The sequence below is a fragment of the Euleptes europaea genome, chromosome 18, assembly GCF_029931775.1.
Source record: "Euleptes europaea isolate rEulEur1 chromosome 18, rEulEur1.hap1, whole genome shotgun sequence".
Lineage (NCBI taxonomy): Eukaryota > Metazoa > Chordata > Lepidosauria > Squamata > Sphaerodactylidae > Euleptes > Euleptes europaea.
In genome coordinates, this window is record NC_079329.1 from 26,703,889 (window position 1) to 26,813,486 (window position 109,598).

At 46.1% G+C, this 109,598-nt stretch overlaps 1 protein-coding gene and 1 non-coding gene across 2 annotated transcripts; one reads left to right on the forward strand and one right to left on the reverse strand.

Annotated features, from left to right (window-relative positions):
• Nucleotides 1-46,415: 46,415 nt before the first annotated feature.
• Nucleotides 46,416-108,474, reverse strand: TBKBP1 (TBK1 binding protein 1). The gene is made up of 9 exons (XM_056863584.1): nucleotides 108,200-108,474; nucleotides 104,663-104,785; nucleotides 101,917-102,021; nucleotides 100,204-100,345; nucleotides 96,008-96,204; nucleotides 90,937-90,998; nucleotides 56,188-56,306; nucleotides 52,543-53,264; nucleotides 46,416-46,835 (listed from the first exon to the last, which is right to left on the reverse strand). The coding sequence occupies exons 1-9, from the start codon at nucleotides 108,419-108,421 to the stop codon at nucleotides 46,707-46,709; spliced, it is 1,821 nt and encodes a 606-aa protein (XP_056719562.1). The 5' UTR covers nucleotides 108,422-108,474; the 3' UTR covers nucleotides 46,416-46,706.
• Nucleotides 55,705-55,776, forward strand: TRNAV-UAC (transfer RNA valine (anticodon UAC)). Its single transcript has one exon. It is a non-coding gene; the product is annotated as a tRNA-Val (tRNA).
• Nucleotides 108,475-109,598: the final 1,124 nt, after the last annotated feature.

The following is a 109,598-nucleotide window of genomic DNA, read 5'->3' on the forward strand; positions in this document are numbered from 1 at the left end:
TTATACAACTTCCCTACATATCATGTACAGCAAGATAGTTTTTTTAAAAAGTGGTCTCATTAGCCCTCTTCAGATGTTATGTTTGGGGGTATACATCTGCATGTACCAGAAAAGCATGCTACCTATGATCCTACTAATATGTGGTGTGGGTCGCCATTTTGGCTAAAATGATTACTGCAAGAATTTTTGAATGCAGTACCCCCTAGCATATACTGAAGCAGACAATATGTGGTGTCTATTTCAGACACAGTAGGCACTTAACAGACACATATATACCATTAATGCAGATTTACTGTCTCGGTCTTGAATCAGTAAATAAAGATGTCCACATAAGAGCTACAACATACCGGAATGATGCAGATCTACAAAAATGAAATAAAATATTATGTGTATCAGTAGGCTCCAGATATGCATAATTTAATGTCTGAGCTGGTGCATTGACATTTATCTGAAAATTCTGTGTGTGTACAGTGTATAGAACTAATTGGGAGATCTGGGTTCAAATCACATTCAGACCTTGGTAACCTTTATTTATTTGTTTGTTTACTTAATTTATACCCCACCTCTCTCCCCAACAGGGAGCCAGCACAGCTTACATCCTTCTCCCCTCCTTCATTACATCTTCACAACAACCGTGTGAGGTAGGTTAGGCTGAGAGTAGGTGATTAGCCCAAGGTCAACCACCAAGCTTCCATGACACAGTGGTCCACTCATCTACCCCGCAGGATTGTTGTGAAGCTAACATGGGGATTGGCAGAGTATATTGTGTGTAAAATACAGTCAAATTGCAGCCGATTTATGGCGACTCAGTAGGGTTTTCAAGGCAAGAGACTAACCAAGGTGGTTTGCCAGTGCCTTCCTCTGCACAGCAACCCTGGTATTCCTTGGTGGTCTCCCATCCAAGTACTAATCAGGACTGATCAGGCTTAGCTTCTGAGATCTGACAAGATCAGGCTAGCCTGGGCCATCCAGGTCAGGTCACAGCATATATTAGGGAAGCTAAAATGGGTATTGGCAGCATATATTACCCTTGGAGGAAGGGCAGGAATAAATATAACTGAAAAAAATATATATTAATGCAGATTTACTGTATCTATCTTGAATCAGTAAATAAAGATGTCCACATAAGAACTACAACATACCGGAATGATACAGATCTACAGAAATGAAATAAAACATTACTATAACACTTAAATCAAACAGTAGAGTTGTGTCAGTTTAAATTACATTACATTTGGCAGATCTTACTAGCAAGTTTGTATGTGCCTTGGATACAGCATGGAAATTCTCAAAGACAAATATCAACTTCTGGTACCAACTTTGGAACGTCAAAAATGACTGTACAGCAGTATGTGTCAGGGCTAAGACCACTTTGGGTGATTAATTGCAAAACTCCACCTAACTTCTACATCACTTTATAATGCTAACCCAATAAGGGTTGAACTGGAGTTTAACTTACCTAACTATACATTTCATGTCCCCTGGGGCATCATGATTATAATGCTTGGAGTTCCAGGCTAGCAACTCAATTTCTAGGAGCACATAGATCTGATTCACACAGGGATCGTGGCATGTGAGAAGAAGGGGCTTTTTTCCTGACGCGAAACTGCTATTTGCCACACTGAAATGCCATCAGTACACCTGGAGCTCCCAATAAGCCAAACGGACCCCTCCTTGGGCTATTTCAGATAAAAGAAAATGGTGTGAGGGGGAAGAAGGCTGAAGACCCTTCTCCTTGGGCCCCATGGTCCCCATCGTAATTGGTAGTGTTGCCTGCTCTAGGCTGGGAAATACCTGGAGGAACCTCAGCAGGGTAGAGTGCCATAGAGTCCACCCTCCAAAGCAGCCATTTTCTTCAGAGGAACTGGTCTTGGTCACCTGGAGATCAATTGTAATAGCAGGAGATCTCCAGGTGCCACCACAAATTGGGGCCATGCCAAGGTTGCCAACTACAGCTTGGAGAATTCCTGGAGCCTTGGGGCGGGCATAGGGGCTCTGCCCTTAAAACCTGCTATTTCCTTCGGGCAAACTGATCTCTATAGTCTGGAGATCGATTGTAATTCTGGGATAACTCCAGGCTCCACCTGGAAATTGGCAACCCTAGCCCATGCATACCTAAAAAGTTGAGTTCCCAACACCAACTCCCCAAATACATCTGATTGTGCAGACGTGGGGGGGGGATACATGCTGTTAGGCCCTCCCCCCAGCAGATGGGAGACAGACAGACAGACCAGTCAGAAAAACAACTGTGGCTATTGCCACAGGAAACAGTGTTTAAGCATAAACTCTCATTTGCAAGGACGAACTGCAAGGCAAGAATTTAGCTGGTTGCCATCAATAACAAAAGACTTACTTTGTTTCAGCTCATCCGGGGAGCCTTGCTCACGCCAGAGTCCTTGGAATAACAGCTTGCTGCTTCTGAAAGTAATGCACGTGTTGCAGAATTGCAGTATTGCAAAATGGCGGGGAAGTGGCTTGAAGTCAATAGCAGGGAAATGAAGAAGAAGAGTTGGTTTTCATATGGCAACTTTCTCTACCACTTGAGAAAGAATCAAACTGGCTTACAATCATCTTCCCTTCTCCTCCCCACAACAGACACCCTGTGAGGTAGGTGGGGCTGAGAGAGTTCTAAGAGAGCCGTGCCTAGCCCAAGGTCACCCAGCTGGCTTCATGGGTGGGAGTGGCGAAACAAATCCAGTTCGCCAGATTAGCGTTCGCCACGCATGTGGAGGAATGGGGAATCAAACCCGGTTCCCAAGATCAGAGACCACTGTTCTTAAGCACTACACCACGCTGGCTGTCAGTTGCCTCTCCTTCTACATTCGTGAGTTCAAAGGTACCATACGGTATGAATCCTCTGCCAACCTAATTATGGAATCAACCTTTAACACTGATCACCAACAAAGAGGTTTGATCTGAGCACATAACAACCCATAGCACTCACTAGCACAGTGGGACTTCTTACCATTCAGTGGACCTCTGGGCATTTTGTCCTTAACACAATTAACACAATTTCGTCACCAATGGCAATCCCAGGCCTCACAAAAAGCATTTTTCTCTTCTTCTAGAGCCCTGCATGGAATTCCAATGCCATGCTTGTTGAAGACAGTAGGAATGGCAGGGAGCCCCAAGGAAGAGAAAGCTCAACTGATTGGCAATGCACCACCTATTTTTTCCTTGCTTGGTGTAGTGGTTAAGAGTGGTGGACTCTAATCCGGAGGACTGGGTTTGATTCCCTGGTCCTCTACATGAAGCCTGCTTGGGGGACCTTGGGCACAGTCACAGTTCTCTCAGGACTCTCTCAGCCCCACCTGCCTCACAAGGGGAGGGGAAAGGAAGGTGATTGTAAGCCAGTTTGAGGCTTCTTAAAGGTAGAGGAAAAGTGGCGTATAAAAACCAGCACTTCTTCTTTCACTCAAAAGTATACAAAGAGCCGTATGGCTGCTGGACCATTGGAACTACTCCCTTGTACAGGGGTGGGATTTAGCATGTACACACTACATTCAGAAAGAGCCCTGTGGCGCACAGTGGTAAGCTGCAGTACTGCAGTCCAAGCTCTGCTCACGACCTGAGTTCGATCCCAATGGAAGTTGGTTTCAGGTAGCCGGCTCAAGGTTGACTCAGCCTTCCATCCTTCCAAGGTTGGTAAAATGAGTACCCAGCTTGCTGGGGGTAAAGGGAAGATGACTGGGGAAGGCACTGGCAAACCACCCCGTAAACAAAGTCTGCCTAGGAAACGTCAGGATGTGACGTCACCCCATGGGTCAGGAATGACCTGGTTCTTGCTTTTACTACATTCAGAAAATTGTAAGACCCATCCTACATCTTCCTTGAAACATGCATACACTCTTTAGCCACAGCTCCCTGTGATTCTCATGTGGCAAATGTGCAATCCGGTTAGCCATGAGCATAGCCTATCCATCTCGAAACGAGCAACGCTTTGCCACCATCTTGTAGAAATTCACATTATTACCGGACTGCTCCTCTCCTTCCCTGATGGCTAACACCACGGCAGCAGACGGATATCCTCCCAACGAGTCCCACGTGTCATCTTGTCTCAGCGTTTACGGTCAAGGGAGACTGAGCAGAATAGACAGCAACTGCCCAGCACCGAAATGTATTTCACACTGTTTGGGTTTTGACACCTTGGTTGACATGTTCATTTTTGCCCAGCTCTTCAGGTCTTTAGCTGGGGGTTTTGGATTCTGTGTGTATTTCACATCGGGAACGGGTGCAACAGGAAATGTGTTTGGGCACACAGTATTTGTCTGTGCGAGCTTGGCTTTCAAGGGTCTGGTAAAAGGCGTTGCTCTTTTCCCATTGAAAGGCAAGCTAATGGCAGCCAGCGCATACCAGGGCTCAGTCCCAAATACCAAGGCTCAGCTCCAGATCTGCTGATTTTTTTTCTTTAAACAACAATGACAAAAGCAGAACCAGTGCTGAAGTAGAACTTAGTTAATACAAAAAGCAGCACCAGTGCTCAAAGCACAATCAACTATTCCATATATGTTTGCGTGTGTGTAAAGTGCCATCAAGTTGCAGCCAACTTATGGCGACCCCTTTTTTGGGGGAGGGGGGTTCATGGCAAGAGACTAGCAGAGGTGGTTTGCCAATGCCTTCCTCTGCACAGCAACCCTAGTATTCCTTGGTGGTCTCCCATCCAAATACTAACCAGGGCTGACCCTGCTTAGCTTCTGAGATCTGACGAGATCAGGCTAGCCTAGGCCATCCAGGTCAGGGCCCATATATATTTACTCACAACCAATATACAAGGAAACAATAATGCCTATTACTACTATAATTCCAAATCCATCAGTACAATACGTGTTTTCACAATGAGTCATATGATACACAATAGCAATGTACACAAACATCAGATAGTGGAGGCCTTTCCATCACCCGGAGGCTTCCGTTCACGCAGTTGTTACAGTCTACCACTGCTTCTTTTGGAAGCAGTTCTTCCCTTACCTGCTGTGGTCCACAACTGCTCCACGTCTTGGGGATGGTTGGGCTATGAACACAGATTGTGTACATTGCTATTGTGTATCATATGACTCATTGTGAATATACTTATTGTATTGATGGACTGGTAGGAGCCCCGTGGCTCACAGTGGTAAGCTGCAGTACTGCAGTCCAAGCTCTGCTCTCGACCTGCGTTCGATCCCAACGGAAGTTGGTTTCAGGTAGTCGGCTCAAGGTTGACTCAGCCTTCCATCCTTCCGAAGTTGGTACAATGAGTACCCAGCTTGCTGCTGGGGGTAAAGGGAAGACGACTGGGGAAGGCACTGGTAAACCTCACCGCAAACAAAGTCTGCCTAGGAAACGTCAAGATGTGACGTCACCCCATGGGTCAGGAATGACCTGGTGCTTGCACAGGGGACCTTCACCTTTTTATTGATGGATTTGGAATTATAGTAGTAATAGGCATTATTGTTTCCTTGTATATTGGTTGTGAGTAAACATATATGGAATAATTGATTTTTTTCTTTAAGCATGTGCAATGTGCAGGGCTCAGCTACACCTGTGGTGAGATCTCTTTCCATTTTTGTTCTTTTGCAAATGCAGCTGCAGGAATTGCCGCATCAAGGGGGGGAGTTAACCCTTTCCTCCCCTGCCAATTTTGAATGTGAAAAAGCCCCAGGGTGCTTTTTAAGCCAGCTGGGAAAAACACATTGAGTATTGGGGGAAGCCAGAGATCAAGGTTTTCAGACAATTAAATATGGAGAAAATTTCTTAGAAAGCCTATATGCTCTGCTACTAGGCTATGGCCCCTAATATGTTGTCATGAAGGCTACTAATGACCCTTCATGGCCACTAAAACTGCTTTAGGCTAGTATTTACATACCATTAATAGTGAAGTCCACACCCATCAGCAAACTGGTGCAGTGGAGATTCAAGCCTGGGTCTCCCAGATCCAAAATTCTCACCACTATACCACCTTGAGGTCTAGCATGGCCTGTCTAGAATGGGGAGGGGCTGTGGCTCAGTGGCAGAGCCTCTGCTTGGCATGCAGAAGGTCCCAGGATCAGTACCCAGCACCTCCAATAAAAAATAGCAGGCAGCAACATGAAAGACCTCAACCTAAGACCTTGGGAGAGCTGATGTCAGTCTGAAAACACAATAGTACGCTTGATGGACCAATGATCTGATTCAGTATAAGGCAGATTGATGTGTGCATTCTTGAGTGTGTCTATGTACCTGTATGGAGGTATGGAAAAGGAACTGCCAAATTAAACGGCTTGAGAGCTCTCATCCAAAAGGAGCCCAGGAAAAATGAGCTAGAACTTCCTATCGCTTGGGGGAGATGGGGAATCTAAAACTATACTACATTAGAGCTACAGCTACGTCTAATTTATATAACACCTTTTGATTTGTACAGTCTTTTATTTCAGTCTTTCTCACAACAATCTTGGGAGGTAGATTCCCATTCGCAATTTATAATTAAAAGGACTGAGGTCAAAGAGAAATTTGACTCAATCAAGGGCAAATATTTCAGTCATCGAGAGAGGCAGTGGAATACCCTAGCTGGTTTTTGGACGCTAACACCTCTTCCCTTTTAAACTTTTTTTAAAAATTAAAGCAAATAATACCTAAGATGGGGGTATATATGACTCTTCCCAATTTATAATTAAAAGACCTGAGGTCAAGATAAATTTGACTCGATCAAGGTCAAACATTTAAGTCATTGAGAGAGGCAGTGGAATGCCCTAGCTGGTTTTTGGACACTAACACCTCTTCCCTTTTAAACTTTTTTTTAAAATAAAACAAATAATCCCTAAACTGCTGTGAAAGAAAACAAAATCCACAGCTGGTATATCTGGATGCCATGGGGCATAAGCAATAGGCAGTCCAGCGAACGGAGACGGCACGGCAAATTTCTATGCCACCCACTGTTCACAATTCCCATTTTGCATTGCCTTTGTGCGCTTTCATTGTTTCTTCCCCTCTCCAGCGCCAAAGGCCTTCAACCAGCCACAGAGATACATGCTCCGGCCAATCCAGTTGAAGTCCATCAGCATAGGCGCCTGCGATCAGATGTGGGGTGGAAGCTGGTAGCAGCTGACACACAGAGAGGGGGAGCTTGCGGGCGGGGGGGGGGAGATGGAAAGAAACTGGATTGAGAAACAAACACCCTCTGATGTTTGATACCAATGACCCCAAATTTAACCCCACTTACCGCTTTGGAAAATGTAACCCCCAACATAGATCAATTCCGACAGTTGAGATCTACCCCTTTGGCTGGATTTGTTGAGGCATTGTCCATATCGTATGAGAATAAGAAAAAAAAATAGGAGGGGGGGAATCCAAGGGGGAAGAGTCATATATAGTAATGTCACGGCAAGTTCTCTTTTGTCACCTCCCGACAGCGAGATCACTTGCCCTGCGGCTGCTCGCCATGCGCTGGGTCTTGGGGATTTATACACACAGAGACATGTACAGCAAAGAATTCCACCCCTCCCACAAAAAAGTGCCATTTACCCCAAAGCTGTGACTTGTCATTTCTTTCTCTTCTGCAGCCCGCGATCCGACACGCACACACGCCAGATCCAGGCTTGTCTCCACGGTTAATTTTAGGTCGCCGGCCTTTGACCTTTGGCGCGGGTTGATTTTCCCGCCAGGGTAAGGAGCAAAACGTTGGCCACTGGGACTGAAGAAGCTGGGTGCCCTGAAAGGGAATTCTTCTCACTCTGGTGCCAGTTGCTGGGGGCAGGGGAATGAAAAGGCTGCCGCCAATCCCCCGGCGATGGAGGAAGTTGGTTTGTCTTGGCAGCAAGGCCTCCAATGTCCTACACCTGTCTGTTGCTGGTGGCTCACAAAATGAAAAGGCCATTGACCATCTTTCCTGATTAGAAGAGGGCAGAGAAAAACCAGCCCCACAAACACACACACACACACACACACACACCAAAAAAAGAGGTTATTTTTGGCTCTGTGAGGAAGAAGAGCTTCGTGTTTGTAGCTGGGGTCTTCGTTCTCAAGAACCCTGGTTTCCCTTCCACCTTCCACAGGCACACCGACTCTTGACTTCAAATGATGATGGGGGAAATCGTTGTAGTTTTTGTAGCTGTGGCTCAGTGGCAGAGCATCTGCAGAAGGTCCCAGGTTCAATCCCCGGCATCTCCAGTTAAAGGGACTAGACAAGTAGGTGATGTGGAAAAACCTCTGCCTGAGACCCTGAAAGACCTCTGCCTGAGACCCTGGAGAGCCACCACCAGTCTGAGTAGACAATACTGACTGATGGACCAAAGGTCTGATTCAGTCTAAGGCAGCTTCATGTGTTCATGAAGCAAGGTTGCTAAGTGGCCAGAGAAGTAGCCATTTCCACACAACTGAATTTCTATAAATTCAACTCAGCCTATAGGGGAATGTTTTATCTAAGTCTATTCACAGTGGGCAGCCGTGTTAGTCTGTCTGCAGTAGTAGAAAAGAGCAAGAGTCCAGTAGCACCTTAAAGACTAACAAAAAAAAATATTTTTGTTAGTCTTTAAGGTGCTACTGGACTCTTGCTCTTATCTAAGTCTAGTTAGGGATGCCAGCCTCCAGAAGATACCTGGGGATCCCCTGGAGTTAAAGCTCGTCTCCAGACTACAGAGATTAATTCCTCTGGAGAAAATGGATGCTTTGGAGGGTGAGCTCTATGGCACTGTACCTGACTAACGTCCCTTTCCTCTCCAGGCTCCACTCCCAAATCTCCAGGAGTTTCCCTACCTGGAGAGGCAACCCTACACCACCCCACGCTGGTGGCCAGTGAGGACTTGGCAACTCTAGTCCACATGTATGCTGCACCCTCCATTTAAAACACTCAGAAAAAAATTCAACTTAAATCCTAAAAGTTTTCTACTTGGCATAATGCCACCGGAACTGTCTCCGCAACTAAAAGACTTATTCAAATATGCCACAACAGCGGCAAGAGTAGTTCTCGCAAAGAGGTGGAGACAATCAAATATGCCAGACATAGATGACTGGAAAGATAAAATGATGGAATATGCCATAATGGCTAAAATGACCCATATGATGAACATGACTGACGTAGAAACTCTTGAACAGTTTAACAGTTTGTTTTATAGGTATATAGAAACCAGTAGTTGAAACTTTATAAAACGGTATAAATATTAGTTGACGCAAAGTTAAGTTATTTTCTAGTAGAACAAGAATAAAGGTACAATTATTGATTATAGCAAAATGATTTTTTTCTATCAGAACATGATATTTTATTTAATCAATTAGAGAAATAGTTGTGGTAATCATGACGTAATTCGTTTTTATGTTGAAACACTATTACTATTTTCTACAAATGTATTTTATCCCCAGACAGTCCCCTGTCCTTTCCCTTTTTTCCTTTTGTATCCCTTTTGAAATAAGTAAAATATTTAAAATAAAAAAAACACTCGGAAAAGCTCACAACTGTCATTAAAATATAAAAATGGCCATAAAAACAACAAAAGCCAACCAAATAACAATAAATAGACAGCCACTTAGAGCACCACCTCCTTAGGCCAATAGAATGTATCAGCCAGATCATGCCCAAAAATTCATTGCAGGATGCTGGACTAGATGGACCACTGGTCTGATCCAGCAGGGCTCTTTTTATATTTTTGTATTCCCAGTGATGAAGGTGACTGAAAGGGGGACAAAGAAACCAGAAGAGCTGGTCAATGCTGCAATTAGGGTTGCCAACCTCCAGGTACTAGCTGGAGATCTCCTGCTATTACAACTGACCTCCAGCCGATAGAGATCAGTTCACCTGGAGAAAAGGGCTGCTTTGGCAATTGGACTCTATGGCATTGAAGTCTCTCCCCTCGCCAAACCCTGCCCTCCTCAGGCTCCAACCCAAAAACCTCCCACCTGGCAACCCTAGCTACAATAGACTCTAGACTTCCTTGCAAGTGGGATTGCTGAATTGGGGGAGGGTACTCAGGCTACACTGAACAGGCCCGAACTGGCAAACTATGCATCCCACTTTCAAGTAAGTTACGTTTGCTTCTGGGCCTGTGACTGTTTTCAGCAGCTCTGGTAGCAGAGAGGAAATTGTTTACCCCACACCAAAGCAAAAAAAAGATTCAGATCTGTGACACGATCTATACATCTTGGATACTGCAATTTCATTGCAATTATCAATCATGTGCTTCTTGTAGGGTTGCGAGGTCCCTCTTTGCAACCAGCAGGAGGTTTTGGGGGTGGAACCTTAGGAGGGTGGGGTTTGGGGAGGGGAGGGACTTCAATGCCATAAAGTCCAATTTGGCAATGCAGCCATTTTCTCCAAGTGAACTGATCTGTATCAGCTGGTGATCAGTTGTAATAGCAGGAGATCTCAAGCTATTACCTAGAGGTTGCACCCTAGCTACTTGGTTATTAGGGTTGCCAACTGCCAGGTAGTAGCAGGAGATCTCCTGCTAAGACAACTGATCTCTAGGTGACAAGATCAGTTCACCTGGAGATAGAGTTGCCAACTGCCAGGTAGTAGCAGGAGATCTCCTGCTAAGACAACTGATCTCTAGGTGACAAGATCAGTTCATCTGGAGATAGGGTTGCCAACTACCAGGTAATAGCAGGAGATCTCCTGCTAATACAACTGATCTCCAGCCGATAGAGATCAGATGACCTGGAGAATAGTGGCCGCTTTGGCAATTAAACTCTATGGCATTGAAGTCCCTCTCATCCCCAAACCCCGCCCTCCTCAGGCTCCGCCCTAAAATATCTCCCACCGGTGGCAAAGAGGGACCTGGCAACCCTATCTGGAGAAAATGGCCACTTTAGCAGGTAGACTCTATGGTATTATATCCCATTGAATTCCTGCTCCTCCCCAAACCCCGCCCTCTTCAGGCTGCACCCTCAAAATCTCCAGGTATTTCCCAAACGAGAGCTGGCAACCCTATTGTGTGAACAAGCCGAATGGTTCGCAAATGATTGCTACAGTTTAGCAACAGCCAATATACAATAATGTATGGGTGCAGGCTGTATCTCTAGTAAAGAACAAGATGAGATTTCCTTGTAGCTGAAATGGCGCTTGGAGAGAAGGACTTCTCAGTGGATCGTGCTTTAAAAAATTAATACGGTAATCATCAGGGTACTCCAAGGAATACCAGGGGCATGATCTGGAAGCAGGCAATGGCAAACCACCTCTGAATGTCTCTTGCCTTGAAAACCCTACAGCAGGGGTGTCGAACTCAATTGTTACGAGGGCCGGATATGACATAAACGTCACTTGCCTCGCCAGCCCAAATTAGGACCGGGGGTGTGTGTGTGCCATGGCTGGCTCACGGGCCTGATAAGAGCTGTCAAAGGGCCGAATCCGGCCCCCGGGCCTTATGTTTGACACTCCTTCCCTACAGGGGCGCCATAATTCAGCTGTGACTTGATGGCAACCCCCCCCCCAAAAAAAATTAAGGTACATTTCCTAACCATTCTCATTCACCCTTCTCATTCTTTGCTTGGTTTATCAGCCACTGTCTCTACCTCCTTTCTCCTCCCCAACTCATTAGACCTCACTGCCTCCTTCCTCATCTCATATACAAGGTACACCAATTCACTGCTTCTTTGTCAGATGCACCAGGGCCCTCCTTCCCAGTCTCCCTTCGGCCCATTGGAGCTCCAAGGATATGTTGTGCGGCTGTTGAGCATGAACCACGGGATGCATTGTGACAAGGAGGGTGCGCTCATGCAGCAGATTTCGGCTGTGCCCCCCGCCCTTCTCTCTTCCTCCCCCTCCCCACGTCCCTAGAGGCTCATCATCACCTAGAAGGTGATAATAGGAGAAACACGTTCCGGTTTCTCACATTAAGGCATGGGAAGGGTGACGGAGAGGAACTGTGATCCTGCCAAAAAAAAAAAAAAAAAAGCAGACACAGATATAGAGAGAAGAAGGAAATTCATACAGTTCCTTCCCTCTTCTTCCTGCGTCAGGGTTCATAATCCTAAGGGGCAACCCAATATAGAGCCCTGCCAGGGGTTTTGTGATCCAGTATTGAGAGTGAAATGTGGGGACTTTTTAATGTAAAAAGTACCAAATTTGGGGGGGGGGAGTTTGCAACAGGCATGAAATAGCAAGCAAAAACAAAACAAAAATATTTAAAAAGTCAAGTTTCCTTGCACAATAATTGAAATTTATATCCCTCGGACCACTTTTTAAATAAACATTAATGTTCCTATTTATGGACCCTGTTGGATCCCAAAGGTTAGAGGGGAAAAGATTAACACTTACTGAATTTGGCAAATTGATACTTTTAACATTAGTGCCTTAAAATCAGGAACAAAAAGTTCTTTGTTGTGTTTTTAGGACAGAGCTGGCCTCCCTCCCCCCCTCCCTTTTTGGTCACTGACCACTAATTTTGCATGGAGGAGGGCTGTGATGGCTAGCTGCCAACGCTCAGGTCTCCAATTGCAGTGTCTCTGAGATAACTGCTCCAGGCGGTTGGCAACAGCAGGGAGAGGGTAAAACAGAGTCCAAAGAACCAATACGAGTGTCAAAGCCAGAAATCAGAGTCCAGTACTTGCCAAATCAGAGTTACAGTTTGTAGTCCAGGTAGCCGGTCCAAGGTCGAGGGTCACGGAGAGTCAGAGGTCCAAATAGCCCATCCATGGTCAAAAGGCACAGAGAGTTCATTGGTTCTTGTAGGTTATCCGGGCTGTGTGACCGTGGTCTTGGTATTTTCTTTCCTGATGTTTCGCCAGCAGCTGTGGCAGGCATCTTCAGAGGAGTAACACTGAAGGACAGTGTCTCTCATTGTCAAGTGTGTAGGAAGAGTAATATATATAGTCAGAAGTGGGTTAGGTTTGAGCTGAGTCATTGTCCTGCAAAAGTATCAAAGGTAATGTGCTAATCATTGTCCTGTAAGTATCAAGATAATGTACCATTTAGGGTGTGGCATGTTAATGTGGAACCATTGTATCCTGAAGTGATCTGTTAACATGTGGAATCCAAAGCTAATACCTTTCCTATGGGAGACTGTTTTTCCTGAGTTTTCTGATTTTTGTTGGTTTAATGGCCCTTCTGATTTCATTTCTGGAATAGCCGTTTGCTAGCAGTGCGTGATTTAGATGATTAATTTCTTGAGGTATTCTTGCCATTTATTAAAGGAGTCACTGATAGGATGGAGAAACTTTTGAAAAAACATAACCTACAAACAGTGTTTAAACCCACCAAGAAAATACAACAGATGCTACGATCAGCAAAAGACAAAAGAGACCCCCTCACCTCTGCAGGAGTATATCGTATACCTTGCAGTTGTGGACAAGTTTACATCGGGACCACACAAAGCAGCATACAAGAAGAATAAAAGAACATGAAAGATTCTGCAGACTTGGCCAACCTGAGAAATCAGCAGTAGCTGAACATGGACTGACCCAAACTGGACACAGGGTCTTATTCCAAGACACTGAAAGACTGGACAATTCTACCAACTATTTTGTCAGATTGCACAGAGAAGCCACTGAAATTCATAAACATCAGCACAACTTTAACAGAAGAGAGTTTAAGAATGAATAAGGCTTGGCTTCCTGTCCTGAAAAACTCCAGACTAACAAAGACTAACAAAGTCCACAATAGCCATGCAGATTAGCTTTGGATTCCACATGTTAACAGATCACTTCAGGATACAATGGTTCCACATTAACATACCACACCCTAAATGGCACATTATCTTGATACTTACAGGACAATGATTAGCACATTACCTTTGATACTTTTGCAGGACAATGACTCAGCTCAAACCTAACCCCCTTCTGACTATATATATTACTCTTCCTACACACTTGACAATGAGAGACACTGTCCTTCAGTGTTACTCCTCTGAAGATGCCTGCCACAGCTGCTGATGAAACGTCAGGAAAGAAAATACCAAGACCACGGTCACACAGCCCGGATAACCTACAAGAACCGATGGACTCTGTCCGTGAAAGCCTTTGACAATATTTAGCCCAGAGAGTTGTTCAGGCGTGGGAGGCAGCAGGTTGCTCAGGTATGCACTGCGTTGCTTCCTCAACCCTGGGCTGTTCAGCTGAGGCTTTTCTGGCATCTGACTTCTCCTGTGAGGACTCGCTGTTCCAGCACACGCCGGTAGGCTTCCAGCCGGGCACTATGTCTTTTAGCCACCAGTGCCTTTCTCTGCAGCTGCCTCCACCTGTCAGCCTTTGCTGCCTTAGTAGCTTGAGGGCTCACAGCTGGGTCACTGGGTCCAGGCTCTGAGCAGGACAGGCTTGGTTCTGCCATGACTTCTGACTGCAAGTCTCGTGCCAGCTCTGGAGAGTCCCCAGCTTCCGGGCTGTCAGCCTCCTCACCAGGCTGTGCTGAATCAGGCCCCACTTCAGGCTGCAAGGTCAGGGGCAGCTCCATTGGGGCTGAATTCTCCTGGTAGAGTTCCTCCTCTGAAGAGGACCCATTCTCCAGGGACTGCCCCACGGCAAGGGCCCTAGCAACATGGTGACACCATGCAACAGTAGTTACACCTTAGCGATAATCGCCATCTTGATTTTCCTCGGATTTTGTTGATATTTTAATTGTTGCTGTCTTTAGAATTTTAAATGTGCCCTGTTGAACTGTATTTTATTGTTTTTTTTAATTTTTATTAATTTTATAACATAAAACATAAAACAAAAAACAAACAAATACAATAAAAAACAATACAAAAAATATAACAAAAGATAATACAAAAGAGTATCTATATATACTTATTAATAAATTCGTAGTTACAAAGTTATTAAGACCAAAAAGATACCCCTTCAACCCTCCACCCACCTTAAAAATGTGACCCATCACCCAACTTCCGAAGAAGTGTCCTAACATTTTTAAAAATATCTATCAACAATAAAATATAAAGATATTAAAACTAGTTTCTATAACTCACTAATTAAAGTAGTAAAATTGTATTTTATTGTTTATTATGTTGTATATAATATTTGTTGGTAGCCGCCCTGAGCCCAGCTTAGCTCAGGGACGATGGCAGGATACAAAACCAATAAACACACAAAGAAAGGAAGAAATAAAACATATATAGTTTTAGTGAATTTGGACAGCGACTGAAAGGTCTGTATTGCTACCGTGACTTGTGAGGCAATTTTACCTCTGTTATTGATCTTTTTATTTTATGTGAAATTACATTTTGAAATGGTTGCGGGGTATCTGGATGTTGGAAAGGTAGGATAAAAAAACCTATTAAAACAGATAAATACTTTAAGTTTTGAAAAAAAACAAAGCAGAATCCAAATTCAAAATTTCAAAATCCAAGCACGTACATTTAACGGACTTTAAAACCGGTGTATAGTTTCTGCTTCACTTCTCTCCCCACCCCCCTGGTTCTTTAGTAAATTCTTCCACATTGACAAAAATGGGTGCTGACTATTCACTGTTTTTTCAATTCCCAGTTCCAGAAACATCAGCAGTCTCCTGCAGGTTTACAAACAGACCATAACTGGAGGATGCCCTGACTTCTCCATCGTGCAAGATTTCCTTGACTGATGCAAGAACACGTGAAGCCATTTGGGGTGAGCCGCACCAGTGAAGTTGGCTCCCGTCGCAGGGTTCGAATAATGCAAAAACCACCAGCAACCGAAATTCCGAGAACGTGGCGACTCTTCTGCTGCGTTAAGGGCGCTCGGTTTCTGCGGTGATAACCATTTCGGTTACTCCTTTGCAGAGCCTCCCTGCGCTAGCAAGAATTCTAGGATGAACCCTGTCTGGAAACCTGCGGGCCGTCACCTCGGACAATTTCCCTTTAACTCGTCTCTCATTGTGTATCAGAGCTGAGCTGGGGTGGAGGAAGGGGCTATGGGGAGTTAACGGGGGGAGAAGTCCGTTCCCCTCCTTGTTTTCGATGCTCTTCCCCACTTTATACATGAGCAGGGCAGGCACTTGGTTAAACAAACACGGCTTCTGTCATATTTCACTTCTGTCAAGCATCTTGCATGCATCAATTAATAATAATCAATTGATAATCAATTAATAATAATTAATCAATTAATAATGATAACATAACTGTCTATCTAGTACTGCTCATACAGCTATAGCCTTGAGCAGGAAATAAAAGGAATAAAAATGCCTTGCTTAGTGTTATTCTTTTGGTATTTAATTATTGCCCCTGTAAATTTTGCCACAGACCGAGTAACAGAATCATTTGTATCTGATAATAGTCACGTCACCTGCGCCCTCTTACTGCCAGGTACCTCTTTGGACATTTCCATATTTTCAAATAAAGGAGTAATTAAACTGGCCCTCAGCTCATTAAATATAGGACACTCCATGATCATATGTTCAATAGTTTCGACTTTGTCATGTGAGCATCTACACGTTCCATTTGAGTATGGCATTTTTTAAATATCTGCCCTCTGAAACCACGGAAGGAAGGGCATTCATCCTTGCCAGAGTAAAAGCTCTTCTGAGCATTGGTATTGTCAGGCGACAGAAATACTTCAGCAGTTTCATCAGAAGGGCAATACTCAAAACGGAAGCCGAGCATACCCTTCGAGTCCTAACAAATGTACTGTTAGAGTCCAGTTCCTTTATTCGCATTTTGATTAGCCTAAACATAACAGCAACCTCATCTCTTGAACGGGTGAGGAACAAGCAAGCTAGGGTTGCCAGGTCCCTCTTCGCCACCAGCGGGAGATTGTTGGGGAGGAGCCCGAGGAGGCCGGGGTTTGGGGAGGGGAGGGACTGCAATGCCATAGAGTCCAATTGCCAAAGTGGCCATTTTCTCCAGGTGAACTGATCTCTGTCGGCTGGAGATCAGTTGTAACAGCAGGAGATCTCCTGCCAGTACCTGGAGGTTGGCAATCCTAAGGCAAGCACACACACCCGGAACCTGGGGCATGGCTCAAGGCATGGCTACCCTTCTTCCTAGGCACTCCCCACCAAGTCTTTGCCTGGGGAATACCCCTCCTAAACTATTTCTCGTGCTGTCAGAAGCCTCAGGGAATATGGAGAACCTTTGAACACCACCTGTTCCCGTTTCACAAAGGGAAAATGGAAGCTTTGTAGGAGATATCCACCATCGTGGCACACATCACTGTCTCTATTACTCCCATTCAGTGGATGTTGACTCCTTGTGCTCCTGGGTCAGAGGGAGTCAGTCCATCGCAGAGTCATGCTTCTGATGGTAAGAGCATCACTAGGGTTGCCAACTGACCAGGATAAAAAAAAAAAGTTGCATCCCTTGAATAGACAGGCATAATTTGTGGGGAGCTTTCCATGGCAAAGTATCACCAAGTATTTGCTATGGATCAAACTGATATTAAAGGGACAACTAAAGAGTTCAGACAGCTTTAAAAGTTGGCAACCCTAACCCTCCCAGCTAATCATTCTGCTTAAAAAAAACTAGTTTAAAAAAAGCTCCCAGTCTTTTTTCTAACCCAAAATGCACACTGCTAAAAATCTCCCTTTTATTCTTAAGTAGAAATTTGCATAGTTTGTTCCAACGGTGGTGGCATCTTTTTAAAAAATGCATGCCCCTCAGCAGGCCCCCAAACCTTGTTTTGCATGAAGCCTCTGGGCAAAACTTTGCTATAAACGAAAAGCTTTCTTCCTTTCCTCTGGCCCCTATGACACAGCAGGTTCGAACTGTGGTTAAACCCTGCACATTTCAGGTTTGACTCATGCCTGCCTCCGTGCGGACAGGAAGCTGTGGGAGGAGAGAAAGCGGTCCCGCAACAGGTGAGCGGATGGTAGTGACTGCGATTTCTTTGCAACGCTTTGTATCTGGTTTCCTATAAAACGGGGAGCTTCTCTGAAGCCAAGGCAGTCAGGTGCGTGGGACAGGGGAATCCCATGACACAGGCCACAGGCTCTCCCAAGGGTGCCTGGCGAGGGGGAAAGTACAATATGCGGAGAGGAAGCCGACAGCAAAATGTGGTTCCTGAATGTTCGGCTTCTGTAGAGAGAGATGGGGCACTGAAGGATTACGGGAGTACAGCAGCCAAACCAATCCTTATAACTGCTCAGCTGCTGCTACCTGAGATAGCAGGAAGTGGTCCCACAGCACTGCAACTGGTGGGGAAGAGGCTTCCCAGGGTGGTGGTACAGGCAATTTATAAGGTTGCCAACCTCCAGGTACTGTGTAACCCTAAGGAAATAATCTCAGTACACAGCCACAAATTTGTTCACTTTTAAATATATTCTTTCCCAAAGTGTTTCCTTCTCGAAGTATTCTCTTAATTTTAAACTTTTTAAACTTTTAACTTATCATAACTACATGTACAACAACAAAATTATAAGTTCCGAATACAATTAGATTTACCGTGAAGCTTCACTACACATCATCACTTATCAGAACATTTTAACATTGATGAGTACCCCTCATCAATGTTAAAAGGTTCTGATAAGTGATAAGTGAAGCTTCACGGTAAATCTAATTGTATTCAGAACTTATAATTTTGTTGTTGTACATGTTGTTTTGATAAGTTAAAAGTTTAAAAAGTTTTAAAATTAAGAGAATACTTGAGACGGAAACACTTTGAGAAATAATATATTTAAAAGTGAACAAATTTGTGGCTGGGTACTGAGATTATTTCCTTAGGGTTACACAATCACAGATCACTACACCTATTTTATATAACCTCCAGGTACTAGCTGGATATCTCCTGCAATTACAACTGATCTCCAGCCAATAGAGATCAGTTCCCCTGGAGAAAATGGCCGCTTTGCCAAATTGGACTTTATGGCATTGAAGTCCCTCCCCTCCCCAAAACCTGCCCTCTTCAGGCTCCGCCCCAAAAACCTCCCGCCAGTGGCGAAGAGGAACCTGGCAACCCTAGCAATTTACCAGGCTGCTAACTAATCAGGGAGCCCAGGCATAAACTAAGGAGAGAACAAAAGCCCATTGCATCTGCCCTGTTGATGTGGGCCCTGGGGGAAATGTCTCAACTACCTCAATGGATACTATAGCACTGGCAGGGCAGGGCAGGGCGAGGGAGGGAGAGAAATGTGTAGTGGTTAGGAGTGCTGGACTCTAACCTGGAGATCCGGCTTCAGTTCCCCACTCCTGCACATCATGCCTGCTGGGTGCCCTTGGGCTAGTCACAGTTCTCTCCGAACTCTCTCAGCCCCACCTACCTCATAAGGGGTCTGTTGTGGGGAGAGGAAGGGAAGGGGATTGTAAGCCGCTTTGATTCTCCTTAAAAGGTAGAGAAAGTCAGCATATAAAAACCAACTCTTCTTCTTCTTCCACTGATTCAGCATTTGGTCTATATCACAATCAATACTCTGATCAGTAGCATCTCTCCAGGGTCTCAGGTGGAAGTCTTCCATATCACCTAGTACCTGATTCGTTTACTAGAAAGGCTAGAGTTTGGACCTGGGACCTTTTGTGTACAAAGCTGATGCTCTACCACTAGGGTTGCCAACTCTAGACTGGGAAACTGCTGGAGAATTGGGAGTGGTGCCTGGGGAAGTTGGGGTTTTGGAAGGGGAGTAACCTCATCAGGGTATGGTGCCATAGAATACACCCTCCAAAGCAGCCATTTTCTCCAGGGGACCTGATCTCTGTTGTCTTGAGATCAGTTATAATTCCAGGAGATCTCCAGGCCCCACCTGGAGGTTGGCAACCCTGTCTACCACTGAGGCTCAGAATGGCAATCCCTGGGAGCAAAACGGGAGCACAGACTTCAAAACCTGGTGTCAGCAACACTGTGAAGTCACTTCCAGTTTTGGAACTGGAAGTAGCGGCATGGCATCAAACAACATTCTACGGATTCCCAGATATCTATGGTAAAAACCGTGGAGATTTGGGAAATTTATGGAGTGTCACACAACAGCGTGACATTGCCTCGTGTTCCAAGTTCAGCCCTGCATGGCCCCGCCCACTTCCTAAAAATACTTGGCGGGCACCAGCATTATTACTGCTACAACCACACTGTCTTTAAATCACCCCTCATCCACCTGGAAATCCTGCTTCACAATCCCCGATGCCCAAGGTAAACTATAATTATTCTGGCAGGAAAAGGCACTCTTCTCATGTTCAGAGGTGCGCTGGAGTTTAGGATTGTCACATCTTGCGTTCCAAGGTTATTACAGACAGATGCTTGGGGTTTGGCACCTGGAAAGCTCTACTTAATTGTAAAGGGAGAGAGAGAAGTGTAAGAAAAGGGGCAATGAAGAAAGAAGCATAAAGAGGACTGACATAGTCCCAGGCAGAGTAAGCCAGGTGGGTGTTACAACTTCAACTTCCCTTTTATACTGGATACCCTTGTGAAAGTGCATTAAAAAAATCTTGCATCTCATGCCCTTTTCTTCATCTGCTTTGCTCCAATCACTTCCACCGCTACCACACAAGAGCCTCTGACAGGTCTAAATGGATCCTGACACATCTGTGAACCTCGCCCCGGTTTGCCCACACTAGTGCCCAGCAAGCCAGAGCTCCCAGCGGTGTTCCTCTAAGTGCTTTTGTACTCCCGCAGCCACAGATACGAGGGTATTTCACCCGGGGCCCGGGTTCAGGGGAAGGGCAAGTGCTGTTCTCGAGTCTTCGGCGAACGCCTCTGACACCAAGCTTGTTCTTTTCTTGCTCTGTCTCCCACCTCTTCCAGCCTTGGTGCTTTTTTTTAATTCCCTGTTTTCAAAACCAGGGCTACAGCCTGGGAGATTACTTGCAAGAAGTCGGCGCTTGTTACCCGAGGGTAAAGGCCTTTCAAGATACGGTGGTTTTCGGCTGAGATGGGAGCAGCGATGCACAGTAGTTAACAATGCGCTTCGACACCTTTGAGATGCAGCCACTCTTCCCTTGCACAGGGAGCAGAGGTTCTGAGCGCCACCTGTCTAATCAATCATGCGGTATTTATGTAGCACTTGTGGGGGGGGGGTCAGAGGGCCCCCCCAGAGTCGTCTGTAAGCATCAACACAAGATAGGCAAGTGTCATAATCTTTCTTTCTTTTCCCTTCTTTCTCTCTTTCTCCTCTTTTAAAATTCTTTCCCCCTTCTCCATCCTCTTCATCTTTCCTATCTTTCTTCTTCTTTCCGTCCTGCTCAGCACATACACGCATAGAAGGGACTGGGATCGTGCCCCCCGGTCCCCACACCTGCATATACAGGAAAAAGCATTGTCGCATAGGTTTTGAATGTACAACTGGGGCTGTAACTTGTGCAGTGTTCTTAATTGCACAGACACTTGTACACATTTCTTTGTATACACGGACACCCAGAAGTGGGCCCGGCAGGCACAGTACATGAGCACATGAAGCTGCCTTGTACTGAATCAGACCCTTGATCCATCAAAGTCAGTACTGTCTACTCAGACCGGCAGCGGCTCTCCAGGGACTCAGGCAGAGTCCCTTTCACATCACCTTCTTGCCTAGTGCCTTTCAACTGGAGATGCCAGGGATTGAACCTGGGACCTTCTGCATGCCAAGCAAATGCTAAGCCACTGAGCCACAGCCCCTCCCCTTCTTTCCATGCAAAGTTGTGCACCACTTTAAAGACTGGGAAAGGTGGTCTTTAGTCTCTCGCTCTCCTTCTCCTTCACTTTCCATTTTCTACCAGGCTGTTCACCATTGTTTCCCATTCTCGTCACTTAAGAGCTCACACGGTGCAGTGGCTAGAATGTAGGACCAGGGAGGCCTGAGTTCAAATCCCCACTCAGGAAGCTCACTAGATAGTTTTGAGCCAGTCATACTCTGAGGTTAGCCTCCCTCACAGGGTTGCTGTGAAGATGAAACAGAGGAGGGGAGAGTCATGTGTTAGGAGCTCAGAGCGGCTTGAAGGACGGGAGAGGATAAAAATGTGCTAGACTTCCTCCCCTCCCCTCTCATTTCATTTTTATTTCCTTCTCTCTCTAGGGTTGCCAGGTGCCTCTTCGCCACCAGCGGGAGATTTTTGGGGTGGAGACTGAGGAGAGCGGGGTTTGGGGAGGGGAGGGACCTCAATGCCATAGAGTCCAATTGCCAAAGCTGCCATTTTCTCCAGGGGAACTGATCTCTATCAGCTGGAGATCAGTTGTAATAGCAGGAGATCTCCAGCCACCACCTGGAGGTGGCAACCCTGTCTCTCTCTCAATTTTGTTTTTTCTCTCTCATTGCCTCCCATTTTCTGCAGGAATGCCAAAAGAGCTCCCTGCAAAGGAAGGTAGAAACCCAGTGCCTGAAAGAATTGGGCAGATGAGGTGCCGCCTGCTAGGCAGGGGTGAACAAAACAGCACCTGCTGGAAGTACCTCATATATATATCAGTTAAAGGTTCTTCTTTGCAGCTGGTGCTCCCACCAACTGCGCCTGTTTCCACATCTAAGGTTACAACCCAGAGATTTCCATAGTACCTCTCAATTTGCCACAGAGTCATGAGAAGAGACGGCTGTGATGTCTTTTCCTTCCAATTTTAGCTTCGGTCCTCTTGTCCGTCTCCAGCTGCATCCATTCAGCTCCCTACCCACGCATCTCGGAAAAAGGAACTGTTCCAAAGAAGAGAAGAAGACAAACTTACAGAGACCATGCTTGGCTGGTCTGCAGAGAAATTGTTACATTACTTGACAGAGAGTTCTGTGTGACTCTAAAGCCTGCATTTTTAAAAAATCTGACATAGGGTGACCACGTCTGTAAGAAAGAATTCTTGTTAGGCAGCTTTCAGCTCAGAATGGACGGGTGAATCGACTCCCTTTGGCTCAAGCCCTCTTGTGGTCAAGCACAGAATAAATTCAGCAAGGCTCAAAATCCTCTGATTGGCCAACTCTCTTTTTGCCTGTTGGGGATACCTTGCTAAAATGCTAATAGTGTGAGTGGCCAGAATCGGAGAGTGATCCCATAGAACTAGAAATTAAATCTCTTAGAGATGCACCTTGCTCACTAGGCCTTTTAAACCATTGTGCACAATTTTTTACTGCCTCCTTGTATATGTAAATATTGCTGACTGAGCATTATAGTATCATAGCGTTGGAAGGGGCCATACAGGCCATCTAGTCCAACCACCTGCTCAATGCAGGATCAGCCTAATGCATCCCTGACAAGTGTCCAACCTCTGCTTAGAGCAGTGGTTCCCAACCTTTTTTTGACCAGGGACCACTAGGACTTTTTTGTTCGGTGCAGGGACCCCAAGGTTCAAAATAAAAATTCTGAGAATTTGAAAATAAACTTTAATCATAACTGTTAGTTAGACATTAAACTTATAATAATATTTGAATATATATTTTTATAATAGAGAACTTTTAATTGAAAATATTAATGTATTATGGGTTTTTAACTTTATGTCGTGGACCTTAATTTAGTTCTCGCGGACCCCTGGGGGTCCATGGACCCCTGGTTGGGAACCAGTGGCTTAGAGGCTGCCAGTGAGGGGGCGCTCACCGCCTCCTTAGGTAGCTGATTCCACTGCTGAACAACTCTTACTGTAAAAAAGTATTTTTCTAATATCCAGCCGGTACCTTTCCGCCCGCAATTTAAACCCATTATTGCGAGTCCTATCCTCTGGTGCCAACAGGAACAGCTCCCTGCCCTCCTCTCAGTGACAGCCCTTCAAATACTTAAAGAGAGCAGTCATGTCCCCCCTCAACCTCTTCTTCTCAAGACTGAGCATTCCCAACTCCCTCAGCCTTTCCTCATAGGGCTTCGTCTCCAGGCCCCTGATCTCCTCTGCACCCGCTTGATTCTGCCCACATCCTTTTTGAAGTGGGGCCTCCAGAACTGCACACTATACTCCAGGTGCAGCCTGACCAATGCAGTGAACAGCAGAACAATGACATCTTGCAATTTGGATGTTATGCCTCTATTGATACACCCCAAGATCACATTCGCTTTTTTTGTCACTGCACCACACTGGCTGCTCATATTTAATTTACAGTCCACCCGTACCCCAAGACCCCATTCACGTCATGCATCTGATGAAGCAGCCCACAATATTTCTGTCCATCTTTAAGGTGCCACAAGACCCTCCTTTTCTTCATGTTTCCTCCTAATATGGCTACTGTGCTTGATTCTTGCATGTCCAGGGGACAAGCATGCATTCTTTATTCATGTAGGAAATTTCTGAGCCATCTTTCCACCTGGGAAGTCTTCAAAGGCGTGAACAAAGAATAAATTATAATCAATTTCCCATTCGCTAAAACCACCGAAAGTACTCAGGCTTGGATCCTAACTAGATGACCTTTGAGTTTCCTGGCTGCTCTATGCGTTGCTGAGCATCAGTGAGGGTTTTCTGTGTTGGACTGTTTGTTCAGTGGTTAATTTTTAAAGCTGTTGTATTCCTGATGCTGTTACTGATACCTGGTGGCATGATGTTGGGTCCTCCATGGTAAACGGGAGACACAAATATCATGATAAGCCAATGAATATGCGCGTTGGCCAGTGTTTTGGGGTACAAAGGTAAGGGTTGTGGACTCTTTGACTCAGCCTCAACTCTGTCTTCTTAGAAGCCCTCACAAAAGGACAGGTGAAACCGCAGCACTCCGTTGTGGTTTGGCCTCAAGATCAGTCAGTATAAGCCTGGCTTTCAGTTTTTACTCACTAAAGACAATCAACTGAACTCTGGGTGTTTGAAGCTTATTCTCCAAATCTCCTGTTTTAATCTTTTTTAAAATACCTTCTCCCCATAGGTTGTGGCTGCGATCAGAACTGGAATGTGCGAGTGTGTGTATTGGTGTGTGTATGCGGGCTGTCAAGTCACCGCTGACTTATGGTACGACCCCCGGAGGGTTTTCAAGGCAAGAGAAATTCAGACGTGGTTTGCCATTGCCCGCCTCCGCGTGGGCTGAGAGAGTTCTGAGGGAACTGTGACTGGCCCATGGTCACCCAGCAGGCTTCATGTGGAGGAGTGGGGAATCGAACCCGGTTCTCCAGTTTAGAGTCCACCGCTCATGTGGAGGAGCATGGAATTGAACCCACTTCTCCAGATTAGAGCATCCCGTTCTTAACTACTACACCATGCTGGCTCTCCTAATTATTATTATTTTTTTTAAAAAAAGGCTGGGAATATTCAACCATGGATCTTTCAGCATCTTATCGAGTTATGCTTTTATCATTTTTTCGTACCTTTCCTCCAAGAAGCTCTGGGAGGCGTATGTGTGTTGCCCCATCCCCATTTTATTCTCACAATGCTTTGAGGTAGATTAGGCTGAGGGAGAGAGAGGGTAGCTCAAGATCATTCAGCGAGCATCATGTTTTATTGCTGTAAACTGTGTTGAGGACCCCGGGTGATTGGTAAGGCATAAATAGAAGAGGTCTAATTGCTTAATTAAATTACACTCAAATTATGGAATTATACCTGAAGCAGAAGGACACCTGGCTCCCCTGTGTTCCTTGCATGTCCACATGGACAGATGCAGCAGTTAATTCGTTTATGGAATTAGAAGTAATGGGGTGGAGGCCAAACTTGCTGTCCTGAAAGCTCTGCTCTCTACATGCATAGGAACTGGTTATAGAATCATAGAGGTAGAAGGGACCACCAGGGTCCCTGAAGATGCCACTCTCAAAATATGCTTAGAAACAGCCTTTTCATTATTACTTCACATAGTCCATCGAAAACAGATGTCGCAAGCGAGAACCCGCAAGGACTTGCTGGGGGCATCTCATCCCCCCCTACTATTTCCTCTTTCCTTTCCCTGAAAGACCCCATAGCCTCTCCCCTTTTCCTCCCTCCTTTTATCCTTCCCACCCACCAGCCAACCTACCATTATCTGCCCCTTTTCTTCTGTTTTCTCTTCTTCCCTGCCCTTCTCTACCCCAAGTCCTGCCTCAAAGGCCAAAACAGCCCCAGAAGGGGCCCTTTCCCTCCCCCTGCATTTCACTGACCAAAATCAAGGCTGGAATATTGGCAAAACTGTTGTAGTTGCCCAGCAACAGCCACTGAGGGTCACAGTTTCTTAAAGTTACATGTACTCCTTTCATAATTTTGTTTTTTTAAACCCCCAATTTAATGTTTTGTTTTTTAGATTTCAGATTTTTCTGCAAACCTGGAGCATTTTTTAGGTTTGTAGAAAGATTGGTCTTGTCCATTAATGACTACAATCTCTGAATTTAAGTATCCTTGTATTTGGCAGAATTGAGAATTAGATATATTGATACGGGCAACATCCACATCATGTTAAGAACAGCGGAGCAGGGCCAGGACAGCCATTTGGCCTGGGCCTCAAGCTCAAAGGGCGCCTCAAAATTTAGATGTTCATTTAAAAAAAAGGCATTTTGTTGCAAGTTGTTTTTATGTGCATTGTAATTTTTCATAGCTAGCAGTGGCCCGGGCCTCTCTGCACTTTGGAGAGGGCCTAGTTAGGAAACAAAAAGAACATTTGCTACCAAATACATTCAAACTTCATTAACCCCCCTGGAAAACTTCATTAACCCCCCCACCTGGAGATTTAATTGTATTTCTTCCTCAGGCACACCTGGTGTTCTGTATTCTGAATTTGATATTTGACCTGCTTTCAAAACGAATTCACACATGTTGTCTCAGTCCCTCTCTCTGTTTGTTGTGCACATCTAAAGAAACAGGCAGTGTTCAATGCACTTGTGTATCAAGGTTTCTGCATACCTTGATGGCCATGGAGAAAAGCTTATTAACAATTGTATTCCAACCTTCCAACTGATATATGATCTCAGCCTCGGAATTCAGGAGCATTTTGGCAAAAGGTGATGTGATAGCTGGAGGACAAATACTAGGAATTTGGAGGGCAGGCAGGGTGTATGGCAGAGGAAGGCAACTTGAATTCAAAAGGATTTGGTAACCATTGGGTTGATGAAGTCCTGCCTCGGGAACACTAGAACCTTTTGGAGGAGGAGGAGGAGAAGGAGAAGGAGAAGGAGAAGGAGAAGGAGAAGGAGAATAATTTTATATGCCGACTTTCTCTACCACTTAAGGGAGACTCAAACCAGCTTACAATCACCTTCCCTTCCCCTCCCCACAACAGACACCCTGTGAGGTAGGTGGGGCTGAGAGCTCTCTAACAGAGCTGTAACTTGCCCAAGGTCACCCATCTGGCTTTGTGTGTAGGAGTGGGGAAACAAATCCAGTTCACCAGATTAGCCGGGGAATCAAACCCGGTTCTCCAGATCAGAGTCCACCGCTCCAAACCACCACTCTTAACCACTACACCATGCTGGCTCCCATGTCTATAGAAGCATATCTATACCAGCGTAACTGGAAAACTGCTTTTAAAAAAGCACAGAGACCCTAGACTTCCCATTCTGAAGGTTCCATGCAGAATTCACAGAGATCAATAGAGAAAGATGCTGGAGCTCAAGATGGTCTGGAAATCTTGCCCCTTAATCCTAAGTGTGTGAGTCCCCACTGAAGGAAATCATGCTTCACAACTCTTTGTATTTTCCTGAGCTGTTCTAGGGCTTAAGCTCTGATAAGCCTCTTCCATAGGGAATCGGAGAAAATTAACACTATTGCTTCTCTCTGGTTGAGTTTGTTCTCTATATTAGCCTCAGTTTGTGTATGAAGGTACCATCTAGGATTGTTTTCACTTTTCACAGATAGAAAAAAAAAAGCCATGCTTCCAAGGGTTGTATGGCAGGAGGAAATTCAACAGGTGCCATCTTCTGTGCAGTGAAGAGCATCACCTGTTGAATTTCTATTATAAATGTTGAAAGCACCAGGACAGGGGGGAAAACACAGGTTTTGAGACCCGGGGAGGAGACTTGGGCAGTGCCAATAAGCTCTTGTTATTAGACGTTCCATATTAAAGTCAAAAGACTGTCCAGGGGAGGCAGGTCGCTCTCTTCCCACTGCCCTGATACACCTCCTCAAAGATTTGCACTAACCATCATCCTGACTCATATTACTTTGCCCTTGCTAGAAACCTTGTTTCCCTGCCCAGGCAAGGGAGGATTGACTCATTGTAAGTCAAATCGCAACCAGTGTGGTGGTTTTGAAATGTTGTCATGTGATTTAGAAAAACAGAGGTCATTTCTCATCACAAACTAGATATCTGTTTATACAAGAGGTTCTCATCCTGCGGGCACTTTTGGAATTTTGAGGACACCGCGTGGGTGTCAACACCAAATGGCTGCCATGGGGGCTGCAGCCAATCACAGAATAGTCATTTATTTATTTATTTTAAACATTTATTGGCTGCCTTTCGACCTTGCAGAACTCAAGGTGGCTTACAATGCAAATAAAACTAGAGCAACTGTCCTATGGGGAGCGGTTCAGACGCTTAGGGCTGTCTAGCTTGGAAAGAAGGCGGCTAAGGGGAGACATGATAGAGGTCTATAAAATTATGCATGGTTTGGAGAGAGTATTTTTTCACACAACGCATAGTTAAATTATGGAACTCCCTGCCCTAAAATGTGGGGATGGCTGCCAAATTGGAAGGCTTTAAGAGGGGAGTGGGCATGTTCATGGAGGAGAGGGCTATCCATGGCCACTAGTCATGATGCATACCTATTATCTCCAGCATCAGAGGAGCATGCCTATTATCTTAGGTGCTGTGGAACACAGGCAGGATGGTGCTGCTGCAGTCGTCTTGTTTGGGGGCTTCCTAGAGGCACCTGGTTGGCCACTGTGTGAACAGACTGCTGGACTTGATGGGCCTTGGTCTGATCCAGCAGGGCTTTTCTTATGTTCTTAAAATAAAACATCAGTATTGGGAGGCAGGATTATCAGCCTCTAGGTAGGGCCTAGAGTTCTCTCAGAACTACAACTAATTTCCAGATTCCAGAAATCAGTTTCTGTGGAGGAAGTGTCAGCTTCAGGGAGAGTAAGCAATACCAGGGAAGCGAGGACTCCAGGGGAAGTCCAGGGGAATTGATCTCTATTTTCTGGAGACCAGTTGCAATAGTGAGAGATCTCCCGGCTCCACTTGGAGATTGGCAACCCTACTCCTCCTATGTTTAACTTTTATCTATGGCAAACATGCTGCACCTGCTTCTTGTTTCCTTTTTTCTTAACCCTTGAGAAATTGCCGTCTCCTTTCCTTTATTCAAGGGTAGCATCCTGGGGAAAGAAGCCTGGTCTTTTAGTCACCTTTGCAATGCAGTCGTGTCTGGCGGCAGTCACCTTCAGATTGCTAGGGTTGCCAACCTCCAAGTACTAGCTGGAGGATCTCCTGCTATTATAACTGATCTCCAGGAGACAGAGATCAGTTTCCCTGGAGAAAATGGCTGCTTTAGCAATTGGACTCTATGACATTGAAGTCCCTCCCCTCCCCAAACCCCGCCCTCCTCAGGCTCTGCCCAAAAAAACCTCCTGCCAGTGGCGAAGAGGGACCTGGCAAACCTACAGATTGCCCACACCAGTGGCAACTTGCTGGGGCTTAGGTCTTGTATGCAGGATTCTGGCTAAAACAGCATCTGGAAAACATGGGCAAAACACGTGGGGAGAGCGAGGCGGCCTCTGACGGAAAAGGTATGCATAATCAAAAGGAAGCCCCCAAACAGTCAACAGGGGTGACTATGGGGAAACGTCCCTGCATAAAAGGCCTTAGGTGCTCTTACCACTCCCAGCTCCTACACCAGGGCTCCTCCCACACAATCTGCATAAATTTGCCTATGACCTTTGAAGGAAAAGAAAAAAATATTCAGTTGGTTAGTAGATAATGGCCACGCATATCTTGGCAGACATAAGAACATAAGAAAAGCCCTGCTGGATCAGACCAAGGCCCATCAAGTCCAGCAGTCTGTTCACACAGTGGCCAACCAGGTGCCTCTAGGAAGCCCCCAAACAAGACGACTGCAGCAGCACCATCCTGCCTGTGTTCCACAGCACCTAATAAGATAAAACTCTTACAGCTAAGCGGAGTACTTAGCGACAGCGTTTAACAGGGTGGAGCCAGAAACCGGAAGTCTCCGGCACCTAATATATTCTGCATGCTCCTCTGATCCTGGAGGGAATCAGTATGCATCATGACTAGTATCCATTTTGACTAGTAGCCATGGATTAACCTCCGTGAACATGTCCACTCCCTTCTTAAAGCCTTCCAAGTTGGCAACCATCATCACATCTGGGACAGGGAGTTCCCTCTCTTCCAAAGTAGCCATTTTATCTAGGGGAACTGATCTCTTTTACCTGGAGACAGGAGACAGGGCTGGGGGGCGACGCCGGCAGGCAGCGGGAAGGGCTTGGGGAGCCCCGCCCCCCACTCCGCCCCCCTGCTTACCCACGACGGTGATGGGGGCAGTGAAGGGCAGGAGCCCCCAGGAGGCAAGCCTACCAATCATCCTCAAACTCAATGCCTTATGTTGGAAGGCTTCTGATTTTTTTCCATAGTGGATGTCTCATTCCCCAGCTAAAAGACACAACATCTCTGCCACCTTGCTGTTTCACACATCGTTTGATCAGACACCCTGTATAACCCACCTCCCCCTTCCTCCATCCCCAGGTTCATGCGAATGCTTCAGCGCATCTCGTTGTGGGTTCTCTTCTCTTTCTTCTCAAAATATAGAGATTAGTTTTCTGGCAACCCTGCCTTGCCACAGCAGCTCAAAAGCCTGGGTTTATCTCCTTCACACCATCTAGCCAGGGCTTTGTGCTGGTTTTTTGCTGAGCAAGCCACAAAAAACTTGAGAGTCAAATTGAGCGGCCGGGGGAGGGGGGATAGAGAGGAGTAACTCACAGGTGATGGGAACATGTCAAGTGTGAAAAGTGCCGTCAAGTCGCAGCCAACTTATGGAGACCCCAGAAAGGGGCTTTCAAGGCAAGTGAGAAGCAGAGATGGTTTGCCATTGCCTTCCTCTGCAGAGTCTTCCATGGAGGGCTCCCTTCTAACTACTGACCCTGCATAGCTTCCAAGATGTGACAAGATAGGGCTATACCATGCCGCCTTCCCTTCCTTGGGAACATGTTACCAGCAACAAATATAACAAAAGCCCTAAATTTGTTTATAAAATGAAAAATAGCCTTGAAAAGCTGTGATTCTGCAAGGAGATATGCTAGGATGGGCGCTGTGTAATCCTTCCTCTGGACACGTTTTGTGCATAACGTCAGCTTCCCCTCCTTCCCAAAAAAACAGAGGTCCAGATATGGATCTTCCTTGCTTCTTCCCTTAATAGTCAAAATCTGCACCTGGCAGCCAAGAAAATTAGGGCGAAGCAAATCATGAAAGGTGATAAAGCTGGATAGAGCAGAATGGGTATATTTTCATTTTTATTTTTTTGTATTCTTTTAATGATTCTGGTTTTGTATATTTTAACCTGTCGCTGTACTGTTTTAGATTGCAGAGGCCTACGGCCTTATACAATAAACTTGACTTGAGTAAAAATCCTCTTTAACAGGACCTAGGGTTGCTAATACTTAGATCCAATACTTACTCATCCCTTATTTATTATGTATTTATTTACTTCATTTATATCCTGCCTTTCCCCGGCGTGGGGGGGGGGGGAGAGACTCACAGCAGCTTACAGCATCTTCTCCTCTTTTCGATTTTATCCTCTCAGCAACAGCCCTGTGAGGTAGGTTAGGCCTCCAGGAAGCCCACAAGCAAGACGACCACGGCAGCCCAAGTCACTCTACAAGCTTCCATGGCAGAGTGGAGATTCGAACCTGGATCACCCGGATTCTGTTCCAACACTCTAACCACTACACCACACTGGCTTGAGTTGCATGGGAACCCTAAGTGCTCTGCACCGGGTGGTGCTCCTGCATGGCAAAAGGGGGCAGGACTGCTTGGGCTGCCGTAGCAAAGGTTGGAGTGACAAGAAGAAGAGGACGAGGAGTAGGAGTTGGTTTTTATATGCCAACTTTCTCTACCACTTAAGGAAGAAGCTACCTTGAGCAGAACCTGTACAGACAGAGTGTAAATAACCCTGATAAATAATCATACTGGTAGTTACTGGTAGTTTATTAATTTTAAAATATTAATAATTCCAATTTGCAATTATGTAATGGGAAAAATGCAAAGATTTTTTTTGTGTGGGATTCAACATCAAACTGGTTCAAAATAAAATTAGTATGTGCATTGATAAACCCAGCAAGGTAGAGATTACGATCGTAAATCAATTTACAATCAATTTAGGCAACCACCTACAAGTGCATTTAAAGTTGCATTTCTGTTTTGCACATGTGCTTGCCAATAGCAGGAAAGGTGCTGCAAAGCTCTTTATGTGGATTCAGCTTAACATTCATCTCCTCTTCCCAGGAAACCCTAGGAACTGTGCTTCCTAGCCAGCGTGGTTGTAGTGGTTTAGAGCAGTGGACTCTAATTTGGAGAAACGGGTTTGATTCCCCACTCCTCCACATGAATGGCGGACTTTGAGCTGGTGAACGGGGTTGGTTTCCCCACTCCTACACATGAAGCCTACTGGGTGACCTTGGGCTAGTCACAATTCTTTCTGAACTCTCTCAACCCCACCTACCTCACAAGGTGTCTGTTGTGGGGAGAGGAAGGGAAGGTGATTGTAAGCCGGTTTGAGACTCCTTTTGGGGTATAAAATTGGGGTATGAAAACCAACTCTTGTTCTTCTTCTAAAGCAAGGGCTCTCTGACCGAGAATTCGCAAGACCTTGCCAAACTACAAATCCCAGAATTATTTGGGGGAAATTGGTATATGTAAGTTGCTAGACAGGAAATGAAACATGATAAAAGCCGATGAACTAGGGTTTCCAGGTCCGTACTGGTCACCAGCAGGGGATAGATGGGTGGGTAGGGTTGCCAGCTTCAGGTTGGGAAACTCCTGGAAATTTGGGGGTGGCGCCTGGGGAGGACAGGGTCCTCAGTGGGGTACAATGGCCTCTGGACCACCCTCCAAAGCATCCATTTTCTCCAGGGGAACTGATCTCTGGAGATGAGCTGTAATTCTGAGGGATCCCCAGGTCCCACTTGGGGGCTGGCATCCCTACGATGAACTTATTTCTTAAAGCAAATTCCGCAGACGAGTTCTAGCTGAGCCCAGTTTCAAAGTTTACAAACGCGCAGCAGCCATGCATCTAAATTCTCAAATCTGAAATTAATCTTTCACTCGCTTTAGCGAACACTGAGTCATATCGGCTCTTCCTTGAGAAGCCGTTCTTATTTGAGTCAAATTGGGTCACTTATGCTTAGCAACCAGAGATGTTGAACAGCAGTGTCTTTGTGAAGGGGAACAAGCCAGAGGTGTTACCTTCCTTACCCCAAAGAAGGAAGAACTTATCAACACCTTCCCCACATTCTTAATAATGAAACAGGCCCTCTGCACTGTATAAGTTAGGGCGGTATGTTTCTTCCCCACAAGGAGCACGAAGTATCAGCCACTAATTAAGTTGTAATTATCCTAGGCAAGTTGATTTCCATTAACACATCTGATTCAGAGGAGATATATGACGCCTCAGTTTTAAAGAAGGCTTCATTAGCACTAGCCCACACCTGTTTCCGGAAGCTTCCACTGAGGTGGTGGGGAAAGCCATTTTGCTAATTTAACCACAGGCATAGGCCTCAAACCAGCCGGTTGTTTTGGTACGCCATCCCTTGAGCTGAGGTAGGACGTAGACCACAGGGTTGCCAATCTCCAGGTGGGGCCTGGAGATCTCCCAGAATTACAGCTGATCTCCAGATAGGGTTGCCAGATCCCCCCTGGCCACTGGTGGGGGATGGGTGCTGGGTCCAGGTTAGGAAACCCCGGAAGGATTTAGGGATGAAGCCAGATCTCAGTAGGGTTGCTGGTTCCCTCTTCGCTACCGGCGGAAGGTTTTTGGGGCAGAGCCTGAGGAAGGCAGGGTTTGGGGAGGGAAGGGACTTCAATGCCATAGTGTCCAATTGCCAAAGTGGCCATTTTCTCCAGGTGAACCGATCTCTATCGGCTGGAGATCAGTTGTAATAGCAGGAGATCTCCAGCTAGTACCCAGAGGTTGGCAACCCTAGACCTCAGTGGGGTACAGTGCCATAGAGGACACCCTCCAAAGCATCCATTTTCTCCAGGGGAACTGATCTCTGTAGTCTGGAGATGAGCTGTAATTCCATGGGATCCCCAGGTTTCACCTAGAGACTGGCATCCATATCTCCAGTTCCTCTAGAATTCTCCTGGAGAATAATGGCTGCTTTGGACTCCATGGCATTATACCCCACTGAGGTCCGTTCCCTCCCTAAACCCTCCCCTCCCCAGACTGCACCCTCCAAATCTCCAGGAATTTCCCAACCCAGAATTGGCAACCCTAAGCGTGCCCTGTCAGGCAGAAGTTTCTCCAGCCATGGCAAGACCATTTCGTTGGGACCAACCAAAATTTCGTAAAATAGTGAGCGAGCTTTCAAGTGCCCCGAAACTTTTTCTTGTGTTCAGTACCCAAACCCCAAAAACAGGGCCGGTGCAAAAAAAAGCTAAAGATGTTTCAGGATGTGATGGAGATGTCCCTGTTCTGTAGCTGGTAGTCTTAAAATGGAATACCGGATGTGTACCAAACACCACCCGCCCCGATTTTGTTAGGCATCCTGTAGGGTATTCCATTTTAAGACTCTATAACCCACAGACCTGTTCTTCCTACACCTTTGGTGGAGAGGTCTGAACATTCAGCCTGATTAAGTGTTCTGGGGAACTCCAAAATTGGCTTATTTTGGTTTGTTCTGCTTAAAAAAAAAAAAGTATTGCACAGCTATCGTTTTGAGATGTTTTCAATGAATGTTTATTCTGAGGCGAGATGGAGTTTTGCTGGAAATTACACCGGAAGCTTTCTGCAAAGACAATTTGAAGGCCTGTGAAAAATATCCTTCTGGAAGTCTTAACACCTTTTATAGTGAATTAGCTATTGTAGCATTATTGCTCGTAGGGAGAGGGGAAGGAAAAAAACTGCTGGTGTAGTTTAGATATATTTTATAAAATAAGAAAGACATTTGCAAAAATAATTAATCTAAAAAACAATCAAGAAATCCATATTTTATTTCTACAAGTACTAAAGCACCATCTTTCAGTACTTGGCCTTTTATGCATGGCTGTTTCACTCGCCGTCACCACTCTGGCGACTTTAGGTCTTTGCTTGGATTATGCACGGCATTTCCGACGGTCAGAGGTCGCCTCACTCTCCCCCTGTATTTCCCCGCATTTTCAAATTCAAGATAAAACAGGCCCTCAAAACGCAGGCAAATGCAGGGGGAGAGCAAGGCGACCTCTGACGGTCGGAAACAGCATGCATAATCCAAAGACCCAAAGTCGACAGAATGGTGACGGCGAGTGAAACAGCCATGCACAAAAGACCCTTATTTCCAATGTTTGCTTTTCTAAGCTGGTTTATTTCTTCATTTAATACACTAATATACTTTTGTTAAATTTAGTTCAAAAAATTCAATTCATATAAAAGTTTCCTCAACAAATTTCATAGCCACATTTGAAAAAAGAGGTTCTGTGCCATCTCACAGCTGTGTGGTAGGCAGAAATGTGACAAATTAAGCATTTCTTGGCACAGAGAAAGCACCTGTTGAATTTCTGCCCATTTGGCAGATTTTACAGATGGGCAGCTCTAGGCAGGAAACAACTGGCAACCGCACAGTACTATTTTTTAAAAGTCGGAGACTCTGTACCTTTAAAAGCTGTAAAAGGTGAAAAACACCAGCGGGCACTTCCTGCAGAAGCGGGGGCAGAAGAAAAGTAAGCAAGAAAATGGGGGGCAATGGGCAGCATCCTGTGCTGATGTCACTCCTCATGCCCCTAGAGTGTTATCAGCAAATCACTGGGGATGTCCTAGCATTTGAACAAAACTCTATGGCTAAACCACAAAGTTGTGCCTAAGTGTTGCTGGCAACATGCTTACATCACTCCCGGGCTGGCATGGAGCAGTGTCAGTGCATTACTAGTGATGTCATTACACTGCTGGCAATGCCCCCCCCCTTACTAAGTCTCTCCCAAGTTGCTAGACTTGTGCTGGCAACTCTAGGCTAATTGCTGGTCACAATCTTTACAGTTCCTAGGGTTGCCAGCTCCGGGTTGGGAGACTTTGTGGGTGGAGCCTGAGGAGGGCGGGGATTGGAGAGGGGAAAGACTTCAGTGCCATAGTGTCCAATTGCCAAAGCAGCCACTTTCTACAGGGGAACTGATCTCCGCCATCTGGAGATCAATTGTAATATAAGGAGACCTCCAGCCACTAGGGTTGCCAGGTCCCTCTTCGCCACCAGCGGGAGGTTTTTGGGGCAGAGCCTGAGGAGGACAGGGTTTGGGGAGGAGAGGGACTTCAATGTCATACAGTCCAATTGTCAAAGCAGCCATTTTCTCCAGGTGAACTGTGATCTCTATCAGCTGGAGATCAGTTGTAATAGCAGAAGATCTCCAGCTACTACCTGGCAACCCTACGAGCCATCGCCTGGAGGTTGGCAACCCTAACAGTCCCAGGAGGCATCTGACTGGCTAGTGTGGGAGATAGGACGTTAGACTAGATGGAGCTTTGGTCCAACCTGCCCAGAGCACTTTATACATGTTCTCACCAGGCAGCTATCGTTCCCTTTGCCTTGGAAAAGACTTCTGACACTGGGAAACACCATCAGGCTGCGGTGTTGCAAAGTGATCTCAGAACTTGCACCCTCAAAGCTTGGATCAGAATCTAGTTTCATTTCAGATTTACTGTGTTACTTTTCACACACCAGTAATTTTAGAACTCATTTGTCAATGCCCATGTGTGTGTGTGTGTGTGTGTGTGTGTGTGTGTTTGTGTGGGCTGGTAGGAAGAAAAACGACAGTGAAAAGGGGGAACTAAAACTGGAACCTAGGAAATGTAGAGGACAAGGACGATGAGACATCAGCCTACCATTGCGTGTAGGTAGTTAGAGGTTTCCGTGGCTAAATACAAATGCCAGGTATGAATGTAGACCCGTAAACATTGAGCACGGAAGCACGAACAGTTTTTTAAATGCTGCTGCATCAGAAACATTCTCGTGAATTAAAGCCTGAATGGAGGTTGACCACAGGGCCAGATTAGGCCCTAGAACAGTCTTGCAGTGGCAGTCCCTACTATAGAAAGGAGCAACTCTGGAACGTCAGTGGAGAGGCAAAAAAGTCCTACCCCCCCCCCAAAAAAGGCGTCAACCCAAGCTGGCTGTTTTTTTGGGTGGAAGGGTTGGGCTGCTTTTTCATAGTTCTTCAGGAGCAGGGTGAAAGTAAGCCAGTACGGTGTAGTGGTAAAAGCAATGTCGGCCAAAGTGATTTTTCCTGATTTATGCTTTATTCCCCTCTCCCATCACAGCACCAGCAAGAAATGTAACTTACTTTCACCCCTGTTAAGGATAGTTTTTAGGTACTTTGTTAATATGGGTGTTGATTTTAAATTGGGTAGTGTGAAGAATGCATTGGCTGTTTGCAACAGGAGATGTAAGGTGCACATGTGCCCGACAAACATTGCAACTCCAGTGCTAGAAAATTGTTTTATTGACTGGAAATGCCCCCCCCCAACACAGACTGCAATGTATTGGTTTCCTACTAGGAACCTGTATTGGTGTCCTAAAGGTAAAGGTCCCCTGTGCAAGCACCGGGTCATTCCTGACCCATGGGGTGACGTCACATCCCGACGTTTCCTAGGCAGACTTTGTTTACGGGGTGGTTTGCCAGTGCCTTCCCCATTCATCTTCCCTTTACCCCCAGCAAGCTGGGTACTCATTTTACCAACCTCAGAAAGATGGAAGGCTGAGTCAACCTTGAGCCGGCTACCTGAAACTGATTCCTGCCGAGATCGAACTCAGGTCATGAGCGGAGCTTGGACTGCAGTACTGCAGCTTACCGCTCTGCGTCACGGGGCTCCATGGGGTAGGACATTGGTGTCCTACCAAGGCTTAAAACAGCTGGGGAGATATTCTGATCAGGAAATAATACAGGAGGGAAGAGTTAAATCCCTCTTCTCTAGCACCATAGCCCTAATCCAGATACTCCTAATCCCCAACACACAAAGATGCCTTTAAAGGGCCAAATTACACCTTTCCATCATAGAAGTCCAGCATCACATGTAGTCTAGTACCCAGCAGATAAAGGCAAGAGTAGTCCTCCCTCTCCTCCCACAAACACACCCAGGGACAAATCCAACTAAGGGTTGCTTTGCATGCAGAAAATCCTGGGTTCAATCCCCAGCATCTCCATCCAAAAAAAGTCTTCAGTCCCTGGAGAGATGCTGCCAATCAGAGCAGATCCTACTGATCTTGATCAACAAAAAGGGTCTCACTCAGAAGGCAGCTTAAATAAGGGGCTGTAGCTCAGTGGCAGAACATCACTTGCACACAGAAAGTCCCCGGTTCAATCCTCTAGTTAACAGAAAGGATTGAGTGATATGAAAAACCCATACCTGAGACCCTGGAGAGCTGCTGCCAGTCAGAGCAGAACATATTGACCCTTGATTAGGGTTGCCAACCTCCAGGTAGGACCTGGAGATCTCCCACTATTATAACTGATCTCCAGCCAATAAGAGATCAGTTCCCTGGAGAAAATGGCCGCTTTGGCAATTGGACTCTATGGCATTGAAGTCCCTCCCCAAACCCCACCCTCCTCAGGCTCCACCCCAAAAACATCCAGGTATTTCCCAACTCAGAGCAGGCAACCCGACCCTTGATAGACCAAGGTCTGACTTGGGAGAAGGCAGTTTCATGAATTCCTATGACCCAGCATTCTTCCAGAAGGATCAACTCAACGTTTCAGAGACGCTTACAAATATGAAATAAAATCGATGGCTTTCCCAGGCTGATTTTAAAATAAATAAATAAACCAAAGCTAGTGATCATTTTATGGTAGCGCTTGCCATCATCACACATTCTGAGAAGAAGCACTCTTTGTTTTCAGTCCCGCCTATCAATCCGCTATCATTGGCCAAGCCTGAATTCTAGTCAAGAGAAAGAGAAACACTTCCACCTCTTAATTTTATTTATTAATTAAAACATGCATTGTTCACTTTCACCTCTGTGGCTCAAGGCAGCTGATTTTCAGCAGATGAATGATGGCAAAACTTTTCGAACTTTTAAAAACGAGGCCTGAAACTAACAAAGAGGTTTTGTGGGTATACTGATTATGAACTTCCTTCACCTCAGGAAATAAAACAAGCCTGCTTGGTGTTGGGCCCCCATTCGTTTTGGAAACATCTTTGCCTCGCAAAACAGTTAGGTATCAAGATCCAGGAAGGCAACCAAATTGTCTCGATATATTTGTATCGTCTCTGTAGCCCAGAGGTAACTCTACCACAAGGTAAGGAGAGAGAGCTACTCCCACAGTGCCTTTAGGGTAAAGGTAGTCCCCTGTGCAAGCACCGGGTCATTCCTGATCCATGGGGTGACGTCACATCCCAACATTTACTAGGCAGACTATGTTTACGGGGTGGTTTGCCAGTGCCTTCCCCAGTCATCTGCCCTTTACCCCCAGCAAGCCGGGTACTCATTTTACCCACCTCGGAAGGATGGAAGGCTGAGTCAACCTTGAGCCGGCTACCTGAAACCGACTTCCTTCGGGATCGAACTCAGGTCGTGAGCAGAGATTTTGACTGCAGTACTGCAGCTTACCGCTCTGCGCCATGGTGCCTTTGGTGCACCATTAATGGTGGCAGAGTGGGAGAAAGATCGGACCTCTTGGGACATGGCCCTTGCTGCTGTTACGCAGCTTCTGTGGTTTTCACGGAGGTTTGTGCAGCAGAATTTCCAAGCCAATTGTGCCCCATGTTAATTAGTGAGAGCGGGCACCATGTGGATTTGCCACCCCAGGCACCAAAATAACTTGCATGCGTTCTCCCTCCAGGCCTGAAAATCCCTTGGCATGCATTAGTTCTCCCTTAATATACATCAACAACTGTTATGTTCCGTATGAAGGCAGCTAAAGGCTAGAATATTCACCTCATATCTGTTCCTTACACACATGCTTTGTTTGATATATGGACTGCAATCCACACTAGTTACGGTAAGCATAGAAACCAAAGTGATAGTAACTCCAATTTAATGACTTGGAACTTAAGAAATACCTTTTAGAATTGTTGTTTCAGAATACAAAACCCAGCAGGAAAAGCTCCTATCTACAGTCCTTAAACCAGTGATCCCCAATATGGTGTGCATGGGTCTTTTGGCACCCACTGTCTTCTTCCAGAAAGCATCCCTTCACCAAAGAAAAGAGCCGATCCTGTCTTTCCTCCGCCTCATTGGAGATGAACCCACAAGGCATCACCTTTACATATGCAGGAAGCACCCAATCAAAAACACCTGCTTCCATTGTAAGAGGTTGCGGGACTTGCAACATCCCAACAATTTTGTGATTGACCCCCAGCACATTGTGGCAGCCCCCTGTGGCAGCCATCTTGTGATGGTCCCCACTTCCCATTCACAAAATTCCAGAAGTGCCCTCAGGCTCAACAAGACTGGGGACCCCTCCTTAGATAATATCATTTTCCTTGGTGAGGCTTGTCAAAATTCTTCCAAAACTAACCACTGATCCAAGAAACAGAACTGTAAAAGAAAACATCTGTCAGATGGCAATTTTTATTGGAGTTATTCTGTTTCACAGAGCACAGAATCTCTTCAGAAGAGAAACACACACCAAAAGGAAAAAAGAAAACAGGATCAGGACAATACAGACAGACCAATCTCTCTCCCAAGGGTTTTCCTCAGCAGGTAGCTAAGAATGCCTTTCTTGTTTCTTCATATTTGGGCAAAGTAGTCAGGCAAGAGAGAACGGGGCTAGAAAAGAGATTTTGATTTGCTGACTGGGTAAAAGGAAAGGAAGGTGATGGTTTGTAGCAAAGAATGTATTTTATTCCAGAGAAACTGCTGATCAGAAAAAGGGGGGTTGTAATGAAATGTTAAGGTGTTAGGGAGGTTGTTTAAAAGAGCACTTATGGATTAATTACCCTTTAATGCACTTATCCACCTTAGTTTTTGTTTCCCCAAGCAGTTAAAAAGCAGCAAAATATGGACTCCTCCAACTCTTTCAAAAGGCATTTGATATGATAGAGTGGACATTCTAATCAATATTAGTGATAGTGAGAAATCTTTGTGTTAGTTGATATAAACAGAAGGCTGAGAGAACATCCCCAATCCCCCAAAATACAAGCAGGTGGAATAATTCATCCACCCTTTATCAATGCTGATCATGAGAACAAGAGAGGAATAAAGGATATTAAAGGTGAACACGTTACACTAATCTGAAAGTGTGTTTCCAACACTGGGAACCTGGCAAGATGGAACCATCTGCTTATTGGGCCTATTTTTAACCCCACCCTTGCTCCAAGCAGCTCAGGGTAGAGTATATTCTTCTTTGAGCAATGACAGTCAAATACCACTGCACCTGGTTGGCCACTGTGTGAACAGACTGCTGGACTTGATGGGCCTTGGTTTGATCCAGCATGGCTTTTCTTATGTACTTTTGGGCAACTTACAAACAGGACATTTTAGCCACAATTCTAAGAACACTTAGAATCATAGAGTTGGAAGGGACCACCAGGGTCATCTAGTCCAACCCCCTGCACAATGCAGGAAATTCCAAACTACCTCCCCCACACACACACACCAGTGACCCCTACTCCGTGCCCAGAAGATGGCCAAGATGCCCTCCCGCTCATGATATGCCTAAGGTCATAGAATCAGAACTGCTGACAGATGGCCATCTAGCCTCTGCTTAAAAACCCCCAGGGAAGGAGAGCTTACCACCTCCCGAGGAAGCCTGTTCCACTGAGGAACTGCTCTAACTGTTAGAAAATTCTTCCTAATGTCTAGACGGAAACTCTTTTGATTCAATTTCAACCCGTTGGGTCTGGTGCGACCTTCTGGGGCAACAGAAAACAACTCGGCACCCTCCTCTATATGACAGCCCTTCAAGTACTTGAAGATGGTTATCATACCCCTTCTCAGTCTTCTCCTCTTCAGACTTTTGGGAAATAAGCCCCATTTAATCAAATGAGCAGACTTGTTTAGGATTACTCCCCGAACCCTGAACTAGATGGGACACCACAGGACCCGGAAGTCACACTGCAGCTGCGAGTTCCCTAAGAGAACTCTATTCCAAAGCACTAAAGAGGCCTGATTCAGACTGGGACCATACTGTGTGTGGGGGGGATGGGCTTCCCCCCCATGGCATTTTCCCTACCACAATGCAGTATTTGGTGTTCGTGCAGCCCTTCAGAAGGGCAATAACACCCCCTGCAGCTGTTTCAGCTTGGCGGACGCTCCTCCCTCGTGCACTGCAGTCCTGAACAGAATAGGGCCCTTTTGGCACTTTGGGAGTTTCCCCAAGGAACTTGTAGCTTCAGCGTGACCACCAGTCCCCATGCTGGTCATGTGTTAAACATCAGATCTAGTTCAGGTCTAAGACAATCACCACTCCCCTGATGTTCCCAGTGGTATACTGGGAACTCAGAGGTATACTGCATCTCAACATGGAGGTTTTATTTGGGTGTCATGGCAAATAGCCATCGAGAGATTCTGCTCTAGACAGGTCTAGCTTACAGCTTATGCTATAAATTGCAAAAACAGAACCAGCAGTTGCTTTTCACTCAATAGTAAGAGAGTTCTTTGTAGCCCAGAGTAATTACACTGGAATATAAGACTTGGGCTATATGAACGCTCTCCACAAGGACACATTTATAAGAGTCCTCAGGTCATAAACCCCTGGTGGTTCCATAATTTTTAAAGGGGTGTGTGTGTGCATTAAACAAACTTCCAAAGAAGAGCTGGGAATTAGGATAGCGCCTCACAGAGACAGAAACAGTCTACCCTGACCAAGTGTTGGTCGCTATCCTTCCCCAACCATTTACTCTCAGTTTCTGAGGGGCTTTGGAAAAACTGGTTTGGATCCTAAGTGGTGGGATTGGAGCTGCGCTACAGGAAGGCCATTTCCCTTCTCGACACAGCCTCCTGTGTCCCCTGAAATTTTGCTCTTGCGGGTCCACTGGACCTGAAAGAACAAAGTGGGGGGGAAATCAAGGGGGAGAAATCGGCAAAAATCTCCCTCCACTCTTCCAGAGATGCAAAAGCTGTTCTGTCCGAGTAGCGGCAGCCGCACCTTAGAACAGCACCTTAGGATCCATGGCATTGTGTTGACAAACACAAAGAAAATGCACATTTTTGTGCCTTGCCTAGAGCCATTTAGTCAATTCATGGTAGAGGGGACTGTTTTAAACCAGGGATCTCTTGTTCATAGACATTAAGCTACGCTAAGTTCAGACAGATGAGAAAGATCTTGTTAAATAACTAGATTTGCACTTTCCTCATCCCCTCGTGAGCCAGTCCTTCCCAGACTCTTCACATACGTTTCATTTATTTATGTATTTTTTGTGAACCTATGGAACAAAGAAAACAATCTGAATAGTATTTCAGCCCTTAGTAAGTGCTCAGCTACAGATTAAAAAATGAAATCCTTTGTCAAAAAATCTTGTCACCGTCACTCAACCCCCTCTTTTTTTTTTTTTTTTTTTGCTTGTTTATCACTCCTTCTCATTAACTCTGAGGTAGATTTCACATAGAGAAACAGAAGAAAAGTGACAAATTGTAAGAGATGCATTGTCGGCCTCATTCCATAGAACTTGGCTCTTCTCTTGCTAAAAGAAAATTCCCAAGTAATCAGCAACATAATGCAATTTATGTGGATGGAATTTCTCCGTGGCTAATTTTCAGGGTGTAAGTTAGGGCAGGTTCGAACGATATGGCCGATGGGTAGGTAGCTGTCTTTCAATAGCTCCATATGGTCAGTTGTTCATGTGCCTACAGTGGATTACTATGCGTGCTGGAAGAGTTCCTACACACTTTGATTTAGGGCCATTTGCAGGGATGCTACTGTTTGCACAATCTTTGTGGTCAACCATCAGACGCAATCCACTGTGTAGTGACATCTCACTCAGAGACATTAAAAATGGGTTCTCTGTGGCAGTCATGAGGGGGGTATAACAGTCCTTGGCTATAAAATTCGTGATAGCGAGCAAAGCAGCCCCATCATGAGGCAAAATGAAGTAACCACCTCAGGCGGCAGATGATGGAGAGTATTAAGGGCAGCAGAGGGGGAGACAGGCAGATCAGACCTATGGGGTACACAGTCCACTGGCAAATTGTCCTGCCCAACCGCCTGGCGCTGAATAGGAGATCCACAATAGCTTCCCACACATCCCCTCCACAGGTTCTCCTTAGAGCTACTTGCTAGATGGAAATGGAACAGGGTTCATTTGTTGATGTCAGATTCTGAGAAGGAATGGGGACGCATGGCTGACTCAACTGGCAACCTTGCCTTGCCAAGCTGAGAACATTTGGGATGAGGTATGAAGAGAAAGGTTGCAAAATGGATGAATAACCTGAAGAGTCAGTCAATCATGAAACGCAGGTCTATATAAACTTTCTCTAGGGCTGGCACTACCTTTTTGAGAGCTCTCAGGCAGTTTGGCCTATGAAGGACCCATAACTGACCTGAAGTAGGAGGATACAGGTATGGCAGTGAGGGATATGGGATTCTCAAACCCAAACACCATCCCCAATCCATTCTATTTTCATCTGGGACTCTGGTGTATGTTGCCTCACAAAGGCCTGTTTCACACACAAATGAGAATAAGGTGGCAGTGTCATGAAGCGGGTAAAACAGATCATTCCACTTCAGGTAACAGATTCCAGCTTTGAATGTTCCTTTACATTATATATTTAAAAAAAAAAACCCTCCAGGAAAACAGAAAACTAGCACAGCAGGGATAAATTGTTTCTTGGCTTGAACTACTTGTTTTCTAATTTCAGGGAGATTTAAACCTAGTGAGATGTCAACCAAACTTACATCTAAAACAAACACACAGTCCTCCCTTAGTATCTGGCCTGTTTCAAATGTTCATTGGTAGAGGGGATGACAATGACTGATCTGGATCTTCAAATTTTGGTCGAGGCTGTAAAGCAGGAGGCAATTGAGGCAGGGAAAAATAGAGGGGGGGTGCAGAACCCTCTGACCTCCCACCACATCCGCCCCAAACAACCCTCCTCTCCCCATGCTGGTTTTCTCCTAGCTGAGGCTGGAAATAAGCCATCAGTGACAAGAAATCTAGGTTTTTGAGGACATGGTGGGAAGAAGCAGTGGGTGGAGGAAGAGTTCAGAATCCATCTCCCTCCTGTTGCTTCTCTTCTGGAGATTCCCTGCTCAGTTTACAGTGGTCTGTTGGCAATTTGCATTTGAAGATTAGGAGGGGAGATCTGTTGCTGTGTATAGTTCCACCCTTCAATGTTCACGGGTCTCAGACCTAAGAATGAATGCATTCAGACATGAGATGGACACAGAGACACGTGGCAGTTTGCAACCCTGACAGGAGACAGTAAAGATGATGAGAAAGTGATGTCTTAGTGAGAGTTTCAAATCTTAAAAAAAAATGAGTTGGGACAGACCAATGTGGTTTTATAGGAACAAGGGAGTGATATTACAGGAGTGAGAAATCCAACAACTGTACCTTTTTATAGTCTACATTTAATTCTGTCCTCCTCCTCCTAGTCCCCATGTGAATTAGACCAGGAGCCAGAAGGCCCCGAGCCTATTTGGGCACCCGGAGCCCTTGGGATAAGGCAGGCTATAAATCTAAACACGTACATTTGTTAATAAAGAACCAGGCGCTAGGAAGACAGTGGCCTCAGGAGGAGAAAAACAGCACAGCTCTATGGGGCCACATCCCAGTGTGCGGGCAGGCCATTTGAAGGAGACGGTTCTCACAATATGGAGGCACCGCAGGCCCGGAAGAGAGAGGCCAATCGGAACATGCCAATCGTTTTAGATCAGTACAGCAAAAGATATGCTTGGTAAGGCCAGAGAGAGAGAGAGAGAGAGAGAGAGAGAGAGATCAAAAGGTGTTCACATTTATGCCTTTGTCAAAAAACCAGTGTTAACATGCTGTCACTGCAGAAGATTAATGTTGCAGAATGTGGTGAGTACAATTCTGGTTATACGGGAACAAACTACCTAAAGCAAGGTGAGAGGTTCCTTGTGAGGGAAGTGGAAAAACAGTTGCCGAAAGAGAACACGGACACTCACGGGCGGGGTGGGTGGGGGGGATGGACTCTTCCTGGAGCTCTAACCAAGTTGGCGGTGGACAGCTCCTCCAGCGCACCAGGTGTGAGAATCTGGCATAAAGGAGGGAGACTCCTTCAGCGGCAAAAAGAGCTTTCGTGTGTTATAATGTCCAGTGCAATAACGTAAGAACATCCATGCTACACTTCTGGAAGTTGGCTCTAATTCGCAGCAGCATCATTAAAAGAAGAAAGTGGGCTTTTAATGTAAAAGACCCAGTCAAAGACGCTCAAAACAGCAAGTTGGAGGCCGAGGGTTTCTCTGTCTGTTAAACGACCAACGAGGAGCAGGGCCTGAATGCCCTTCTTAATAGCTTGAAAAGGCAGGGGGGCATTTGACCCACTTGGACATTCCTGCATTGAGATGGGCACCAAAAAAAAAAAACGAAACCTTTCGATTTCTTTCACCTGAGTGGCGGGGCTGCACCCTCCGTAGGTTGGAGTTCACCCGTCCAGCTGCTCTGTCCAACCCCACCCTACACGGCGCAACGATACACACAGTCACAGGTGATTTCTCACTCATCCTACCCTGAGATCTCCCAGAGACATTAAAACCGAACCATACAGGCCTCCTTGGAGCCCACCGCAGTCCTGAACATCCAGACCAGGACAAGGTTGTGAGCCTACTAAGCCTGGTCCCAGTACCCTACGTCCACCCTTCCAACCCCACTCCCACCAAAGCTGGTTCAAGCACTGGAGACATATTGCAGGTCCTGCTCATACAGAACAGGAAGGAGAAGAAACCCACTTTGGAAAAAACCAAGGCAAAGAGAAGGGGACGAGGGAGAGGCAGAACTCTTTGCGGCTCAGTCTACTGGAGACTTGGAGGTATTTTAGAGAGAGCCCCTGTTTGTTCCATCACTTTTCATGCAGCATCCAAGAAGGGAGGGGTGGGTTGAGGTGGACAGGTCTTGTTAAGGAAGCCGGAAGGAGGGATGACGGTGCAGGCCTCAGATCTTGCTGTTCTCCAGGTGGGAATCAATGTGTTTTATCAAAGCATCGTCCGGGTAACCAATGGGGAAGGCCACCTGGCAGAGAGGGCAGCTTCGGATGTCAGAGTCCACTGTCTCCATCAGCAACTAAGGGACACAGGATGGGGAAAGAAGAAGAAGAGTTGGTTTTTATATGCTGACTTTCTCTGCCACTTAAGGAAGAATCATAGAATCATAGAGTTGGAAGATACCACCAGGGTCATCTAGTCCAACCCCCTGCATAATGCAGGAAATTAACAACTACCTCCCCCCACATCCCCAGTGACCCCAACCCTTCCCCGCCATGCAGGGTCCCACAATCAAAGCACTCCCGACAGATGGCCATCTAGCCTCTGCTTAAAGACCTCAAACCGGTTTACAATCACCTTCCCTTCCCCTCCCCACAACAGACACCCTGTGAGGTAGGTGAGGCTGAGAGAGCCATGAGTCGCCCAAGGTCACCCAGCTGGTTTTGTGTGGAGGAGTGGGGAAACAAATCCAATTCATCAGATTAGCCTCCGCCGCTCATGTGGAGGAGTGGGGAATCACACCCGGTTCTCCAGATCAGAGTCCACTGCTCCAAACTACCACTCTTAACCACTACGCCACGCTGGCTCTCAGATGAGAGGTTTGTTTAACAAAAAAAGTGTACAAATATCTATTATTTGGCAATTAAATTAGATATTCAAGTATTCTTAAGAAAATTCCTCACCTGCGCTGACAGACTCTACCTCCATGGAACAACATAATACCTACCCTCCCTCATACATACAATAACTGAGTAGAGGTGAATCACCTTTCAGTCCTAAATTTAACACACTTCTGTCAGAGAAAGGGGGCCACGGTAACAGGGAAAGCACATGAAAAGCTTTGAGAAACTCCTAGACGGGATGCTCAGAGTGGTGAATGGTGCTTCTGAGAATCCCCTTACGAGGAGAGTCAAAGCATCATTTACATTAATAGACAACAGAAGCAAGAACAAAATGATAGACAATCCAAGGTTTATAATGCTATGTTTATGAAGTTACCAAACTCAAAAGCAACTTATGTGACCAGAATTTCAGGAAGGAAGGAAGGAAGGAAGGAAGGAAGGAAGGAAGGAAGGAAGGAAGGAAGGAAGGAAGGAAGGAAGGAAGGAAGGAAGGAAGGAAGGAAGGAAGGAAGGCAGGCAGGCAGGCAGGCAGGCAGGCTTTGGCTTCTATGCTCTGCATTTGCTGTCCTTTGTTACTGATTGGGCACCATGTGAGACAGGATGCTTGACTAGATGGACCACTGGTCTGATCCAGCAGGACTCTTCTTATGTTCCTAACAACCTTTGGGTCGGGAAAAAAAATCTTGAAGCATGGTGGGAATAAAAATATTTTGATTACTGGAACTGCCACTAGCAGTAGAAAAGAGCAGGGGTCCAGTAGCACCTTAAAGACTAACAGATTGTCAGAAATGTTGTCTTTCAGGTGCTACTGGACTCCTGCTCTTTTCTAGTGCTAGCGACAGACTAACACTGCTACCCATCATGATCTACCTCCACGGAACTGTCACTGTTGGGGACAAGTTTTCTACAGTGTGGGACCAGCCTTGTGGGTTTCACAAGGCTCGGTCTTGTAGCAACCCAAAATGGCACGTACAGGAGAAGGAGGATAAAGTGAGGATGGAAGAAAGGGGAGCATGCGCCAGTGTGTGGGTGAGGGGAAGGAGCCAGTGGCAGAGAGAGAGCTTAGAGTTTGACCCAGAACGGGGGGGACTGACTGTTGGATTGTGAGGGATTCGTTATGCCCAAATCCCTGTTAAATTAGCAGAGTGCACAAAGGCTGTTATGCCCAGAGAAGCCCATCCAAATCTCTGTGTGTGCCAGGAACAAAATTGCAAGGAGCCTTTTGTCTATTTAACTAATATACTTCATTTATTATAGGAAATCCATTTCTGGATAGGATAGAGTAAAGTATAGTTGCCTATCTATTCTAACTAACTAGGATGGAGGGAGATCCAGGACATGCGTCTTTCCCTCATGGTGGCAAGATGGAGAAGTGCCAGTGTGTGTGAGGAGGTGGGAAAGAAACAGGAAGGAAGGAAGTTTCCCTAAGAGTAGCAATCTACATATCAAAGGGATAGGTCAGAGCAGTAGAGAAAGGATGCCCCAGTGTCTTGTCCCCTCTAACTCTCTGACTCACTAGTCTTGTCCCCCTCTGGAGTCTGAGGTTAAGAGACAGCGCAAAGTCCTTCACTTCCAACACTGACAACGGAATGGGATTTCTGTACCCCACAAGCGCACTTCTTAATTGAACAAAAAAACAACTGAGCATCCCAAAAACAAATGCCAGACTGGAGTAAGGGCTTTTGGACATATGCACTCAAGTACCCAAAGCAGGGTGGTCACTTAAATAATGAAATGGCAGAGCAGGAAAAGGGGCACGTTTTGAAACAAACTGTGATAGAAAGGCCAGTTAATAGAAAGAGAGGGAAGGGTTACACACTATCATCTCCCTATCATGACACAAATCACATCATCAACAAGGACGCCTAAGGAAAAAACGAGTTTGCAAAGACATCACCTGGATTCTTATCAACAAATGAGTGAAGAGACATGCAGAGTGTCTACGGGAGGCAAAACAAGCTGGTGTGGAAACAGCCTTAGTTCTAAACAGGTGTTTCTCATTTTTTTTGCTGCCATTTTTTTTTTTTTTTACAAAACCCAAAAGCAACAATAAAGAGAACAACTGGAAAGTCATCAAGAAAGTGCTGGAAGGAGACCAGTTAAATGTTGCTTTTATGTATTGTCATTTTGGGAAGGGCTGTGGCTCAGTGGAAGAGCATCTGCTTGGCAGACGAAAGGTCCCAGGTTTAATCCCCGGCATCTCCAGTTAAAGGGACTAGGCGAGTAGGTGACATGAAAGACCTCTGCCTGAGACCCTGGAGAGCCACTGCCGGTCTGAGTAGACAATACTGACTTCGATGGACCGAGGGTCTGATTCAGTATAAGGCAGCTTCATGTGTTCATGTGTCCTTAAATTGAAATACATGATAAAAAACTGCGCCCTAACAAGATTTATGAGGCTCCAAGATAGCCCCCATCCTCTCACAAACCAGTGGCCTCCCTAATCCTTTTTGTTCAACTCCGTCTTTGGTCTGTGACAGTCAAATACTTCCCATAAAAAAAACCTCTGCCACTCTGAAAAAAACATGATGAGTTTCCAGAGAGGCAGCCATATGCGTTTGCTTCAACCAAAAAGCAAAATGTTTGTTTTTGTTTTTGCAAACTGAGGCCAAAATGCCAAGCAATGTAAGTGGTGATTATTCAGAGTACAAATGAGAACCAGTCAAAAGGGTAAAAGATCCAAGCAGAACGGATGTGACCCATTTCTGACTGGTGGTGAATTGACAGAGCCAGTTGCATAGTGTACACAACATCTGTAAAAAGTGAACTAGCCACTCCCAATCTCCTTTGGTGAACTAGCTAGTAGCCACTCCCAATCTCCTTTGGTGAACTAGCTAGTAAACTGGCCACTCCCAATCTCCTTTGAGCCCAGAGCTGATTGGGGAAAACACAAGAAGAAAGATGGGGGAAACAAGAAGACCAAACAGCTGAGCTATTCAAGATACTGGGTTGGATCCAGTGATGTGTGAGCAGAAAGGAAAATGTGATTAGCACAGTTCTGCTTGAGCAAACGACAGCACAAGGCTTGCAGCAACACACAGCGACTTCGGTATAATTTTTAACAAGAGAACCGTGCGCATCCAAAGTGATGGGGATGCACAACAGACCGTCTGCATGGTTCTTGAGTTTGCTTTGGCATTGCGCCAGAAGAAAAACCTCGCGCTGTGTCTTGCTCACGCAGATAACACAGGTGGAGAAGCACTTCTGCTTGGTACAAGCACCCAGCAAGGAGTCGTTTTCAAGCTTGCAGGACTGTTAACACACATGCAAATCTTCCATGGGATCCAGCCCATTATTTATGTAGAGGGCCAATGAAAACAAGATCCAGCCACCAGTAAAAGATCCAGTCAGAGTAGGTATGATCGCCTTTTAATTGGTGATAAACGAGTACTGCCACATGAAGAGAAGGATCATTCGCCTCTGCAGCGAGCAGGCTACTCCAAGTTTCTTTCAAGCTTAGGAAGGACAGAGTCAAAACGTGAAGGAAATCCAGCGCAGCCCCTTTGTGAAGGAATCTCCCTTTGAAGGCTGGAGAAACTTCAGAAAATTTGTAGGGGGGTTTGAGAGTTTTCACACTTCAGTGAAAAAGTTTCAAAGGGAGAATCCAGTGTGAAGACACTGAGTTGGAATTCACCTGTAAGCCTGACACAATCAGATTTGGTCACCGTTGTTTCCAGGAGTTGGAACTAACTCATTACAAAAAGTAATTGTTATGCCTTACAGGTTTATATACTTTGTGCAGCGTGCTGTGCCAATTCATCTTTATTTATTTAACCTCATTTATACCTTTCTGCCTTTCTCCCCAATAGGGACTCAAAGTGGCTGACATCGCTCTCCTCTCCTTCATTTTATCTTCACAGCAACCTTGTGCAGTAGGCTAGGCTGAGAGTGTGTGACTGGCCTAAGATCACCCAGCAAGCTTGCATGGTGGTGGCTGGAGGGTTTGGCATAGCCCAGATCCATAATGCTTCTCTCGCCGCCTGAAGATCTGTGCTGCAAAGTGGGGATTCAAACCCGGGTCTCCAAGATTGAGTCCAACACTCTAATCAATACACCACACTGGCTCTTACCACAAAACAGAAGCGGGCCATACCTGTTCTGACTGGATCTTTCACTCTTCTGACTGGATCTCATTTCTGCTCTGAATAATCACTGCTTGCTTATTGATTTACTCACTTTATTTAAAAGTCAGCCTTTCTTACCGAGATGCAAGGAAGATTATGCCATTGCTTATGTTGCTCGGCCTTTTAACCTCAGTTTGTAAAAAAAAAAATCATCCCCCACTCCTTTACTACTACTAGATTCTTACCCACCAATGCTCAGGCTGCAACAGATCAATTAGGCCTTTTATGCATGGATCTCCCTGGTTGCATGGATCTCCCTGGTTGGACCTGGGCTCATTGCACATTAATGTAACATGATTTGGGGGAAACTGTATGCATTGGCTTGAATGATCAGGGACGAAACTGTGTGCTAATCAAGCCATGAATACTGAAAAGCAGTCTCCCAAGCTCAAATCAAGTCCCACCCCTATAAATGCTGCTCTATCATTGGCTTACTTCGCAGTGCTCGTAGTAAGAGAAGATTTTCTTCCCCCCAAACCCAACTACCACATTAAAAAGCATTTTAAGAACAAAAAAACAAAACAAAACGGAGCAATATGAAAGAAGGGTGGGGGGAGAAATCCAAGCCTTGTTTTTAAAAAGCCTTTCTTCTGCTCAGAAAAGCTCTGAGGTAGCAGGAAGCACTTGAATCCCCACCTCTTTACACACTGATTCATGATTGGCTGTGAGAGAAGCCAATCTTCTAGTCATCTGCCCACTGCTTTGAGCAGGGCTGAGCTCAGGGGAGAGGGAAAAGTCGCATTAACAGAGAAACAGGAAGACCCGGGTTGGTTTTGCGTCAAAACAGCATCGAGCTACCAAGGAATGGGATATCGTGCATACTGAAAAATTAGATCCTGGCTGAAACAGGGAATAAAGGAGGTTACAGTGACCATGCATAAATGACCCTAGTCTTCAACAACCTTTGTTGTTACAGCTTATAACCAAAAACACCACAACATACTGTATCTCAACATTCTTAAAGTGACTCTGGACTTTGTATTGTAAAATCTGGATGGGTGAAAAGCACAGGACAACCACAGAGCGGGAGGATGCTTACGTTGATTGAGGGCCAGGACTGAGCGTGCTCAGCCCTAGAGTACGAGGCATCGGTCCGGTGCGTGGAAGCATCGGGGATGGGAAACCCTGCACAGAAGGAGGCGCAGCGAATTCCCCCGGCTTCAGGGCTGGGGGGACTTGGGAGGGCCCAGTCGTCTTCGTCCGAGGATTGCTTCTCGAAGCGCAAGTGCTCTTCGAAGGCGTCTCTGGCGTAAACGTCGCCGTAGGGACGGTGCTTTGGTAAGGTGGAAGCTTCCGGCTGCAGCCAGAGGGAGCGGTTCTGCTGGTACATGGCTGCGTCGCTCACCTCCGAATAGCTCCGGCGCCCTTGGAAGCTTGCTTTGATGTGGTGGCTGGAGGGTTTGGCGTAGCCCAGATCCATGATGCTTCTCTCGCCGCCTGAAGATCTGTGCTGCGACGTGATGGCGGAGGAGGAGCAGTTTGGGGCGGGCGAGCAGCGTTGCTGGGCTGGAGACTGGCTGGGCGGCGGAGCCGGGGAACGGCGCTGCGAGGCAGGCGACTGGCAGGGAGGTGGAGCTGGGGAACGGCGCTGATGGGCAGGGGATTGGCAGGGCGGGGCTGGAGAGCGTCTTTGCAGAGCCGGAGACTGGCACTGAGGGACGGATGGTCTGCCTTGCTGGGCTGGGGAAGCACACTGGGGAGCTGGAGAGCGGCGTTGCTGAGCAGGAGAATGGCGCTGGGAATGGGGAGAGTGGCGATGCCCTGGAAAGAAACAGGAGCAAGAGAAGAATCACATCCTAGCTCCGAGAAGTAACGGATGTTCTCGGGTCTGCAGCAGATCTACCACCTTGCCATGTGTTTTCAACCAGACCTGGGTGTCAAAGTGCCTTCAAAACTGCTCACCCAATCTATGATGGCAAGAAGTTATTTGAACACCCATGGATGCAAAAGTAATACTTATACCTCTGGTCTGCATTCAGTTGTTGTTTTTTAACAGAAGGCTTTTCTGAACAGAGTGAGGGATGGCACTGACAACACTGGACTGGCAGTCTTATCAAAAGAAATCTTTCTCTGTCAAAAGAAGAGTCATGCGAAGCTGCCATTCACTGCCTAACCCTTAGTCTATCAAGGGTCAGGCCTGTCTACTTAGACTGGCTCTCCGCGATCTCAGATCTTTCATATCCCTTCCCACCTGATCCTTTTAACTGGAGAGGTGGGGATTGAACTGGGGACTGTCTGGCTTGCAAAGCAGGCACTCTACCACTAAGCCACAGCCCAACCCTGTGTTAATGAAAAGATGAAGAGGAGGAGGAGAAGATTTGGTTTTTATATGCCGACTTTCTCTACCTTTTAAGGAGAATCAAACTGGCTTTGAATCTCTTTCTCTTCCTCTCCCCACAACTTCCTCTCCTTGTGAGGCCGGTGGGGCTGAGAGAATTCTGAGAAAACTGTGACTAGCCCAAGGTCACTCAGATGGCTTCATGTGAAGGAGTGGAGAAACAAACCTGGTTCACCAGATTAGAGTCCACTGCTCATGTGGAGGAGTGGGGAATCAAACCCGGTTCTTCAGATTAGAGTCCACTGCTCTTAACCACTATACCACACTGACTCTCATAGTGAATCAGATGCTTGGTCTATCAAGGTCAGTACTGTCTACTCTGATTGGCAGCGGCTCTCCAGGGTCACAGGCTGAGGTTTTTCACATCAACTCCTACCTGACCCTTCAACTGGACATGCATGCAAAGTAGATGTTCTACCACTGAGCCATGGCCTGCCCCTTTTGAACCATGAAGCTCCCTCCTACGTAGTCACTCCCTTGGTCTATCAAGGTCATTATCGTCTCCTCAGAGTGGAAGCGGCTCTCCAGGGTCTTAGGTAGAGTTCCTGCACATCATCTAATCCCTGACCCTTTAACTGGAGACTGAACCAATGCTCTACCATTGAGCCACAGCCTCAATTCAAGAGAGAGCAATTGGATCCACCACGGTGGAAGTAAGTCATTGGAACCAGCCTACAGATTCCGTCCACTGCCTTGTTACTTACCCCTCCACTCAGCCAAACCTGAAGCTTTCCTGCAGCCCAAAGGATCCATTCTAGGCTTGAGGAAAGCTTCAGACTTAACTGAACAAGAGGGAAAGGATACAAGCCATTGACTCATCCCCAAACCAGCAAAGATATCGATTGGGTATGAATCCGCCAGTGAGCCAGAGTGGTGTAATGGTTAAGGTATCGGGCTAGGATCTGGGAAACCCAGGTTCAAATCCCCACTCGCACCATGGAAGCTTGCTGGGTGACCTTGGGCCAGTCACATACTCTCAGCCCTGACCCTGGGTAGTATTTGCACGGAGACCTCCAAGGAATACCAGGGGCGTGACACAAGAGGCAGGCAATGGCAAACCACCTCTGAACATCCCTTGCCTTGAAAATCCTACAGGGTCACCATAAGGCAGCTGTGATGTGACGGCCACAACAACAAAGAATCTGCCAAGATATCAGCTACTGGTGCTATAAACAGGCAGGAGGGCAAACTTCAGAGTGGAATTTCCCCCCTCCAGGCCACAGGAAGGGCCTCTCAGCTTCTGTGGTAACTCACCGGATGGTGGTTTTGCCCGTGTTTGGGGTCTGAGTGTTCACCATATATGGGCACATGAAGTCAAATGGATTAGTGAGTTTGGGTGAAGGACGGGGAGGCTGAAAAGTCGCTCGGTACCTTTCTTGAATCAGCCAAGGTACTCGCTTTGCATCAGGACCCCTACTCTGCACTTACAGTTCTTTCTGGTTGGTTGCGAGAGGGTGGGGATATGAAGAGGATACCTTTTCCTTTTTCAGTAGGTCCCCCAATTCCACGTGCGTGCGTGTACCTGAGTTTCAGGAACTGTTAAGTTACCCACAGGCACAGCTTTAGACTTGAAACTATCTCTGAACACCTACTGAATCCTCCACAGGCCCACTGGGACTGCCAACTGCAGTTTGGGAAATTTGACTTTAGGGCGGGGAGGTCAAGGTATAATGCCGCTAAGTCTGTCTAATTTTGTATTGTTTATGGTTTGGAAAGGATCAAGCCATTGATTTTTTTTTTCATCCTCAGGGAAGTTAGCTGTGAGAAAAGTTGAAAACTTTGGAGCCATTGATGCTTGTTAGACACTGAAACTTGGTCTGGTTGGATATGACTGGCACTTACTGTGCTACCAAGATGGAAGGAGGGGCCGTGGCTCAGTGGCAGAGCATCTGCTCTACGTGCAGAAGGTCCCAGGTTCAATCCCCGGCGTCTCCAGTTAAAAGGGACTGGGCAGGTAGGTGATGTGAAAGACCTCTGCCTGAGACCCTGGAGACCCGCTGCCGGTCTGAGTAGGCAATACTGACTTTGATGGACCACAAGGGTCTGTTTCAGTAGAAGGCAGCTTCACATGTTCATGTGTCCTCCAAAGCAGCCAGTTTCTCCAGGGGAACTGATATCCAGAGATCAGTCCCTCTGGATAAAATGGCTGCTTTGGAGGACAGACTTAGTGACATTATACCTTGCTGAGGTCCCTCCCCTCCCTAAAGTCAAATTTCCCAAACTGGAGTTGGCAGTCCTAGTAGGCCTGTAGTCCAGAGATCAGTCATGATTCTGGGAGGCCTCTGGGTCCTGCCTGGAGGTTGGCAACACCGTGCTCACTTCCTTCCCCACCAACGCAGTACTCACCACCGTTGACAGCCTGCTCTTGCATAAGCGTTCGGAGAATCTGGCTTTGCAGAGAGCTGAGGTTCCTCAGGCGGCACAGCTCCTCCGTGAGCTCCGTATAGGCAAGAGCCAGGTTCACCCTAATGAACAGGGAGAGAAAGGAAAGCCCCGAAAGCATAAAAATGGTAATAGGAGACTGTCAGTTACACAGACCGTAACCCTCCAGTCTTGCTCATCTAGACTGGCTCCCAATTTGTTTCCACACCCAATTCAGAATGTTTCCTATATAGTTTGGGATCCGTATACCTTAATGGTGGAGAACCAGTCTCCAGGTGGAACCAACATAGATGGCCAACCTTGAATTACCAACTAATGCAAGCATCTAATAGTCTGATATTGACAAACATACAATAAGACAACCGATACCAGGTAAGTATCCAGGGTAATAACCCACAAGGGGATTATGTACAGCAGGTAAGTGTAATGTAAAGTCCATCAAATTCCAAAGCTATTATAAAGTTCCAAAGTGATAGCCACAAAACTATATTAGAAAAGCACTCCAAACTGGACTGCTAAGGCGAAGACAGTCTTCTGGAAAATTAGCTCTGTTTCGTCTGATGACTTCTTCAGTTCCTTTAATTTCTTTTTTTATATATATATATACCTTCTTGTCTCAAAACAGTACACAATAATGATAAGAACATAAGAAAAGCCCTGCTGGATCAGACCAAGGCCCATCAAGTCCAGCAGTCTGTTCACACAGTGGCCAACCGGGTGCCTCTAGGAAGCCCCCAAACAAGACGACTGCAGCAGCACCATCCTGCCTGTGTTTCACAGCACCTAATATATTCAGCACGCTCCTCTGATCCTGGAGAGACTAGATATGCATCATGACCAGTATGATGCAACACTCTGTTACAGCTACACATTTTCAAAGTTCCAATCCAGATACTCCTAGGGTATTGGTTGTCTTATTGTATATTTGTCGATTTCAGACTATTAGATGCTTGCATGTTAATATATAACAGTTGGTAATTTAAGGTTGGCCATCTATATTGATTTCATTTGTTGGGTTATATTTCACACAGCAGTGCTATTTAGCTTGTATTAACCTCCAGGTGGAGCCTGGAGTTCTCCCAGAAATACAAGGATCTGCAGTTTACAGAGATCAGTTCTCCTAGAGAAAATGGCTGCTTTGGAGGGTGGACTCTATGGCATTATATCCCACTGAAGTTCTCTCTCTCTCTTTTTAAAGGGTTCTAATAAAGTGTATTAGTTAATTCTGCTCTAGTGGCTCTTGTTGCTTTAATGTGATTGGTCTGTAGTCTTATACGTAGGCTTGCCAACCTCCAGGTGGTGGCTGGAGATATTCCACAATACAACTGATCTCCAGGTGACAGAGATCAGAGGAGAAAATGGCCACTTTGGAAAGTAGACTCTATGGCATTATACCCCATTGAAATCCCTCCCCTCCTCAAACCCAACCCTCCTCAGGCTCCACCCCCAAAACCTCCAGATATTTCCCAACCTGGAACTGGAAACCCTACTTATACGGCTTGATGGATTTGTTTTCATTTGGGTTTCAATTATTCTTATCTTGTTTATGCTGCTTGAAGATGTTTTCTACAGTGGGTTTTTAGGAGTATGGTGGGGTTTTGATATTTGTGGTATTTTTATTTGTCGGGAGATGTCCTGGAAAACCTTTGGGCTAAGATAGGAACTGCCTTAGTAAATGAATGAATTAATGAATGAACAAATAAATAAATGCTTTAAAATTCTTTGGCAATATTAGACCCATCTATTGACCATATCTGTCGCAACCAGTCATATCTGCAACCCTAAAACCAGTACAGTCCATTATCAGTTATATTTCAGAGTTTTCATCCAAGTGTGCTGTTTCACATCCCTGGTAGGGTACCAATTTATATCCCTCTCTGGCTCACTCATTCACGTATATCACATTTCTACTTTCAAAATTAGTTTTAGATCTTTTCAGACATTATAATCATGTGTACCTTGTGCTGGCCAATGGCCGTAACAATAAATGTATGTATCATGTGTACCAGGAGCCTACCATCTGTGTTTGTCAAGACTGCATGGTACTGAGATCATCCTGATATATGCAATCACCAAGTCATGTGAATGGGGCCAACGCATGTATTACCACATGCATGCAGCTTTCATACATGCAGACTGACCACTGAATTTTCAGAGATCACATTCACATTTACCAAGGTTGTACATGCTTGGTAAATACATGTTACCCCTGTTCACACAACACAATGGTTGCACCTGTTAGATTGTGGGTAGCACGCATTTGGAGAGTGGCATTATCCCTGCTGAAGCTCCTCCCCCTCCCAAACCCTGACCTCTCCAGGCTCTACCCCTAAAATCTCCAGGTATTTCTTAACCCAGATCTGCAACTCTATCATAGAACCTACAATCACCCTCTCATGGAGAATACAATCAAAATGGCGGAAAAAATCACTCAACAGAGGCAATAGAAGCTTGAATCAGGGCTAAAAGGCAAGATCTGGTAGGTTTCTTCCTTCAACTGTTTGTTCAATATATCTTGATGACAGGTAGGTTCTTTTTCCAGTGGTTAATCATTCTGATGACTCCTTCACAACTTAGCAGCGTTCATCTCAAAGAACCACTAATCCCCTCTCACACCAAAGTAACGCTCTATCCAGAAATCAGGCTGCCGAACACAGCACAGCTTCCTGTCCGAGTTTGGGTACGCCACAGCTAAGGGAAGGATCTAGAAGTCCAGCTTTATGAACATGACAACGCTGGCACAAAGAGAGGATGTGGCAACTCTTTCCTCCCTCGAGGGGCTGACCCACTGCCCATCAACGCCCTGACAAAATCGTCAACTCTCGCAAAAGTCTTACCCTGAACTTCTGTGTCACCTTGAAAGAACATATTGGGTACGTTTATGAGAATGGAGAACCTGTCTCCTGAGGTTACCAAAGGCATATCAGCGGGAGGACATCTTTTGCTGAAAGAGCCATCGAGTTAAACTGAATGGCTGTGACAAGGGGGGGACATGGGAGATGGGGTACACCTAACTACATGAGACAGCTATTCCCTTGCGATGGGTTTTTCACCAATTGTCTTTTCAATGCTTCCGAGAGGGGTAAAAAAAAAGATTATTCAATTCTGCCAAAAGAAAATTAAATTGGATTCTTTTTCACCCCCAAGTTAGACAGGACAACCCAGTCCCTCCGTCAGAAGGTAGCAACTGTTCCCCTCAGTGTTCGAAAGCTTTCATTGCGGGGTTTTGATAGGCAAGAAAATGAAATACCTTGAAAAGTCCAATTGTAGATGACCGCCATCACTTGACAGGCACACACAACACATATGAAACAAAAAGGCAATCTGGTCTCAAATGGGTCAGGGGAATGTTCCCTACAGATGGCACTTCCTCTTTTGAGATGGTAGCACTGAACTGACCTTCGGTGCTGCAGCAAAACAGTGTAAACAGTGTACGAAACGGACTCCCAGCTCTCCCTCACCAACAGCGGAGACCTATAGAGTTAAACACCTTTCAAAGCCCATTGACCTCAGATTTAAGAGGGTGGAGCTCTGCTTAAGAGAGAGCCAGCATGGTGTAGTGGTTAAGAGCGGTGGACTCTAATCTGGTGAACCAGGTTGGTTTCCCCACCCTTACACATGAAGCTCGCTGGGTGCCCTTGGGCTAGTCACAGTTCTCTTCGAACTCTCTCACCCTCACCTACCTCACCAGGTGTCTGTTGTGGGGAGAGGAAGGGAAAGAGATTGTAAGCCAGTTTGATTCTCCTTAAAAGGTAGAAAAAATCGGCATATAAAAACCAACTCCAACTCCTCCTCCTCACTACAAGACTACCAGCTTTTAAAGTGCCCTGTTCTCCTTTCCCCTCTGATCTCCAAATTTATTTACAAAATGTATATGGTACTTCCCATCCATCTCAATCTGGAGCAGAAGGTAGTTTCAAATAACAAACATGCAAATAAATATTAAAACATGAACTAAAAATGACATCCTTATAAATCAGCAACAACAGTACATCGTTCATGACATCAGTACTCTATCCAAACAGGAGACAGGAGGGTTACTCCAGTCTAAGCCCATTCATTTCAATGGGCTTAGACTGGAGTAACTCTGCATAAGTTTGCGCTGTTAATGTTTATAATCTGGGCCGTATGATAAACTAGGACCTTTTCTGCACACTAAATTTCCCTTGAGTCTGGCCCTTTAAAACTTTGGGCTTTGATCAGCTTTGATCAGTGTCAGAAGGCAGAAGAAGCTGCACCCATTAGAATTTCTCCCTGTCATGGATGGAACCAAGTACCTCTGTTACAAAAGAAGCTGGGAACTGTACAGAAATGCTGCCACAAATCTGCCAGAAATACGGATCATTCTGCACGTGTCTACAGCGGAGGTCTGCAACCCACAAGTCGGGATTGGCCATGGTGCAGCCATCTCTAGCTGCCTTTTGGAAGGACCTGCTGCACAGAACGTGAAAGGGCCATGCTCCCTGCCCCGCTTTGCAAGCATGTTGAAAGGAACAGCAGGATGCTGAGGGCAGGTCATTCAGTAGGGGTGAGGATTCGTCCGTGGATCTGGCCCTTGGCTTCTTCCTCACTACACTATCAGCGTGGTGTAGTGGTTAAGAGCGGGGGACTCTAATCTGAAGAACCGGGGTAGATTCCCCACTCCTCCGCATGAAGCCTGTTGGGTGACCTTGGGCTAGTCACATTTCTCTCAGAACTCTCTCAGCCTCACCTACCTTACAAGGTGTCTGTTGTGGGGAGGGGACCTAATACACTGCTTGATGTATCCACATCCTTAAGAGCCCGGCATACAGCAAAAGGTGAGACAGTGAAGCCAGGTTTTAGCATATAAGAAGTAAAGAAATTTACAGGGAACTTCACTGTACTAGGGCTTTCAGATATTTCTTACTGCCTATTACGATATGATTATATTATTAGGATGTGTGATAAGTTATAATTCCATACTGACCACTGAGGAAGGCCTTTCCAGGCCGAAACGCGTCTGGTCCTTTTTGGATCTCATATTGGTCAATGAAAGATTGTACATCGCAGTTGTTCATGTTTGTATATATTGAATGTGTACGTTTCTGCTTTTACTTGGAGTGTCATGTTTTTAATCTATATGTACACGTTATTAAAATTTATATATTTGTAATTTTAGCATTTTTCAGTTCAACCTCCTTGGTTTCTAGTCACAGTTCTCTCAGAACTCTCTCAGCCTCACCTACCTCACAAGGTGTCTGTTGTGGGGAGGGGAAGGGGATTGTAAGCTGCTTTGAGACTCCTTAAAGGTTAGGGTTGCCAGGTCCCTCTTTGCCACCGGCGGGAGGTTTCTGGGGTGGAGCCTGAGGAGGGCGGGGTTGGGGGAGGGGAGGGACTTCAATGCCATAGAGTCCAATTGCCAAAGCGGCCATTTTCTCCAGGTGAATCGACCTCTGTCAGCTGGAGATCATTTGTAATAGCAGGAGATCTCCAGCTAGTACCTGGAGATTGGCAACCCTATTAAAGGTAGAGAAAAGCAGGGCAGAAAAACCAACTCTTCTTCTTCTTCTACACCTCCTGGTGCTAGACTTGTGACCCCTGAATGCTTTTGGTCTTCTACCTGCTTTCACAGCATTGACGATGGTGGGTTCCCCCCTACCTGACACATGACTTCAACGTCGCATGACTTCCTGTCATGAGCCTGTAGCTCAGTGAATCCTACATCTGGAAAGGTTAAAGACTACTGATCTACGGCACTTGGAGGCATGCTGTTAGGGGGGAAAATGCCCAGTCCTCACAGTCAAGGCGGGAGGCGGGAGCTTTTAATACCTGTGCAACTGCTGCAGCTGTGGTTTCATAGTCCCAACTGCAACCACCAGCACAAAACAGGTAACTGTGTGGTCTGCTTACATGCTTGGTTGAGTTAAAGTTCACCTAGAAATAGATGAAACCACAAACTTTGCATTTCCTGGCCCCAATCCACAGAGCACTGGAAGCAGTGAAGACTTCCGTGTACTTTGCTCAAGCAGCTCCAAACACTTGGCAGAACTTCACATTTTTAAAGAACGCTTCTGACCACGTGCAGAATGCACATCTCTTCTCTCCCCCTAGGCAATCCCTTGAGGAGTCAAAGTTTATGTACACATATTTAGGATGAGGAGGTTGTGCGTAGCTCATAAGGAGGATGATCCCTGGCATCTCTTTTTCTTTCGTTAAGAAATTAAACACTCTTCTACATTTTTGTCCATTCTGTTTTTAAGCTTCACTGCCTTCCTCCAGCTCTGAGCACCCTGGGCCAGAACTCTTATCCCTAGGCATACAGTAGCTGAATGAAAAGGAAGTATTTCTACTCAGAATTCCAGAGGCACACCCACAATGCTATTACCAGTGACCAGGTGTTTGCAGGAACAAGAACTATTACATATGTGTGTATAAAAGACAGGCATAGGAAATGCCGACCACAGAAGGCAAACGCCAAGTAAGATCAGTCCAAACGTTGTCAATTGCACTGTGATTTGTAAGAAAAAACAGAAGCAAGTTTTCCAAAACTGAAACAAACCTAGAAATGGACAAAGGAAATACAGAGTTTACAACTGCAGAATCACTGTGGCAAGGCCGGATTTGATGGCTAGGGTTGCCAGGTCCCTCTTCGCCAACGGCGGGAGGTTTTGGGGGCGGAGCCTGAGGAGGGTGGGGCTTGGGGAAGGGGATGGGCTTCAATGCCATAGAGTCTAATAGCCAAATCGGCCATTTTCTCCAGGGGAACTGATCTCTGTTGGCTGGAGATCAATTGTAATAGCAGGAGATCTCCAGCTAGTACCTGGAGGTTGGCAACCCTAACACTGCCATTTTTGCTCGCGTAAATTGACACCAGCCAATTGACACCAATTGACACTAAAGTCAGCCCCGCTCCCAGGAACTCTCCAGCACCGGAGATACATTGCCACTGCATGGTGCTGCTGCGTGGCTCTCCAGCACCAGTGGCCCTGCGCCAGCGTTAATGCCCATTTAGGCGGCGTAAGCGGCACTGACACAGGGGCAGGGTTCACACCGCATCCAAACCGGTTTCTGGGGGGCTGTCAGGCTGCTATCTCGGTTTCGTTATTGCCTCTGTCTCTGTGCTGTATTGTCTGCCCCCCAAGGTCGCATACCTAGGCCTGGGAACTCAGCTCCTGGGAAACTGTATTCATGCGTGTAATCTCCCGCCTTTCCTGCCTTATAATATCTCCCAGCTAGTGAGCCTCTCATAGCTGTCATTTTATTCGTTTGCACTGTATGCCTATTTGATCAGTAAAAGCCATCTGTTTGGACTCTATATGACTTTGTGGTGATTTCTGGTTCTGTGGGCCAAGGGCTGACATTATGACAGCTATCTCTCATCTTCACCGTTCTCCTAGCCAGGCTGGAGCCCAGGGGGGTTCGCCTGCCACTTGGATGGGAGCTGTGCAGCTCTCCAGGTGATCTACTACCCTGGAGTCCTTCTCAGAGGACCCTACTCTGTTACAAGACCTAATCGCTGAACTTTTCCGGACGACCCGAGAGGTTTGCCGCTTGAGGGGACTGGTACAGGCGCAGTGGCAATCTCTTACAGGACGTCTCTGGATGTTAACATCGGAGGATACTGATGCTCGTTTAGATCTTCAGGACTTGGATCAATTACTGGACGATGCCCGATTGGCGACTGAGGATTTATAAATATTAACTGGACTTTTGGATAATCTTATTTCTCGACAAACTCTTTCTACCATGGCGGGAGCCCCGCCGGAGGGTTTTTCCCTGATCCCGGATGCGGCCAGCTGCCAGGCTGAGGCCAAGCGAGTCGCTATTAGCACCGCTCTTCTCCTTGTGGAATGTACAAAGGACACCCCGGTAGCCACCTTGGCTCAAGTTTTGACCCCGACGTTTGGAGCCGAGGCATCCGCACTGGCGGTTCGAGTACAACCTCTGCTGGGCGGGGAACCTGACCCCATACTCTTGCTCCTCGAGACAGAACTTTTGCCGCGCATTACGGCAGAGACTGCCCTAAGACTTGAGAACGCCAAAGTTCTTGCGGATCAGCAAGCCGCCGAAGCGGCTAGGGTCGCAAGAGAGAGAGAGGCGGCGGAAGCAGCCAGGGCGGCTGCAGCAAGGATTAGGAATCAGGCGAACGTGGACACGCGCCCCAAGGACTATGTACTGGGACTATCAGGTCTAACTTTTTCCCCGGCGTTTGTCCCGTCGCGTGCGACCCAACGCGCACGCCGTTTGGCTGACCGACGTCGAGACTCAGATGAGTCTGAAGACGAGGATTTATATGGGGATAGCTCTCAATGGGCCACGAGCTTCCGAACCAGTAAGCCTCATCTTACTGGTGGCCCAAGTGAGGAGGTTCATCTTTTACGAGCCCAGAATCGGGAGCTCTCCGACCGTGTTGATCAACTCCAGGAAGTAATGGAACTTATGCTTCAAGAGAACAGGCAATTACACCAAACCCTGATAGCTCAGAGACAGCCCGTTCCGATACCGGGTCAGGGGGTACCCGTACAACCACCCGCTAATGTGCCTGCTCCACCCTTACCTCCTGGAGCTCCTGTTGCTCCTCCGCCCGGACCACCCGTGCAACCACCTGCTAATGTGCCTGCTCCACCCTTGCCTCCTGGAGCTCCTGTTGCTCCTCCGCCCGGACCACCCGTGCAACCGGGTCAACCCGCGCCCGGCCCTTGGAAGCAACTCAAATTGAGGACTACGTATGACGGATCTCTTGAGACTTTGCCTTGTTTCTTGCATCAAGTGGACAGTTATATGCGAGAACAAGGTCAACTTTTCCCCACGGAAGATAGCCGGGTGCGGTACGTAGCTTCCCTCCTGACAGGCAAAGCGGCTGACTGGATGGTTCTCCAGTTTGACACCCGCTCTCGTGCGATTCGTTCCCTCAACAACTTCATGACTGCCCTGAGAAGGAGGTTTGAGGACCCCTTCCTGGGGGAAAGAGCCAAAACGGAACTCTTACAATTAAAACAAGGCTCTGCTACAGTTCGGGAATTTGCCGATGAATTTCAGCGACTGGCAAGTAAAATTGTAGGTTGGCCCGAGACCACCCTAATCCATCATTTCAGGGAAGCCTTGCATCCTGACATTCTGAACTGGTCTTACATGCGGGGCGATCCCGATACCCTCGAAGGCTGGATCCTATTAGCCGAGGAAGTGGAAAGCCGCCGCCGCTTTATTTCTCTCGTCCGTCAAAAGCACAAGGAGAAGGGCACCCAAAAGCCTCAACCCAAGGCACCACTGCTCGTCCCACGAAATCCCCCACGTCCGCTCCAGGAACGTGAAGCCCGATTTCAGAGGGGTGCCTGTCTTACATGCGGAGAAATGGGCCACTTTGCAGCCGTTTGCCCACGCCGCCAGGAATTATTTCGTCCCAGCACGACAACCCGCGCCCGAGGTCGTCCACCACGCAGAGGCACCGCGGCCACCCGCAGCGCAGCTCCGGGAAGGCCCACACCCTCTGCACTCCATGCCGGGGACCCAGCCTCCCTGCCTGCTTCCAACGACCCCGCCGGGTCTCGGATTACAAGTGCCCCATTGGGGGACAGCTTTCCCTCTTCGGATGAGGAAAACCCTTGGATTTCTCCAGCCTTAAACCTGGAATCTCCCCTCGACTTGTCAAAAAACGGCTCCGGTCTGTGGTGAATGGAGCATCTCCACAGACCTCTCAGGATCTTCCTATCAAACCGAATGCTCCTACCAAAATCAAAGAAGTGGACTCCACCGTCTACGTGGATGCAGTTTTACAACAACTTAACGGAGGTCCACAAATCCCCGTCAAAGCACTAATTGACTCCGGTTGCTGTCGCACTCTCATAAGCGAAGCCACGTTTGCTGCACTCAGAGCCGACTCAGAGGCTTTACCCGCCCCCGTCCAATTTGCTCAAATGGACGGGAGCCAATTCCAGGGGGGTCCAGTTGATCACCGCACCATAGGGGTGGCAATGGGAATTGGTTCCCACTGGGAACAAATAGACTTCACTATAGCCCCTATCCGATTTGCAGTGGTCTTGGGAATTAACTGGATTAAAGGACATAGTCCCAGTATTGATTGGGAAACAAATACTATCTCTTTCGCTAGTCCCACCTGCGACCAGCATCGGCAAAACTTTGCTCTGCCATTTCCGCCCGTTCCAGCATTAACCTCTACTGCCCCAGTACCACCGGCTCTACCCGCTGTATACCGGGACTTTGAAGATGTCTTCGACCTTAGGGAATGTGATGCCTTACCCCCCCACCGGGCCTCAGACTGTGCGATTGAAGTAGTAAAGGACTGCACATTAACCAAAAGTAAGATTTACCCTATGAGCGCTTCCGAGCGCACTGTCCTCCGGGACTTTTTGGACAAAAACCTCGCCAGAGGGTTCATTCGCCCTTCGAATGCCCCAAACTCGGCCCCCGCGTTTTTCGTCCGGAAAAAAGAGGGCGACCTTCGCCTGTGCATTGACTTCAGAAAGCTCAATGCGGTTACCCAGACCAACGCCTATCCTATCCCATTAATATCGGATATTTTGGGACAATTACAGGAAGGCCGTGTGTTCTCTAAATTAGACTTGGTGGAAGCCTACTACCGAGTCCGTATCCGCGAAGGAGATGAACACCTCACTGCCTTCTCTAGCTGTTTCGGAATGTATGAATTCCTTGTAATGCCATTCGGATTAAAAGGGGCCCCGGGGGTCTTCATGCAACTCATCAATGAAATCCTACATGACCTTCTATATCGTGGGGTGGTGGTCTACTTAGATGACATTCTCATTTATTCGAAAACTGTGGACGAGCATGTGACTCTGGTCAGGGAAGTTCTACAACGCCTGCGTAACCATCAACTGTTCGCTAAACTAGCTAAGTGTGAATTTCACCAAAGCAAACTCACGTTTTTGGGATACATCATCTCCCACCAAGGTCTTCGCATGGACCCCGCCAAAGTCCAAGCCGTCCTCGATTGGACTCCCCCCACCAACCGTAAGCAAGTACAGCAATTTCTGGGATTTGCAAACTTCTATCGGGGATTCATCCCTAACTTCGCCCAAGTGGCTCTACCCATTACGGACCTGCTGAAAACTAAGGGAAAAGTAAGCTCGGCTGCCTTGCCCTCCGCAAAAATCCTATGGACTGAGCAATGCCAAGCCGCCTTTCTGGCCCTCAAACGCCTCTTCACTTCGGAGCCGGTGCTACGGCACCCAGACCCAAATCAAATGTTCATTGTGCAAGTCGATGCTTCCGATGTAGCCATGGGAGGGGCTCTCCTCCAGCAAGGACCGGACGGTCTTCTTCACCCTTGCGCTTACTTTTCAAAAAAAATTGCGCACGCTCAATTAAACTGGCCCATCTGGGAGAAAGAGGCCTCTGCAGTTCATCATGCACTGACTTTATGGCGGCAATTCTTGGAAGGGTCTAAAGTACCCTTTGAAGTTTGGACCGATCACAAAAATCTAGCTGCCCTCACGGGGTCCCATAAGCTATCGGCGAAACAACAACGGTGGGCGGAGTTCTTTGCTCAGTTCCGTTTCACCCTGAAGCACGTCCCTGGGAAGCAGAACGTTCTCGCGGATGCCCTCTCCCGTTTACCACAATATCCGGTAAAACTCGAAAGACCCACCAACTCTCTGTTCACCCCTATGCAACGTGGGGCCCTACCTATGCTGGCTGTGCAAACCCGATCCCAGCATCAGCACACCTTCCCTAACTCGCAAGCTCCGCCAGCCCAACCGGCTGCCCAGCCGCCACCGCAACAGACCGGAGTTCCCGCCCCTCCTACCCCTCCGACCGCTCAGCCGCCTGCAGTCTGCGCGCCGCCGCACGTAAGCACTAGCCCTATAACTGTTTCTCAGATCTCCATGACCGACGGGGGGGCTCCCTCCAAAATCCCCATCTCCGAATCCTTTTTAACTGTCCTTCGGGACCAGTGCCTTTTAGAACGTTCCGCTCATACCCTACCTCCTGGTGTTTTGGAACAAGGGGGGTCCTGGTACAAAGACTCAAAATTGTATGTACCCAAAGCTCTCCGGAAGGACGTTTTACATTTAGCTCATGGAGTCAAAACAGCTGGGCACTTTGGGTTTCTGAAGACCCTTCACTTATTGCGCAGACAGTTCTGGTGGGGGGGAATGCGTTCCGACATTGACTCCTTCATCCGCAGCTGTCCCGTTTGTGCCGCTGCGAAACGATCGCAGGGCAAACCCCCGGGACTGCTACAACCTCTTGAAACGCCCAGCAGACCTTGGGAAGTGATTGCTATGGACTTCATGACTGATCTCCCTCTCAGTGGGGGTAAAACTGTGTTGTGGGTTGTTACTGATTTGTTTTCTAAGCAAATACATTTGATTCCATGCGCAGGGATCCCCTCTGCTCAGAAACTGGCCCGCCTCTTCGTGACGCATATCTTTCGTTTACATTCGTTTCCGCGTAAAATAATTTGTGACCGCGGAAGTGGTTTCGTTTCTAAGTTTTGGAAAGCTTTCCTCAAGTTGGTGGGGGTGGAACAGGGATTGTCTAGTGCATACCATCCTCAAACTGATGGTCAAACTGAACGTGTCAATGCTGTACTTGAATGTTATTTGCGTTGTTATGTTAACTACCACCAGGATAACTGGGTGGAACTGTTACCTTTAGCAGAGTATGCCTACAATAATGCCATGCATCAATCCACAGGTTTTAGCCCGTTTTTTGCTGTGTATGGACAAGATTTCAGTCCCATCGCTCCTACAGATGATGTAGAGGGGGAGGGGAACCCCGACATTGCCTCCTGGGCACACGCCCTCCGTACCACTTGGCCCTGGCTCGTTAGCAACCTCGACCGGGCCAAACGTAAATACAAAGCGCAAGCTGACAAACATCGCTCCCCCGGGGGTGATCTGCAAGTGGGTGCTTTGGTTTACCTTTCCACCAAAAATCTCCGTTCCACCCAACCGTGCCATAAGCTCAGCGCCAAATTCATTGGCCCTTTCCCCATTACTCGGGTCATAAACCCTGTCACAGTGGAACTAGCTCTCCCCAAATCCTTGAGGCGTGTGCATCCTGTTTTCCACATAAGCCTCCTCAAACCCCATGTTGCTTCTCCACGGTGGCATCCGGACCCACCGCCTGCGCAACCCATCATGGTGGGGGGGGAAGAACACTTCGAAGTCTCCAAGATCCTTGACTCCCGTATTCACCATGGCAATCTGCAATATCTAGTTCGTTGGAAACATTTCCCCCCTGCCTATGACGAATGGGTGCGCGCACGGGATGTCTCCGCCCCCGACCTCGTCGACGCCTTTCACATTGCTTACCCGGACAGGCCAGCCCCCTTGCGAACTGGGAGGGGGCCTTGAGGGGAGCAGAATGTCAGGCTGCTATCTCGGTTTCGTTATTGCCTCTGTCTCTGTGCTGTATTGTCTGCCCCCCAAGGTCGCATACCTAGGCCTGGGAACTCAGCTCCTGGGAAACTGTATTCATGCGTGTAATCTCCCGCCTTTCCTGCCTTATAATATCTCCCAGCTAGTGAGCCTCTCATAGCTGTCATTTTATTCGTTTGCACTGTATGCCTATTTGATCAGTAAAAGCCATCTGTTTGGACTCTATATGACTTTGTGGTGATTTCTGGTTCTGTGGGCCAAGGGCTGACAGGGGCCCCCTTCAGGATTGCACTGTAAGGGAAGAAGCCCAGAGCTCAAACTTTTTGTGCCCTCTGAGCTTAGTTTGGCAGTTACCGTACGTGGGGGCTTTTCCAGAGTCCGTTTTCTGAGTCAGAGTGGCTGTAGCTCGGTGTCAAGAGCTGTAGGCTGAAAGTCCCACATCTGAATTCCCCGCATCTCCCATTAAAAAGGCCCCTGCTCGAGACTGCGAACAGCCGCAGTCAGTCAAAGCAAATAGTACACCAGTTTGTATAGAAATATGGTGAATTAAAATGGCCAAGATGTTCCCAACAGATGGAAAACCACAGTTTTCACTTCTGATTGCCAAATTTTGTGCTGCAGCTATTAAAATACGTCATACCCTGCTAGGACAAGATTAGTCGAAACACTCTACAATCTTGAAGTATTAGCGGGATATGTAAAGTTGTGTGATGTCTTTATAAATTCCATTATATATTTGTAATCTGTAATTTTAGATACAGGTTATACCTTTTTAATCTTTTTTGTTGGTGAATTAAAAAAATACTCGGCTAGATGAGCCATTGGTCTCACTCAGCAGAAGGTACAGCTTCATAAATTCTCATTACTTGCTCTGAAAAAAGTTTGTCCACCCAAGCAGACTGCTCACCAGGGCCGTGGAATGAGGAAGCTGATAGTAAGGGCCAAAGTTACTTCTGATTCGCATGTATTTTATTAAAAACATTTACATCCCACCTTATCCCTTCAGACATAAAATCCTAAAATCCTCCAGACATAAAATCATAATTTAGTAAGATTTTTTATTTATCACAAATAAAAAATGCACAGAATTAAAAAATACACAAACAAAAAATTAGAAAGGATGCAGTTTTTTTAAAAATGCACATCATTGCTTGGCCGTCTATGTTGATTTCATTTATTGCATCATAGGTTACGTAGTAGCGCTATTTATTCTGTGTTGTGTCATAAATGAAAAATGACACAAAATTAAAAACACAGAGAATTTTTTTTAAAACCCTCAAAATTAAAACAAAACAACAATTAAAGAACAGAGATAAATCTGCTGAAATTATTTACCCTACATCAAATGCTCTGTGGAATAAAAGTGTCCCATATGATTTCCTCAGAGCTCATTCCTCAGCCCTGCGGCAGTCGGGGACGGCGTGGCCGCAGCACTGCCACGGTGCCTCCAAGAAGGTTTCGTGGCCACTGCAGGACAAAAAAGGGGCATTTTTTAAAATAAAAAAATTAAAAGGGGGAAAAGTATATTGGGTCCTTTTTCGTTCCTTATTATGGGAAATTTAGGATTAGCATTTGATTAGTGAAAACATTACTAAAAGTAATATCCATTTAGTTGCTGGGATGTCTGGTTTCAATGTGAGTCCGTTTTATTGTTGTTACATCCAGTGTTTAATGAACTAGCAAATTGTGATTTGCCAGTCTGGGTAAGGAAAGGGGCAAGACGTTGATATTTTGCTGCTCTCATGTCTTAGCAGAGTTAGGACATTCAGTTGGACAGTGTTTCCATGCAAGTTCGCTTGGGGGCTTTATTGAAACTCTTGTGAACGACTCCTTCCCTAAGGAGGGCTAAGCTCTTTTCAGATTTTTAGCCAAGCGGTACTGATCTTTATTCCACAAGATATGCGGAAACAGTTTAGGGGCATTAGTTGGTTTGCCTGTGTGGTATAGACAGGGATGCCAGGGCATCCTCCCCCGTTGCCTGCCAGCATCTCAAAGGCCAGCAGGAGAAAAATAATCAGGGGGATGCTGTGTTGAGCTGGGGCTTGACATCGAAAGTTCCAGAGTGGCACCCCCAAAATCATGACATCACATCTGATTTTTTCACTGGAAGTGACATCACATGCCTGTATAGGGTTGCCAGGTCCCTCTTCGCCACCAGCGGGAGGTTTTTGGGGTGCAGCCTGAGGAGGGCGGGGTTTGGGGAGGGACTTCGGCAATCGGACTCTATGGCATTGAAGTGGCCATTTTCTTCAGACGAACTACCACCACCTGGAGGTTGGCAACCCTATCTAGCCGAGTATTATTATTTTTTTTAATTCACCAAATCAAATCACATTTATTAATATGGTCAATGACCAGCAAAAAAAACGATACAAAATATATAAACCACACCTAAAATTACAGATTATAAATCTATAATGGAATTTATATAGACATCACACGATTGCCAGAGCGGCCATTTTTCTCCAGGTGAACTGCTCTCTACCGGGCTGGAGATCAGTTGTAATAGCAGGAGATCTCCAGCCAGTACCTGGCGGTTGGCAACCCTATGCCTGCATGATGCCAGCATACCTGTCTTAGCAGGACTGGTTTGCCTAGACAGAGATCGGGAAAGCCCAGACAGAATCTGTGATCATAATCTTCACCTTGGGCCAGTCACTCTCAGCTCAGCCTGCCTCAAGGGGTTGTTGTATGTAAGGCTACTATGGGGGGGGGGGAGAAATAGGGAGACAAAATTCAGGGATCCCTAGTCAGCAATGAGTCAGGCAGCTAATGCTTTTATATGACGTCTGGGCTGAATCTCGGCAACACAGGAGGGAGCCCAGAGTCTTGATGATGGGTTTTGGCTTCTTTGTCATGTTCTTTGGAGGAAGGGCAAAGTAAAATATAACAAAATAAATAAAACAATGATTATTTTGCCATCTGCTGCTGCTTTTTTAAAAATATTGGGAATGCATTTTATTGCTTGTCATGTTTTATGGGTTGGGGTGGCTTTTATTATTGTATTTGTAGTTACATTCTGAAATGACTTAGGTCCTTATTAAACAGAAACATGGCATATGTAAATAAAAAATAAATAAAAGGATAAACAAAATTGCACATTGCCCCTGCACATACAAGTGGCATTCCCAACACTGGCTCGTTTTATTACCGTAAACAAAGCAGTACCTCTATACAGCTGGAACCCTAAACCTTTAATTCATCAGGGTCTTATGAAATTTTGTAAAATATACATTAGTAATCATACAGAGAAACCCAACTGTTAAAGATTCATTCTATATTCCATGACCAAAACAGAGAAAGACAGAGGTCACTTGGGTGACCAAATCCGGGGGGGGGGGAGGCAGTCAGAGAGCAACTCAAAAAGACCTTTAAATAAAGTGACTAAACCACAAAAACAAAGTTATCTGATCATTTGTAAGATTTTCCAATACATGCTTATGCCAAGACCCAAAAGACATTCAAGCATACATCTAGGGATGGCAAATTTCTAGAGATTTGGGCGTGAAGCCTGTGGAGAGTGGGGTTTGGGAAGAGACCTCAGCAGGGTTTAATGTCATAGTCCACCCTCCAACGCAGCCATTTTCTTCAGAAGTACTGATCTCTGTAGTCTGGAGATCAGTTGTAATTCTGGGAGATCTCCAGGTCTCCCCTAGAGTTTGGCAACCCATACATTCCAGCTGTCCCTATCAGGCCAGGCCCTTTCTTCCTGTAGCCATTCCTAGTAAATTATCATTTCTATTTTGTTCCTATTTTGCCTTTTGAGAATGCCTTTTAAAACTTTTGCTAAAATGAGATGCTAGAGTTCTTCAGGGTTCAGTTTTCTCCCCACACAGAATCTATAACTAAAACTCTCTGGGGTGGTAGTGGAAGAATCTAGTCTCTCTTGCACACACATCCAGATGTACGTGCATGATCACTAACACGCTATGCAGTGCTCTCTCTACCATTTTAATATGTTGACCCTGCTGATGAGTACATATAGGGTGCATGACAGAGCCCTCTTGCTGACGCTGTACACCTCTGGATCTTGCCAGTGTCTCAGTGGAAAACCACTACTGCTTCCAAAAGAAATGGAGAGAAACAAAACTGCAAGAAATTCCTCAGGTTTTACAGTCAGGTTTCCTTCCCCCCACCAATTTCAGACAGCGGCACCATCTTTGCTCAGAATCCTCGAAACTTTAAACATCCCTCTCGGTGTTTTGAACTAAGGTTTTCAGTGGTCTTGTTAAAAAAAAAATACTCCTAGCAAAGCTGTACACACAACTTAGGGCTGCCAACCTCCAGGTGGCGGCTGGAGATCTCCTGGGATTACAAGTGATCTCCAGGCGGCAGAGTTCAGAGTTCCCCTGGAGAAAACGGCCGCTTTGGAAGGTGGACTCTTTGGCATTATGCCCCACTGAAGTTTCTCCCCTCCCCATACCCTGCCCTCCTCAAGCTCCCCCCTCCCAAATCTCTAGGTATTTCCCTCCCCCACATTTGTATAATATTCTTTTCATTAGCCCGTTTCCAAGAACTGCCCACAATATCAAAATAAAAAAGCATGTATATTTTAGGAAACGTGCACACTACAAAACCAGGACATCAGCCATCAGTGACTGGGAAAGAGGGGGGGAAATGTTCTAGTCAGGTGCTGTGAAACCTCAGAATCTGATAGTGGGTACAGGGTAGCGATTGAGAATAGGTTATAAGCAACATCTAATCTAATCTCAGAAGCGTGGGTTGGAAAGGGAGGAGAACAAGGTAAGTTTCACAATGACCCAGGCGTCTCTGACCTGGGCAGTACCTTGTCCCTGAACACATGATGCTGTCTTCTACTGGGGCAGACCTCTAAAGTTAGCATTCTGATATACCGCAGCCCTTCGGGGTCTCAGCCAGAGGTTTTTCTCATCACCCGCTACCGGATCTATTTAACTGGAGATGCTGGGGATTGAACCGGTAATCTGCATGCCACGCAGAGGCTCCATCGCAGAGCCACAGCCCCTCTCTTTGACTAGCAGAAGCGGAATGGAGGGTGCCAAATTAAGCAAATCAGCAGTTTCCCTGTAAACTGCATAAAACTATACAGGATGCTAAATATATGTATTTATCATCATTTTACACCATGCCACCGCAGTGCTGAGTGAACATAACACAATGCAGATTAAACTATAAAACCACAACAGCTCCTCCGTCAGCATCTGCTGCTGGAATCTCGCTGTTCTACTGCCGACCAACACGGCCACTCTCTGAAACTGCATCAGCACCGGTGTCTGTAAAGTGCTGTCAAGCTGCAGCCGACTTATTGTGACTCCAGTGAGAGGCTTTAAAGACAAGTGAGAAGTGGAGGTGGTTTTGCCAGTGCCTTCCTCTGCAGAGTCTTCCTTGGTGACCTCCCGTCCAAGAACCATAAGAACATAAGAAAGGCCCTGCTGGATCAGACCAAGGACCATCAAGTCCAGAGTCTGTTCACACAGTGGCCAACCAGGTGCTTCTAGGAAGCCCACAAGGAAGACGACCGCAGCACCATTATCCTGCCTGTGTTCCAATGCACCTAATATAACAGGCATGCTCCTCCCATCCTGGAGAGAATAGGCATGCATCATGACTAGCATCCATTTTTACAACCCTGCATAGCTTCCCAGATGTGATGAGATCGACCATACTATGCTGCCTTCCCTCCCACATCATAATCTACACTGCAAGAAATCTGGGAGACCTGGGTTTGAATCCCTACTTGTGCCATGGAAGCTAACTTGGTGACCTTGGGCCAGTCATGCTCTTTCAGCCTAATCTACTTCACAGGGTTGTTGTGAGGATAAAATGGAGGAGAAGAGAATGGTTTAAGTCACTTTGGGTCCCCATTGGGGAGAAAGGCAGGTACAAATGAAGTAAAAAAAAATTATTAAAAATAAAGAATTAATAACTGGAATTTACTACTGCAGGGTATCCAAAAAGTATCAAAACAGCTGTTAACAGTGCAACCCTAAGTGAACTTCTAAACCCACTAATTTCAATAGATTTGGTGGTGGTGATGGTGGAAAGTGCCATGACGTCACAGCCAAAGTATGGTGACCCCTCATGGGGTTTCCAAGGAAAGAGACTATCAGAAGTGGTTTGCCATTGCCTGCCTCTATGTAGCAATCTCTGACTTCCTTGGTGGTCTCTCATCCAAGTACTAACCAGGGTTGAAATTAAATCAAAAGAGTTTCCATCTAGACATTAGGAAGAATTTTCTCACAGTTAGAGCGGTTCCTCAGTGGAACAGGCTTCCTTGGGAGGTGGTGATCTCTCCTTCCCTGGAGGTTTTTAAGAAGAGGCTAGATGGCTATCTGTCAGTAATGCTGATTCTATGACCTTAAGCAGATCATGAGAGGGAGGGCATCTTGGCCATCTTCTGGGCATGGAGTAGGGATCACTGGGTGTGTGTGGGGGGGGGAATTAGTTGAGAATTTCCTGCATTGAGCAGGGGGTTGGACTAGATGACCCTCGTGGTCCCTTCCAACTCTATGATTCTATGGCCAACCATGCAACCAGAGATCTGAGGAGATTGGGCTAGCCTGGGTCATCCACATCAGAGCTCAATAGATTTAAAACAATGTGATTCGGTTTAGAATTGCGCTTTAAATTACCTTTGATCTTCACGCCTGGCTACTGATTGTCATCGCTTGGCAGCGTTCCCAGCAGCCACTAATGTCTGAAACAGGACATCCTCAATGGCCTGTTCAGCTTGAAGGTCTAACCAATCAACCTGGGGAAGACCTAGACTAATATCTTAACATGTGTGCAGTAAAGAGGAGAGGCAATGTACCCATCAAAAAACAAACAGGGGACCAATACTGCTTTGCAGAGACCGGCGCGATCTGTCGGAGCGGCTATCTGTGCCTCCACACTCATGTTTATTGATGTGTAAAGAAAACAGATATCACACGCGTGCAAAAATGCCACAGAATCCCCCCTCGTCCAGCAAAAGGAAAACTAAAATCTGCAGCACTGCGCGTGGCAGTACGTTCAGATTAATTTCCTCTCCCCTGCGAGTTAAAAAAAAGCTTGGCCAAACCTGGCCCCCTCGAGTCCTCCCCTTCCCCAGGCCCCTCCGTTCTCCCCGGGCGTAATGGAACGGAGGGCTCTTGCTGCGGTTTCTGCAAGGCAAGGGGAAGTTTGACACTACAGCCGCCGCGGGTGGAAGGAGCGGAGAGCCTGCCTCGTAAACAGGATCAGCCCATACATAGCCAAACAATAGAGCATGAAACCGCAATGTTATCTACCATCTCCACGCGGCTGAGTGGGCAGAGCTGAGCTGTGTGGGGGAGAGGAAACGGCCAGGCGGGAGTCGAATACCACCCATGTAAGCGTTCGAGGCAAGGGATGAGGCCACAGTGCCCCTGTTAGGTAGCCACTGCGATTCCCTCCACTGCTGTTTCGTTTGAAATTAAGATTCAGTACTTGCACGCACATTACACGTTACTCTGTGGTGGAAGGTAACTGCTGCCGGGTTTATCCAGTTGACCCAACCAAATTCTTTTTTATACTGCCCTTCTTCTTGCCAGCTGCTTTAATGAAACTACCTTTAAGGTGGCAAAATTCTGTGCGTTGGCATGTTTAATAAGGCAGAAGAAGGTAGCTGAAGCATTATTAATTTTTAAACGCATTCTTTTATTAATTGCACTTCAGGTATAGAGATTTAAGTGTATTTAAACATAATTTTGGTTAATGTTCAATATTAATATATTGTATGTAAGTAGGGCTGCCAGGTCCCCTCTCTACTCCGGCGGGAGGCTATGGGGCTGTGGTCCTTTACCACTCAAACAAAGAGGAAAAGGCCCCTTGCGAGGCGGCACTTCTGGTTGTAAACCTCAGGTGGTCGGCGGGCAGAGGGGTGAATTGCTGGGGGTTTGCCCGCCACCATCGGGCACCTGGCAACCATATATGTAAGTAGGTATGTTTGTGGATATGTTTATGTTTGTAATGTTAGAATAGCGCGCGCAGTAGCCATGTATTTAGATTAGGGATTTATCAATTTAGATCAGGGATTTACCATTTTATTGTAGTAATAGTATCTGATAGTTTTAGCACTACTGGTATTATTATATCAGATGTTGCTTGCCTTTGACTGCAAATAAATGGAACTGAATTGAATCCAGTTGACCCTTTCTAGGATCTATCAAGTTTGATGCTGCCCTTCCTCCAGGAAGCTCAGTGCAGCTCACCTAGTCGTCCATTCTCCACTTTTATCCTCATAACAACCCTGTGAAGTAGGTTACATTGACAGGCAACAAGGTCATCCAATGAGCTACTGGATCTCTCCAGGCCTTAAATGACACATTAATCCCATGATTCTTGACTGGGGTACAATCCTACACACACACACACACCCCAGAAGCAATCAATAAATATTGGGAGCCATTCAGAACTTCTGGAGACCAATGGGGGGGCAGGCGGGGTTTTAAGCCCTCTTCTCCTCAGCCAGAAGTTTCTGATAGCCGGTGGAGAAGACTTATTTTACACTGCTCACCTTGGCCCAAGGATAAAATCCCAGTTCCCGGACTTCTCACCCCGGCTCTTAAAATATGGCACAGAGCAAACAGGGATCAAACCAAACACGAAATGTTTGGCCAACTGAATGCATGACTGAGATCTGTGTTAATGTAGGCAAGCTATCGTACATGATTGTGAAAAGTGCTGTCAAGTCGCAGATTACTTACAGTGACCCTATAGGGTTTTCAAGTAGGGTGGGGGCGGCGCCTGAAGAGGGCAGGGTTTGGGGAGGGGAGGGACTTCAATGCCATAGAGTCCAATTGCCAAAGCGGCCCTTTTTCTCCAGGTGAACTGATCTCTATCGGCTGGAGATCAGTTGAATCAGCAGGAGATCTCCTGCTACTATCTGGCAGTTGGCAACCCTATTTTCAAGGCAAGAGACTAACAGAGCCGGTTTGCCACTGCTTGCTTCTGCTCAGCAACCCTGGATTTCTTTAGTGGTCTCCCATCTAAGTATCAACCTAGGCTGACCCTCTTAGCTTCTGAGAGCTGATGAGATCAGGCTAGCCTGGGCCATCCAGGTCAAGGCACGATCAAACTTATAACTAAAATAATAAAGTTGCCTTGTCTGGAAAATTATGCTGTGTCCTAATGTTTATTTACTTGCTACTTGGGGCGGGGGTATTTAATGATAAAGTTGCATACTGAGTGGATGGTAGTCGATTAAAGGTTAACAACCACATCTCTAACCACTAAAAAAAACCCACTCTCTCTCTCTCTCTCTCTCTCTCTCTCTCTCTCTCTCTCTCTCTCTCTCTCTCAACCTTCTCAGCATAAAGGTTGCCGTTGCCAAGGACTGCCTCGGTTGTATTTGGAAGGTATTTCCAAAGTGAGAAGTCAAGAAGTAATGAAGAGAGAACTGCCTCTTGACCCTGGACAACCACGGTCAGCTCCATCTTCTGGCTTGAATCCTCGTGGTAGCTGACTCAGGTCCACCACCACAGTATATTATCCTACTATACCAGGGGTGAGGAACATCAGGCCCCGGGGGCCGTGTAAGGTCCGTGAAATCATTTGGTCTGGCCCTTCGTGGGTCCTGGCAGATCTCTAGCGATCCACCCCCTCCCACAGACAGGAATAGCCTCTATTCAAGGTGGATGTGAGTTAGTTCTGCCGAGAAAGGGAACCTTTTTTCCCCCTTGCAGAAGAGTCGTTAGCTATGGAGAGCAGGAGCAACTCCGGTGTGCGGCTGGACAGCTTCGCCCGGCTGGTGCAACAGACCATCCTGTGCCACCAGGTGGACGAGCGCGCCACCGGTTGGGTGCCTGTCTTCTTGCCCGTGCGGGGGCGGGGGGAGTCATCTGGGGCAGCTGCCTGCTTGGGGCCTGGTCGGCTAATTTTTAAGTTGATAGTTTTGTATGGCCCACGAATGATGTCATAAATATCCAAATGGCCCTTGGCGGACAAAAGGTTCCCCACCCCTGTGCTATACTGTCTTCGACGTTTTTGTAACCCATTCTTTGTTTATGGTGTGCCATACCTTACACTGTTTGCACTTGCATTGCTTTCTAATTTCGTAATGCTACTCCAATTGCATTGTTTATTTGTTGTCAGGTTGCATGGCTTTTATGTTTTGTAATGTGGCTTGCGTTTCAGCAAGGAAGGCGGGCTATAAATAAATAGACAAATTTAATTTAAGCTACACTCCTTGCATATGTCCCAGTGTTCCTGGGACTGTGCATAGCAAATACCGGAATCCAACAATAAAATAAAATTCACTTAAAAATAAATTTTAAAAGAACATAGCGGAATGGGGAAAAAACACCACCCTTAAAACCAGGAAAAGCAGGCTTATAAAATCATTATCCAAGTGGGAAAGAGATGGGAGTGAGAACATATAACATAAACCACTTCAAACCACCAACGACAAAAATCAGCCAAATAAGAACGATCTGACATTGCACCCAAAACTGCGTCAGGCAGCCAGCCGTGGGGAACGTGTTCCATAAACATGGAGCCAGGGCAGATAAAGCCCTCTCTCCCAGAACCATCCACGTTGCGTCCGAAGGTGGGGGCATGGCAGAGAAGGTGCTCAGGGGATGGATCTTATCAGGTAGGCACCTACAAAGTTGGTGGTCTTTTAGGGGCTCGGCTCCCACATTCACTAGAAGTCTCTCTCTCTATATATATATAGCTTCTTGCAGTGGAACAGTTTAATATGCAAGAAGCCAAGACACACCTGAGGCAAGATGGAGCCCACTGGGTAGGGTTGCCAGCTCCGGGTTGGGAAATACCTGGAGATTTTGAGGGCGGAGCCTGAGGAAGGCAGGGTTTGGAGAGGGGAGGGGGATCAATACTTCGAGTCCAATTGCCAAAGCGGCCATTTTCTCCAGGTGAACTGATCTTTATTGGGTGGAGATCAGTTGCAATAGCAGGAGAGATCTCCAGCTAGTAACTGGAGGTTGGCAACCCTAAGGGGAGCTGATCTCTATCGGCTGGAGGTCAGCTGTAATAGCAGCCATCATCAACCCCTACCACTGGGCCTGACCCAATGACGGCTCTCAAGCTGATTGTGAAGCCTCTCTACTTCAACCTCCCCTGTTGCTTTTAAACTGGATTCTTCCTATAGTCGATGCTTTGGGTACCAAAAGCTTCGCTTTTGTGGGAAGAAATGAACAGAATAATTTTTTAAAAAAAATGTTCCCCCACTGGAATGTGGCTTCTTGTGAAATGTGCTCGCTTCCCTCTTCCCTCTCATTTTATTTACAAGTATCTGTTTTAAAAGGTGTTTCGGTCAAGTGATGTATAAGCTTCAGGATGTTTTTAGCCTAATATTGTGTTAGTTCAATTTGGTGCTTTGTAGGGTTTTCAGAGTTCCATGTGTTGTGAATTTTGTTGTTTTTTCATGATACTTTAAGCCACTTTGGGAGTTAATTTGGCAGAGAAATTCCCTAAAATGGCAACAAATCTGCTATATTTTATGCCTTCAAGCAAATGAAAGATTTTTATTATTTTTTTGCACAGGGCTGGCCCCAAGCTATTTTGGTGGAAAATCCAGTTGGCAGCCCTTTCAACTAATAATGAGGGAGCACAACTTGCTGGGGAATTCTCCAGTTATTGAAAGTAACGTGAGCTACACAAGACCACGGTGCTGCTCAGAATCAAATTTTGTTCAAAATTTCCCCAGTAGGTTGTCTGTGGACTTCCTGTGGTACACAAAGCTATATCGGTTCTTCAACTCAAGGCTGGCACCGTTATATGGTACAATTCGTTCCAAGTACGTGCAATAAGCTCCCTCCCTCTCCGCCGTGCCCTTTCGTTTTCCAACAAAAGAGAAATGAAAAAGAGAGAAGGGGGGGAAATGAATGAAGAAAATGTGATTAAAAACTACAGTGCCCCCCACACTTGTGGGTAAAGTTTGGGGGTAGAAGTGACTCGTTCAGGAAGTTTAGAAGACCAAAGGAAAGAAAACACATCTGAAAATATGCCACAAGCACATGCTTTGTACTGCCAAGTGATGGAAAGGCAGAGTTTACAAAAAACAGAACCACAGTTACAAGAAAACCAATTACCAGAAAGCAAAAAAGCACAGCTCCTTCTTCTCAAGGACTGGCACAGAGGCAAATGCCGCACATTGCCTATTTTTGTTTTGTTCATCTTCCTTATACAGAATTCTTTTCAGAATGAAAGCCCATTTTTCGGTCCCCTGTCAGGACTCACGTGTCCGCATCTCACAGTCTAAACCAGCATCTCAGAGCTAGTTCATACATGAATATCCATCCCTCTCTCCCCCTTAGTGTCTGGACTGCATGACTGAATGGTGCCTCGTGTGCCAGAACAGAGCACAGCGTAACCTCCGATTCAATAATTTTCTGCTATCCAGAGAAAGTCCTTTCACACATTCAGCTGTCACTTGTCAGCAACGGAGTGATGCACCTGCATAAAGAAACCACCCCACCACTTGTCAGGTCCAGGCAGGGCCTAGTAGACTTTACATGTTTTACAGTGCTTTCTAAAGCAGACTTACACCCTTCTAAGTCCAATGATTTTCATAGACATAAGAACGTAAGAAAAGCCCTGCTGGATCAGACCAAGGCCCCTCAAGTCCAGCAGTCTGTTCACACAGTGGCCAACCAGGTGCCTCTAGGAAGCCCCCAAACAAGACGACTGCAGCAGCACCATCCTGCCTGTGTTCCACAGCACCTAAGATAATGGGCATGCTCCTCTGATCCTGGAGAGAATAGGTATGAACACATGAAGTTGTCTTATACTCAGTCAGACTCCTGATCCATCAAAGTCAGTATTGTCTACTCAGACTGGCAGTGGCTCTCCAGGCAGAAGTCTTTCACATCACCTCCCTGCCTAGTCCCTTTAACTGGAGATGCCGGGGACTGAACCTGGGACCTTCTGCATGCCAAGTAGATGCTCTACCACTGAGCCACAGCCCCTCATCATGACTAACTGTGCAATACTAAGGAGAGTTACCCCAGTCTGGAATAACTCTCCTCAGGATTGCACTGTTAAAAGGATTGCAACTCTAATCAGGATAGAAGTGTAAGAAATAAAAAATAATAATGCCCTTAACTAATTACCACATATCTGTGAGTTTGACATTGGCTCCTCCCGCAATGATGCTTTCTGATGGACTGTTTGTTAAACACACCAGCCGAGCTGAATCAAAGCAAACCTGTCAGAAGCTAAGAGTTTCCAAGTCTCTTTTCGCCACCAGCGGGAGGTTTTTGGGGCAGAGCCTGAGGAGGGCGGGGTTTGGGGAGGGGAGGGACTTCAATGCCATAGAGTCCAGTTGCCAAAGCAGCCATTTTCTCCAGGTGAACTGATCTCTGTCGGCCAGAGATCAGTTGTAATAGCAGGAGTTCTCCAGCTAGTACCTGGAGGTTGAAGAGAAATACAGCACCAGCTCCAAATAAACAATAATAATTATTAATAAATGCTCATAAACAATAGAAGGTGGTGAAACACCACAATAGAACAGACTAAGGTACGTGTTCAGCTATCAGGAAATTTTGACTCTTGTAAAGGTGATACTGGGGGTTGGGGGACCAGCGATCACCACCCCCTTGCATCAGCAGGTTCACTCCATCCCAATAGCTGAAATGAATAACAGTCACATTTAGCATCTATAGGGTGCTTTCAAATGTCCAAAATACTTCACAATTTATTTATTTAATAGATTATATTCCTGCCTTATCTCCTTAATAGATTATATTCCTGCCTTATCTCCTTAGACTCAAGGTAGCTAACAGAGTACTAACAAGCTGGAAATGAATTGGATTCTTTTTCATCAATTACACTACCTAATTACCAGTATGAATCCTACAGTAAGCAAAGTATTACCAGAAAGGTGAAGAAATTTGAACAGATCCTGATGGAACATATACATAGTGCAAAAGGCTTAATTTCCAAAATACTCATTTAATTGAAACAGAATGTCAAATGGATTGAAAACAATATAGGAAGAAGATATTGGGATAAAAATAGAACGAAGTATATTATGGATGACTCAAACAAGGAAAACTATATCAGCAGTCCTTAGGGAGAAATCTGTAAAATTATTTCACCAATGGTATATTACTCTGGTGCGCCTTGCAAGAATAAGTAATTAAAATAATGTAATTAAAATGTTGGAGAAATTGCAACCAGAAAGGTGAATATATCCACATGTGGAGGTCATGCCCTATAGCAGTGATGGCGAACCTTTTAGAGACCGAGTGCCCAAACTGCAACCCAAAACCCACTTATTTATCGCCAAGTGCCAACACGGCAATTTAACCTGAATACTGAGGTTTTAGTTTAGAAAAAACAACTCATACATTAACACCTTTTGTCTTAAAAAAAACCCCACAATAACAGAGCTTTCAATGATACAAACAACTTTTTATGGAAAGGTAAAAGTTTGCATTTGGCATGCTTTTGAACAGTCTAGTCCAGCTCCTGCATCTCACAGTGGCCCACATCTATAATAAGGAGGTAGCACATACCCATCAGGGCTAGTAACCCATGATGGACTTTTCCTCCAGAAATTAGTCCAATCCCCTCTTAAAGGCATCTAGGCTAGATGCCATCACCACATCCTGTGGCAAGGCGTTCCACAGGTTAATTACATGCTGGGTAAGTGGGTGTTCCTCTTTTAGTAGGAAATTTCACTGAAAAGTGGGAGGCACCGCAAAGCCCGCACTGTGGCCCAAGCGCTCTGCTCCCCTCCAGCTATGCCACGCTGTGAGCTATGCTCCCCTCCAACCTAGCTCCTCTCCAACCCCACCACGGGAATCACCTTAGCCACAGACTCAACAGGCTGCAGTCTGCGCCGCACCCTCACATCGCATGTGAGCCACCCTGCCACATGTGACAGAGGAGGGAGGAAGTGCTCCCCTTGGGCTGCTGGGCAGAGGGGCGGGTAATGTGAGAAATGCCCTCAGGCGCGCATGGAGAGAGGGAGGGGAGCAGCCCGGCCCTGTATCCCTCTGCCTTTCTAGTAAAGAACTCAGGCGAACTCCGTGCTGGGGCGAAGGCTCGTATGCCCACAAAGAGGGCTCTGAGTGCCCCCTCTGGCACGCGTGCCATAGGTTCGCCACAACGCCTATAGTATCACAGTTCTGGGGAAAATATTTATAGAAATGACAAAGATTACACATCGAACCATCCATGCTACACCAGCACTGGCTCTGTTAACAATACGGGGGGAACAAAATAGAAAAGCAGCACCCAAGGGATTGATAGTGTTTATGTTAATGGCAGCTCGTAGGGTAATAGCAAAATGTTGGAAAACCACAGAATTTTAAAGATTACATTTTTTGGTATTTCGAACTATGGCAAATAGCTATGGCAGAAAAATTGACACGTCAATTTAGAGTAATCATAGGTAAAGTGAAAATATCCGATTTCCATGAAATGTGGCTTGATTTTATTTCATACATGAATCGGAAAGGTATTCGGTATTCTAAGCCCTTTCTCAGATTATGGAAAAGGAATTAAGTCCAAAATATATAAAAAATATTTTTTAAACAATCCCCAATGCCGTTAATTAATTCCTCTCTTATTTGTAATTGGAAGATAAATTGGAAAATGTGTTAAATACTAAGCCCTCTGACAATAAACTGATTCAACTTTATGTATTTTTTTTCTTGTTATATGGTTTCTATGTTTGTTTTTAAAGGATGTTTGTTATTGCTGTTTGTTTCGGTGGTGGTTTTGTTTGGGAAATTAATTTAAAAAACCAGCTGCAAATACCTAAAAGTGATGGTCTGGATCGTATGAACGAGTTGTATGCATGCTAGGTAGTCTCAGCCACACAACATGTTTCCTCTTCCACTAAAACTTCCATTGGCGCAAGGGCCCATTGAAAACCATCGATCTTGCGCCAATGGAAGTTTTAGAGGCAGAGGGAGCATGCTCTGCTGTGGAGACTATCTAAGCATGCATGCAGCTCCTTCACAGGATTTAAGACAATATAAACACTCAACCAACAAAATAAGAACAATACATAAGATTTTTGTAAAAAATTAAAAAAGCTATGCATACAGCCAGATCTCAAATGCCTAATTCATCCTAGGACTGCATAAGCACTGACCTCTGAGTAGTTTTACTAGGTGTCTAAGTTTTACTTCGCAGCTGAATCTCGTTAATCAGGCGAACCACACTCCACTTGTTCCCTTCCCTTCCCTAATGCTCAAGCCAGATCAAACAATCAATAAAGATAAAATAAAGAGTGAGAAAGGAAAAGAAAAACTACTCCTATCTTGAGCTAAGGGATTAACCAAAAGACCTTTCGAATAGGATAGATTCGGCGTGGTGGATAATGCCTGTTGCTTCAAATTGAAACAACCAAAACAACTTTACTTATAGGAAGAAAAAAAAAACCATGACAGAGACCCAAGGTCTCAGAAACGATATATAAACTGCCCCCAAGGATATATAAATCAAATGCAGAAGAATAAAATAAAATAACTTCTTGTAAAATGAAATTAATAAAAATAAACTGAAAGAAGAAACACCCCCCCCCACCACCACCACCCCTAGTTAGCAAGGCTAGGCTTAACGTTCCAAGGGTGGGAGAGAATCAGCTATTAAGCCGCTCAAAATTAACACTTTCAAAGCAAAAATTAAAGATCAACAAGCGAGAAGATTAAGAAGTAATGAGACAAACAGAAAGTTGGGTGGCAGAAACAGACACAGCTAGCTAAAACCTTAGGAATTAAAACAAAGCTTGTCGGAGCTCCATCCACACGCGGCTGAATCGCCGCCCAACCCAACCGGAAGCTCCGGTCCTATATCACACAGCCAGATCTGCCAAAACAGTTTACCGCCCACCAAATGCCCTCTGGAAAAGACAATCATGCTAGGAAAAGAGGAAGACCCAACAAGAGATGGACCAACTCTATAAAGGAAGCCACAGCCCTCAGTTTGCAAGACCTGAGCAAGGCTGTCAAAGATAGGATATTTTGGAGGACATTGATTCATAGGGTCGCCATGAGTCGGAAGCGACTTGATGGTACTCAACACACACAAATGCCCTCTGAAACAAAGCAGTTTTACACAAACATGACAGTTATTGTTAGTATTACAGCAACCACAGTAAGGTAGGTCAATATAAGTACACCCATATTGCAGTTTGAATGTACACACGGGAAACGGTGGCTTCATGAGTCATGTTACAACTCCGGTGAGCACCCTGAGGCATCAGTTTGGAAGGAGTAACCCTCAGACCAGGCCTGGTCTGAGGGTTGCAGAGATATTGCAGTTCAGGTTCCAGACCATGGCAATAAAGTGAATATTGTAATAAAGCAAGTCACAAATGAATTTTTTGCTTTCTCAGTGCATATAAACGTTATGTTTACACTATACTGTAGTCTATTAAGTGTGCAATAGCATTATGTCTAAAAAATGTACTATAATCATAATGAAAAAGTTCAAAATATTGCGAGAGTTACCAAAATGTCACACAGAGACATGAAGTGAGCACATGCTCCCAATAGACATGCTCGAAAATGCAATATCTGCGAAGCGCAATAAAGCAGGGCATGCCTGAACAACAGTCAGTGAGTGAACAGAGATCTCCTTACTTCCCTTAAGTTTCATAGACAGAATTAACTCTAGAATTGCACACATATAACCCCCTGCAGCGATCGTCCCTTGTTGCAAACCTCTGTTAAATCAACAAGCTTCCAGACAGACTGTTCTTTCCGTATTTGTGAAAACAGAAACAAAAGGGAACAGAACTCTTCTCCCCCCCCCAACAAGCCCTCTAGCCCCTCTTCACCATCCACGCTCACACATGAGCCCGTCCACACTGTGTCATCCTCTATCTATCCACAGGTCAGAGACGGGCTTTGTCTCCTCGATTTTTCATTGTGCCGTGCGCAGCGAGGCACGTTTGATCTGCCTGATGAAAAGTCACCGCGTTCCCTTTTTTAATAATGCATCATTGTCAAGGGCCTTCTCGCACCTCGTGAGGTGAGGGGTAATCTGGACAAGGCTGAATTTGACATGCTGGCAATAAACAAACGGAAAATCCGCACACGAAAAACGTCAAGCACAACTTTGCACAAGTTCGGATTGACAAGACCTTCAGGTTGGGGGAAGGAATAAGATCAGGGGATCAGATTCCCCTAGTATACATTATATAACCCACTGCTGTGCAGAACTGAAAATTGTTAAGACGAGGACAATATTGAATTCAGGGGCTTAGAAGTGACCCTATAATTTTAACCACTGATGCTTAAATGGCAATCCGTAGCCTACCAGTGGTCTACAATGTGCATTCAAGTTTAACATTTGAGATACTTCCATCAGAGCTCAAACAGAGGAGATTAAAATCTGTGCCTCATTCCCTTCATAAAAGGTGGACTGAAGGCTCACAGAGCCTCTGTTTGCCTCAGGGCCGTGCAGACAAAAAAAAACCCCTATGACATTAACCCAGTGTTTTAAAGAAAAACGGATGGTTTTCAGAGGATACATCTTTTCTCCTGACAAAGCAGGAAGCTCTGCTTGGAAAAGGGGGATAGAATGGTGGTTGAAGGGTTCGATACCATCTCCCTTCCCAGCATGGCCCGGGACACATGGAGGCTGCGGGCAACAGCACTTTTGAGCATTTGCAGAGCAACCCTCAGAAGTAAGTCCCGTTGCTCCCTAGTAAGCGTGCTCTGGATTGCAGCCATAGAGTATAAAGGGGATTGAGCTTTAATCCAAACAGTTTGGAAGCGTTCTCTTGCATGGCAGCTATAAAAAATGCCTTCTGTAGAAAAACCAGCAAGCCAGAACAGAGGGTTGCAATACCATACCGTTTAAGAATCCCTGAATCACCTGAGTTCAACGTGATAAATGGGCGACACAGGGAAAGGGTACTCTGAGCCAGCGTGGGGTAGTGGTTAAGAGCGTTGGACTCTAATCTGGAGAACCAGGTTTGATTCCCCACTCCTCCGCATGAAGCCTGCTGGGTGACCTTGGGGCTAGTCAGCATTCACTAGCAACTCTCTCAGCCCCACGTACCTCACAAGGTGTCTGTTGTGGGGAGAGACGGGAAGGTGATTGTAAACCAGTTTGAGATTCCTTAAAGGCAGAGAAAACGGGGTATAAAAACCAACTCTTCTTCTTGCAACTATTTCCAAGGACAAAATAGCAGGTACACGGGACTCAAATTATGACTAGGGCATTGTGTGGGGATGCTGGGGGGCTTCAGCCTTTCCCTATACATGGAACTTCAGCTCAAAACCAACTGGCTTCCCCTCCATTGGCTGATGTTCCCAGAGAGAAATTGATAAGCACTTTTTTTTGGGGGGGGGGAGTCTGTTAACAGCATAGAGGTATGTGAGTTTGTTGGCTTCAGTTGCTGGAACAGGGGGAGAGGTAACCCCCTACCCATGCACAATGGCCCAACAGGGGATCTGCACAGCCACCATTTCCCTTCAGAAAAAGGAAAGAGTGATCCACAGATCTTCCAACCGTCTCGTTTAATCTGGCTTTTAGATGAGATTAAAAATCAAATGTTTGGCTGAAATTCTTCTAGCGAAGGGCTGGACATGTGAGAGCCCACTGCCTATTTTCAGGCTGACCGGCAAAAGGCTTATGGATTTTTGCATCAGCAGGGGAAGAAGCCGGGAGACCCAGTCCCCAGTCCGAGATGGCACTGCCCTCCAGTGAACAAACGCCACTGTAAACATCGAGCCTCACTTTGTTTCCTGACCAGGGAGGAAAATATGCTGAGGCACTAGCAAACTGGGGCAACGTGTGGAGGTGAAGGAGGGCAGGGGATTGGACTCTAAACTTCTCTCAAAGCAAACACAGCTGGGGCAGGGAAGGAAGAGACTGGGGATTTTGTGAGTGTGCCTTTCAAACCACTAAATTAAATACTGCGGAAGGGGACAGTTTGGTGAGCTGTATGTTTGCGCCCAGCAAGCTTTAGACCCAGCAAGTTCGAGAAGGAGAGCATGCCCGGGTCACACGCCAGAGGTTACATACACTGAGGGAGCCACACAAAGCACAACCCCCTGCAGGACCCATGGGGGGAAATGGGTGGGGAAGGCAGAAGCACGCCGCGCGCTTTGAGCCACCCGATCACAGCCTTTGCCGGATTTCAGCTGAGTCAGGCCAGTGACTAAGCAGTTCTGTCGCACAGGGGAGGCAATTGGTGGGAGCAAATGTACTTACATTTCATTCAAACCCAGTTCGTCTCCTTTCTCCCACCGTGCCTCCACGCAGAGGTGTTCCAGGATGAATGGCTCAAGGGCCTCTTTTCGCACTCGGCGCAAAGAGAGAGCCGAGGCAGGCAGGCAGGCGTCGCATCAGCTCCCTTTGACACATTTTAAATTCACACTTCACACCTTCTTTCTGTTCTCCCTCTTACCCCTCCCTCCCCAAACCCTTGATTAATTAAAAAGAAAACATGCAAAAGCGAGATGCCAGCTTTTTAAAATAAGCACAAGCCCAAAGCTTCACCTCTTTCAAAACCTCCTCCTCCTCCAGGACTCAGTAGACAAACTGCTGAAATGCACCAGCTTGTGAAAGTCCCAAATAAGGGCCAAAGTACATGTTCTGGGGTCCAGGGGGTCAACCAATGGACACTGATGCCATTTGGGAGAAGAATTTGGCCATTTAAAGATGCAGCGAGGACCAGAACTTTATCCTAACCCCAGTGCACATGACTGTCACATCTGTACACACCATAAGAGCCTAAACCTACCACAGATTATTCTCATTCCGTAACTTACCTTTTACCCCCCACCCCCGGGGGCCCATCTTTTTTTCAAGATAGCCTTATATTGTACAAAAGTTATATGATGTTCATTCCATGATTGTACCACAGTCTATCCTTCCAAGGAATCATTACACCACAGGTGCCCCACTCAAAGAGATGTCCACTTGCCCCATACCACTCATCCCAGATACTCATAAGAACATAAGAAGAGCCATGCTCGATCAGACCAAGACCCATCAAGTCCAGAAGTCTGTTCACATGGTGGCCAACCAGGTGCCTCTAGGAAGCCCCCAAACAAGACTACCGCGGCAGCATTATCCTGCCTGTGTTCCACAGCACCTAATATAGTAGGCATGCTCCTCTGATCCTGGAGAGAATGGGTATGCATCATGACTAGTATCCATTTTGACTAGTGGCCATGAATACCCTTCTCCTCCATGAACATGTCCACTCCCCTCTTAAAGCCTTCCACGTTGACAGCCATCAGCACATCCTGGGGCAGGGGGTTCCACAATTTAACTCCTACAGTTATTCTTACCCCCCAGTTTGTTCAGGTACCCTTCCACCACATCCTCATAACAAATGATCTTCACACTGGCCACAGCCACAAGGTCTCTCCATGACACATCTCAAAGGCTCAGGGTTTTGTGGGCATCTGTTTGCACATTCACATTCAAGAGGAATCCATCCCAAACTTTGACATAAAACGTTGGCACTTACTGGTCGTCACCAACTTTCTTTACCCACGCCATGTCTCTCTCCGACTGACTTGTTGCGAGATCCTATGATAAATTAAGATAAACCTGGTTAGAATGGCTGGAAGAGGGTACAGAGGAAAGAGTGAACACAAGACCCCCACCCCAGTTCTATAGGTGGAGGACCCCAAGTCCTGTGAGAAGGAAGACTGGTTCTAAAAAGGGAATGTGTGATACAAACTGAGGTGGTATACAAATTTACATGGACTTTGAGGTCACATTAGTGGCTCCATTTGGTAAAGGCTCATCCTCCTACTAAACTCAGATGTGAACTTCTTGTCTGTGGCGCTTTTCACACATGCCGAATAATGCACTTTCAATCCACTTTCAATGCACTTTGAAGCTGGATTCTGCTCCTTGCTCAATGCTGATTTTTTAATCCGACCTTTAAAATGACTATTCACGGTCCCGATGCAAGAGGAGAAAGTCAAACAAATCCCCCCCCCTCTCCTGCTCCTTCGTTTGCATAGCTAAGCTGCAGCCGGGATTCTGCATGCTTCCTTCAGTGAATGCTTTGATGCGGGGGCGGAGCAAATACAAAAGGTCATGTTAAAGGGGCTCTTAAGAAATGCGAAGCAGGTATGCCCCGGCTTTGCAGTGACGTTTGGAATGACGGTTCAGTGTGAAGAAATCAAAAAAATATGCGGGGCACTTCAGCTTGGAACGCGCTGTTAATTACCAAGCCTGTGTGAAATGGCAATTTGGTCCATCGAAGTCAGTATTGTCTACTCAGACCTGCAGCAGCTCTCCAGGGTCTCAGGCGGGGGTCTTTCACATCACCTACTTACCTAGTCCTTTTAACTGGAGATGCTGGGGATTGAACTTGGGGCCTTCTGCATGCCAAGCAGATGCCTCTAAATTGCATTGAAAGTGCATTATTCAGCACGTGTGAAAACACCCTATATGACCCCCAGGAAGCAAAGGTATCCAGTACTAGCTCAGGGATCTAAGTTAAAACTGTCTACCACAAGCCTTTCATTGATCAAACTGCAGATTATGATGTGCCATAAACCAAGAAGTGATGCATTGCAGAAATAAGGCTGTCTATCCGTAAATGAATATATTAATGTATTAAAATATGTATATCCTGCCTTTCTTCATGGCTCAAAGTGGATGACAAATAATAATTAAAATTATCACAATTTAAAACCTACAAAATAAAACCAAGAGATGCCTACAGTTTGTACCCCATTAAAAGCCCTCCCCAATAACACAGCCTTGCAGCGCCTCCTGAAACGTTTTAAAGGCGGAGCCCCGATCAGCACCCTCAGGGAGTTTGTTCCACAAAGTGAGAGCCGCAGTTGAAAAGGCGCAGGCACTAGCTGATGCCAGGCAGGCTACCTTCAGTGGCAGAGAAGAAGAAGAAAAGTTGGTTCTTATACTCCAATTTTCTCTACCTTTAAGGAGTCTCAACGGAGGGAAGGCAGCACGGTATAGCCTGATCTCGTCAGGTCTCGGAAGCTAAGCAGGGTCAGCCCTGGTTAATATTTGGATGGGAGACCACCAAGGAAGACCAGGGTTGCTGTGCAGAGGACGGCACTGGCAAACCACCTCTGTTAGTCTCTTGCCATGAAAACCCCATCAGGGGTTGCTATTAAGTCGGCTGTGACTTGACAGCACTTCACACACACACACACAAGGAGTCTCAAACTGGCTTTTAAAAAAGACAAAACCTATCAGACCAGTTTACCAGAGGAGAGAGTGGGATAAGTGTACACACCATCTCATGGCTTCCAACCCTCATGTCTCCAGTTTATTCAAGCCAAGACTTTTTTTCAGTTCAGATATTTTTCCTTCTAATGGCGATCCAAAGCAGCTGACAATATTGTTCTCCCTCTGCCATTTTATCCTCACATCCTCCACCCAGTGAGGTCGGTTAGACCGAGAGAGAGGAAGTGGCCCCAAGATGGCCTGGCGAGTTTCCATGGCAAAATGGGGATTTCGAACTTGGGACTCCCATATCATGTGGTCAAAGCACCAGTCAGCCACATGTCTGTGATCATGTGTTAGACACAAGAGGACACCTGGCTCTTCCATGGTTATCAACTCAGTGACCGGAGAGCTTGTTTCTTTATTACTGTTGCATATTTCCAGCAGCAGTGTGTGCTCGAATTACTGCTGGGTCGCTTCAGCCATGTACTCATGAACAAGGCAGGTCACACATTATATCCCCAATGCAACGAGGAGGAGGAGGAGGAAGAGGAAGAGGAAGGAGGAGGAGGGGGAAGAGGAGGAAGAGGAGGAGTTGCTTTTTTATGCCGACTTTCTCTACCCATTAAGGAAGAATCAAACTGGCTTACAATCACCTTCCCTTCCCCACAACAGACACCCTGTGAGGTAGCTGGAGGTGAGAGAGCTGTGATTAGCCCAAGGTCACCCTGCTGGCTTCATGTGAAGGAGTGGGGAAGCAAACCGGGTTCTCCAGATTAGAGTCCACCGCTCCAAACCACCGCTCTTAACCACTACATCACTCTGTCTGAGTACACCAGAACATATTCCACAGTGGCAATCTCAACTACGTGAACCAGATTTGAGATGCACAATTTTTAAAAAAAAAATTTTTTTCCATCACCTGCTCAAAACCTTCTCAATCCCAGTCAGCTCTTTTGCTCTCAGGAGACCATTCCAATCTTTTCTGCCTCCACTACACATTAATTTGCTGGAAATGTGTTGCCTTTTTTAGTCTTCCTCACAAAGAGCCTCATAGAAATCCGAAACCTGGAGAGAGATTGCTCCATAATTTAACACCTTTAAGTGTTAGCTAAAAATCATTCTAATTTTCAACCTAATTTTGTCCATGGTGAAGTGGTAGCAGAAAGTTCCTGCATACGTACAAATCAGAACAATGCCTTGTGTTTTAAAGTGTTTTTATAAACATTATTTCGTTGTTATTTATCTTTCAGCCTAACTCCCCTTCCCTCCACTGTAATTAGAGTTTCAGACGAGGATCTGGGATACCCAAGTCTGAATCCCCCACTCTGCCATGGATAGGGTTGCCAACCTCCAGGTACTAGCTGGAGATCTCCCGCTATTATACCTGAACTCCAGCTGATAGAGATCAGTTCACCTGGAGAAAATGGCCGCTTGGGCAACTGGACTCTATGGCATTGAAGTCCCTCTCCTCCCCAAACCCCGCCCTCCTCAGGCTCTGCCCCAAAAACTTCCAAGTATTTCCCAACCCGGAGCTGGCAACCCTAGCCATGGAAGCTTGCTGGGTGACCTTGGGCCAGTCACCCAGCCTAACCTACCTTACAGGGTTGCTGTTGTGAGGATAAAATAGAGGAGCAGAGAATGTCGGCTGCTTTGGGTCCCCACTGATGGAGAATAACTGCGTATAAATATCTATAACAAATATTACAGAGATGGTTTCCTGTGCTTATTTTAAACAGTCTGCCTGGTGTCTTTTATACAATCACTTGTACACCATTTTACTTGCTGAAATCACAATGTAAGATGAGGCAAAATGACCTAGAAGAAAACAAAGAAAGTGAATCTCAAGTGCTAAACTGAGGCCTATTGTCTATCCTTGCTGCCTGTGGAATCTTGCATCTGCCACAAAGACCAGGTGGTTTCGTTTTAAATAAATAAATAATAAATAATTTTGCAAATCGGCTATTTTTAAAAAGCACTCTGCAATTCAGATAGTTCAGGAGAGTGAGACTAAACAATACGTTCTTTCAAACACAGCATTCATTTTATTCAAATTAATGATAGCTACTTTTGATTCAGCGCTCTGTGCAATATAGACAGACTAATACAAGGAAGGAGCCCCGTGGCACAGAGTGGTCAGCTGCAGTACTGCAGTCTAAGCTCTGCTCACGACCTGAGTTCGATCTCGACGGTTTCAGGTAGCCGGCTCAAGGCTGACTCAGCCTTCCATCCTTTCGAGGTCGGTCAAATGAGTACCCAGCTTGCTGGGGGTAAAGGGACGATGACTGGGGAAGGCAACAGCAAACCACCCTGTAAACACAGTCTGCCTAGTAAACGTCGGGATGTGACGTCACCCCATGGGTCAGGAATGACCCGGTGCTTGCACAGGGGACCTTTACCTTTTTTTTACTAATACAAGGAAGACCTGGCTTTAAATCTCTGTTCAACCATGGTCTTTCACGCATGGCTGTTTCACTCGCCGTCACACTCCTCCAACGACTTCGGGTCTTTCTTTGGATTATGCATGCAGTTTCCGACCGCCAGAGGTCGTCTCGCTCTCCCCCTGCGTTTTCCCGCATTTTCCCCGCGTTTTGAGGGACCTGTTTTATCTCGAATTTGAAAACGAGGGCAAACACGGGGGGAGAGTGAGGCAACCTCTGATGGTGTAACCAGGAAGGAGGCCCAGAAAGAGGTATTGAGGTTATGCCAATTCTCTGTCCCTCCCTTAGTAGCTTGTGGTTGGAACTTCTATTATTTATTCCCTACTGTCGACCTGTTTTTGGCATGGCTTCATACACAAACAACATTCTGTTTGCATAAATGAATTTCCCCATAGGCCCTACAGTTGACCGGCCACGCCAAGAGCCAGCTTTAGAACATACCTGAGCCTTTGTACAAGATTATATATATATATATATATATATATATATATATATATATATATATATATATATATATATATATATATATATATATATATATATATATATATATATTTAATCCTTTTTTTTCGCTTTTCGTTTTAGATTTACACATGTATTTTTCTTTTATTCTTTCTTTTCTTTTTCTTTTCTTTTCTTCTCTTTTTCTCTCCTTGGTATTATTAATATTGAATATATTGGATAAGGGGAAAGTACAATATGAAATAGGGTGACTTATAAATGAATTAGAATGCATGGATGCAAAGGAGATTTTAGATATTTTAGAGAGGGAGGAAGACGGTGGGGAAGTCAATTATTTTTGATTGTATTTTGAAAACATACATCTAATAATTTTATGAATTTTTAATGGTCATTTTTATTGATATAGAGGGTGTATGTCTAAATGTAATGTTGGTTAGTATTGAAAAATAATAAAAATATATTTTTTTAAAAAATAGAACATACCTGAGCCCGAGTTTCATGCAACTGCTTGACTTCCGCCTGCAGTCTCTCGCATTCCGCCTTCAACTGCTCCTCCCGGTGCTGTGAATTCTGCATTTCCTGCCGCGTATCCTCCAGTTCCGCTTCCAGCCTGTGCACTTCCAAGCCCTCTGCTTGTTCTAGGCCTCTGGGGTTCTGCCAGTTCATGGAGCGATCCAAGACTAGATGAGGACGGAGGGAAGACGTAAGACAATAGGGAAAGTGAAGGGAAGGGGAGCAGCTTGACAGAAGGGCCATAGCTCAGTTTGTAGAGCATCTGCTTGACATGCAGAATCATAGAGTTGGAAGGGACCACCAGGATCATCAAGTCCAACCCCCTGCACAACGCAGGAAATTCACAACTACCTCCCCCCACACACCCCTAGTGACCAGAAGATGGCCAAGGTGCCCTCCCTCTCATCATCTGCCTAAGGTCACAGAATCAGCATTGCTGACAAATGGCCATCTAACCTCTTCTTAAAAACCTCCAGGGAAGGAGAGCTTACCACCTCCCAAGGAAGCCTGTTCCACTGAGGAACCGCTCTAACTGTTAGAAAATTCTTCCTAATGTCTAGACAGAAACTCTTTAACCGTTGGTTCTGGTCCGGCCTTCTTGGGCAACAGAAAACAACTCGGCACCATCCTCTATATGACAGCCCCTCAAATACTTGAACATGGTTATCATATCCCCTCTCCGTCCTCTCCTCTTTAGGCTAAACATACCCAGCTCCTTCAACCTTTCCTCATAGGACTTGGTCTCTAGAAGGTCCCAGGTTCAATCCCCGGCATCTCCAGTTAAAGGGACTAGGCAAGTAGGTGATGTGAAAGACCTCTGCCTGAGACCCTGGAGAGCCACTGCCGGTCTGAGTAGACAATACTGACGTTGATGGACCAAAGGTCTGGTTCAGTATAAGGAAGCTTCATGTGTAGTGGCTATTCCAGAAGCCACACAGCAGCCATTTTGTGGACCCTCGCAATTTTTGCAATCACAAGGCAGTTTGGTTGTACGGTTGCCAACCTCCAGGTGGGGCCTGGAGCTCTACCACTATTACACTATCTCCAGACGACAGAGATCAGTTCCCCTGGAGGAAATGGCTGCTTTGGAGAGGAATCTATGGCATTGTGCACTGCTGAGTTCCCTCCCCACCTCCAAAATTTCCAGGTATTTCCCAAGCCAGAGCTGATAACCCTGTGGTAATAATCTGTGTCCTGTGGTAAAATGCTTTCTAGTACCATGTTCTGGAAACATATTACATGAAGGCTGAGGGAGTTGGGAATCTAGTCTTCTCCAGGAGGAGGTTGAGGGGGGCATGATTGCTCTCTTGAAGTCTCTGAAGGGCTGTCACTTAGAGGAGAGCAGGGAGCTGTTCCTGTTGGCAGCAGAGGACAGGACTCGCAATAATGGGTTTAAATGGCAGGCGGAAAGGTACCGGCTGGATACTAGGGGAAATTTTTTTACGGTTAAGAGTTGTTCGACAGTGGAATCAGTTACCTAGGGAGGTGGTGAGCTCCCCCTCCCTGGCAGTCTTTAAGCAGAGGCTGAACAAGCACTTGTGAGGGATGCTCTAGGCTGATCCTGCATTAAGAAGGGGGTTGGACTAGATGGCCTTCATGTCCCCTTCCAACTCTATGATTCTATGATTCCATGAAAGACAGCAGCACATGGTAAAACAGTCCATGATACCAGTAACCCAGTCAGATACAGAAAGGGTTACCATCAAGGTTGCCAACAGGCCTGGAGAAAAGTGTTCAATTCCTCTTACAGAGGCTTCATGGGATGCTATTTACCAGAAGGTGTTCACCTCTATGCCAAGACAAGCTTCAACTATCCATTTCCACACATTAACCCTCTATTAAAGGGACAGGGAGTTTTTGTTCGGGCCTGTTGGCTACCAGTTTTCACCTGGTCAGAATGCTAAAGGCCCAACCACATTCTTACCCTCTAGGCTACTGCTAGAATTAGATTATACGTAACTAGGGGGAAGGTGACTGAGCCATTTTTAGCTGAACGTGTGAACACAAACTGTTATAGCATATATATGAGCACTAAGGCATAATGTGGGGAGACTAAGGTGTACAGGTGTGCATCATGAATGCATGCACAGAGAGTAGCATGTGAATGTGATTGGCAGCATTTTTCAGGGTGTTTTCACTGGTGCTGCCCCCATGGTCCCTACAAGGAAGTAGAATCAATAAGTAAGCTCACAGGAGTGAGATCAGGGGCATTCAGATCAGAGGGTGTCACTGCTAAGATAGGTTTGGGCTAGGGTTCCCAGGTCCCTCTTCACAACCGGCGGGAGGTTTTGGGGGTGGAGCCTGAGAAGGGCGGGGTTTGGGAGGGGAGGGACTTCAATGCCATAGAGTCCAATGGCCAAAGCGGCCATTTTCTCCTGGGGAACTGATCTCTATCGGCTGGGGATCAGTTGTAATAGCGCGAGGTCTCCAGCTAGTACCTGGAGGTTGGCAACCCTAGTTTGGGCTCTGGCACCTCTCATCTGACAAACTACACAGCCCTTCTGACATCGGCGATCATGGCTCCACATCTCCTGGTGCATTTCAAATGTCCCACAAAGTGGTAACCTGCTGTCTTAGCTCATTAGGGAGTCTGCTAGCGTGAGTCTCTGGCAAAGTCAGAAAAATAGTTTTGCCGGGATAAGGACCTCGTACGAATCAGGACCTCGTACGAATAATTTCCCCTCAAAACAGATTCCTTTTTAAAAAATGTAAGGGTAAAAATTTCTCCTAGGAATAGGAGAATCGAATGGGTAATCGAAGAGGACTCCTTTTACAAGCTTTTGAAATCAAAACATTATTACACGCACAAAATCAAGGCACCGCATTGCCATCTACTGGCTGAAAAACAAGGTGCCTCAAACAAAATCTTTGCACTTTTCACATGCAGCAATTGACACACAGTTCAATGTGGTAGGCCTTTTATGCGCGGCTGTTTCCCTCACGGTCACCCCTTGTTGGGATATGCAAGTCTCCGCATCCATTCATGAGAGAGTTAACTCCTTCTGTGTTAGCCACTAGGGCGTCAAGTAAAGCAGTTGATTCTAAAAGAAGGAGTTTAATTGACGTTGTGATATATCTAGGTTCAGTTGTTGTTGTAGTTGTTGATTTAGCTTTTCCATAGTGTAGGACTTACATCTGGTATGTTAGTTAAGGAATCAATCTTTAAGTTTAAGCTAACATTAGCGTCCAGTATTATGTACTCTGCTAAATGTAATATATAGGAGCCCAGTGGCGCAGAGTGGTAAGCTGCAGTACTGCAGTCCAAGCTCTGCTCACGACCTGAGTTCAGTCCCGACAGAAGTTGGTTTCAGGTAGCCGGCTCAAGGTCGACTCAGCCTTCCATCCTTCTGAGGTTGGTAAAATGAGTACCCGGCTTGCTGGGGGTAAAGGGAAGACGACTGGGGAAGGCACTGGCAAACCACCCAGTAAACAAAGTCTGCTAGTAAACGTCGGGATGGGACGTCACCCCATGGGTCAGGAATGACCCGGTGCTTGCACAGGGGACCTTTACCTTTTATCTTCAAACGTAACGTATAATATCCAACACCCCTCCTATGGCTTCAGGTCTTTGTTTTGATTATGCATGCAGTTTCTGACCGTCAGAGGTTGCCTCGCTCTCCCCCTGCGTTTCCCAGAGTATTGCCCACGTTTTCAGAAACCAGTTTTATCTCAAATTTGAAAATGTGGGCAAAACGCGGGGAAACGCAGGGGGAGAGCGAGGCGACCTCTGACGGTCAGAAACAGCATGCATAATCAAGTGCCGCCTCGCAACGGGCCTTTTACCACTCAAACTGGGAGTTTGAGTGGTAACCGACCCCTTGCGATGTGGCGCTTCTGGGTGTAAACTGGAAGTGGCATGTCGCTGCGGGCATGTGCACGGGCACACGTTGCCAGCCGACCCTCAGCTGGTCGGCAGGCAGCCAGGTGGATTGGCGGGGGGTTGCCTGCCACCACTTGGCACTTGGCAACCCTAGGCCCTTCCAAGCTCATATCCAATGGCAAAACATGGAGAATACCCACATGCACACATTTGACAACATGGAGAATACCCACATGCACACATTTGACAACATCACGTGATGCAAACATCCTGGAAAAATCAGGGTTTGGGAGAGCACGGAGGAAGACCGACCCCCTTTCCCCAGACCAGAAAGCAAGAGAATCACCGTGGCCACCATGGAGAGAGAGGTACTGCACTTCCTGGGTTTGTAGTGGAGAGCTCATGCTCTGGAATGAGTTGCTGTCTCTCTGCCGCAGCTGCTGTTCCAGGCTATGGATCCGATTCAAATGGGTCTCAACCAGAGCTCTCTGCAGAGAGAGGAAGAAAGGAAGGGATGGAGAGAGAGGGAGAGCAAGAGAGGAGGAGGAGGAGAAGGAGGAGGAGGAGGAAGAGGAGAAGAAGGAGAGGAGGAGGAGGAGGAAGAGGTGGTTTTTATACCCTGCTTTTTCTCTACCTTTAAGGAGTCTCAAAGTGGCTTACAATTGCCTTCCCCCCGCCCAAATGGGCAGCTTGTGAGGTAGGTGAGGCTGAGTTTGGAGAGGACTGTGACTAGCCCAAGGTCACCCAACTGGCTTCGAGTGGAGGAGTGGGGAATCAAACCCGGTTCTCCAAGTTAGAGTCCACAGCTCTTAACCTCTTCACCACGCACAAGCCGGGCTGCCAAGAGCTACCCCCAACCCCTATACATAGATTCCCTCGGGTCATTTTCCCACCTAATCATCATGCCAAATCATTTGCTGTTATAGCATGAATAAGTTAACAGCTGTTTGTTTTGATGTGATACCTGCATTCCCCCCCTCCCCAAATCATACTCCAGGCTTAGTTTCAGTGGTTAGCTATGCTGGTCTGTAGTAGAAGAGTTAGATTTGAGTCCAGTAGCACCCTAGAGACCAACAAGATTTTCAGGGTATCAGTTTTCAAGAGTCAAAGCTCCCTTGGTCAGATGAAGCCAGACCCCCTCCCCACTTCGGCAGCCCTATGATACAGAGAGAAAGTGGGAGGGGAAGCAGCCTTTAACTTTGCTACCTTCCTGCTTAAGAGGCCCCAAAACTCCCAGGCCAGCCTCTAGGGTTGCCAACCTCCAGGTGGTGGCTGGAGATCTCCAGCTATTACAACTGATCTCCAGGCGACAGAGATCAGTTCCCCTGGAGAAATAGGCCACTTTGGCAATTTGACCCTATGGCATTATAGCTCCACTGAAGTCCCTCTCCTCCCCAAACTCTTTCTTCCTCAGGCTTCACCCCCAAAATTTCCAGGTTTTTTCCAACCCAAAGCTGGCAACCCTACCAAACTCCCTCTTCTTCGGACATCTTTGTTCCCACACTCTGGTATGATTCTGAGTTCTGGATTCTTGAAACAAGGTTATTAGCTTTTTACCCCCTTTGAAACTTTGTATTCAACTTAAAATATATTACAAAAGTAACTACAGAAAATCATTATAATATTTACATTATTATTATTATAATTCCAAGCAACTTCCAATTTTTACTTAAAACAATACATTTTAATGAGTTGCAGAACTTATAAAAATATTGGACAGTTCTTGGGACTGAGAATCATAAAATGGTTCTCAGTTCTTTAAAAACGTTCACTTCTTTATTTTCCTCTCTCTTGACTGGACTATCTCAGTCAGCTGAGATACTTTTGCTGTTTGCCGTATCTTTTGCACCCAGGACTTTAGATGTAATTATCTAGTGTCAGGTTGTGTGTGGGATGGTGCTCCAAACGGTCACCGAAAACAGAGACCAGCTTCAGCTAAAAAGCCACACCACAGCCAAGGTAGGTGCAAACGTGGCTGTCTTCTTTGATGTTATAGATGTGTGCGAAAAGATACATGGAAAGGAGGGCACCTTGCACAAGAAGCCTGGGTGGAACTCACCATCTGTCCCAGCTCTGACTCAAGGTCAGTTTTCTCCACGCACAGCTTCTCATAGGCTTGGATCATTTCTGCCAGCTGCTCTTCCCTCTCCTTGCTTTTCTGCAGCTGGGAAGAAGAGGGAAATCAGAGTGTGAGAGAGAGCCATTTCTCCCCATCCAAAACACAGTTCTTCGGTCTTCTTGTTGCGTCTGGGCACACAGGATTTGCAGGTTTTGTTCACAATACAAAAAACCTGACAAACCTGTTTATCAAAAGTAAAGGCAGGATGAGGGTATACATGACATGCCCCCCCAGGTCCACTCTGGTGGGGGGGGGGAGCTCTCCTCTATATCCACCCAAACTTAATGCTCCAACCTAAAATTCCAAAACAGTTGTGGTTTCTTTCAGGTTTCTGGAAATGTATATAATGTATAGAGCTGCTTTGATCAAGCAAACACATCAAGTTAGACTTTGAGAAGGTCAGGAAGAAGGAATCATTTTCAAGAACACTGCCGCTGTTTTGTAAATTCTTGGAACCAAAAGGTACGGATACAAATTTTTAAAACCCAGATCTAATCTTGTTTTGACACTGTTCCCAGGGAGGGGAGGGGGGTGGATCCGTGCTACTATACAACCCTAAGCTGTGTTACTGCAGTCTAAGCACATGGAAATCAATGAGCATAGACTGGAATAACTCGGAACAGGGAAGCAGGAACTTACCTATCAGGAAACACAGCATTATAAACAGGATATCCAGACTGATCCAAAAATCGGACCTTTTGAGCCGACATGCAGGCATTACTCACAGGCCCTCAACAGTGCCACTGATGGTTCAGTGTACACAAAATTATTAAAAATATTGTTTAAAATTACATTCAGGCTATGAGTATAAAGTATATATAAAACATAAATGAATTCCGTGTTTAGACTTGGGTCCCGTCCCCAAGATATCTCATTATGTATATGCAAAAAAATGGCAAAATGCGGTCTGGATAAGGGATACTCAACCTGTAGCAGGTTTTCATTCTACTATTTTAGCTTATGCTCAGATAAAAATTTGGTTGTGTCGCAAAATGTGCCCCAAATCCCTGTTGGATACGAAGCAACGTCAGCCTTTTCTTCTATTTAAAGATTTTCACTTTAAAAAAGGAACACTTCCGTAAGAACTGGGTTTGTTTGTTTTTAAGATTTTTTTAAAAAAAAGTTAAGAAATTTCTAAGATCTCACCAAAAGGTTCTTAATTGTTTGGGAGCAGGGAAGCAAGGACTTACCTATCAGGAAACACAGCATTATAAACAGGAAGTTCCTGAGGTCAGAAAGCCGCTGCTGGCCAAGTGGCTAAATCTGACAACCAGCTGTTTCTATTACATCCCAAGTCAGAGAAAGACCACCTGTGATCTACCTGGACCGTCTGCTGTTTTGTACATCAACTTAGGTCATTTATGCATGGGTACCTGAACTCATGTTCACCCCCTGTCTGACTCGGATATCCCTTGGAATTATGCACGTATTTTCCTTCCATGAGAAATGAGCTCGCTGCCAGCCCTAGCAATGCCCGGCTCTTCCCATTGTTAATCTGACTTTTCCCTCTAACCTGAGCTCAGCCCGGCTCAAATTGCTGTGCAGATGGTAAAGAATGAAAACAGCCAATTACGAAGCAGCATGTAATAGGGTTGCCAACCTCCAGGTAGTAGCTGGAGATCTCCTGCTATTACAACTGATCTCCAGCCGATAGAGATCAGTTCACCTGGAGAAAATGGCCATTTTGGCAATTGGACTCTATGGCATTGAAGTCCCTCCCCTCCCCAAACCCCGCCCTCCTCAGACTCTGCCCCAAAAATCTCCCGCCGGTGGTGACGAGGCTTGGATTTCTCCCCCCCACACACTTCTTTTAGATTGCTCCATTTTTGTTTTTCGTTCTTAAAATGCTTTTTAATGAGGCAGTTGGGGTTTTTTTTGGGGGGGTAGTTATCTTTCACAGTGAGCACTGCGAAGTAAGCCAATTACAAAGCAGCATGTAAAGGGGCGGGGCTTGATTTGAGCCTGGGAGGCTGCCGGTGCAGAAATTCCCAAAAGGAAATTGTAAGTCCAGCGAGCTACGAACCTCAGGTAAAACGCCCATGCATAAATGACCTTAGACATCTATATTCAGTAAGAAATATCTCATAATTCAACAGGGGAAGTTCTGTGGAGGGCTGCTCTACAAGCCGCCTGAAGTAAACTGGCTCTGTTGGTTTTCCTGGGGTTCCAAAGACGAAGAAGCGAGGGGGAAAGTGTTTTAGGATTCCCGGGAACTGCCTGCAACAGCAGCTGCATAAATATTACACACATCTCCAAACACCACCACAATCCTGAACAGCAAAACAAGAACTGACAAGCAACAGAGTCAACAGCCAAAAACTAAAGCAGCCGAAACCATCAGCAGCTGGTAGGAAATACAAGTCCCAAAAGCACCAAAGGGCGGTCAAAGATGAACTTCCTAAGCAGGGAGTTCCACAGGTTTGGTGCCACAACTGAAAAGGCCCTGTCCCATCCACTAAATTGATGGGCTGCAAGGAAAGTGACATTCTGAGGAACATTTTAGTATATGGGTGGGCGGAGATGGGAGAAGGCGGTTTCCTATATCCTGGGCAGAGGTTGCTTAGGTCTTTACTGATCCAAAGTAGCACTTTGAATTGGTGCAATGTGCCCTACTACGGACAAAAACCCACAAGCTACGATAGCGGCTTCACAGCCCCTTCCAGGCACACTGCGAAACCCCACTCACCTCCCGCTGGAATTGATTCAACTGTTGCTGGAGATTGGCTTTCTCGCTCTTCAGAAGGGAGGTCTCCTTGGAGTCGTAGACGGAGAAGATGCGCTCATCCCCAAACTCACTGATCAGTGGGAACTGCAGGCCCAGAACATAAGGGAAACAGAACGCAACCATTTATTTTGATGAATGATGAAAAGGTATAACCCCCGCCTTCTGGAAACACTTGTGCAAAGTGAGCACGCAACAGTACATCAGCATATGAAACTAGAAAAGTCCAGATCTCAAATACCAGCTAGTCAAGATACTGATACAGAATATTTTAAAATACAATCACAGAGGTTGATCTGGTACGTCCCATAACACTAACGGGCTGGATCCAACCTGTTTTTCTACTAGTGAAAAAGGTAGGGTTGCCAGGTCCCTCTTTGCCACTGGCGGGAGGTTTTTGGGGCGGAGCCTGAGGAGGGCGGGGTTTGGGGAGGGACTTCAATGCCATAGAGTCCAATGGCCAAAGCAGCCATTTTCTCCAGGTGAACTGATCTCTATCGGCGGGAGATCAGTTGTACTAGCAGGACATCTCCAGCTAGTACCTGGAGGTTGGCAACCTTAGAAAAAAGGCCCACCCAAAAGGCTCTGCTACTGACCATGGTGAGAGCCAGCGTGGTGTAGTGGTTAAGAGAGGTGGATTCGAATGTGGAGAATCCCATATCCGGACTGATCTAAAACCAGACCCTTCGAGCTGGCAGATCCGTGCTGCCTACTTTCAACGTTTCCTCTCACTTAAAAAATAAAATACAGTGTTTACTGCATCATAAGTGGAGACTGAACGCCTGCCGTTATTAGTTTGTTGTTGCTCTTGTTAAACAGCTGACATAGGTATTCTGGCGAGATAGTTACACCTTTGCTTTCTGATGGTTCAATGTCCACCAATTTAAAATATTGTTTAAAATTACATTCAAACTATGTGTATAAAGCATATAGAAAACATAAATGAATGTGGGTCCCATCCCCAACATATCTCATTATATATATGCAAAAATTCCAAAATATTCCAATATATGGAAAGATCTGAAATACGGACCACTTCTGGTCCCAAGCAGTCCAGATAAGGGATACGCAGGCTGTATCACTTGCTTTTACTGCATGATCACAGAATCGTAGCGTTGGAAGGGACCACCAGAGTCATCTAGTCCAACCCCCTGCACAATGCAGGAAATTCCGACCTACCTCCCCCCCCCCACACCCCCAGCTTCATGCCCAGAAGATGGCCAAGGTGCCCTCCCTCTCATGATCTGCCTAAGGGTCTTATCCCCTCTAATCCAATTCCTGCATTGTCTATAGTATACCTTTTTCTTAGTTTGTTGTTTGCAATGTTCTCTACTTCTAAAATCCTAGTCCTATTGCATTATTCATTTTATGCTGTCTGATTACACTGTTTATATCACGGGTCCCCAACATGGTGCCCTTGGGTGCCATGGTGCCCGCCGACAACTGTTCTGGCACCCACCAAGTGTTTTTAGGAAATGAGTGGAGCCAGTTAGGGCTTTTGCCCAGCAATTATTCTGATTGACTATTGGTAGGGTTGCCAGCTCCGGGTTGGGAAATACCTGGAGATTTTGACGGTGGAGCCTGAGGAGGGCAGGTTTGGAGAGGGGAGGGACTTCAATGCCATAGAGTCCAATTGCCAAAGCGGCCGTTTTTTCCAGGCGAACTGATCTCTGTTGCCTGGAGATCCGTTGTAATAGCAGATCTCCAGCCACCACCTGAAGGTTATAACAAAAACAACAGCACGAGGGCTCTATATGAATGACAATTTACTGTGTGAAAATATCTATAACATGCAAATATGCATATGGAAGCGTCCAAGAGTTTTGTATTTTCACCATACAAAAAGCTATGAGCAGGTAAGACCATTTGACAATGAACATAACATAGGTAAATTCACCATAACAAATAACAAAAAAAAGGTTGTTTCACCATACACTTCCAACAAGAAAACGACGACAACAAATTCTTCCACAACAGCAAATAACAAGACGACACCTCTAGATTGGTAATCGTTTCGCTTGAATCGGTGTCGTCTTGTTATTTGCTGTTGTGGAAGAATTTGTTGTCGTCGTTTTCTTGTTGGAAGTGTATGGTGAAACAACCTTTTTTTGTTATTTGTTATGGTGAATTTACCTATGTTATGTTCATTGTCAAATGGTCTTACCTGCTCATAGCTTTTTGTATGGTGAAAATACAAAACTCTTGGACGCTTCCATATGCATATTTGCATGTTATAGATATTTTCACACAGTAAATTGTCATTCATATAGAGCCCTCGTGCTGTTGTTTTTGTTATAGCCAAACTTTTCAGCATAGGTTATGGTTTAGGTAGGACCACCTGAAGGTTGGCAACCCTAACTATTGGAGATTTGATAGGCTGTGCCGATTTGTTTACATGTTGCTTTGGCAGCAGCTGCCAGCACAGTGCAAGGATCTACACTGTGTTGCTTTAGTGGAAGAATTTTCCTCAGTGGAACAGGCTTCCTCGAGAGGTGGTGAGCTCTCCTTCCCCGAAGGTTTTTAAGAAGAGGCTAGATGGCCATCTGTCAGCAGTGCTGATTCTTTGACCTTAAGCAGATGATGAGAGGGTGGACATCTGGGCCATCTTCTGGGCATGGAGTAGGGGTCACTGGGGGTGTGGGGGGAGGTAGTTGTGAATTTCCTGCATTGTGCAGGGGGTTGGACTAGATGACCCTGGCGGTCCCTTCCAGCTCTATGATTCTATGATTCTATAATTCTAAGTGAAGCTGCGGCAGTCATTTTATGGCAGCCATTTCGTTGCCGCGCCCACTATGCCATGCCAGAATTTCAAACGTGCCTGCAGGCTCAAAAAGGTTGGTTTATCTCCTGTAATTCACCTTGACTCTCCGCAAGAAAGGCAGACAATAAATAAAGTAAATAATAAAATAAATCTTGACACCTTGAGTGGTCACTTGTACCGCTTATTGGGTTGGGCGGGCTCTCCCCACTGACCGGTACCAGGACCAGCCTTCTTAAGTAAGAACCTCCAGACCTAGGGTTGCCAGGTCCCTCTTTGCCACCGGTGGGAGGTTTTGGGGGCGGAGCCTGAGGAGGACATGGTTTGGGGAGGGGCTTCAATGCCATAGAGTCCAATTACCAAAGAGGCCATTTTCTCCAGGTGAACTGATCCCTATCGGCTGGAGATAAGTTGTAACAGCAGGAGATCTCCTGCTAATACCTGGAGGTTTGAAGAAGACAAAAACAGCACAAATTTCCAATGCAATTAAATACATTAAGTGCAAAAAGGTGTACAGTGAAAACACATACAACAAACAATACACAAAATACAAAGGATCAAAAAGATAAGGTAAGTACTAAATGTTGTTGCTTATCAATGACTTGACAATTTCTTTTACAGAGTTCAAACTTCCAGGTAAGTGCAATTGTCCAAAGGTTTTGAGGACATATGAACAACTAGAAAAAATACCTGGAGGTTGGCAACCCTATCCGGACCATGCATGCCCACAGGCCGCCGCTCACCTTGATTTCATACATCTTCAGCTTCCGCTTGAGGCAGGCGTTCTCCCGCTCCAGCCCGGTCAGGCGGTTCTTGATGTCATCGTAGGCCGTGATGAGAGCGAAGTGGGAGGCAGAGCACATCTCGCTGGAGAGGTCCGTGTTGGGGCTGTCCAGCCACTCGTCGTCCTGGACCAAGCCATCTTGGGTAAGGATGCTGATGTCATCCTCAAACATGGAGTCCATGGCACGGTCTGGAACGGGAGGGCATTTAGGAAGAAAGGCCAGCGCATGGCAACCTCCGGCTGTCAAATCAAATCAAATCAAATCTTATTTCGATACAGTATCAGCTCTGAATAAAAATCAAAGTTTGGTACCTCCGGCTGTCAAGATAGGACACGGAACGTGGGAGTGGGGAAGGAGGGGGAAATTAGTGTTAAGAGGGGTGCCTTCATATATTAACACTAGGGTTGCCAGGTCCCTCTTCACTACCGGTGGGAGGTTTTGGGGGTGGAGCCTGAGGAGGGTGGGGTTTGGGGAGGGGAGGGACTTAAATGCCATAGAGTCCAATTGCCAAAGCAGCTATTTTCTCCAGGTGAACTGATCTCTATCAGCTGGAGATCAGTTGTAATAGATCTCCAGCTATAACCTGGAGGTTGGCAGCCCTAATGAACACTCCAGTCACTTCCTCCATCCTGCCCTTAATTAAGGACACCTTTACTCAAATTCAAATTGAAATGTATTAATATGGTTGACTGACCAATCACAGGACACCTTTACCATCGGTGGCAAAGAGGGGCCTGGCAACCCTATCCATAGCAGAGTGGAGATTCAAGCCTAGGTCTCCCAGATCATACTCTAATCACTATACCACACTGGTCCTCCGATCTACTCATAACAATACCATGGTTTTTGCTCAGGCACAAATCCAGTATCCTAATCCCAAACAACTGCAGAAAGGGCTCGGGGACAGGAGCACAAAAACAGATTGGATAAATTGTTTAAGGCACCGTTTTCCAAAGTCTAATAAATTAAACATTTTCCCCTCCCCCCCAGAAATAACATTGGGAGATACACTTCATACTTCCACCAAAAAGGATCTGTTATTCTACAATTCTCCCAGCTTCATCATCTGCATTGACCTATCCCTTCTCTTTTGTTCAACGGTTGTATGATGGTAATGCTGATCTATATTCAAGGACTCCCCCCCCTCTGTTTTTGTTTCTGCATGAGTCACTGATCTGGGCATACCTTTCAAGTGCAAAGAGAGTAAACCCAGAACAGTGACTCATACAGAGTTATGCAAGAGGCAGCCTCCTCTGAGTAATTGGGTAATTCTTCTGCATTAGAAACAACCGAATGATACAACTGCACCTGACACAGAGATGCAGCAGAATTAGCAGCCCCTGGCAGAGGCCGATTT

Bases quoted from the DNA above. Each gene is read 5' to 3' on its own strand.
- TBKBP1 (XM_056863584.1), bottom strand. From the start codon at position 108,421: ATGGACTCCATGTTTGAGGATGACATCAGCATCCTTACCCAAGATGGC. The intron at 102,022-104,662 runs GTGAGTGGGGTT...TCTTCTTCCCAG, and splicing joins TGAATCAATTCCAGCGGGAG to CTGCAGAAAAGCAAGGAGAG. The intron at 56,307-90,936 runs GTAAGTGCCAAC...CCTGTTCATTAG, and splicing joins AAGAAAGTTGGTGACGACCA to GGTGAACCTGGCTCTTGCCT.